This window comes from Solea senegalensis, linkage group LG19 (assembly GCF_019176455.1).
Source record: "Solea senegalensis isolate Sse05_10M linkage group LG19, IFAPA_SoseM_1, whole genome shotgun sequence".
Lineage (NCBI taxonomy): Eukaryota > Metazoa > Chordata > Actinopteri > Pleuronectiformes > Soleidae > Solea > Solea senegalensis.
Genome location: NC_058038.1, coordinates 15,689,994 through 15,828,075, shown reverse-complemented (window position 1 = coordinate 15,828,075; position 138,082 = coordinate 15,689,994). Strand labels below are relative to the sequence as shown.

General features: G+C 40.6%; 2 protein-coding genes across 3 annotated transcripts; both read right to left on the bottom strand.

The window, feature by feature from the left end:
• Positions 1–11,733: 11,733 nt before the first annotated feature.
• cacng3b (calcium channel, voltage-dependent, gamma subunit 3b) lies at positions 11,734–38,583 on the bottom strand. Its single transcript, XM_044051506.1, has 5 exons — positions 37,944–38,583; positions 37,044–37,843; positions 19,520–19,603; positions 16,858–16,998; positions 11,734–13,673 (listed from the first exon to the last, which is right to left on the bottom strand). Exons 2-5 carry the CDS (start codon positions 37,258–37,260, stop codon positions 13,162–13,164), a joined length of 954 nt encoding a protein of 317 aa, XP_043907441.1. The 5' UTR covers positions 37,261–37,843; positions 37,944–38,583; the 3' UTR covers positions 11,734–13,161.
• Positions 38,584–46,168: 7,585 nt separating this feature from the next.
• prkcbb (protein kinase C, beta b) lies at positions 46,169–131,757 on the bottom strand. 2 transcript variants are annotated; one of them, XM_044050374.1, is made up of 17 exons: positions 131,288–131,757; positions 129,047–129,078; positions 105,254–105,336; positions 95,100–95,211; positions 94,438–94,566; positions 87,780–87,936; positions 86,443–86,577; positions 84,693–84,789; positions 80,454–80,597; positions 74,421–74,594; positions 72,649–72,740; positions 71,180–71,242; positions 70,185–70,323; positions 69,587–69,667; positions 69,040–69,147; positions 65,063–65,203; positions 46,169–49,941 (listed from the first exon to the last, which is right to left on the bottom strand). In XM_044050374.1, exons 1-17 carry the CDS (start codon positions 131,464–131,466, stop codon positions 49,786–49,788), a joined length of 2,022 nt encoding a protein of 673 aa, XP_043906309.1. In that variant the 5' UTR covers positions 131,467–131,757; the 3' UTR covers positions 46,169–49,785. The 2 variants fall into 2 exon arrangements, with proteins under 2 accessions (XP_043906309.1, XP_043906308.1); XM_044050373.1 differs by lacking the exon at positions 46,169–49,941 and adding an exon at positions 59,477–61,553.
• Positions 131,758–138,082: the final 6,325 nt, after the last annotated feature.

Sequence of the window (138,082 nt, the reverse complement as noted above, 5' to 3'; positions counted from 1 at the left end):
TGGGTTGTTTCAAGCCCTGTTAACAATGGGACTTATTGAGCTGAATTGGTGGCATGATGACTAACTGAAAGTGGAGATAAGTGTGGGCAATTTTGATGTATCGTTGCCTTGACAAACAAACCGGTATCCTGTCTTAAAGGTCCAGTGCATAAGAATTAGTGTCATTAAATGGTAAGGCTGACAGTAAAAGGGAATTCAACTCCTTTTTTCTTTCTTGAAATACTGTTGTCTATCCACAAATGAAAGTTTCTCACATGAAAGTAACACATTAGTAAGTTGTTTATTTGGTGAGGGAGTGAGTATGTTTACATGCACAGTTTAATTGAGCTAAGGTCGTAGTCAGACTACTGTAAAACAGGCAATCTGACTAATTTCCCAGTACGAGCATACATACGGAGGAGAAAATCGATTGATTGGCCGTGTACGTCTGACTCCGCCTCTGTAGGTGGCGCTGAATCTCTCCATATACTAGTGCATATTGAATCAGTTTCCTGTTGACCTTTACGTCGCAGAAGAACAAACAGCGAATGACGAGTTGGATCGTGCTGTGTTTCTGTATGTTTCGTACCTGCTGCACATCTTAATTGTGAAAAGTCCAAAAGTGGGTCTTCTCCGAAGCTTTTGCTCTCACCGACACTATTGTGTTGTTTGTTCTTTTGGGACAACAATACTTCTACTTCCGGGTCAAAGACCGGGGAGGAAATGTTGGTGCATGTGCAGAACACCAAGTCTGACTCCAGTCCGACTCCAGTCCGATTAAGTAGATTAAGTCGATTAAGTCCTAATCGGCAGTAGTAATCAGACTATGAATCACATTATCCAGGTATGTTAGTCCGACTAGTGCGATTTAGTCAGGCTATCATGTTTACATGACATTAAGAAAACTGAATTATTGTCTTAGTCTGACTAAAATCAGACTTTTAACATGCATGTAAACACATTTATAATATGAAATTGTTGCCTTCTGGACTCAACTCCCCAATGGTCCCAGCAGCCACACTGACAGATCACAGTAGGGAAATCACAGGTGTACGTAATCAATGTTCCATTCAGCTTCCTCAGTTTCAGGATGCATGCTGGTTCACTGTCACCTAAATTACATGAACTGATCAGAGCCATTGTTAAACACATGTGGAAAATGGCTGCTGTGCAAAGGAGCTGTACTTCATAAATCTTCCTATTTTTCCTGGCTCTTGGTCTATTCCCCTTCTTCTCCTCCTCCTCCTCCTCCCCTCTCTTATCCCCTTCCCTCTGTCCGCCCTGACTCACCTTACCTCGCCGTGCAGTTACACCTTGTTGTTAAACAACCCGTGAGACAACATCAGTTGTTTTAGCAAATTCGTCCAATTACAGGTGGGGTTGGAAGGAGGACAAAGGGTTGTCAGGTGACAAAGTAAACACAACAAGGATGATTAGTTGGGTGGATAGGACAACAAATCATGCACTTTAAAAGTCTGATATGTAACATTAAGGAGGGTTTACTTGCATAAATTGAATACACTACCCATAAGTCATTTGCACACGTGTATAATCACTTATAGCCTTAAAATAAGCCTTTTAAATGTGCTTTAGGCAAGGGACCTGCTTTATGAAGACAGCCATCTTGTGCCACCATGTTCCCACAGCAGCAGGAATCAAAACAAACCAGACAGAACCTGCATTTCACCTTTTCAAGCAGAAAATCTAAAACAGTTCTATCTCTATTAACCTTTATTTTTTTTCCTACGTGCCCTTTTTATAAAACAGAAAGATACACCCCCATATATAATGTTATCTGCATACTGGATTTATCCGTGTGACGATGAGTGGAAGAACAAAACTGAGGGAATGCCAACTCATCAATGGATGACTGATTCACTTCACTCATTCTTCATCTCTCCTTCACCACCCTCTGCTGTTTCTGGCATCTTTGGCTTCTCTCTTCTTTTCTTTTCTTTTTTTTTAAATTCTGATATCACATTTCCATAATCATCCCCTGTTTCCCCTCCTCTTCTTTTTCCCCCTCACTACATCGTTCACTCTCTCTTTTCTCCTTCTTGTCTCCCTGCTCGAGCAGCATTCACAGCTCCAAGGCTTTTTTTCCACACTGCAGATGGTCATAGTGTTACACACACACACTCACACACACACATAGTGATGACACTCATAGACATAAAGCATTCCCTAGCCCCTTACCCTAACCTTAACTATCACAACTAAGTGCCTAACCCTAACCTAAACCCAGTTCTAACCTTAAAAAGGTGACAGAATGTGAGGACCAGCTAAAATGCCCCACTTCCTTAAGTAAATATTTTTGTCCTCACAACGATACCAATAAAATAACACACACGCATGCACACGCACAGTGACAGGGGTTCAGAGTGTGTTTGCCCTTCTCATGGAACTGAAATATCTCTTGTCCTTAGAACTGTCAACAGCCATGTTGCCAATGATCTGATTCTCTGTGCCTTAAATGTGTCACTAAAATCATGTGATTTAGGAGAACTGAGTGTGACTTTAAGACATGCGTGCAGACTCTGAATGGATGTCCATGTTAGGGTTTCTGTCAAAGTTCTGCTCTATTTTTTAGAGCCCATTGATATTATTGTCTGGTGCAGTGCTACGGAATAATCTGATGTGGAATTCCTACAGAGAAAGACTCTTTGTCTTTCATGGGCTGTTAGCATAAAGGACACTTTTCTGCTATTGGGCCAATAGAGCTGAAGAAAGCAATTACTACAGTACCATACTGCTCGACAGGAGGCTGGGGTCTCCAAACTGGAAAATGTGGCAGAGGGGAAGCGGCTAAGAGGATCACGCAGATGAAGGAACATGATGAGAGGTGCCAATGTGAAAGAGGAAATTAAAAAAAAGGAAGGACAATGTGGACAGTAGTCAGTCACAATGTCCCTGTGCAGTGGAGGAGATGAACGGCAAAATGGCACATTTAGAAGCAGTTAAGAGGAATAAAATGAGAGTGGCAGCCAATCCCAGAGTGTTGCAGAGACTCTCCCATAATCCAGTCATCCACTCTAATCTCTGTGACGACGACATGAAGCACCACTGGTGACGTCAGAGTGATGAATATTCATCGGGTGATTCAGAGCTCTGCACTGAATCATTCCTTCTCCCATTACGCACTCTTCTGCTCAGCTGTTCAATTATAATCTCATGTATAATATCAGAGGATGTATGCAATATTTAAACATAACTGACATTTCATATTAATTCATTAATTAATTAATTCATTCATAGTGCTTTGTCCTCCACATGAGGGCCGTGGGGAGCTGGTGCCAATCTCAGCTGACACAGGGTGAAAGGTGGGGCACATCCTGGACAGGTCAGCAGGTCCATCACAGGGTCAACATTCACCAGAGTACCTGGAGAAAATCCCCACACACACAGTGAGAACATGCAAACTCCACACAGAAAGGCCCTCGGTCGGAGCAGGCCACGAACCTGGACCTTTTTGCTGTGAGGCAACAGTGCTATCCACCGTTTGATTATATTTAATTCAGACAAACTGAATATCAAAACACGATGATGAGACTGTTTTGAGGTATATTCAGATCGTCCGTCCTTGCTTTGGCCTGCAATTCAATTACCTCTGTAGATGAATTAGTGTTCTAAATGTAAAAAAAGCTGCAGATCCTTGAATAGAATTAAGAAATTAAAACAACTACTGTGCTTTAAATGAGGGAAAAGGCACTGGCAACCTGAACTTTTCTGAACTGACAGCAGAGGTCTGATCACAAATGAGGGACCTTGTTATTGGGTGTTGCCGTTCTTGACCAGTTGCTCGATGAACTTGTGCCAAATTGAGAATCCTGTAGAAGCGAATCTAGTGCAACTGTTTTTTTAAGGACATGGACAGACCTTGGTACAGGAAATGTGTCCCTTGGGAGAAATAAATGTAGTTGTTTGGAAGAAAAACAAAGCAATATCTCCTTGCGACTCTTTAAAACAAAGTGCACGTAACATAGATTACATGACAGTGTGAGCAGCAGCCGCTTAATGCTGAATGCTTGATTGTTCAGACTGATCAGTTTGAAATTAATGATTTTTTATTTCTACCTGAATGATTAGGTTTGAGTCTTCTTCTTATTACACTTTGCTGGGGATCCCAGATTAGGAAGCACAGCACTAATCGTCTAAACCTTTCGATAATTGCATCCTAGCGTCCCTCTCTACAAACACTTGGAGACTGCCCGATTTGACGTATAGATGGTACATCTAATGTGACACTAATGACAAGTGCATGGACTCCGGCACACACACACACACACACACACCATGTACATGTTTCCTGACTGTCATTTTACCTCACGCTTGCTTACACTCTCTCTGCTGTTCAGATGTCTGTCTGCATGCACGGTGGCTGTGGAGATAAGCAGTGATGTTGTCTCTCAGGGGGCCGATTCAGAACAGCTGACGCGGCGCAGCTGACATACATCTCGAGTGTCTTGTTTGTGTGCATTTCCTCATCAATATTGTCCAGGTTTTATATGTATGTGTGTGTGTGTGGCATTAGCTTTCTAATGATTATTTTTTGTGTGTCAATTTGAGTCTGAGAAAGCAGAATGTAAGAGTTGCACAGATATACAGTACATCATACACTCACATACACATTCATGGACAAAATGAACTCGCCAGGCACTTTGAAAAGTGACTCTTTATTTTCTAATTATTATCCCGTATATAATATTCTTTCTCTCTAGATATAGGTAATCATATTTATATCATGTAAGTAAAAGTGTGCTTTTTATTCACAGCCTGTGTCCATGTCAGACCGCTGTTCGTTGGAGGTTTACATTATAAAGTATACAGTGAAACTGGCTGGCAGCTATATGTGTGTGTGTGTGTGTGTATACTGCATGTGTGGGAGTTATACAGTCAGTGTGCCTGTGTAAAGAAAGTCAAATGTGAGTGCCAGCATGTTTCTGCATGCATGTGTGTGTGTGTGGGTGTGTTTGTAGAGGACTAAGTATCTCGTGATCAGGGCTCAGAGGAATGGAGCAGAATAAAAAAAAGCTGCCCACAAAAGAAGAAATCATCTCCCACCTTTGAATAATCACCTATCAAAATGCTCTCCGGTGATTCACAGTTACACAGTTACTCTCATTTTGTGGGGGCCAGGGTTCATTAATGCTACTTCAGGTTCCAGCAGCTGCACATTTTGACTCGTGACTTTCGTTTCTCACTCTCAGCCTTTGCTGGAAAGTGACGCCGATCATCGCCAGTCATTGTCAACCCTCACCATCGCAGAGAAATTGCTAATGATTCGCCTCATCTCTGTCTGAACAGCCTCAAAGCAAACTGCTACAGTGCGTGCACGATACACAAAAGGAAACACACACTTTGCCGTTTGCCACACATACGTAAAACCCCCCATAAAATTCATTTTGTGAGAATTAGATGCTTCATTTTTTTTATCAATAAATAAAAGCAAACATGAACGGAAAAACCAGCTAAGACAGAGCTTTGTCTCATACGTGTCTTCTCCTGAGTTTGTGCTCTGGCATTTGTCTCCCCAACAGTCCTCAGGTCAGTTCAAAATCAAGTCATTTACCAGTTAAACCAGTTTTTTTTGTATTCTATCCTCTCATGTCTCTGTTTGTCTGCTTGACAGCATATAGAGCTACATGCAAACATCCATGGGTCCGATAATCAGCACATCCAACATGATTTGTTATATTACTGGAAATGATAAATGTAACATTTGTCTGCTATTGTCATCATTTACAATTTCTGCTGCGTGCTTTGACTTCAAAATGTACTTTTTCCATTTGTTTTGTGTGACCTGAGCATGATGCTGCTCCGGTGAAGTAATGACGTATTTCAACGGCCATTTTCACAAATCACATACTCCACACGTCCAGTTGCTACTGATTCGACAACAGAATACCATTTAGTCTCTTTGGGACACAAGTCTCTTATGACTCACAAATGGGTGCTAGAAAGAGCTGAGTCATAATCCAGCAGAAGTGAATCACATTTGCTTTGGGGAATATCGACGGAAACATTATCGTTTATTTTTCTCTGAGTCCGACTCATGACTTTCACTTAAATCGGAGAAAGCGCTTAAATGCACCCTGTTGAATGCTCATAGGCAATTTATACACGAGGGAGCTTCGGTACACCTGATGCAAAGTGAAACTCTCAAAGCTGCGTAAAACACCCTGCAGTTTTTGGGGCCTTTCATCCTTGGTCAGTGAACCGCGCCGGCCTCGGATATGTTCTGCATGTAAACAGGGCTGTCTGGATGTGGGACTTGAGGCGAAATCATAAAAAGCTGATTTTAATCACGCTGCACTCTCTGTCAAAGTGATTCAAGACAGGTATGAAATTAACTTTTAGCTAAAGGGTTAAAGTTTGGCACAAACTGCACAGAATAGTTAGAGAAGAAAAAAAGGCTTAATAGGCTTCATGGCTAGAATATGTCTTGGGGAGTCTGTCCGCTTTGTAGTAGTTTTAAAACTGGCAGTACAAGTGGGATGACCTCTTGGAAATTGCATTCTTGTTTTGTTATTTTTGATCTATTTTGTAGTTTTTTTTGTGTGTGTGTGTGTGTGTGTGTGTGATCTAGTTCGGTTTGAGGACATGAGGAACACCAGGCTACAGCAGACTGCACTGATTCAAGACCAGCTGTCATTAGAGACACGATAGATTATTATCTATCTGCGAGGCCCCATCTGCTAATCCTAAATCAGCCTCACATACAAGGTCGGAAAACAAGTCAGATCTTAACAGCTAGTGTGTCGAAACAAAAACGAAAAAGACTCTACCCAAACACTCAGAATCCAAAACAGTCCTTGTAGCTTGTATGGCTGCATCTGCTGAGGAATGGTCAGGGCCTTTAGCTCTAAAACTGATCCCAGCTCAACCGTTAAAGGTGGAGGGAACGCAGAGGAGGTTACGCCAGAAGCCCCATGGCTGATCTGTATCTGAAGGCAGGACAGGCAGGCACTGGGTGCATGGGTGAGGAGAGACTAACTGCACACACACACACACACACGCAAACAAACACACACATGTGAATATAAACACACACCCACAATCCCCCCTCACACAGTAACCTTGTATGTGTTGTGTGTTTATGTTGTGTGTAGAGTATTTGTCACACAACTATTCCATTAAATTCACATTTCTCAACCAGTTTGTCGTGGTCCTCTCCTGGTGTTGGATTAGCAGGCTCAGTGTGCTTGAAGTCAAACATCAGCAACAGTATCAGTTTGTCGGGGGGGATTTTTTTTTCCACCAAAAAGAAACACAGATTTTTTTTTTTCCCAAAACATGACACAGTGGTTTTTCCAGGACTTCTCTCCATATCACACAAGGAAACACTGGAGCTGTGTGTGTGTGTGTGTGTGTGTGTGTTTGACCATATGTGAGTGTGTGTATGCATGTGTATTATGTTCTCATGTTTCTATACTTATGAGGACCAATATCAACCAATATACAATATCCTCTCAAGTAAAAGCTCTTATTTTTTCTCATGGGTCCTTTTTTCTGATTTTGGGCTGATGCCATCACTGATATAAATGCACAAAATGTAAATTGTGCCTCTATAAAAGACATAGATTGATGACTTTGGGAAGCAGCTTGGGATCATGGGAATTGTTGTCTTGTTTGGTTCCTCTGCACGTTTGTCCTGATCTATTCATTACCCGGGGAAAAACTTTCCACACTGATTGGTGGATCACATTTTGCAGCTGTTCATGCCAGTGAGGCTGCGACCCGCCTTTAAACAAGACTTTTAAAAGAAGACGAAGAACTTTGGAGCAAAAGAAAAGGACGTACGACAAGTGGACGGACAACAGGGTCTTTGCTGAGGAGGAGGTTCAGCGGGACGAAGCGACCGGGCGTCGTTTTTCTGCAACTTTGAGGTGCGGTGGAAACGCAAACCACACAGATGACTGGGAATTCTTTACTCCAGGTAAATAAGTTCCTGGAAATGTTGGTGGAATAGGGGCTAAATACACAAAATAAAATGAAAAAAACCCAAAAGACAACAGAGGCTAAGTAGCAGCGGCAAATATTTCCTTCCTCACTTTGATAGCAGGGATTTGTATAGCGGGGTTTGCCCTGGAAGTTAAAGCAAAGACGCTAAAGTGGATGATCCGTCCATTACCAGGATTACAAATACAGAATTCTATAGATTTTGGCAAAATGTACTGTAAGTACACGACTCAAAAAAATATATAACATTAACCACATACTTTTTTTTTTTTTTCATTTTAATACAGAAAAGTTACATAATATATCTTTAATTTGCAAATGTATAACCTGTATTTTAAAAGTATGGGCACGAGTATTGATGGGCACGAGTGTGGCAGATGAAAGTAAAAAGACAACACAATAAATTTTTGTATCTACAAAAACATAAATAGAGTATAAATGTCACATATATGCTCCGTTATTAATATTTGATATTTTGTCTAGATTTCTAATGATGAGTTCATTTTATTTTTGAAGGCTAATTCTACACTGTTGAATGGTTCAAGTGTCTTGTCACAGAGAACCTGCAGCAGCCATCAGCACCTTGTGTTGAACTTATGGGTCGATGAATATGGTTCTCAGTAGTATAGTAACATTACGTTGATGGTGTGTAGAATATTTGCGTGTATTGTGTGTCTGGTTGACACCAGTGAGGTGAGGTCAATGTCTGTAAGAGATCGCCCGAACACTCCACTGTTCTCCTCTGTCCGTCCCATCAGTGGCTTCATATGTCATCAAAACAACACAGTCTCAAAAACCACATCGAAATAGAAAATTAAAACTCGAATAATATAATATTACAAAGATTACCATCCCTGTTTCCCAACTCTGCTCCCTTCAGTCACCCCCACCACCCCCACCCGCCCTAGTTAATACAGTAATGACTATAATATGTGACAGAGTTTATCATCCTCTGCACAGTGGCACCTTTAGAATAGAATATTTTTTTTTTTTACTAATAGTACAATTATTTGTTTTTGATATCAGATTATCAAAGCTGTACGTATGGTAGTAATAAGAGATGGATGGCGGTCTATAGTCTCAAAAAGCACCTTCTGCTCTATGGGAGTAAACATCGTTGAACACACACAGGCTCACGCCACGGCCCACGCACTCTTTTGTAAGGCGACTTAAATGTAGCAGTCGAGTTCCCCGTCGCAGTGTCGAGATTATCGGGTGCCGTTTGAGACTTGATTGGAGATACGGCCAATGAAAGCACTGCAGGCGGATGAATATGGCATGCATGATTTGAGAGGTCAATGCTGACATGGCTCATGGATGGCAGTTCTGAACTTTGACCCCTGACAGACCCTCGGGATCCTAGATGTGCTGAGGTACATAACATAACTACTGCTGAGTCAGTGAACCGCTGCAAATCCTACGCCCCCGAAAAAGAGTGTTTAGAGCAGCAAACCTATGATCTACAGCTAACCTGGAGGCCACAATAACACGGCACACATTTTCACAATATTTGGCATAAACCATGGTTAGTAATATTTTTACTGAGATATATATACGTTTGATCCTTGAGTTAAAAAAATAACCATTGATTAAAAATGGTATTGTTATTCCGCTTAAGGCAATAACAATCTCTAATTATTCTGAAAGATAATCCATAGACTGTGTGTAAAAAAAAAAAAAGGACCCAGTCTTCCAGTTTGAAAAAAAAAGTAAAGCCCAGGAAGTAGGACGGAAGTAGCAGTTAGCCACCAGGGGGCGCCTCAGCTGGAAGAACTACACTTGAATGGAAGTCTGTGGGAAAAATGATCCTTCTTCTCACTTGATTTAAAACATCAGCAAACACTTTCCGGAAGGAGTCAATAGTCTCAATTGTTAGTTTCTGGTTTTATCCAATAGAACATGACGTCAGTTTTGTAAATGATGTTAAGTTCAGCACATATGAGCGGACACCAGTGTGACTGACAGCTGGTATCGTCCAATAGGTGCCTGTCGGAAAGACTAAATCACGAACGGGAGTTCATTGTGCAACCGATAGACTACGTCCATTTTTACACACGGTCTATGTTCTAACTTTGAGTGAGTTACAACAAATCAACGGAAAGAGGCTAAACTGTCGCTAACACGGCATAAAAAGCAGAGGAGTACAGTTGTCGCTTTATTTCTACCCAGCTTCCCTTATGCATGAAGCATGTTATATCGTTAGTTAACTATTCAGCTGTTTGAAAAACACTTGTTCCTGTGCAAATGTACTTTGCCAGTCCTTCCCACACTCGCACATAACACCCTTAAAATGTCATGTCTGCAGAGCTGAGCGTAAGCCCTTGTGTGTGTGTGCGCGCGCCTGTCCTTTAAAAATTAAAAGCCCTTGCTTGGAGAAAAGCTTTTTTTTTTTTTCCCCTTTCACAGCCCATGACAACTGCTGATGCTGTAGTTAAGCCTGCAAAATTAATATTTACACGTGGAGGACAGCAAGTGCAGGTCCATCGCGATGCAGGTTTGTCCCTCTCTGCCTTTGCGGCACAAAAGACAGGAACTAAAACAGCAGCGTCATAAATTAAACAGCATGACCGAGGCTGAAAGCATCTTTTGTCATCAGTCTAATAACTGTCGAGGTTGTGGCGTGATGTGTTGTCTCATGTTTAATTTGTACAAAATACAGTGCAATGGAGGATTAAGGAGGTAACAAAGGAAATATAAAAGCTTTCCCCCCCCCGCCCCTCCTTGAGCTGCAAACAGAGGTTAGAGAGAAACACTTAACATTAACACTAGGTGACTGTGTTCTCCTCCTGCAGCATGTTTTCTTTCTCTATACCGTCTAATTTCTTGTTTTATGGCTATTTTGCCTCCTTCTTTCTTCGTCTCGGTGAACATGTGAGATCAGGCCTTCAAAGATGAATTTAATCACCTGTGGTCGACAATACTACACAATCAGACAGATTGTTTTGTCTGTGTGTTGTTTTTATATGTATTGGTCATTTTGGAGAGTGAGAGAGAGGTAGTGATCGATAACCAGTGAAGGAGTGACAAATAATAGTGCAAATGACACAATGCTACATATACAGTTTGTTGTATGAACGGAATATAAAAAAAGATCGCAAAATGTGGAGTTCGTTTTTGTGTCTATTTTACATAACGTTCGTTTCACTTTTCTCGAACACAAACTCTCACGAGAACTCCAGTGCGCTACCTCACCGCCATCTACTAGCACTTTTTATTTTTTTAATTTTTAAATACATTAGTAGAAAAGCGAAGGTCTATTGAAGTGTTTGCCTCTCGTCTCTCCTTTAACCTCTCACTTTGTTTTATTCATTAACTAAATGAACACATGGGATTCATGTAGACTCTTTGTTTTTCAAGCAGGATTTGGATCGATATCACATTTACGTATGCGTGCTAAAATATCAGTGTGTGTGTGTGTATGTTAAAATGCGGTAGTTTGATATTTGATACCTTTCATCCCGTCCGTGCGGTATGTTTATGCTCCAGAGGGATAAATGGAGAATGTATGGACGCGTTTCAGTAACAAAAACTGCACAGACGTTTGCAATGTGAAAATGTGATAGGGCCACGACAGTGTGTTCGTGTCATATTTGGGCTTATGTGTGTGTCTTTTGTGCAGCATATGCATGTGCACATGCGAGGAAGATAAAGGCGGAGAGCCTGTGAGTGACAGCTGAATGAATTGGCATCAAATCCTTTTCATAATGTGGTTCCATCTATCGTTCTGTAAGCTGATGCGCCTCACACAATTTCATTTTCTACCAATCTTCCACTGCAGAAAAGAGGCGTCGCGTCTTGGATGTCGAGTGAGAATTTTCTCAGTGTTTTATTTCGGCAGTTGGAATTCTAACAATTGATCTGGCAATTAAAGACAAGTTTATATTGAATTAATCTGATAGATATTCACTAAGAGGTAGCGGGCAAACAAAAAGTCCATCTCTTGTTTGATAAATGTTTTTTTTTGGCTCTGCCTTACAGCATATTCACAGCTCGACGGTCTCCTCTCCACAGTCCCCTCGATCAACAAGCTGGAGAAAACTAGTCTACGAGTCACACCGACGGAAGACAGGACCTAAATCTCGTGTCCTTCAGAGGGAAGAGAGGGTGAGAGGGGGGGTGCGGAGGGTGGCAGTGAGGTGAATCATGGAGCTACATAGAAGAAATGTGTACGGTGAGGGGTGGTAAGTGAAGGCGGACGGACAGATGGACAAATATTTGATCGTTTCTTTAAGATTAAGGTGAGAAAAATAAATCGGGAGAAGACTTGTGTGTGGCTGAAAACAGGAGTAAAAGGAAGCACCAATGTTCTAACATTACCATATGGGAGAGTCATTAGTTCCATTAGTCACATCTTTCTTTTCTCCGAACGTCAGCCGATCTGCTGTCATCGTATATTTTGTTTTCCCTTTGATGAAAAAACAAACAAGAACGCAGGTTTAACAGCTGACCTGGGATCAGAGCGAGACGGCGTGCGTGTGACCAGGAAGGAGCTCAATTCACTTTCAGTTCAGTTAGAAATAAATATGAAAAAAAAAAGGGATATTTACAATATGTATAGAAAGCAAGAAGTAGTGTCACAAATGTGCCGCAACAAACTGAATCTTTGAATTTCAAATTCTTTGCTGAACTGAAAATGAATTCATCCCTCTCCCGAGGTGTTAAATTCCTCTTTGTTTAAATGGTGCCATAATCAGAGAGGCAGCTCAGTGCTTTAAGCCTGTTAAAAGGTAAGGAGGAAGGAGGTCAGAAAGCAGAAGATCACACATGGTCTCTCACCTCCTCCCTCTTATCCTTAATTCACATTATTCTCATTTTTAGGAGAAGTTGCTCTAGACTGCAAAACCCCTTACAATATACTCTTCAATCTTTAGTCAATTTCAGTCCCTTCTGAAAAAGCCAGAGAGTCAATTTATGAACATAAACTGAATGTGCCTTCACATGTAAGGAGTTACAGGTACAACTACAGTGATATGTGGTAAAGTGGAGTTGGGAACAACTTCTCCTTGAAAAACCTCCTCCTGCTACACTCACTGAATCTCTCACAGGGCTCAGAATTCACAGTTCAAAGGCTAAAAGTTCACAGTTCACAGTCGAAGTTTATCAAACCCCTTCCCCACCCCGTAAACCCTGCGCGGCCCCTGCTTATGCTTGCGACCCCCCTTTATTTTTCATCATCACCATCCTTTGATACTCTGACTGGGTGATATCTGCAGCCAGCACCTCTCAGACAGGTGTGGTCCTGCGGTTGGGGTCCTTGCTGTAGTCTTTAGTGAGCGTGCTGCTCTGGAGGAACTCCCTCTCTGAGTTGAGCAGCCCGCCCATGCCGCTGCCGGGTTTGGTGCCGGCGTTTCCCGCCTCACGTGGGTTCAGCGTGTACATGGGCATCTCAGAGGCGGCGGGCCCCGTGTAGCCACCCTTCCCCAGGGGTGAGGCGTCGCGGCTGGGGGCCTCGGAGGAGCGCACGCTGGAGCGGCGCCGGAAGCGGTAGCGGTAGGAGGGGATGCGGCTGAACGCGGATTTCTTGATGAGCTCGGTGCGGGACTTGGCTCGTTGCTTGCGGTGTTTCTCGATGAACATGTGCACGGCCAGCACGCCCACCATCTCCGCCATGATGAAGGAGAGGGCGCCAAAGTAGAAAGACCAGCCGTAAGAGTACGACTTCTTGCTGTCGCTCTGGCCCGGGTCGCCCGAGTTAGCCGAGATGTAAACAATAATTCCAATGATGTTACTCAGGCCTGGAAGAAAAGAAAAGAAGCATAAAACAATAAGGAGATTGGCGAGAATTAAGTGTGAGAGTCACTTCGAAAGCTTTCCTCTCCGTGAATTTATTTCATTTAATGTTTTACTGTTGCTTTTATAATTAGGTGAAGCACTTTTTAAGAAGTGCACACAAATTCAAAAAGCTTATTAGTATTATATATGTGAAGCTTTTAGGCACACTGCTGCTCGGAGCTACATTTTAACATCCATCCATTATCTATAGCACTTATCCTCTGAGTCGCCAATCCCATTTGATATTCTGAGAGAGGCCGGCTATACGAGCTGCACAGTTTATCACAAGGCTGACATACGGAGACAAACAACAGTTCAATCACATAATCAACATAACCAAGTGTCTGGGCCGAGGGTTGGAGAAAATGAATGGTCTGGTGTAAAAGAATTAGTGACATTAGTCTAATGGTGAGATTGTAACGGACTCCTTTCTCAAGTGCACGAGCAAACGAACTATGGTGGCCCTCACACACCAGAAAGCATCTCAGCGTCCTCATATACTCTGCAAAGTAAACTTCCATTTGACAATGTGAAACGCACGCTTTCACCAGACTCTTAGGGCTGCTTTAGAAACGTGGCAGCCAAGCAAAAATAAGGCTTATTCATCAAAATAATTCCTTGCAAATCTAAGTTTAGCACCAGTCACTTTTACATGTTTTGTCCTTAAACCTTTCGTTTTGTCAAAACTGTGCTACTTTACCCTATTTGTTGATATTTCTATATTTTATCTTTTCTCTTGTGTATGTTTACCTTGTGCCTAGGAACAAACAGATGTAAAATTAACCAACAGTTCTAATCTGGCATATCTACATGTTGACTAATGTGCAACAGCCTACTTAACCATTAAGTAATAAACTTATACCATTAAGCATTTTTATTTTATAGCAGTTATACACTTGTGTGGTATACTCAATTTCGCCAATAAACCCTCCAGAACGTTACACCCCGGAGCTTTAAATCCTAATGTTAACAGCACACACAATGTGGGAACATTTGCTCAGAGAAGTAAAAAACATGAAATGATTCATTCCTCAGATAGATATTACAAAGGGAGCCACATAAGCTGTTTCCAAACATGACACTCAAAATGTAAGATGATATAAGATGAATGCATCAGGAGACTAAACAAAATACGATGATGTAGAGCCTCCCATTTGTACTCGTTTTGTTGTAGGAGCATAATTTAATATGGACATACTGTAGTTTGTGGGATGTACTGAGAATTCATATAAAACAAAATAGTTTATAATAGAAACATAAATAAGTAAAGGAGGATAAGGCTCGAAAAGTTCTTTGTTCTGCCTGCTTGTTTTTCAGATCACATGAATTTAAATGAAATGTTAAATGACATTATGATTATGTGTGATATCTATTACAATTTCCTTTGTTTTCTTTTTGTCTTCTTTTTACTGGCGGAGTGTGATGAGTTTACGACAGCAGAAGAATGTTTGGAACATCCGAAAGAGGTGGTAACCAGGACACTAGCTCGTCACGGAGTATCCAGAGCAGTGATTCAAAAAGACTGGGTTGAGACCCAGATTTTTTAGTAAAGATTTATGCGTATAGGTTTGAAATACCTTGTATACAATAACATGTCAATGAATTTTGTTGGAAATGATTCTTCCACAGATTCAAAATGACCACGACTAGTTTGCCATCTTTAAAAAAGTGGGTCCCCCATGTTGAAATGTTGGGAAACACTCACTCAGACATTAAGAGGTAAAATATCAGAACATAGGAAGCCTTAGACAATTTCAGGAACATGTGGGTTTAGAAAGAGACTAAAGAGTGTCACAGTAATGACAGCACACGTGACTGAAATGCAGAGAAAGGTTATCAGAGGAGTGACGACAAGACCGATGAATGAAATAAAGAAAAACACAGAGAGAGAGAGAGAGGGGGAGAGAGGGAGGGGGGGGGCCATCAGAGAGTGGGAGTGGAGTTTGATGGAAACACTGGAGAGAGCCTCTGCACACAGCTGGGCTCTCTTATTCCATATCATTAGTCCACAATACAGTGTTCATGCAGTGTGGTGGAACGCACAGAATGGGGACAATTAGCCAGCTGTAATTAACCAGAATCAGCTCCACACTATTGTGGTAAATAATTACCAATTTGGCTTCATAAATTTACGACAAAATCCTAATGGGACCCTACACATCCCACTGAACAGCAATTAAAGCCTTTTGTGTATCAGGGGCTATAGAGCATAAGTGTGTGTGTGAGAGACTGTAAGTGTCAGCGTCCATGTGATGCATTATGTGTGCACGTGGTATGTATGTGTGTGTGTGTGTGTGTGTGTGTGTGTGTGTGTTTGCACGCGCCGGCAGGGAATCACAGTGCATCGCGTTACTCTCACTGATTGATTCATCAGTTGCTGTGTTCAGTTTCCACAGTGCGGCTCCTCTGTGCGTTTCTGATGCTCTACAACGTCCTTCAGCAAATATTTGAGTGCAGCTTCACACACACACACACACACACACACACACACACACACACACTTACACACAGTACAGACCTTGTTGCTATTTCAAATGTATTCCTCTGTACTTTCTGTTTTTTAAACCTAATCATATTCCTCTATTTCATTTATGAAATAACTGATTTCAACCATTTTATTTTATAATCTTAAAACTTTTAATAATTTGTTATTGATTGTTATTTTTGAATCTGCCTTTATTTCCTTATCAATCCATTAAGCTCCGGAGTAGGGCTAAAACAATTACAAAAATAATCGACAAATAGTCGATTACTAAATGAATTGTCAGCTATTTATTGCTTTGAGGGTTTTTTCATTATTAAAACAAGATTTCTGATGGTGTTAGCTTCTTAAATGTGAATATTTTCTGGTTCCTTTGCTCTATATAAACAAAGAAATTCATCTGAATCATTTTCGTCTGTGGACAAAACAAGACATTTGAGAACATCATCATGATTTTCATGTTTGACAAACACTGATCAACATTTTTCGACATTTTCTGACCTTTTATGGACCAAATGATTACTCGATTAATCGAATGAAAATAACCGTTAGCTGCAGCTCTACTCTGGAGGTCTCCTCTTATCTCCTGAGTCTCTCCTGACTTGATTGGGTCAACAACTGCATTTCTTTGACACAAGCAGACAAACACGGCGAGACACACTAACCTGCGGAGACGAAGAAGATTCCCGCACTGAGGATGACGTTGTGTCGACTCCGGTAAAACTCACTGGCGGCCACGCAGAGCCCGCCCAGGAACAGCAGACCCACACTCATGATGGGGAAGATACTGGAGGCACGCACAGCACCTGTGCATGCACACAGCAGAAAAACAGAAAGAACTCAAAATGACACACTGTTTGTGTTGAGGTTTGATTTTGACAGGTTCTTTTTCACCACTGATTTATGTTTTGGGCAAAGATCTTAATATTCTGTGTGAAAAAGTACAATGTCTCTTGTCAGGTGTTGTGACGGGTGTACATATTGCCTCTAGCTGTGCTCTACGTTAGATATAATTAAAGTGAAATGAGGAAGACAATTAGGGTAGCAATGATTTGATGATTAATCGTCACGGTAAACTTTATTCACCATTAACTAGGTGCTTACTAACATGCATATAAGTAGCATACCAGACCTTTATTAGTAATTATTAAGCACGTATTAACACCTTAATCAGGAAAAATCTTAATTCATGTCGTAATAGAGGTAGAATAAGGTTATGTAGAATAAGGTGTTAATATGTGCTTAATAATTATTAATAAAGGACTAGTGTGCTATTTATGCATGTTAGTGAGCACATAGTTAACCTAAAGTCTTACCATTGTCACCTATTTTGATAATCCATGAATCAGTTCTACTTTGAGAAGTGCAGACATATCAAAAGAAAAGAGAAAAGAGAAACAACCTGTGTGCAGCTTCATCATGACGTGGCCTAAAATATTGACATCAAGTCATCTTGCCCAGCCCGACCTTTAAGCGTGACATAATGCAAAAGATATTAAATGTTTCAATCAAGGAAGCATTTAAAGGAATACGTCACCGATTCTAGAAATACAAAGCTAAGTGCAAATCGGTGAAGTATTCTTTTAAATAAGAATGTTCAAATTGTCATAAAACACTCAAAATAGAGCTTAATGTCCTCGCCTTGGCAATTTGCAAATTAACTCTAACCCTCCAAGTAAATATAAATATGAATCAGTGTTACATGTTATATTTCTTACAGAGCTGGAGGACAGAGATAAAACTGTGAAAAATGTGTCACACAAGTACACACACACACACATGAGCCAGTGTGCTGCTACATGCTTGACTGAGTCTGAATCCAGAACATGTTAAAGCATTCAGAGGCTTTGTGAAAGTAAGGGAGGGAGAGAGAGGGGGAGGGAGGGAGGGAGAGATGTAGAGCAAGAATATGGACAAATACCAGGACAGATGGAGAGCAGCACTGACACATATTGAGGCAAAATAATAAGTATAACAGCAACTCAGTGAGTCTGCAGTTAGAGTGAAAGCTTTGCCAGCACCACATATGTATGTGTGTGTGTGTGTGTGTGTGCATGATGTCACAGCATAAGGATGTTTGCAAACAGCTCGTCATCAAGAACAGAGCTGCATTGTTCACTTACGTCCATAAATATAGATTATATATATGTACACAACATATAATGAGCGTCTAATTGCAACTCTTTGTCTCACTACACTCCAAATTAAATCCTACATGACTGACAGTTGCTGTGACCAGTGGCATGACTCCGCCCCTATGGCCCAAACCCCTGGGCTGTGTGTAATGCTGGTCACTAGGTTCCTGCTGCAATTGGCTGAGCAGCTCTGAGGTCGGAGATCTCATTGGCCGCCTGTGGCTGTGGGGATGTTGTTCTGTGTTCAGTGGAGCAATGAAAAAAAGAGGCTCAAGCTCAACCCTTTTTTCTTTTACCGTTTTCGCATTCTGTCATTCTTTACTCTTTATTTACACAGGAACCTCGATTTTAACTTTTAACCCTTCTTACTTCTGTCCTATTATTTTTTGATGCATCTAGAAATACGAAGGCAATCCCTCCGTCCTTTTTAGTCTGTGTGTGACCATTAATATTTTCAATATTTTCTAAATGTTTGCACCTGCATTTTTAATGTTGTTGTGCAATGTCTCTTTGTCACGATGACAATAAAGATTCTGATCGGATCAGAGTTTGTCAATACAGCCTATTGCAATATTGAAATGGCAGGAGGCGCAATATTTCTTTAAGCCAAAATGTGCGTCAAATTACCATTTTAGATTAATTATTGTCCTGATCTATACACATCATATTCTACAGACTGAAGAAAACATCCTTGTTTGGCACAGATCTGCACAAATATCACACAGTAATTGTTTTAAATATGTCATTCAAATGAAAATGACAATAACGATGTAAAAAAATCATATCACTGTCGCAATTTCAGTCAAAAATAATCACAATTTGAATTGTATTCAATATTTTTCAGCCCTAATTTATCCCATTATTGCACCGTTCTCTTGTTTTTCTGACATTGGCAGAGGACATGTTTCTAATTTATTCTCCCCATTAGGCCAGAGTCACACTCTCTGCATCCACGTAGGTGGCGAAATCTGTGCACGTCTCGGCGACCACTTCACACGCTCCCTGCAGCACAACACTTCCCAGGCCAGTTGGTGGCGTGCAATAACCATGGAAACCTGCCAGTACCCACACACACGTAGAACACAAGTATGCTAAAATGAAGCCAAATTCCTGGTGAGAAAAAAGTATAACTACTGGAATGTGACATGAAGTGTGTGCACGCGTGAGCGTGGAAGGCTCGACCGTGTCTTACGGAGCAGATATTCAGCAGCATCCGCTTCATAGTCCGCGTCCTCCGGGAAGTGGTCAATCTTCTTACACACGCCTCTGAATGTTCCTGCAGAGAATCAGAGAATCACAAACCACTTCAGTTCAGACTGTTATTATCACACGAGCAATTACAGTATATCAGGCCTTGACCATTTCCTGTGTTATCAAGTTGTGTCCTGAAACAGAGTTTTGAATTGAATGCGTTATTGTTGTGCATGATGTCAACAAATTAAGATGAGCACAAGATAAATGCGCTCACTGTGATTTGGAAGCATTTTCTCTTGTGATGAATACAGCAGCAGCAGCAGCAGCAGCAGTCACTTGTTGTGCTAGCTCGTTAGTAACGATAATAGTTTGGGTTTGATTAATTAGTCGGTTACGTCTTTAAATTTGACAATCAATCACTGGATTGTTGGACACGAGCGCTTTGACGATCACTGGGGTGAACTTGTTGTGAAACTTCTTTGAGGATTACCGCATCGCATCACATTTGGAGAGAGGATGACATTCGGCGCAGACATGAATTTACATTAGAGGCAGAGAAAATGGCACAAACAGAAACCCACAGAGGGTGTGGGGGGTGACAGATGATGCAGGGCTGTAGCCTTCGGGCTATGTGTGAGAAACACTAATGAAAAGCCTTATCACACCCAGCACATACACACACACACACGCACACGCTTGAATACAAAATCACACAGCTACTAAAATACAGACATCAACAAGTATACACCGAGCTCATTAAACTGATACATGGACACTATCAATCATGAATGTAAGTAAAAGCCTTCAGCCCCCTGTATCTATATTGTTTATATCAGAGGACGTCAGTCGCTTTGTGTGTGTGTTTGTGTGTATTTGTGTAGTATTGACTCGGATGCAGTCTCCTACGAGCGCGCAGTGTGTCAGGCGGAGTGACTCATCCTCCTTTGTATGAGAACTCTCCATGCATGTGTGTGTGTGTGTGTGTGTGTACACTGCATGTAGCTTCATTCCCACCCATCATTCAGTCCCATTCGCACATGGTCAACATCACAGGGGAATGGAGGTGGGGGGGTGTTGTTCTAAGGGGAAAGAGGAGGGATGAGGAAGATGATGGAGGAGGAAGAAAAGAAGAAATGCCAGTTGAGAGAGGTTTAGAGGTAAAATGGCATGGGGCGGTGGGGGGGTTGGGTGGATTTAGAGAGAAATGGACGGATAGAAACCGGTGATGAACAAATGAACGACTCCACCTAATTGCTTATTTGCATATGAAGAGGTTCTTTCCAGTATCCACACTCAGAAAATCATTCATGCATTGATCCAGCCACGGCTCACGCAGTCGGCGGCTTGGTAAAGTAACCTCTCTGACTGAGACGCAGATTGACAAAAGAGGCGCTCGTGCAGCACAGTCTTTGATATCTCGATTTAAGTTACAGTATGTGTTGTAACATCGACGTAGGGAAACACTTTAAGTCGACAAATACACACAAGTATAGGAGGAGGAGCGTCAACCCTGCAGCACACTCTCAAAGCTCTAAAACCACATCATGGCTCTCTCTCTCTCTCTCTCTATGTATATATATATATATATATATATATACATATATATATACATATATATATATATATATACATATATATATATCAGAGAGAGAGAGAGAGAAACACATGCATACACAGTGTCCTTGAAGGATAACATTTGTCGCGGAGTCACCTAAAGTAACCGAGAGCTGTTCCTCTTGGATGCATAAAGATGTAAAGCATCAGCAGTCAGAGCTCTACCTTGTGTTTGCTGGCCGGGAAATTTATTATCCATCCTGCCTTTTAAATGGACGGATTTGTATCGAACCTATCTGATTTATAGAACACCAAACAGTCTCACGCAATGACACAGAGAATAGCGGCGGGAAGATATATGGTTGCTTTTATTCCTCTCTTGGTGGCCTCAATCACAACAGAATAAACACTGTTTAAAGTGGACACACACACACACACACACACACACACACACACACAGCCTGTATACTGGGCTGGGTATTTCCTACAACCTCACGATATGATACATATGTGTATTGCAATACACAGTTTGTTTTTGTTATTTTTTGAATAATGACCTTTAACAGCAAGGGCATTCAATGAGCTAAGCTCTGTCTGGAAAAGTGCAGTTGAGCTCTTGACGGTGTGCATATTGCATAACGTTACACCAGTGTATGACACTGTAGGTCATCATTAATGTAAAGGCAACATTTTTACACGTTTGCACGATCACACTTTACATTAGTGCAACTCGGAAAAAGTCCAACGGTTTCTGAAAGCTGAGAAGTTGCACGTCAAAACCAACATGTGGTTATAACGATAATTTGACTCGCTCCCTTGCAGGAAGCCAGAGAATCAGCGTCTTTGTCACCAGAGAGGAGAGAACAAACAAATGTTATTTTAAATATGTTTTATACTGTTCAAATTTAAAATGTAACATTCAAAAGCTGGTGTTCAGGTTTTATTTCTTTTTTTAAATAAAACTTAGTAAGTAAACTGTAAATAACTGCCAGATATTGAAAGTCATTCTGTGCATGTGCGTACATTCCGCTTTACGGTACGCAGCATGTAAACAAGAACGCCATGAGCGAGCCAACGAAGCCGAAGTGGATACTTTCAGAAGGAGCCAAGGAGCGAAAAAGAGAGTCTGTTCGAGCAAGACAACACAAGAGATAACTTTTTGTTTAGGTTTTCAGTGGATGACGACGAGTGCTTCAAGACAGTCGCCGAGTTCGGCTTCTTCCTTCTGGGATAGTAAGTACATGCAGACTTTATTAGCCGGTGTTGCATCAGAGCTGACCATCAGAGGTCTGCCTGGTTGATACGGTGCTTTGTTTTGATTTAGGTAAGACAATTTAACTTGGTAAACACTGGCAGAGAAGTCAAGGAGGTAGCAGCTTATTGAGTCTACTGTTGTTAGTCATTAGTCATATCTTTGCCGATATCAGATAATACATTTTAAAGCCAATATCTGCTGATAATATCGTGCATCTCCAACCTTAGGTGATGTTTACGTCTCAAGATAATCCTCACATCATTTGCTGCTGTATCTATTTATCTATAATTATTTTATAATTAATTATCGATTGATCACAACTGGTACGTATATAAGAGTACGCACATCGCATCACTACCGTCTTGAAAATAAAGACGGCAGCGATGTGTGCCAGCGTGGATTCTAACCCCTGGGCCAAACGGCACAGCAGACACGTTTCCCCGGCAATGTCATCGACATGTGTGACCCTCAGTAAGTGAGAGCGAGCTGATGAGGAGATCGACACGAGGAGTTTATTTCTGTGCCTCACACTGCAGAGAGGGAAGAGGGCGGGGGGGGGAAACTGATCATTACCTTCACATAAACCTGCCTGGTACCTCCGAGTGCAGAGGTTTCGGCTCGCTCTACTGATCTCGGGATTTAATGACGGCTGTGGATGGTTTAACACAGAGAAGCTGGCAGTGGTCGTGGTGGTGATGGCATGCACAGATGCAGCGGCTCTGTCCTGGCGTACAGCGTCGCGGTGCGACGCGTCAGCCGCTCAGCAACAGATACAAGAACTCGACAGAAGGTCACGAGTGCAGCTGAGAGGATCGTTGGCTTCTCCTTGTCTTTTTTAGAATGACATTGGACGCTCATGGTGCTTCACCAGAGGCAGAACAATAATAAAACACCCTTCCTATCCTGGCTGTGATTGTTTTTTCCCCCCACTGTTCTTTTCAGAAGCATCACAACCTGTAAAAAATAACAACTTCTTCACCTTAGTGATCAGAACTTCACATATATAACCATTCATTCAAAATCTATTAGCGTTTCTGTCCAATTATTATGCCAATTTCTTTGGCCAAGATCGTTTTTGTTTTTTTTACACCCACCTGATGAAATATAACAGATTAATAATTATACACAACATTGCTTAAATTTAATAAATGAATAACAATGACAGTCTGACATTCTTCTGAATCTGCTCATGTGAAGATCCACCAAAGACCCGTCACAAATGTCATTGTGCTGCACAAAGACAATGAAGATATTCTATTCTATTCTGTTCTAAACGGCATGAGAACATTTGGTTACTGAGGCTGATCCTTTAATGAATGCTTCTCACACGCGTGTGTTTGACAAGCGAGATGAATGATTGGACGGATCGCTTTTCAAAATCAACACAATGTGTCACACGGAGGAACAAGAACAAGGCCCTCGAGAGGCAGAGAGAGAAAGGTTGGTATTTTTAAACAAAAGCACTGGCAGTCAGCTCGTCCTCTACAACAACAACAACGACGACCGCCCGACTTTGTCATTTGCCCTAGAGTGGTGACCGTGTGGAAATTGTGCTGAGTCACTGTCATGCAAACTCCAAATCTCAGTATTCTAACTTTAAAAAAAAACAAAACAGAATTAGTTGTTTTTCAACGTTCCTGTTACTCTGTCTGCTCATATAAGTCATCCACGTAAAGCCACGTTCATGTGACTTTGATAGGAATGTATAAGCCACAGCTGGAATAAATAAATAAATAAATAAATAAATAAATAAATGTTTTTGTAGCTGGTGAAAAAGAATTATAGAGGATTATTTTTTCAGTAATTAGGATTTTCAAAAGATGTATAAACAAACAGACTTTTTAAGATTATTTCATGTATAATATATATAATAGACATGATTGTCTTCAGACATGTGGACGGAAGTATATCCCAGCATGCACTGCAACTATATACTATAGTTTTTCACAAGTGGTCCAGAGAGACCAGGTACAGATTAATGTCATGGATGCCTGTGTGTGTGTGTGTGTGTGTGTGTGTGTAGGTGGGTGATGTGGACATGTAACACAAATTGCTCAGGTCTCTCTGGTTTTATTCACTTGCCTCCAAATGCTGTATCAATGATTGTAAATGTCACACAGACTTTTGTCAAGTGTCAAACAACAGCAAAAAAAACAACCCAAAACAAACAAGCCCAGTTTAAACTTTAGCCATGACAACATCTCTCCATCTGATTTCAAATGATGGTGAACATTCCGGCGTGAATAATGTGGTGACGCAGCGATCACCATTTCAAAACCCTCAAGAGAGAGAAAGCGGAAGAAAGAGAAAGAGGAAAAACAGACACGTCAGTGGAGCATGTGGCACCGACATTAAAATCCAATAAAATGCACTCGTGTGAATGGTAAAATGAAAGCCTTCAAAGTGCTTTACGCGTGGGCTTAGAATACTACATCATTAAAATAATTACCTACACATCCCATGAAAGAGAATCTGTCTCATTCCTTAAGTAAACAGATCACTAACAAGACCACATGTTAACATCACTCAGGTTTACTACCTCCACCAGGAAGACGACGCTTTCGGCCACGTTTTCCCCCGTTGCTCTGTCCGACTGTGACTCCGAAAATTAAAGGACACATTTTAATTACATTTTCCGTGGATGTAAGTTAAGGCGGCGGGAGAATGAGGTTATTAGATTTTTAGTGGTAATCCAGACCTGGGTATGGATTTGGGATTAAAAGAAAATTAAATAAAAGATTGTTAACCTTGTGAGTTACGGGAGTGTGATGACACTGTGGGAAGCTGAGTGGCTTTGGCAGAGATTTGCACTTTCTGAGTGCTTTACCCCAGTTTCTCATATTTCATTGCTCTAATAATCAATGCATTTAGCAATTATTCGCCCAAATCTCTCCATGACTCACACAGTCTATTCGTTGATATCCCTCATTAAGATGCAACAGAAACAGAAGATGTTCAAAATAACCACTGGAAATCACTGTTGCATTGATTAGAGATTAGATCAGTTCAATGTTAATAGCAAAATTATAATAAAATAATATAATTTGTTGGGAGGATATTATCCTTAAAGTCCCAATATTCCCTTGCCTGATCAGATGGAGCATAACAAATAACAAAACTACTTGTTTGGTGTACTGGAAAGGTTCAGAAGAGAAGAACAATTACTAATTGTATAGTATGTAATATGTAAAATTCAACATCAAAATGTCTAAAAACAACAAAACTAATGTTCGACATTCTCGCACCTACATGAGCCAAAATGTTACCAGGACTCTTTAAATCCTGAAATGGAAACCTGTATTTCTATTCAAGGTAACAAACCATTTTATTTTAATCGCCTTTTAATGACGCAGTCTGCTATAAGGTGCTGGAGATTTCCCATAATCCCATGATTCCCATAATCGTTTTGATTGAGAGACATTCACAGCATAAATTACAGACCGTGTATTTAATCTGACAGCCACACGCTAATAGTAAAGAGTGACTATGTCATTTTCTTTCAGTCTTTGAGCGAGTGTGGTTTTTGACCATTCATGTGTGTGTGTGTGTGTGTGCGTACATGTAGCTGGGAGAACATGTTAAAGTCTTTGTTTCAGTCTAATTTCCTTCTAAATAACAAAAACACACGATTTCAGAGAACATTGCATTGACTTACATTGATTTGCTGGAGACTTACTCTAACCTTAACCATAACTACTCCTGGCCTAATCCTAACCCTGACCATAACCTAATCCTAAACCTTAACCTAACCTCAGTCTAACTTTAAAACATATGTTTGCCTTAAAATGTAGTCATTTACATTATTGTGACTTGATTTTTGTCCCCATAATGTGACTGTGTAAACAGATTCAGGTCCCCACAACACAAGGAATACCAGGCACACACACACAAGGAAGCAAAGCCATAGCAAATATTTGTGCACACACACAACATGACCGTCTATGAACACACATTTGACTAACAAAGGTCAGGGTGGCCCGAGGGTAGCTGCAACCACAGCTGCAGAAAGGCATTATGGGACACGGCCAGTGGTGATGGGAGTCTAGTGCGTCTGTGCATGAATGTCTGTTTGTGTGTGTGTGTGTGTGTGTGTGCCTGTATGTATTATCTCATGTGTCAGGGGGTTTATTTCTTATTTCTCCCGCTGAGCAGAGCATGTTGCTGGGACTGTCACTTATGTACAATCATGACTCACACACACAGATTAACATGTACACACTGCTTCCACTACAAAAACAACAAAAACCTGTTGTTGTGAGCTCAGAAAATAATACTAATAACAATAATAATAATAACAACAACAATAAAACAGTCATAAACAGGACTGTCATGCTCAAATATGGAGAGTTACATTACTTCTACTCACTGACCCTCCTCACAATATACATGTTCTGGTTCATGTTCATTCAAATGGTTCATTTCTGTTTTAACTAGACACAAACAGTGCCCAAATCAAGGTTATAAAGTAGACAAACAAACATGTCCCCATTTATGCAGTGAGCTGGTCATCAGATACTGGCTGTTTGTCCCTTGTAGACACACGTACACACACGCACACTATCCACAGCACAGTAAACATGGACACATTTTTTGGCAGACTGGGGATCAAGAGGTCACATAACATGTGTGGCTTTGCATGTTTACCAGAATAATTTAACCTTGTTCTAAATTCTGGATACAAACTATTACTAGGATACTACCAAACCAGAGACACAGAGTCCCGTGATGTAAAAGGATCAGACTAGACAGGTGGGTCAAATAAATATTATTGCTATCCTGGGGTACCCTGTGATTCCCACCCCTGCACTAAAGCACATTGTGTACCAGTCCATCCTATATTTATATCCTATATACTAATACAATTTAAGTTAAAAGCTTACATAACCGATTCACTTTTGTTCTATTCGGAAGTACTTCATAAATATCACATCATATTATATCATATCATATCATATCATAGCCAGTTTTCAATCCTTTGCTTCTGAGACAATGAGCAGTCCTTGTCAACAGAACATAAAAACACAGAGGTAATTTCAGGCTTTGCAACAAACGACCACTGCTGCAGTGTTTGTGGTGAAGCCAGCAGCCTTGTTCCCAGGTGAGACGGGCCCAATCAGATGTGTGTGTGTGTGTGTGTGTGTGTGGTCCAACAACTGCATGAGCGAGGTGCGTCTCCACACAAACACATGCACATGCACTCACAATACAGAGGGTTTTGTCAATGAGAAAACAGAAGGGGGAGTGAGCATGGGATCGTTGAGGAAGTTGAAAAGCAGAGCAAATTGGACTGCTTGTTTCCTCAGAGCGCCTCTGACAGCTCAGCGAGGGTGACTGTGCCTCTACTCTCTCTCTCTTATTACCTCGTTCCAGGCGATGGAAAGAGAAGACGAAAGAGAGGGGGAAAAGGGAGAAAGAGAGAGAGGCTGGTTTCCACGGTGATGGCTGATGAAAGAAAACGAGACAGGTTTTGCTTGGTTGAACAACTGTCCTCTTTCTCTCTCCCCTTTCCCAGTCTGTTCTTCCTTAAAAACCAACCGTGTTTTATTCTTTCTCTCTTCCTCCAAAACATCTGTCTGTTCCTGTTTTAAATCCTCTCCTCTTCCATGCTATGCATAGTTGTCTACACAACATGGGCCAAAGTAGGCGGACAAAACCATGTCCACGTCAGCCTTTACACGTCTGGATACCAAATGCATTTGCCCCGAATAAAGAAAATGAGGAAAACCATCCTGGAGTGTCCTGAAATGATCAAATAGATGGTTTTCTGTTTTTCAAATGTATTCAGATTTTCAATGACTCTGTGTTTTACTTGTGTATTTCAATTTCCTGTTTCATTTTTTAATGTATTCCATCTGGTTTTACTTCCTGTGTTTGTCCTGTTTCCCCACCTTTGATATTCCTCCTTATTAGATCTTTATTAGATAATATTAATACAACAAAAGTTCTATATATTTTGATCAACTGGAAAAACACTTTGATTTCCCAAGCAACAGTTTGCCTATCTCTACTCAAATCCCTTCCCTCTAAAATCAGGTGAAACATTCTTTCCCTTTTGTTTTATCTAGTTACATTTCATCTTGCTATGTCTCCTACGCTCCTTCCATTCATTTTTCTTTTTTTAACTTGGCTGAGTGCTCCTCAGTTCCGTCTATGATGTACACCCTCCCTGTTACAGAAGCCCGGATTTCAGATTCTGCTCCAACCTGTGCACACCTCCTCCTCTTTTATCACTGTCGTGTCAACACAGGCCCAGTAAAACACGGTTCATCCTTCGCTAATGCTTATTCTTTCAGTCTTTTCCTGTTACCTCCTTCTAAAGTTTCCATTCATCCTTTGCACATTATCCTCCCTTGTCTGTGTCTCCTTGTTAGCAGGGAACCGTTCACACCCCACACATGGTTACTATAAAGGAGGATTTTTCCTTCTTCCTTCCTTCCTTCCTTCCTTCCCCGTCTTCATCCATAACCTCCTACACAGAACTATCAGGACTCTTCCCGCTGCAGAACATGAAAACATTGTAGGAACTCAGTTCAGTATTTTGTGAAAAAAACAAAACCCTTCACTTAGCTGCGTTCCTCAGTTTTACCGGAGGATGTTCGCCAGACTATTACGCTTCATTTGTTGTTTTTACACTTTGGATTTTGAACAGATTAAACACACAAGACATGTCTTAATTATCAAGCACGGTGCTTGACGATGGATGAGACTAGAGTCAAGCTTGCTCTTTCCTACCAGTCTTTGTGCTAAGCTACGCCAGCTGGTCATTAATGCCTTCCTGAACACAGAAAAAAAACATGAAAGAAAAAAGCTCTACAATAGATTCAGTAGAAAAAAAGTTCCTAACATTTTTTTTTAGCAGAAAACTATTATAATTTATCCAATTTAGTCAAGCCTTCACATGTGCCAGCATGTTAAAAGTCAGACTAAGACGATAATTCAGTTTTCTTAATGTCATGTAAACACATTAGTCTGACTAAAATCAAGGTAGTCTTAGTCAGACTAACATACTGGATAATACAATTCATAGTCCGATTACTCCTGCATGTATACACTTAGTCAGACTGGAGTGATGCACCACTCCATCAGAGACAATGTATAAACTGCACTACTGTTGCTGGAAAAGAACAAACAACACGATAGCTACAATGAAGACCCATGTTTTTTAATTTGCACGATAGCACGTGTAAAGCAGGTACGAAACATACAGAACCACAGCGCCATCCATCTCACTGTCCATCTCGCCATTCGCGGTTTGGTTTTTTTGTGACATGAAGGACAGCAGAAAACGGACTCAATACGCACTCGCTTATAGAGAGATACAGCGCCCCCTACGGAGACGGAGTCAGCTTTAGCTTGAATAAACTGTGCATGTAAACGTACTGAGTGTGTTACTCCTCCTCTCTCTCTTGCTCTATCTTTACCTCAGTGCTGATCTGTCAGCAGATTGTTTTTTTATCCCTGACACGGTCAAACACCCCACATCTTTAATTAATGTCTATCTCTCTATGCAGTGACCTCATTTTTCAAGCTGTCCTTCATTCCCTACCCCGAGCCGCCGGTTTATTCAGTCTTTCTTTCCCTCTGCAGCCACCTGGGGAACATTTTGGTCCCCATCTGTGTTTAAAATGCTCTTCTCTCTATTACCAGGTGATCATTTAGATCCCCGGCATGGTCCCTCACTCCCTGGAGATTCAGCCGAAACCGAGGACATACACAGCTCATCCATCACTTTCCACCACGCTCCTCTACTGTTCCATTCATGCACCTTCTTTCTGGTCCCTCCTCATTCATGCTCCGTTTCCATCCTCTCGCCGACTCCCTCCCTTCCATGCTTCTCTCCTCATTTCCTGGATTTCTCGTGCTCATTTATCACAGAGGGGCACTTAACCCTCCAGTACACCTGCAGAGACACAAACACTCACTGCAGGCAACAAATTTCAACCTGACCACACACAAACTGTCAGTAAGCAGAGGCTCACACTAACACCATGGTAGGAAAAAAACCAAACCCCTGCTACACTACACACACAGACGATAATTACACATACACATAATTACAGGTTATTTTGCATCTACATCCATCACCTTGATTTGATCGCAGCGATTAGTAATACGCTTTCTAACTAATGTCAATAGCATATTTTGCAAAATATGCCATGTTGTTTACTGGTGAAAATAAATCAAGTTCCATTCAAATTGAGTTCTTTTTGCAACCAGCAAAATTAATAAATACATTTTACGGCTATTCTGTATATTCTTACTTCTGCATTGGCGTCCTTGAGAAGTGGAAGACTACGTTCACTTTTAATATACAGTCTATGGTTCCTTTATGAGGAACTAAGTCATGTCTTTTTGTTTCAGTCTGTCCTCTGCACCTCTGCATGTGCACTTCACTCAACTCTCAGTGATTTACTGTTTATACTGTATAAGATGTCAAGGTTTTCTGCATCTATAGTACATATGATATAAGGTTTTCACAGACCACAGACCATCAGACCACAGTGTATTTCAGTGTGCTTCCTATGATGCAAGAAATACACACACAAAAAGTCTAAAAGAGTTGAAGACAATGAAGGCAATAAAACATGTCTTAATTATTTTAATTTAATTCATTATTTTAATAACCTACAGATGTATTTCATCAATCAACTACTTTCATGATCAGCAATCCTGCCTACTGCAGCTTTAGATGACTGTAAAATTGAGATGTTTCTACATTTGGGTAGCGTTGAGATCAGAGTGTGTGATTTCTTTTTGCAGTTGCAGGTATCTGGATTTATGAGCCATAGCAATGTTTAAAGATTTTCTGGAATAATAAAGTCATTTTGTTAATTATTCATTCAAAAAGAATATATTTGTGCTTAAATTCAGTATTCTGATGTGGAGTTCATCTACGGCAACAAAGACTTTAATCTTTCATTTTCATATAAAAGGAAAGACCCAGTAATTATTGGCGAGTTATTGCTTTGCAATAAAGTTGCTGAAAGACTGCACTGGATCTTAATATACATTTTAGGTAGTTAGAGTTATCCTAGATGCAGGGGAAAAAACACTGCTGTATGAGCAGGGTTGCTAATTTGTGTTTTTTGGAACAAGTTAAGATACTGTATATGGTAGAGGGAGACGGGTGCATGTTCACCTTCTTTTTTCTTTTTTAATTGTATTGTGTGTGTCAAAATGTACCCATGAAATAGCTGAGAATCTTTACAGTAAGCGAAAACTTCCAACAACCAATGTCATCCAACTTTTACTGGCTTGAATAAAGCTGAAAATATTTCACCTGTGGGAGGTGAGGGGTGAAACATCGTCCACTTAACTCAAGCTCAGCCTACAGCTGACTCCTGGACATCAACTTAATTATGTTAAATAATGGAATAAAACTCTAGCGCGGAACCTCTATCGCCCCCTGCGGACCTCTGAGTAATTACCAAAACACTGCAGTCTCTGACCTAGATATTCTCTCACACACACACAAACACATAATAGAACAAATTGCTGTTGTATGACGTTGTCTTGCTTTACTCGCACTGTGTGCTTCTTCTGACTCTGGAGCTGAACTCCTTCGACAATGGCTTTAAAGGAACAGACGGCGGTTTATGTTTAAAAGTTACGTCCGTCCTCCAGCTTTAAGCAAAAAGCATCTTCATAGGACGATTTCCACGGCTCTCCCCATATTTTCATTCATTACATAAACTGCACCACTGGAGGATGCACTGCATGTTGTGCACGCAGCACAGTACAGTATGCATGACTGCGCTAAATCTACTGTACGAACACTGCATACATGATGTTTCTCTACCCCCCCCTCCCCACTTTTCTTCTCTCATTCCATCTCTCCTTCACTCCGTCTGTGATGTTGAACAGAGCACGAGTCACACGTGCACCAGTCGGAGACATCCATTTGCCGTCAGTTTATAAGGCGTTTATGAATTATAAAAGTGTGACAAGCAGGGACCGGGAATGAGTGAAGTGGGGATAACATGGGCGGAATGAGCAAAGACATAAATGGTAACGTACTCCCTCTAGCTGAGTTGTGTGTGTGTGTGTGTGAGACAAAGTGAGGTTGTGTTTTTGTGTCAGCTACATATGAGCCTCTGTACTGTATGTGTGTGTCTGTGGGTGTCCATTGACATTGTGCTGACATTGTGTTAACGTGGTGTACGGCTCCCACAGCTGTTCTTATTTGGTGGCCTGGGAATATCCACAAATGTGTCAATTTATTCATTCAATTATACGTGTGTGTGTGTGTGTTTAATGTTTAAATGAGAGCGTGTGTGTTGAATGCAGCCTGCACCATCTGCCCCTGTAATGGCCTCTTATGCCCTTCAGAGTGAGATGGTTCGGTCTGACTGCATCAGACACAAACATACATGTACACAAAAGACTCTCCGGTGTTTCTGATGGTAATTAAACAACAAGGTTTTTCAGTGAATCAAAGTCACATGGTTCACTGTGAATTACATGACATGAACACTAATGCCTCGTTTCCGCATTGGTCTGCATTTCCCAGTCTGACATGTTTCGCGTGCATTGAAAGGCCATGTGTACTTTGAGGAGCAGGAAGTCAAGATTAAAGCTAACTCGCTAAGAGAAGCTTTATTCAGGCCTTGCTGAGGGTCAAACTGTGCTGAAACTTTATTTTGTAGGGCTGGAGCTAACGATTATTTTCGTAATAGATTAATCTGTCGATTATTCCATTGTCATGATTAAAAGGTCAGAAAACGTTGAAGGATGTTGATCAGTGTTTCTCAAACCTGGAGACGACTCAAATTTCTCAAATGTCTTGTTTTGTACGCAAACCGAAAATGATTCAGTTCTAATGATTTCTTTATTATATGGAGTAAAGAAACCAGTAAATATAGACATTTAAGACGTGTGTTTTAATAATTGAAAAAAAACTGATCAAACAGATCAATCCACAATCAAAATAGTTGACCATAAATGTAGTAATTAAGTACTCAAATAATCGTTGCAGCCCTATTGTTTTGTTAAAATAAAAGTGAAATGTGGGACAGTTGAAGAGTAAATCAATCGATATATCCATAATAATACAACTGAATGTGATTAAACCTCCGTTTTATAAGAATATCAGGTGGTGTTGGTATTTTATATAACCATGCAGTGAAATATTCTCCCATGGCTGCAGTGAATATACATCCGTGCTTCATTAGCATCTCTTTCATCTTTACAGAAATGCTTTTCCATACAACAGAGTCCATAATTTATGGAAAATGAACAAAACTTTGCAGAGTTATGCCTCTTTGTTGTTCTGTATGGGTGGACAGTCGTTGAAAGGACTGGTTACCAGTTTACCTACTGGTGTGCTCTGCAGTTTATATGGCCTCGTTTAGCACGGAAAAACTGCTACCTCCAAATCTGTCTCACAAAATCAGTTAGCATGTGTGCCAGAAATACACCTGGGTTTGGATGAGAGCGACAGAACATTCAACAGGTGCTGCATGTGGTCACCGCGTGAGTCCAGCTGCTGCGGTCAGTAAGTAGCTCGTTTTGAGCTCTCTAGCTGTGTGGCTTCACTGGCTGCAGCCAACAATTCCGCACATATGTCAAGCAAACATTTTGCTCTAAAAAAAACCCGACTGTGAATCTGCAGCTTTTTGCTCGATAGACAGATGGTAGTTCAGTGTTGCTGTAAACAGATTTCGGTTGTTTACAGTGTCAGCGGCTTCTAATATGGGATCCAGCTTCCGAGTGATTTGTAACACTTGCAGCGCAAAGAAAACCCAAATATCAACACACTTCTGTGGGTTTCCCCTTTGTATTGAAACTCCCACTGGTATAAAAAGCCACATTTTAAAATAAGGTGCGATAAAAATAAGTCCCACAGAGATGGCAAAGAGAATTATGATTTTCGATAAACACACAAATGGCTGCCAAAAACTAGGGATAGCTAGATATTTTTGATACAATACTGATATCACAAGCTTTATCTACCAATACTGATCAGTTAACTATCCATGCTGATGCATTTACCAACTCGCTACAGTATAACAGCCATTTGCAGACTCACTCGTGTCCTGGTGACATGACAGTGGTGGCAGGCGTACCTCTTTTCAACATGTTACCTGTGTTTAGTGAAGCATTTACGCCATATTTAGGGTAAATCAGATCAGATTTGGCCTTTTCCAATATCTGATCAAGTGACTTGTCCAGTATCGGACTGATACTGAGCATCATATCAGCTCATACCTACTACAAACCACATGTACAGTACTAATCTATAGGACTGTACAATCTAATCTAGTTTTATCACAATACTGGCTGTTGCAATTTCAAAATCGCAGGAGGTGCAATATTTCTAAAAGCCAAAATGTGTGAGAAATTACTATTTTATAGCCTATACACATCATATTCTACACCAAAGAACAGAAAAACATATATCACAAATATCTCACAGTAATCATTTTAAACATGTAATTCAAATGAAAATGAGAATAATTCTAAATTATTCTTAATTAGTAATACAAGACACGAAGACTGTAACTGACCTCAAGAGGATCAGAGGTGATCTGATACTGAAGGTGGATTTAGACTAGACCTTATTTGGACTTGTATCATCTCTTTAATATGCTTGACTACAGGACTAAGTTTGTGACTGATATTAACAGTCTGTTACGTGTTTCTATGGATTTAAATCAAGCTGTAAACGCTTAGGCTAATGTAAGTACACTAATCAAAAAATGTTTCAACATTAGTCTTGATATTTGAATTAAGGTGCAGTATTTCCTTTTTGGTGATTTTCTTTCCAATTTTGTTGATATTATTCTGCCTCTGTTTGTTCTTTCTCAAGTCTCAAGTCTCGCAAGTAAACAAACACGGACGACAAACAGTCCTCTGAGAAGTCAAAGAAGAAAAGATGGGTGTGGGTGAAAACGTTGAGGAGTTGACGTTGGGTTTTTAGATATTCCCGCTACTTCCTGTCGTCTTCTGACACTTTTTCCTGTGTCCTACCAACTCTTTTTCATTGGCTGTTGGCAGCGTATGTTTGCTGTTGGGTCAAAAAAAAGATCAAACATGTTTGACTGACTGCAACTGAGGTCAGGTCTGTTACCCTCACACACTTGCCAATCTGAGACATTTCTGTTCCAGTGCTGACTCAAGCAGACTCTGCCTTGTAGCGTGTCCCCAGCTTCAGGGAGCATTTGTGTGTATACAGCGGCAGTGCAGAGGAGGGTGAGCTAATGATCAGGCTTGTGTGAAATCAACTTGTTGTATTAGTTAAATGTTACAAACAAACTACAGTTTTAAATAAAAAACACATCAAACTTTCTTTCCAACGCATCCAACGCACCATATTGTCAGTGGCAACTGTGCAGCAGTCACTTGCATAAATTGACAGCTCTCTTCACACGTCCCCAGTTGTCAAATGTGTGTCTGATCACAGCACCACCCAGGTTGCTTCACACTGGGTTGTCTTTACTGGCTCCCTAACAACGAGACGACAAGATGGCTTCAAAAAAAACAAAAAAAAACAACCCAAATTCCTAACAGTGCTTTCTGTGCCACATCCAGGTACTTGTTAGTGGTGCATCTGGCAGACTAATAACACTGCCAGCTGCCTGTGTGTGTGCCTGTTAGTGTTTTATTTGTACCTTCAGCCATGCGGCAATATCACGACAACCAAACGAGAGCAGGAAACTATTTGATTCTATTCTGGAGCAAAGGAAGAGTGAATTCAAGGACAGCTTGTTAAGAACTGAGTTATGGGGATTATGGGATGCTGTCAAACACACACACACACACACACACACAATCAGAGCCTACCAAGGCTCCTCTGGTCTTAGAAACAACCAACCAATTTCGATTAGATGTAATACATCAGCAAATCACAAAGGCTGTAATACTATTATGTTATGCAGCACACCTGGGCCATGGTTCATACATTTTGGGTGGCTTAAGTTATGTGTATCTTTAAGTTGACATCCCTGTATTACAATATCAAGTAATTAATATTCAATTTTTGGTGTGTCATGTGGTAATGCATAATACAGTTGGTCTAGCACTCTTGCTTTTGCAGCAAGGGCCTTCCAGAACAAGGGCCTTTCTGCATGGAGTTTGCATGATCTCACTGTGTGTGTGTGTGTGTGTGTGTGTGTGTGTGTGTGCATGCTCCCACAGTCCAAAAACATGCAGATATGGGGATTAGGCGAATTGGACACTCTACATTGACTGTAGGTGTGAGTGTGAGAGTGGATGGTTGTTTGTCTCTATGTGGCCCTGTGATGGACTGGCGACCTGTCCAGGGCGTACCCTACCTTTTGCCCTATGTCAGCTGGATTTGCACCAGCGCCCCTGCAACCCTCATGTTGAGGATAAAGCAGTTCAAGATGGATGGATGGATGAATGGATGGATGGTCAGCCCCTAGTTAAGACTTGGTTTTAGGTTAGGGTTGGGCATGTGGGGTTAGGGGATGCATTATCACTTTAGATGTCCTCAGAACTATAGAGAGACAAGTATGTGTGTGTGTGTGTGTAGGCCGAGACACATGTGATCATACTGGCAAAAGATAAAGAAAAACCGGCAGCCAGCCACACACACACACACACACTCACTGAGAAAGTCATGATGGTGCCCGCGTGCACACGCATACATCTACACAGACAGACAGCTGTTTTAAAGACACACACACACGCGCACAGAAAGAGAGAGAGAGAGAGGGAGAGAGAGAGATTGTCGGTCAGACTGATCACGTACCTTCCAGACAGCAGGTTCGCCAGAGGCCGGAGTGCGTCATCACCTCCTCGTTCTTGCGGCTCGTGTCGTTGTCGCCGCTGCTCTTCACGCGACAGACCCCGCGCGAGTACAGCCAGTAGTCGGTACCCACGGCGATGGTCATAAGGCTGAAGGCGGCGAACGCGCCCACCGTCGTTACGAGCATCTGGACGCCGCGGTCACACATCAGCATCTTCATAAAGGCGGCTCCTGTTTGTCAGTTTTTTCTTCCCCCTTTTTTATTTTTTTTTCTTACCTCCTTCTCTTTTTTAGATTCGGCCGTTAATTTCCCTTAAATCCCACGAGATTTGGAGAGTCAGGGTGAGCCCATCTGATGAGCACTCCAAAAATATGTAGGGTCTATTTAAAACAAAAATAAAAATGAAATGACGGAAGGATTTATGAGCAGTCACCGATGAAGTACTTGGCTGCCTTGTTCGTTGAGTTGACAAGAGGCTCGTGGCAAAGGGCGGGAAGGTGGGGGGGCGGCGGCACGTCACTTTCTCGCGCATCAAAAACCGGTTTTCACCACCACCACCCTCGTGCACACACACACACACGCTGGGGTTTTTGAACGGGTGTCGTTTACCCGACACTGTCCTCAGTGAGTCAGAGTGGACACCACATTCCGTCTCTCCATCAGTATGTCCCCGGGTTACGCAGGGCCAGCTGCGTCCTTCCTTCCTTCCTTCCTTTCCTTCCTTCTCAACTTCTCCTCTTCCAAAAGAGCCCTTTAACTAATGTGTTTACCATTAACAGCTGTCTGCGTGGAGGGACTCCATCTTTAAAACAACAACAACAACAACAAAGGGTTAAAAACCACAGAGTGTCAAATGTTTCTAATAAAACATGATTTGTGAAGGAGACTCGCCTTTAACTCACCGCTGTGTTTGGAGCTGGTCCTCCCTCTGTCTCTTTATCTCTCTCTATCTCTCTCTCAGTGGAGCAGCAGAAAACTGGATTTAAGCCTTTTTTTTCCGCCGGTCGGTTCCTGTTGAATTACTGAATGACTCGTGGGATGAATGGATGAATGAATGAATAAAGACCATGCGTCGGCTATGAGGAGAGAGTGACCGCTGGTCTTGATCCGTCGTGTGTTAAAATCCAGTCCAGCTGTGGACTCACTGGCATGTTTTCTCCTCCTCCTCCTCCTCCTCGAGGATGATGATGGTGGTGGTGGTGGTGATGTCCAGAGTGGGAGCAGAAACTCGTCCAAACAGACACGAATAATAATATTAATAATAATTAGAATAATCGGGTTGTTACCACGGATGATCTGCAGTGGAGTTACAAGGCTTTAAGGATGCGCGGACAAATGAGAACGCGATTCATTACTGTTGTCATCCAAAGCATCCGTCTCTCTCTCTCTCTCTCTTTCTCCCCCTTTCCCTCACCGCCGAAGTTCAACCACAACCGGGACAAACCGTTCGATGAACCGCCCGCTGACGGAGCCTGCAGGACTGTTACACCCGCCTGGGTTTGCTCCCGAGAAACGTGCTCGTTCCTGCGAATGAAAAAAAAAATCACAGCCGTCGCCTCCTCCTCCTCCTCCTTCTCCTCCTCCCCTTCCTCCTCCTCCGGGTCCAACCAACATAAACCAAAACGAACCGCGCGTCTCCACAAACTCCGCCTGAGGTCGCACCGCTCGGCTCGGATTGGGCTCGCGCGCTGACCGAGTCGTTCGGCAGCTAATCACGCAGCGCGAGGAGCGCACGGTCCCGCCTTTCACCGCAGCGCTGTCGCTGTATAAAACAGCACGAGAGAATCCAGACTTTTTAGTTAAGACAGAGACACGTTTTTAACCACAAGAGCAACGCTATAATTGTGTTGTTTCATCTTGTTTTTAACAGATTAAAAGATTTGTTCATAACAATTCGCGTCTGATGCTGCTCCTCACTGGGAGCTGTCCATGGTGCTGAATGAGGCTGAGGCCCCTTTTTTGACTCAAAATCTATGATTGTATTAATACTGTATAGAAGTTAACAACTATATTATTGTGTTATGTATTATATAATAATGGTGTATTAGTCTCTCCCCTCTTTCCTCGACTACAGTGGCCCCTGCACGAACTGATTAGTTAAGAGAGAGAGAGAGAAGGAAAGAGAAAGGAGGGGACGTGGGGTTATGAGAGAGAGAGAGAAAGATAGAGAGGGAGAGATTGGCAAGCGATGCATGAAGAATCGCGCCCGCGAGAGAAGCAGAGACGCCACTTAAAGAGCCACGGACCGTTTTTAATGATTCCACTCCAGCGAGGCTTCCACACAAGGCGGTCTGAGCTTCACAGTTCACTTAACACACTGGAGAACGAGCGCGCGCGAGCGCGTGTGTGTGTGTGTGTGTGGGTGTGGGGGGTGGGGGGCGTTTGGATGCGTTTAGGGTCTGTGCTCACCTGACTCTCTTGTGAGCAAATATGTGCACATATGAACATGATGTGTGTGAGTGTGTGTGTGTGCCACAGGCAGCTGAAGTGAGAGCATTTTGGTTTTAATCCTGATTTCCTCAATGAGTCCAACACTCTCGATGACAGGATGAACAAATGCACCAAACTCTATAATCTTTATCTATAATTATTGGAATGTGTTAATGTATGGGTTGCATGTGTGCACATGAAACATTTCTCTCCCTCCGTGTCTTCAATTCTGTGCATGTTTGTCAAGATGACAGACAGACATACGGACAAACAAATGACAGTGTTTAGTGTAACTGCAGTATTTCAGGATTATTGATCAGCATGCCTGATAATTAAATCGCTGACTGAGTGTGTGGCTGTTTAGTTTATGGAATGAGTGGCTGTTGCACTGACTGTGAAATAAACCGGTGGGAACGTAGGAATTAAAGCAACCAAAAGTCTCAGCAGAGAGCAGGTGACAGGCCCTATCATCCTTCTCACCTTCTCTGCCACGGTGTGTATGCATTTATGTGTGTGTGTGTGTGTGTGCATGAGTTTCTGTCCGAGGCCCTTGAAAACTCATTAACATAGAAATGACTTCAGGAAGAGAAGTACAGCTTTTCACCTATGGTGGGAGATGGGCGGGAGGGAGGGAAGCTGCATGGAGACAGGAGGGAGGAGGACTGACAGCCCAGGACTAAGGAAAGAGTGAGTAAAGTCAGAGGGAGGAGGCAACAGATGAGGGAAGGACAGACAGAGGAAGAGTGAGGACGGTAGAGGGAGGAGAAAGCAGTGATGCATGTTGCCATTGATGTCAAGAAAACTTTTCTATAGCATATCATTTGTGTTGGCTAAAGTAAAGTCTACTAGCACATTCAATTAGTGAACACATATAAATGAATAAAAAATGTTCTGCCTGTTGGGGCTATAATAAAAACATCGATAATCAAGTCTCCATATACATTCATCCACCAATCCATCCATTTATTCATTCATTCATGCTTTTCTACTTCTGACATTGCTCTTGATGGTTTCTCATAATTTAATTGTGACATTCATTCATGTTTTGATTAAAATGTACTTTTCTACTGAATGAACATTAAGTCAGTAAGTTGTAAATAATGTTTTCTGTTTTTAAAAATGCAAGCACACTGCTTTGACAAAAAACATGTAGTAGTGTTTGAAGTAAACGTATAACGTGATCTGATTGGCTGACGCTGGGAAACTTGAACATTCTCCACTTCTACTTCATGTAACTTGAGGAAAATGGGAGAACTGGACCCATAATGTGGTTCAGTGACATCGCTCCATTCAAAGTGAATGAAAAGTGTTTTGGTTGATGACTCCATGTGAGCTTCACATCATCTATTTCAGGAAGTACAAACTAACCCAAATAACATTAGCTGAACTAAGTTAATTAATCATTCATCCATCTTCTACCGTTTTATCCTCCACATGAGGGTCGGTGGAGGCGCTGTGCCAATCTCAGCTGACATAGGGCGAAAGGCGGGGTACGGTCAATTTAGAGTGTCCAATTTATGTAATCCTCATATTGCATGTTTTTGGACTGTGGGAGGAAACCGGAGAACCCGGAGAGACCCCACGCACACACACGGAGAATAATAACCTTTATAGTATAAATAAAGTGGTTTGAGAGAGAACAACACTCCTGCATCTCCGCTTGGCTCCGTTTACAGCCTCACCACTAAATCTGTTGCACGACAGGAAGTTTTGACTATTTAAAGGCCAATGTGGAGAGAGACAGAGCAGGAGTTCTGCTACACAAGTACTCTCCAGTGCTGGAGTACAGACGGAAACTTTCTATGCCGAACCCCTGAAATCTCATAGAAAGGAAAGAGTCTGAAAGAGAGTTGGACAATAAGCCTAATGTCAACATCAGCAGATGAGAGTCATCAGAGTTCCCGACGTGGATCGCCTTGGGTGGTCACTGCTCGCTTATGAAGCAAATGCATCTCTCCTCCCTCATCTCATGAGAGCAGCTCAGGACAGAGAGCCACCATCCTAAAACATGAGTCTTCTTTAATAACCTGTGGATGAAACTCAAACAATCAGCTCCAGTGATCCTGCGACTGCAGCTGTAACTGAGTCAGGCTCAGGTTAAACACAACACCCAGAGTTGCTGTCGTTTTGTTTGCTCTCTGGCTTGGTCTCAGAAAAATCCAGTTCAAGCTGCGCTGGAGAGCGAGCCGAGTGACGTCACCCACAAGTTCAGGAACTACTGTTTTGCCGATTTGTATAAATAGAGAAATTCTACCACTTACTTGCAAAACAAAACCCCTGATATGAAGCTTCGAGATTTGCATTTTGACTGGTGTCATGTCAGTTTATGAAACCAGAAATGCACAGATGCAGGACATATATGCACCTGTTGGACAATACAATACTTATGTGCTGTGCTTTACTGCCCATTTCTTATAAATGGGAACACGATTCACAAAATTGACATCATATTCCATTGAAGAAAACCTGAAACTAGTGACTATTATCTCCTCAGGAAAATGTTTACTGATATTATAAAGTGACAAGTAGGCTAGATTTCCTTTTGCAATGGTTATTTCAGCCATACTTCAGTTTAAAATGCAAGACTATGTCCATTTTTTATATGATTCCGGAGCACCATGTTGAAGAAGAGACCATAATTGGAAAGAAAGAGGAGAGGGCTGGAACTCACTGAGTGAAATATTCACCTTTCCTCTAACTGGACCATCATTTACAAAATGGACATCACGCTCTATTAGAGAAGAACTGAGGCCGTACACTCTCATACACGTCTTCCTCTCCTCTCTTACTTGGGCAGTGCAAAACGAGGATGAGGAGAAGAAAGTGTGGGGGTTGTTCTTGAAGTGAGGAGGAGGAAGACTGCAGGGTTTCTGCTCAGTGAGCTGGAACCCTCTCATGCCTCTGGCCAGTGCTCAGAGACTGGAGAGGAGGAGGAGGAGGAGGGGAGACAAGGAGGAAGAAGTTAAAGGAAACCAAAAAAAAAGACACACTGAAATTGTTGTGAAAATTAAAACCGTTTGGAGGACAGATGAGGAGGGGGCGGTCGAATTTGAGTGACAGCAGCATGTTTATTTAATGATAACCATGTGTGTCTATGTATGTGTTAACTTACACATTCATGACTAAGTGTTTGTGTTTGTTATTGGCTTTTTTAAGCTTTTTGAGAGCATCAACAGTGTCTTCAGATGTAAATCTATGCCTGTGCACATTATGGGCATGTGTATACGAATGTGTTTGTGTAAATTTGTGTTTGTTTGTGTGTGTGTTCCACCAGATGGGAGTGACTCCAGGGCAGAGAGAGGACATATGGTGATGTGGCATGATTCTGGCGAGATGCTAATATGTCAAAACTGTGATTTATTACTCAGACTGCACCAACAGACACTGTCGTAGAGCACAGTCTATGAGGATATGTGTGTGTGTGTGTGTGTTTGTGTGCAAAGACACCAGATCACTTCTGAGCCAGGATTTATTTCCCAAATTCAGAATTTGATTGGAATCTGTTTGGCACGCGCCATATTGACGTTTTCAAAAAAAGAAATGTCACCTGCACCGCGGCACCCATTGGACAATACCAACTGTCAATTAAAACTGCAAGCTTTGTGCGTGATGTGCGGGCCCTCGCAGCCGCCGCAGCCACCCCGTCAGCAGGCCGGGTAAGCCCTTGACTCAGTGCTGATGTGTTCTGGCCGGGTCTCTTATCTCATATATGTAGATTGTTTGCAGATCGGTCAATGAAATTTGAAGTTACAGTGCACTTCCTGTTTCGGTTGGCCGACTTCAGGTCTCACATATAAAGTTTTGATCAGTTCATGAATCTATTGCAAAGTTACGGCCTAATTTCAGTAATTTCCTGGATGTCTTCAGGAGGAAAACCGGAAGCCTGCGTCCAATTTTATTTGTATGTTCTCTATGGGGGTTTATCTTTTACTCATGCTAGTTACCCTGGTCTTAATTACGTGTTTAATCCAAACCATGTGATCGTGACAGACCATCTGTCTGTGCTGTAAAAACAGAAGCCAAGTATCATGCATGTTTGTGTCGGGCTGTAATGTGTGTTACGAGAACACACGCGGAGACATGGAGTCGGTGATCGCGCGAAATCGTCTTTAATGTGCACACACGGTGGAAATGTATGTGTGCACGTGTTAGACGACAAATGAGCGACAGAGTCTGATTGAGGAGGTATAGGGTGAGTGAAGGGGACACACGCGGCCGAATCTTAATTGTGAAGGCACACGTGTGATGGTGTGTGACGATGTGTCTGATATGCTTGTCGAATGAAAACGTATGCGTGTGTGCGTGTGCTCGACAACAGTTGACTGACAGAAAGACTGATTGATGGTGAGAGAGAGAGAGATGATGTACAGGGTGAGTGAGGGGACACACACACACAGATGTATCTTAATTGTGAAGCCACATGGTGTCAAAGTGTGTCTGATATGCTTGTCTAATGAAAATGTGTATAGGGCAGCATGAAAGAGTGAGGTGAGAGAGAAAAATATAGTGTGAAATAAAGCCAATAAGCTCCTCAGTCATGCTCCCCTCGAGTGTTTTTTTTTAAAGATCTGCTGAATGAAATAAATAAGGAGATTCTTTTCTCTTTTGTCATCTTTTCTGACTCATCTCTCTCTCTCTCTCTCTCTCTCCAGTGTGTTGCAATGCCCCTCTGTCCTCCAGCTCAGCCTCATCTTTCCTTCATCCAAATCAGCGTTACGCCCCCCATCAACATGGCAACTGATTCTGATAAGACATAAGAACTTACTGATAACTAACTGTTTGCCAAAGCCCACCCCTGGACAGCACAGCTTAGCAACTGTAACTAGGCACATCAGGCCCATAAAGCTTTGGATTGCTCCACACGCTGACACACTGAGCTGTAGTAAGTGGAGTTACTGTTAGCTCGGCCACAACCAAAAAGAACAAGACACGGTGGCTCACTCTCGCTGAACACGTGGCTGCCAGCAGGGACACCAGGAAAAACAAGGCTCACCTACTAATATCCATGCAAGCCTTAGTATATTAAATCTAAACAATACATTTGCTTACTGTGACGTTTGTGCCACATTTGAGCTGTGTGTGCCGCACACAGGACTTATTGATCCACTGCTGCCCCCACCAGTAGGATTTAATGTGTTATTTTAACGTTTGAAATTCAGATTTACTCAGATTTTCTCAATCGGCATAGTTTGTTCTGCATTCAGAGAGTGAAGTCTTGGCTTTAAAGGTTAGAATCTGTGTGCATTTTCTTGTTCTTTTTGCTCCCTCTTTCCCTCCAGCTGACTGCATGAGCTCTGTGAAATTGATGGTGTCATTATGAGAAGCCTGGTTATTATTATTATTTTCATCACAGAGGCACATGAAGCCAAGCATGGCCGTACAGGCTGTGCACATAGAAGGCTTGTGTGTGTGTGTGTGTGTGAACAGAAAAAATAATAGCATCAGAATAGCCTGTCAAGGTGTGCATAATAATAGAGATTCAGTCTGCACTGACTGTCAAGTTTGTCCAATATTGAACACATCATCAACAGGAGCCTCATTAATGTCTGTTTCTGTGATTGTCTATTAAACAGACTACACCGACTAAGGCCCATGGTGGAAACACTGGCTTCCAGGAGTGAAAATGATGGCTTGATTTGTCATTTATTAGCACTGGAACCATTTAGGCTAAGTGTTTCTGTGGAAACTGGTCTGAGAGTAAATAGTCAAACAGGACCTGGTTAACTTGGCACTGCTTTAACATAACAATGAATCAAAATGAGTCATTTCACACACACACACTCAGCTGGAGGTTAAATCCAGTGTACATTCAATGTAAATCACTGGCATGAGTTGAACAGTTTTACTGTGCATATTTACAGAGTACTTCAGCTTAAGTTGATTACCTTGCCATGTTTCCACCACTTCCTGTGGTCTTCCTCAGAAGGGTCATGTGATGTTACATGTGACATGTCTTTCTTCCTGTTTTACACAGGTTTGTCAGGCAGCAGGGGATGACTACGCCCCCTGCTGTCCCAGGTGTGTCATAGGATGCATCGGCGTCACACACACCTGGGAAACCATGTTTCCAGATCTCTGGGACCTCCATGATCCAGCGGTTTCCTGTTCTGCACGTGCGCGTCTCTCCAATGTAAATTTTATTGTATGATGGGCGGGGTATTTCGTAGATGCCTACGCTTTTTCTTTTCTGTGGTTATTTTGTCTTTTGAATGGACCAGTAGCTGTCTCAGGGATACATCCTGATACATCCCATCACACACCTGGATGTCAGTCAGTCCCCTGCACGTCACCTGTGGTTGAAACATGTCAAGGTAAACAACAAAACTTTATTTTTCTGTCTGAACAAAACAAAACTTAAGCTTGAAGCTTAAAATGACAGTGTCCATACTTTCACACAGGTAACTGCATCATTTTACAGTAAATTACTGTAAATGGACAGCTGTAATTATGTCATACTGTGATTCAACTGTTTTCCTGTAGAAATACTGTTTTTACTGTAACTCGACAGTTATGCATTCCCTATCCATCACAACTAAATGCCGAACCCTAACCCTAATTCTAACCCTACCCTGAAACCAAATCTTAACCTTTCAAAAGCCATATTAAGGGGTGACTGTGACGGCATGTGTGGACCAGCCAAAATGTCCTCACAAAGATACCCATACACACACACACAGCACTGATATCGACACATTCATCAGTTCAAAAGCACATTTCCTTGATTTATTATTCTACAGTCGAAAAACATCACAATACACATTTTCTTGTTCGTATACTAATCTGACAAATCACATCCTAACTCCTCATTGTAGCATCTTCACTGGCGTGTGCACATAAAAACACTCATCTAATCATCTACTTGTATCAAACCTAAGCCCGGCCGTAATTAAAGCAGGGATCAACTCAAGGCCGTCAACTGTACCACGGCAACAGCTCGTCACATTTCAGAGTCAAGGACCACTGATTTCAATAAAGAAAAAAAATAGCTTAGGGTAAAACAGTCAGAAGGGACGCCTGTTAAGATGGGGTAAAGCTATAGATGAAGAAAAGAGGAGACAGAGAAAAGGTGGGAAAGAAACGGAGGGGGAAAAAAGAGTTGGTCCATCCTGAGGAGCCATAACAACTGTAGAAATGTGGGATGTTCTCTGATGTCAGCATATTTCAGTCATGACACACTTTTCTAATGTTACTCATCTATTTACATACATGTTTTACCCATAAACACACTGTACTAAAAAGCAACAATGAAAATGGAAGACTTTTACTTCTATAGACTTGAACAATATTTACATTTGTACACCTGACAGACGAACACGGTCCTCGTTTTGCATCTAACTAATAAGTGACAGTGACAGGAGACACACGTTTATCATAAACCCTATTAACGTCATTAACCGAGTAATTATCACACACCAGTCCGTCAATCGACATTTAAAATAGAATCAAATCCATATCATATAAGGAACAAAAATAAAGAGAGCAATCATCACTTGCATGCATAGTATACTTCCTCTTTAAATCCTGACCTGAAGTTTTCAAAGCAAAACAATAACAAATAGTGAGTGACGATTTTATCAGCGTCCGTGTGAGCGTTAATGTCGATGTGTGTCAGGTGAATCTATGTACAGTTAGCTTTTGTCCTTACCAGAAAAGACTGATTTGCTTTTTACGACTTGTACTAACTTAAACAATAGTTAACATATCTGAATGACTGTACATGCATGTAACATCACACGCTTATTCATTCACTGCCCTCAAACACACACACACACACACACACACACACACACACACACACACACAGGGGGACACAGTTGTAGAGTGCTTTTAGATGCTTCAGGGTTAAGAGTAGGCGTGGTTAACTTTAGGACGTACTGTATTTACACCCTTGACCTGAATGATATACAACTATAGTTATGTATTTTACATTACACTGATAATTATTCTGTACATTATCTAACAACAAGCGGGATGGCAGAAGAGTCACAGACCGAGTGTCACAAAAAGTCAAATAGTTCTTTTCTAATCTGCGTGTACTCGTTTATAAAAACATATATATATATATATATATATATATATATATATATACTGCTGCGTATAGTATGAAGGAGAGAATACTGTGTGAGTCGACTAAAGAGAAATCTAGGCCTGTGTAATGGACCTACAGTATATGTCTTGTGTGCCTCCAGGAGCAAACATTTCACAGTCATTGTCCGCCTTGTTACGCTTCACCTAATAATTCCAACCCTCAGTCATGGATTAGACAATATTGCTGAGTGCATGGGTGTGTGTGTGGTACACTGAGCTAGTTGGCATTATAGCCAATATAATGTGGTTTTGATAGTGGAAGGGCAGATTTGCAGAATTTGAGCAGAATTTTCAATCATTTCTCTTGCTCTCTCCCACACACACACACACACACGCGCACACACACCTTCTAACATATAGATATTGTCAGCTGATACATCCATCCATACATACATGCATGCATACACACCTATGCACATGTTTCCTTTCAAGGACACACAGATTTGGGTAAGGAGTTGCAAAGAAAATAATTGAGAAAAGCAGAGTTGCAGTTTGTGAGATTGCTCAGTCGTGGGCTGTCGGAGCAGGTCCTTCATTCACAGCGCGTGTGCATCTGCACAGCGCGTGTGCATGCTCCACTGGCCGCTGCTGCATTGCCAACCCCGTGACACGGCGTCATACCGGGCTCCCAGTGTGGCCTTGTCAGAAGTACAGAAAAATAAAAGACAACAGCGGGACGGAGAGGGAGAAAGAAGAAGGCAAGAACCAAAAGAAAGATGAAAGAAAAAAAAGCTTTGACAGGCTGTGATGTTTGCCTATTAGTCCTATTCCTCTTTGATGGCCCAGTGTGAGACGCTCACTCTGTGACAGTATACAGACTTGGTTGTTACAGGCAACAATGGTCAAGACACACACATGTAACTGGTAAACAAAATATCTGGTCGACAAAACTCCTCACGGTGCATGTTAAAGGTTACAGTGTGTCGGATTTGGCAAGTCGCGTGTTGCAGCTGAATATTGATCACCTCACCCCTCTCTTCCAAGCATAATATAAACCTGTTTTGGTGTAAATACTGTATAAAGGGTAAATCCTGTGGTAATGAAGACAACAAAACATTAGTATCATTATTTTATATTCTACTTCTTCCAAATGGAAAATCACCTAAATCTCACTCACTGGACCTTTAAGGTAACAGCCTATTTACTGCACTTAAGAGGAATAAAAGCCTGTTTACTACACTTAAGACACTTACGTTGTACATGTAGATGCAGCTTGTTAGCTTCAGGAAATGTATTTTTATTTACTTCTATGCGATTTTTTATGCAAGTCTTGGCATCATGATATGTCATTGAATGTAAGCTTTTTCAGAATATCCAGCACATGATCAAAATATTTTTTATCTTTGTTCCCTGCATCTATTAAGACAAAGACATTCTCAAACGGCAGCTTCTCCCACGGTTGTTTGTCGTTTTCGTCACCCCAGTGTTTTATTGCATTCGGCACAAGATAATATTAAGAGGCTAGTCATAAAAAAATGAAATTAAACTACACAACAGCAGAGAAGTGATCCTGTTTCCTAGAAATAATGTTTTTTTTTTTTATACACATCTGACCTGCAACAGCAAAGTAGTTTCAATGGAAATTTTAATTCCCCCCCCCCATTACTGTTCTGTTAACGCAGGAAGGACATGTTAATTTGGCAAGTTGCAGATATCCAGATAAATAGTTTCATGGTTGCGTTGCACTTGTGTCAGGTTACAGTACAGTGGTTAACGGTCCATTCAATCTGGTATTGGCTCTGCTGCTTTTGACAGTGAATCTACTTAAGTCTGTGGTTAAATTGCCTACAGAATGTATTTACGACACATAATAATAATATACTGTCTGTGTGTGACAATGTAACACAGAGCATCCTGTAAAAATACTGACAGTAGTTGTTTGCCGGATTCCAGTGGGACAAGATAACAACAGAGCGCCAAACTAAGAAAACTATTTTGTAAAACGATAAGCCTTTTCCCTTCCAAACAATGTTTCAAACAATACTTCAAAATCTTTGGTATCCCATGTTGTCAAGTTATAGTGCAGTGATACCTTTTCCTGTGATGAAGTATTGGACTCAGACTCCGATGTGGCCTAAAAAGTAAAGTTGACATTTAGCGAACACACACACACACACACACACACAAAAATGTGTTATTTTAGTTTTTTAGCTAGTTTTTCCTTCCCGTCTGCTCAGAAACATCTAACGCCTTCATCCAGAGTCCAGCAGTGTGACGCAGTGTGCGTTAATTGGCAGGAGCCTCGTACTCCGGGTTGGTGTAGGAGAAGCCGAGGAAATCGTCCTGGTCCAGGTTCATGATGACCAGCTTGTCTGTTGGCGTCAGGTCCACCGGCATCTTGGTGAACTCCTTGTCAAAGTTGCAGGTGTCCCGGCGGTTCCTCTGCAGGCGGAGTAAAGAGATGACGAAGGAGAGAGAGAGAGAGAGAGAGAAGGTGGAAATGGAAGGGAGGATTGAAAAGAAGGAGACAGACAAATGGTTAGAGAGAGATTAGAGGGTTGATAGATTGATTTGAAAGAACGAGAAGAGAAAATGTTGATGTTAGATAGAAGAAGATCATCTGCAAAGAAGCGTTCTAATTTGGGCTGTCGACAAGAGATAATGCCGAATTATGCATTAAAAGAGAAACATTTCAAGTTTCAAATGCATTACCATGCTAATACCAGTAGCATGTGTCATGCATGTGAGATAAGAAAAGAAGGAAGACAAAGGAGACGAAAGGATACGTGTACCAGAAAAGTGGGATAATGAGTAAAAGTGACGTTCTGTGAATCAAGAGAGGAAAGAGAGAGACGCAACGATCAGGGCCCACGTGTGTGTGTGTGTGTGTGTGTGTGTGTGTGTAGTGGAGGGTTTCTCTAGGCTAAAGCATGACATTGTTAATGCACTGTTTGGTATGGACAGAGAAAAGAAAAGAACAAGTGGGGTGTTGAAGATGGACGAAAGTATGTTGGTGAGTGGGGGAGCGTGCAAATTAGATACTTGATTCACACACACACACACACACACACACACATGCACAGCTTATTTACTTGAATTGAACATGAATTCAAAATGAATTAAGACAGTGACACATATGGTCGCTCAATTTTGTGAGCCTGCAATTTCACCTGCTCTGCTCAACTACATGGTTTCTAATTTGTGTGAAATACCACTCACTGTGTAACAACGTCAGTAGTGCATACACTTAGGGACGCATTACATGGGTCAATTTCTATATTTATAATTTGCACACTTGAATAAATTGGTGGTGGAGGATCAACACAGTGTGTGATCACACTTTTCTCCCCCGTTATTATTTCAAACAGAACAACAGATAAATGTAAAACACAGATTTTTGCCAAACACCGAGGTGAAAATAAGATCTAACTCTGGCTACAAGCAGCACTGAACAGGCCCTCGCACCCACCACGCATGACGGGGAGTGGAGCAACCACAGTGGCCGCTGCGTGGCCCTAGAGAGAGGCCACTGACAATTTGTGTTGTCAAAATACAGCAAATGTAAACCACATCCGGAAATGACTGGCTTTGTGGGTCATCATGAACCCACTGGCCCCCAAAAAAGAAGATGAAAAAGAATAGAACCGGGGTGGAAGCCTGCTGTGTGCTATTCCTGCAAACATACTTTTGGTATCATCACGGTTGCTGCGGCAACTCACAAACAAATCAAAGGAAGGTAAGGGTGGCAGCTGTTTGGGCAGAAGCCTGCTGTGTAGCTAGTGGGAACACAAAATGTGTCACTATAATTCCTGCAAAATTCATCAGACTAAAACTGGGTCGGATCGGGGTTTTGTTTTTTTTTTCAAAGTTCCTGGTGTGAACATCAAAATTGGTGAATTTTCATGCACGACAAGGCCTTGAAAAGTGTGCTCAAAGAGTACGTGAAAGAAAAAGATAATGATAAAGATGACAGACAGACAGACAGTATATCAGGAAGGAAGCAGCAGCCACAGGAAAATCCACACATAGGTTAATCTCAGAAAAATCAACAACCATAAATATTTTATATTAACAAGACAGCATGGGAAGCCGGAGATTTGCCAAACACATTCACAAAGTCAAGAGTCAGAGCATTTTAACACCATGAACATCTGGAAAACACCGATAGTTGAAGCCACAGTCCAACTCACAGCACGCAGCGGTGGCACAGAGGTAAAGAAGAGAGGGATATAACAAAGAACATCATGTTGCTCCGATACTTCTCTTTGCAGAGGGATGATTTCGAGCGTGTACATCACAAGAATTCTTATTCATGAGCAAGCAGCAGGCGGAGGGGACAGAAACACCTACGAGAGAGACAGCGAGGGACAGGAGAGCTTTGAAGATCACAGAAACAAAAAAAAAAATCTCGCATCTCCTACCTTCTGCCAACTCTCCCAGGAGCTCTCTGCATCCACAGGTACACACATGCCACAGCTGGCCCAGATCCACCTCATGTTCTGGGCATGTGTATCCACTGGAGTGCTTCACTCCCGGCTGCTACTCCCACTCTTGTGTGAAAGTAATGTAATTCTCTTTAAATATTACATGTCGTTTGATCAACACTTTTATTTAGACCCTTCCTTCTCCAGCCACTATTGACTCCTGCGGTGCAACCAGTGCTTCATAAGTCACTCGGCTCACTCCTACCGTTCTCTAGCATTTCAAGGAACTATGTTGATGTTTTTACATACCAGAAAGAAACATAACATATCATAACGTTAACATTTAAGCATTTAGCAGACGATTTTATCCAAAGCGACTTACGACACCCACGTTTCTTGCCATCTTGGAAGGAGCCAGACATACGGAGGCGATGACAATGCAATATCGATGACTCATAAATATTCTACAAAGTGCTATACGTGCAATTGACATACTGTCAAATTAAATGTGATTAAAGCAAATAAATAAGTGGACCCACTGACAAAGGACTTAATGCACTTAATGACCAAAAATGCACATTTAACGTCCGACACACATGTGGACACACAGCTGCCAGCCATGCAGACTGGCTCCTAATGTGTTCCATCTCAGCACGCTTCAATTGCAGTTAATGCTGCGAGGCAGAGAAATGGAGATATGGGGGGGGGTGAAGAGGAAGAAATGCAGTAAAGGACACGGAGAGTGAGATAAATATCAGTGGCCCTCGGTATAAACCAGAAGCTCTGAATTTACAGTAGCATCAGGGCAAACACACAATTATTTTTCACATCACTGTGTTCCAGAGGCAGTGGTTTTAATAGAGAAACATGACTCTGAGTCTTTAATTTAGTCCCCCCCCCTCTCGCCCCATCTCTTTTTTCAGTAACGAGAGGATTAGCGGGAGACGAGCCGATGTGAGCCGAGGATGCGGAGAGAGTGGGAGGCACAGAGGAAAGGGGAGGTGATGAGGAGAGGAGGGTGAATGAAAGGCGGTATCAAACGCTGACCTGTTTTGGACTGATAAGCTCGGGCTGCTTTGTGCTGAAGCCACTGGCTTTAATTTGAGGGCCGCAACATTTGGAATTAATTATCACACACTCCAGCGCTGCTGCAGCTTACTGTGTACACTGGCTATTACATCAACTCCAGTACAAACTTTGTACAGCTTATGTGCGGGAACTTGCTGTGACACAGGAGTTGCTGAATTGCCGTTGAAATAAAAAGTTGCAAAAAAAAAAATACAGCTGCACTACAATGTCAGTGTGTCGTATGCCTTTAAAGCTGCAGCAGTGACAAAAATGAAATATCAAGGAGCTACAGGTTGGAGTTGAAAGCAGAGGTCAGTAACTTCAGTGAATGTTTAAAAGGTCAGGACGAGACTCTTGAGCCGTCTGCTTCTTTTCCATCCTATAAAGTATCGAGTCTTTCAGTCTGGCTGCTAATCTGCCAATAATTACTGTGAAGTGCATCAACACTGCACATTTAGGGTCTGAAAAGTAGTCGGAATTGGAATGACCGCGTGCTGTATCCAAAAAATCTGATAAAACCACATTACAAAAGCCCAAAAATCTTACTCATCAAAAATCAGATCATGCTGTAGATGCTTGTGCATTTTTGAGAAAATGACGATATCGTGAAATACCACAAAAAACCCTCAAAAGAGAAAAGAAAAACTCCAGTGTAACGCTGTAATAAACATGACCAATCATTTCGTCCGGACCACACAGAGTGATTGGCTGCTGTACGTGTCCGTCACTGTCTATCCTCCCAGACGTGCACATGCTCTATTGTCAGAAGAGAGCGAGCCTGTCATGGAAAACATGGCAGAAGAAAGTGCAGCCAAAGTTCTCTGTTCTGATACATGGAATACAAAGACTTCGCTTTGGGGGCAGAGCTTTGATGAGAGGGGATGCATCAGATGCAGTTTGTCACAGTGCATCCTCTTCTTGTTTTTCCTCAAGATCTACAGACTCCAGCGTTAACTGCAAAGTTATCGTCTAAATAAAAAGAAACACAGAAAAACAAGCCTGGAATATTTTAACCAATTATTTTACGGAGACAGAAACACAGCTCGTACATTCCTGCTTTGTGTGGGGGAGCTTTAGCTTTCAGGTGGATTGTTTTCTCTTCTTTTGCACAGAGATGCAGCTCATGGATCGATAACACTATTAGTAAATTCATTCATTCACCATCTACTGCTTTGTCCTCCACATGAGGGTCGCGGGGGGTTGCTGGTGCCAATCCTAGCTGACATAGGGCGAATGGTGGAGCAATTTAGAGTGTTCAATTAACCTCTGTATGCTTTAGGACTTAAGAACCTGGAGAAAACACACACACACACACACACACAGAGAACCAGGACTTATTTCCATTTTCTCGTTAATTATCTGAAACAAAATCCTGAATACTAACAAAAGATATATGTGTGAATCGTTGAAGTGCAGCATCTAGATAAAAAAAATAAAATGACACTGTTATAAAAAAAAAATAAGCAATAGATTATAGACAATGGTCTTCAGTGCCAGTGCAAGTTTAATCATAAATGCACTTTACACACCATTTAATTTAAAGGTCCGGCATCACATTAAGGAGAGTTTATTGACAGATGATGAATATACTACCCATAAGTATGTTTGTAAAGTTGCTTTGAAATAAAATAAAACCAGTTATTATCGACCTATAATAGTAAAAGTCAAGGGCCTTGCTTTAGGAAGGCTGACAAGTTATATTTCTACAGCAGTTAAAAACAGATAAACCAGGTGTTTTGCAGCGAACAACGACTTTGTGTTCCGTATTCTAAGGCCACCGCAGTTTCCTGACACACTGGCGGCGAAGTCCTGCATTTGTTCTCTTCCACACTGGACAGCTTTGTGCAAACACAAACTCCTCAAATGCATCCTTGTAAACGGTTTCTGGGAGCTGAAGATTTTTCTCGACGATGGCTAATCCTTTCCCGCTAAAAACTCACACTCACTGGGTAATTACAGGATTATCACTGCACGACTGGGGAGATGAGGTTTATGACGTGACAAAAATATAAGTGGTGGACAGTCACAGTATATCGTCAGAATCTTGGAGCCTCTATTTTGTTTTTCTAAGCAAACTGTAGAAAACCTTTAAAAACCAGATGATATGTGAGCATTTCTCCTCAAACTCTACTCTAGATTATATTCCGATGTACAAAACTTTGTATCATGTTCCAGTGACTCCATCAAGGCACCATAGTTTATCTCTAGTAACACGTACGGACCACATGATATTGTGCCACAGCTCAGTTTCTGTCATTATATTGCATATCAGGAGCATTGAACGGTGCAAAATGCAGGAAACCCTTGTTAAAAGTGAACATACAGGTAGACGTCGGCTCAGCTGCAGTTGATTGTGAGCAGCTTTAGAGGCGGTGTGAAGCAGCCGAGAGGCTCAGCAGGGCTGTGTGTATGTAGGCCGTGTTCTGCATGTTATTTCCTTGAAGTCTTCAGACCTACGCTCCCCCATCAGGGAAAGGCTCTTATGATAAGTGGCAGCCATGAAATATGCACAGCCTGTCGTAGCCGCCTGCCTTGCTTCACAGAGCCTCTCGCCTCGCTTCCTCGCTTCCTCGTTCCCTCCCCCCTTCCCCCCTCTCGGCATTGTTGGACTGCTTTCCCTTTCTCTTTCATCCGTTCTCCTTCCTCTCTCCCATTTGATCAGACATCTACCTGACTGTCACTCTCCATCGCTCAAACCTCCCTCTTCTCCCTCCTCAGCACCTTCTCTTCACCGTCCCTTCCTTATTCTCTTTCACCTTTACAAGCGGTTTACACTTCATGGAAACACAGCAACAGTGTACAAGCATGTTGCTTGTGCGAAGAGAGGAAATCAATGGAAATAAAAATAAAGAGTAAGAGAAAACAGCTACTTCAGACATTTCCTAAATCACATCAGAACATACCATCTTTGTAAATCAAGGCCCGTTTTTCCGTGTAAAACAAAAACAAAACAAAAAAAATGATGGCATATCTCATTTTTTCCTCCATTACATATATTTTATTTTAACACATAGTGCAGAAGCGTAGCTCACACTTTTCAAGCTGACACAGAGAGCATGTATCACCCTAATATGTTTAGAATAAGTGTATCATCGTAATCAATTTGAATTAATAAAAAGGTAAAACAAAAAAAACATTTCTCATGCAGATTTTCTTTTTTTTGCATCTCCTTCGGCACGAAGGAATCATCGAAGCAAAAGCACAAATCCTGGAGTAAGACTCCTATTCCTCTTGTCCTTTACAATACTGATGGTGTACAATAATTGTATAATATAGCAACATTTCACACACACACTTCATAGGTTCATTGGATACATGTATGTGTATATTATTATCGTTATCATACAGGGACGTTGTAATAAATACAGACAACACATCTGCAACACAAATAATGGATAAGGAATGAGCTTCACGTCAGTTACGTTTATGGAATGTGGGGAAAAAAGCTGCTAATCGACGCTGAACGCTTTACAGTTTAAGACTAGAGATAAAAGACAGGACCAACCTTCTCCAGATGTTGGTGTAGGACTCGTTCCATCATTTATCTCTGGGTGAAAATATTTAGAGCAGCTGTGAGGCCACAGCAGAAATCAACAGTTCTATTTCTAGCTCTTACTCGAGGTGACGCTTTTCACCACGCACTGGGAAAACACGGACGACTGTAACTGCAGCCATCGGACATTTAAACGCGAGTCAGTCTCGTTATCTTCTGTAATAAAGCTGGATGGATTTTCAGAAAGAAAGAAAAGAAATAATCTTAACCCTAGTGACCCAGTAAAATAAATGAAAAAAGGTTCCAGCCAACGCGCTCTCTCTCTCATACACATCGTTGGATATTTTACATATATGATGACGTACAGCCTTGGCGTCTCCTCTTGTGATCATTTTCATTTCATTTTGATAAGAGCAGATAAACGCTCACCTTTAATGTCCCAACTATTGCCGACACGTGAAAATGACACGCTCGTACCACTTATTCTTGTTATTATATTCTACTTTCATTGAGCAGATTTACTTACAATGATAAGCAGCAACACTGATTGTTTTTATTATTAAAATGTTTGTGCCATGTCAAATACTCGCACTCGTACGGAAAGCAAGCTATAAAAAATATTCTACTAATATTGAACTGATTTTTTTCACTTTCATTTGACATAATGATTGATATGAAATATGAATAGATTTTTAAAGATTTTAAACCTTTGAATGCCAGGTTTTTGTCATGTTTTTTTCAATATACAACATGCAAAGTAGATTTTTGTGTTGTGAATGATTACAGCCTGGGTCAATAATTAGCAGCAACACTGATTTTCTGATTTTCACAGATTTTCTTTGCATTTTTTTGCAGTGTCAAATACTCACACTCGTACTGTTAAGCACAAAAATGTGCTATAAAAAAATATTACACATTCACTGATTTTCTTTTCACCTACATCCAATCTAATTATTGATATCAAATACTAATCCTTTAAATGCCAGAAAATATGAATTATTTACTATATACAAAGTACATTTTTGTGTGTTGAATTATTACAGCCTGCGATATGTCAATGAGAGGGAGGGGGGGATCGTGAGAGTGCCATCAAGTAGAAATAGTTTTTTCTCCATATGCCGAATATGGCCAAAAACGATACCGAGCGAGGTCAAGATTTTCTGTTTGAATGGGTTTCAATGGGACATTTTTTGCGCTTAACAGCACAAGTGTAACACTTGCTTGTACACAGTGCATTTTAGCCTGACTGGAAATAACAAGATCAAATAAGAACACACAATCTTGCCAAAATTCAGGCCACATGCATGAACACAACTGAAATTATCAAAAAGACATAAAGCAAAAAAATTAAAATGTGCACCACAGTCCCTTTATAAAAATGAAACAGATGGTGGGACAATTATGTTAGTGCAGCTCCTTCTGTGGTTCAGAGACTTTGGCAACCACAATCTAAAATGTTTTGAATTGGGATTGTAGAAGACATTTCAAATGCTAAAGGTACGCCGCTATACATATTTTACATATATCCACTTTAAAACATCAGTTATATTAGCTATTTTTGTGATGTCTTAAGCCCAAAATGATGGACCTGATGCGAAACATCAATGATGAACCTATTATCCCAACAAGATTAGATCAACTGAACGATCGAATCTCAGAAAGAACTCGGCAATCTGATCTGAAAAGGACCCGAGCACAGTCAGACCTGAGGATAACTGGACCTGACCAAAAAACATCCAAAAGGTTGTTTGCCGAAACAGAGAGAACAGCTACGCTGAATGCAGCTTAGTGTGCCATCAGTAACGACAAGGCAAAATAATAATAGTAATAACAATAATAACAAACGTTTTTTTCATATGACAAGAACTTAATGCATCTTAACTAACTGATTGGAATGTTTTGGGTCCCATGCAGACCTTTAAATTCTATACCAAAGTTGACTCATTCAGCTTCAGATCCACCTGCAGAAAACACTATGACTGATCCGTCAACTGGAAAGTTTGTGTGTTGTCCCCTGTTGTGATAAAGAGGAATGATATGATATGATTAAGTGTATTTAGTACTTCAACACTATTTATTTCAGCTGCACTCACACAATTCCCTTCGCTCTCTGGCCGAGATCATTATGCCTAATAAGCTTTAAAACCTCATAGACGTTTTAAATGTCAACCAATGACAGATCTGACCTGAGTCCTAACCTTCCTAAAGTTGGTCCTGTACTAATACTTCCACTCCGTCTGTAAGATTATTGCTACGGAAACAAAAAGACAACACACAGTGTCCACCTGTGTCCATATTTACTGCTGCTGCTGCTGTACGCGGGTGGGGAATTCTTATTGCGCATGCTGAAGGCAACTGAAAAGAAACCATCACAGTGAGATGGGCCTCCACTCTTTTGCCTCATGATGAAAAAAACATTGTTTAGAGCTTTAGAGTTGATTGAACCACAGGCCTGAAGTCTTTGAGATGCTCAAATATTAAAATTGCATGTTGAAAGCAAAAAGCCATGAGTCTTGAATCTTAGTCTGATTCAAACACAGAAGATTAGATGTTACTCGAGGGCAGTGTTGTAATATAACAAATACTGCATTATTGTACTTAAAAATTCCTGTATCTGTACTTTACTTTATTTCTAGCTACTTTTACTTCACTACATTTTTGCTCCAACTATCTTTGTTACTCATTACGACCAAATAAAATGAGAAGAAGAAGAGTTGGTAATGATCTGTATTTATATAGAGTTGTTGTAGTCCCGATGAGCTGCTTTACACTACAGTTTTCACCCATTCACACACTTCATGGGGTTAAGTGTCTTTGCTCAAGGACACGTATAGACTAGCAGAGCCAGGAATTGAACCCACAGCCTTCCAGTTGAAAGACAACTGACTTTTTCTTTTTTAAATACATTTACTTCTAAAACTTAAGTACATTTTATATCAGAAAATAACTTTTGATACTTAAGTACAGTGAATTTAAGACTTTTACTCTCTGGTAGGATACTTGTACTTTTACTCAAGTATCACTTGTAAGTACTTTATACAAGAGTGCTGGGGGTAAGAAAATATCGACATACTAATATTTTGCGATATTTAATGACATGGTATTGTGGTTTTGTGATGTTGGCAGCAGGCCTACAGCCATTTGGCTCTTATGTCCTTGTCTCACATGAAAAAAAACAACCTGTATATTGTTTTATACAATAAATCACTCTAAGTTTAGAATGAGAACTTTTCTTAAAACATTATTCTTAAGTATATTGCCTTGTTTAAAGCATCTCTTATCTTGATATAGTGTACCATCACCCTTTGATCAGGGCATGTAATGCGTTGTCTAATTTTTGCCCTAAACGTTGACATTTACCGACATTTGTTTTCCAACCGTTTCAACACTTTTATTGTCTCTTGTGCGTCTGCTTTTCTTACTTCCACTACTTATGGAGCAGCAAGGTGAGAGTAAAGTGGATCATACCAACACTGCTGGATACAACATGGGGTGCTGCCGACATTCATCACACAAACACACGTGAACATAAACGTAGAATGTCAAGTATGGACACACACACACACACACAAGACAGAGTAAACAAATGTCCAGGTGTTGGAATCATAGTTCTGTAAAACACAAAGAAACTAACGGCTAGTCTCTGTCATTGCTTAAATACTAGATAGAGAATATCAGAGTAAGAAGAACTATTTTCTAACTAGGTAACTGACTCAAAGCCGATATAAAGACTGCATTTCCCAACAGCATTTTACCATTATGACACAAATACACACACGAAACATCTCATATTCGTGTTTGCATTGGACTTTGGCGGCACAAATCGGACTCGTCCCGTCGGATAAAACAATACTCGGGTGTTTCATTGAAATACTCATTCCAAAAACAACATGAACAAGAGCCTCAACAGAGTGCTGCTCCGATATGATGCTAAAATGTGGTTGGGAGACAAAGTCTTACTGATATACTGATATAGAAACTCATGCACAGTCTGCCAAGCATTCCAGTTTTAGCTAAGAGAAGGATAAACATACAGACATGATCATTATTATCATTATTACTGTTATTATTACACCAAAAATAACAGGCTTAGCTCAAAAACAGCCGAGAAATGAGAAAAGGAAGTTAAATCACAAGATGGAAAGAAACTCTTTCACATGTGAAGTTCTGCATGTGTGTATCGTGCGTGTGTGCTAGAGGAGTTAAGTAATGGAGTTTTATGACTCAAAGTGTTCTTTTTTAGCCAAACCTTTTGCTCTTTTAATATGACATTTTACCAGCTATTCAATTGTGTTAATTGCACCTCACAAGCATTTGTTCACACTGTAAACAACACAGGTTGAACCTTAAGCTCCTCGTTTACCTTCAAATGTTATACACTGGCTTTGTATAAAATGTTTTTTTTATTGTAACTTAGCACAGAGACTTTTTCCATACAGAGCAACATGCTCATTATTGTTGTATTGTTTATTCTCCCTGGCCTCACGTCTCTGTGCTAAGTTACCTGGTGGCCTGCTGGCAGGACAGGAGCCTCATGGTTAGTCAAAGACACGGAGGAGTGGTATCAAGGTGAAAAATAATGTCTTCCGAAATGTAACCTTGATAAGTGACCTAATCTCAAATTCTATAAAAGTCTAGATTAGGTTTCATAGCTGCAAAACCTCCCGTTGTGCCATTTCAGACACTCCTTTTGTGTAAAATGGCTGTCAGAGTAGAACCTAGGCTGCAACAGTGTGAGCAACAAATGTATGGGTTTGTGTTTCTGAGGGAATGTAATTAACTTCTGGGCCATTTTAAGAATATTTATTTGTGTGCGTGTGTGTGTGTGTGTGTGTGTATACTCAGGAAAAACTCTGTATGCTTGTGTCTATGTGTCGATGCAGGAGCTGATATCAAGCCTGCTCGGCTGCAGTGGGGGTGGCAGCAATTCCCGGGAACTCCTGGTTGATAAAGGAGAATCCCTGGAATTCATCCTGGTCCAGGTTCTGAATCACTTCCTCATCGGGAGGCGTCAGCACCGGCGGGTGGCGAGTGAAAAAGCGGTCAAAGTTCTCGGCATCCCGTCCACACTGTTAAGGAGGGTGGGGAGGGATGGAGTGAAGGGGAGAGGAAGGGAGGGAAGGAAGGAAGGAAGGGGAGAGTGGGGGGTGGAGAGGAATGGATGGATTGGGGGTGGAGTGGGAGGAAAACAAAAGAAGGGGAATGGTGGGGTGAGATGACATAACTTGAACATGGTTTCAAATATCAGTGCCGGTACTTGAGGTGTGCACGATTCAGATCTCCACGTTGGAGATGATAAATCAAGCACTCTTTTCAAATATTTGAAACATATTCAACTCCATCTTTAAAAAGAACAAGACTACTGAGGTCTCAAATGTCCTGTGGCCGTGCACTACAGCAGATGACTTCATGTTCATCGACCCATTTACTCTTTGATGACGACGTGGCTGTCAGTACAGAGGTAGAAGTTGCCTCTCATCGGCATTTCCTCTTAGTATTTTTGGTGCTTTTCTAAAAACTTTCAAAAGAAAAGGCTCAGAGCCACGGGATGATGACAGCGGCGTAATTGTGGGTAAATTATATGCTGCAGCTGAGGAGACTCGCTGCGATGGCATTAGAACCATTCACACAATCCGTGCCCAAACTGAGAAGTGGGAACAATTCAAAAAGCTTTTTAAATATCATTATTATTATTATTATTATCAAGGTATTTGGTATAGGGCTGAACAGTTAATTGTTTTTAAATCAAAATGTGAACAAAGTAATTGTTGTCTAAATTCATTTGAGGACATCGTTAGTTTAAAGTTTAACAAACACAGATCAAATCTGGTGAATAATTATTAAATGTTGGAAAACAATACTAGTAGTGAAGTTCGACTTCAAAAACCTAAATCAGAAACTAAAATAAATTTGATGTTTTATCCAAATCATTTAGCCCTAATAGTGTAGCTACTAATTAACATACTTAAACTATTTCTTCTACTTACAATACTCATGTAACAGTAATACAAGATCAAAGCCACTATCGATTAAAACTGTATAAAACGTGACTACTTTACTATTAACTTTAGGCATAATCTGTTACCACAAGAAGCAATTTAGGAAATAAAAGCCATCACTCATTTCTGTCTGCTTTCTGACCACTGGGACGCCAGAGTGCTTGTATCCCCCAGAGACATGTGTCCGTCTCATTTATTAACTTAAAAAACACTCTGCCTCTTTGGAACTTTAAACCATCCGATTCCTCATCTACATCACTGTGCTGAGCTTTAATTAACACAACAAGGATTCAATGTCCTATGACAACATCCCCCCAGAGGAAAACTATACAAACTCATTAAATCTCTGGAACTTGAAGCCGACTGTTTAGAGTTTGGGGGGATAATATGTGAAATGTGAAATACGGCAGGGTAAATTTGTTTTCACATGTTTGGGGAGCAGATGGGTAAATTGTACCAAACACGGGAATTAGATGAGTGACACCAAGTTTAAAAGCATCATTTCAGGATTCACCCATTTGGCCAAGAGTGATCATAGAGAAATCAAAATGTTAATCCATGCACTTAAGCAAAGTTGAAAATGCTTCTGTTTAATTGTTGTTTTTGATCGTTCTGTGCCAAAATAGTATAACTTTATCATTGTGTTGGTATCTCATTTGGTCATACATCCATCTTGATTTAACCCAAAGCGCACTTTGCATCACCGTAGTTACGTGGCGGTTCGTGCCGTCGGAGGAATCCCAACGAAGAAGTTGCCCGTCAAAGCAGACATGTGGTTATTAGGGTAATTTCCCTCGTACTGTTTCAGAAAGTTGTTGTTGCCAGAGAGGAGAGCGTGGGAAAAACACCTGTACAAAGTTTCAATCTTGGCTGTGTTTTACAAGTGTTATTGTAAATATGCTTTATACTGTTCAAATGTCATTTCATTTACAACTGTGGTGTTTTTCTAAATAAACTCATCATTTTAAATTGTTGAAACAGTATTTTAACATGCAGGACGTTGCAAATAACTGCTACATTTTGGAAGTTATTCTGGAAAAATGGGCAAAACACTTAGTCACAGGACACTCTCCAGTCCTTTTATTGTTAAATTAATCAAAGTCCAGACGGACATTGTGAGGGTTAGGTGTTAAAGGGTTTAAAATATATATCACAATTAATACTGAACTGAAGATTGACCTAAAAATGACATCGCAAATCAAACCGCGTGATAACTGCAATTAGTGATATTTAGCCGAGAATCATTCGGCTTAGGCACAGGGTGATAACTTTCAGCGCTGTTTGATGTTGTGCACTCCAGTCAGGTTTCATTTGAGACGGCATGCGAATAAACATGAACGAACAGGAGGACACCGTGGACACAGAGAGGACATATAGAAACGTGCGGATGGACGGACGGATGTGAACAGATAGACCGATCGATCGTGGAATGAACGGAAGACAGCGAACAGACGGACAAGAGACTGTTGAGAGAAGCAAGCAGGTGAAGACTCTGAAAACTCATGAACATATGAATGTATGAATAAAACAGCCAGTCTGTCAGCGTGTTAGTTGGTCAGTCAGTCACGGTCAACATCTCTTCGAGGGCTTTCACAGCATTAGAAAGCACAAACGGATCAGAATTACACACAATTTGGAGACTAACTTCTGATAAAAGTGAGCCCGTCACTCCAACCGGCAAAATCCATTTAGAAATGCTCAAGCATTCTTCATAAAGTATTACCCGAACAGTTTTTAGAAATAGAACATCACACACGATTGCTCAAATAAGTCTGAAGTCATCGCACCCAAAAAAAAGATCAAAGAGCAACCTTCAAACCCCCAAAACTTTCATGCAGGGTTAAAGAAAACAATGGTGGAGCTTCCAAAAAGTATCTAACTGGTTACTCCTCTTCCCCCTCAAAGGGAGGAAAGACAGCAAGAGAGAGAGAATAATCGCAAGTGACAGAGCGGAGAGGTGGAAGACAGAAGATGAGATCAAACAGATACCAAAGGTGAGAAGATAACAAGAGATCAGACGACATGTGTTAGTAGTCAAAGCGGACTCTGCAGGAAAAAAAAACACACAAAACACTCGCAGCTGAAACTCAGCCAGGTCCTTAACGTGACCTCAAACACACACACACACACACACACACACACACCCTCCAGACTAAGACTGAAGCATGAAACAGTTTACAAACTCTTAAAAGCAGCAGTTTGGCCCAAGGCTGTGTGACTGTGCATATTTACGGACTTAAATTATGATTAAATTCCCTTTGACGGCAAAATAAAAAAAAATACACAAATGTGTTAAAGCCACTGCTGCTTCGTCCACCACTCATTCATCACCGCTGTCACCACCGCGTCCCGACTTACCTGCGCGCACTGACGGAGGGGACAGAGGCGTCACATGGAACGTGGAGAGATGACGACGGTAACAGAGACAGGAGCCAAAAGTAAAACGGTTACGAGTCAAAGAAAAGAGTGAAACCGGTTCTGGAAACGTCGCCCCCCTGAGCGAGATCTTCCCCAGACATTGACCCACAGAGAGAAATCTGTTTTTAGGGTCAGGTCAGGTCAGGTGTGGTCAAACTTACAGCTCTGGGTTTGAACGGTGGCTGAACCTCCTTGTTCTCCAGTTTCTCCCAGTCCATGTAGCGGAAGAAGCTGTGCTCTCTGATGTCTCTCTCGCCCTCTGGACCACAGCCCAGACGCTTCGCTGGATGTTTCGTCATCAGCTGGACAAGCACAGGACACAAGATCAGAGTTTATTTATTTATTTGAATTAGGACAATGCATATTCATCAACATGTCAGCATGGAGCAACAATGTAAGTATGCCGGAGTTAGCACAACAGCTAATTTTCATCCGTTGTCCTAAGGCAGGTTAGTACAGTAGACATTCAACAGGATATGAGACAAAATAATACATAAATCACAAGACATTACACATTACAAGTAAACCATAGACAAGTTACATGTAGGTTAAAACTATTAAAACTTTGGGGCCCAAGAGAAAAAAGTGAATAATCTAACTGTGAGTGCATATCTGGTTATTTTTCAACTATTGTTTCAGTGCAATTTTAAACTTTGAATAGGTGTCACAGTTTCTGATATGGGCTGGTAGCCTGTTCCATGACTGTGTGCCTCTGATAGACCCCACCATTTGGCCAAATTTAGTCCTTCCTCCGTTTCTTCCCAAAATGAGCAGATGATCATTTCTTTCTTCACTTTCACCAGAAAGCCCATGAGTATATTATTAGGATGCACTGTATGTTCACCTGTGAGCTCCACTGCACCACAATTTCATAGGGCTGGGAATTGGTATCGGTCAGAATCGGTATCGGTCTGATACAAAAATCTAAATCACTGGATCGGACAATCTGATACATTCCAAAACTCCTATATATCGCATGCTTGTCTTTGAAATGACTCAGCACATAATGTGCTGTTAACGGCTTCATAGTTCATAAATGGTCTAAAATGACCGTATCGGACTAATATTGGTAGACACTCGAGTTTGTGATATCGGTATCTGACCAAACGTGGCATCGTTCCATCCCTACATTTACACACGAAATTAGCAACAATGACAAACAAGGTGAAAAACTCACCCCTCTGGAATCATTACATTTTCATCTCATTCATTCATTCATCTCTTTCCCCTCAGCGTTCCCACCCATGGTTCTGCCTTTCATTTACCTCAATTTATAAATACACATTGTCACTGCTATTATTACTTCTTCACCTCCAACATTTTTATTCCCTTCCTTCCTTCCTACCCATCCATCCATCCATCCATCCTACTATCTATGACGTCAGACGACTCTCCCTCGAGGGCAAACATGAGCCACCGAGTCACCGCCTGCAGACAAATGAATAACGGTTTTCTTCTTTAAAAGATAACAGTTTTTTTTTTTCCACAGGCATAATTAAGGTCCGCTTATGATTTCTGTCCACACACAGAGCAGCATCAAGGCTGGTGACATCAGTGTGAGTGTGTAGGTGGGGTGTTCCTCCCCCAGGAGCAGCAGTCAGAACTCATTACATTATAACTATAATAACATTCTCCATGGGTCAGACAACACACACACACACACACACACACGAGCATGTAATCAGGCACTGGGGCTGAGACGATATGCTTTTATCACGATACTTTGGGCCCTGATTGGATTTGTATTGTGGTTCTGATTTATTGTGTTTCAAGAGTATCCATACATGTGATTTTCTTCTCCTCACTCACTCATCTTCTACCACTTTATCCTCCACATGAGAGCTGCAGGGGACGCTGGTGTCAATCCCAGCTGATATAGGGTGAAAGGCGGAGTACACCCTGGACACAATCTGTATGTTTTTGGACTGTAGGAGGAAACCAGAGAAAACCCACGCACACATGGGGAGAACATGTGTGCGTGTTCCATCCAGGTGACCAAGGCGGATCCTCTTGACGAGAGTGCTAACCACTACACCAAACCATTGTCTTCTCCTCCTCCTCTGGTGTCAACATCATGATAGTTTGACAAAACTATATACTGATATTTAGGCAGGCATCACCATCAAACACCAGAAAGCAAAACTAAGTCACTGTGTTCTAACTACAACACTCAATAATAAAAAATGACCTATGCATATTCTTTTCCTCAGGGTTTCAATCCAAATTCTCTCCAATTCAGAGTTTGTGTAATTCAGTTTCACTGTCTTTTCAATATATTGTTTTGCAACCATTTTGACCTGTGCAAAAAAAAAAGAACAACGTTTGTGTCTTAATGACGTCACAATTTTTGTTTTATGGTTTATGATTTGTTCATTACAATCAGCGGCCTCAGTAAACATGAAACACTAAAGACCCACTCATTTTAACAGGCCTTTATATTGTGTATTTTCTGTGTCTATGTTTGTCTTTTTAATTTTACGATCAATGTCGTAATATGCCATTTATTTTTTTGTTGTTGTTTTTACAACAAGTTCCATCGTTGTGAAGCAGGTCGTGAATTTTATTTCTGTGAAAGGTGCTATACTAAATAAATGTATTAATAATGATTCCTTATTATTATATTCTTATTAGTTATATTATTATTATTAATAATAATAATAATAATAATAATAATAATAATAATAATTAACAGTTAATTGATAAAAACTTAAGTCACTTCAAAGTCAAAACACGGGGCATGGGAGCCTAAGTAGAATATTTTATGGTTGAAGGTGAAGTTAACATGGAAGAAGTGCTGTGACATTTTACTTTTATTACTTGAATTAAAACCGTTTCACCTCCTTGAGCTCAGATTTGAATCCTTAAAGATAAAGATACAGGACAGGTCATTGTGGAAAAGCCTGCAGAGAGACTCTCGTTTCTGTTTCTATTACAGATCAAAATACGCCTCTGAATGAAGATCTGCACGTGATAAACCTGAATTTAGTTTTAGGAAAACATGATAACCACTCTCGCTAAATAAACCCAAACTTTCATAAAAGTTTTTTTTTACCAGACAGCAGACAATATAGGCTTGAGTTCAATACCACGACAGAGACTGACATGTCTTCCTTGCAGCGAACTGAAAAATGAACGTGACTTTTTTTTCAAAATGGAAATCTCTTGTAGCATTTAAAAGGAAGGCTTCATTTAATCCACACGCGCACGCACAAACACACACACACACACACATGCACGCATGCGCCACATTAACTTGGGCAGCGCTGGCAGGTCACAGTGGGAGCGCGGAGGGAGTTCAATTTTCATGCTCCGCTGACGATTCACCGTCGTACTGAAGCATTACAGCCCCGGTAATCATCACTAAGACGTTACACAGCATGTGCATGTGTGCGTGTGTATGACAGACATACAATATTCATCACTGTGCAGTTTTTACAGTCAGACTACGCTCATCCACTGAAAATATGAGTCTGAATTCAGGATTCCAATGTATGTCGATGACAATATGTTGTGTAAGTATGTGTGTGCGTGCGTTTATAAGATTTCGTAGAGCTCAAAAAGTGTTATGCCACTAACTTTTTAGAGCTCCTTTCTCACAATAATAATAATAATAGCCGTCTCACTGGACACACCATATAAATGAGCAAAACTATTTGCTTTTATTTTTCATAGATCAACTGTGCCATGTGTGATGAACGTCAAGGAGAGGACTGCTACTCACGTATGCTCCGAATGCCAATGTTTACTATGGACAGAATATATAGAGTCAGAGAGAGGAAATGTGCTGTGTATAAATAGACTCAGCGTCTATGTTAACATTCCATGCATGTGTGTGTGTGTGTGTGTTTAGTTTATTATGGCCAGTGAAGTGTAGCGTTAGGAGATGAGACAAAAAGGTGGTGTTTTGATAGAGAGGACCTGTTTGGTTTATAGCAGTTCAGTACACACACACACACACACACACACACACACACACACACACGCGCTACACAGCTCTAATAGCCCCAGTGTGTGCTGTCTGTGTAGATTCTCATTCATCCTGGTTGTCGTTATCCAAAAATAAGACTGGAAAATCTTCCAGTCGCTTCTGACTCGTTTGTGCGACATGTCTTAACTGTGTGTTTTTGTTTACACTCACCCCTTTACAGATTGCGACAGCCTCCTTGGACATCGACTTTGGGTAGGAGACGTGATGCTCCATGATTGACTGAAATAACTCATCCTCGTCTTCGCCGTCAAATGGAGGCTGGAGAGGAGAGGAGAGGAGAGGAGAGGAGGAATATTTCAGCTGAATCACTGCTTTCTTTTGTGTGTGATCTCAGTTGAACAAAAATAAATAAGCGCTGGCCTGTTGTAGTCACAAAAGCACAGCGTCCACTCCGACCAAGATAACCCGGGGAATTTGAAAATGTCACATCCACGTTTAACAATTACTAATGTCACGAGAGGAAAAACTCATTAAGGGATATAATTTATAACCTCTCATAACACAAATGTCAAATTGTCAAGGCGATGATCACGCGTTTTTTTTTTTTTTTCTTATATTCACTTTTAAACTGCACTCACAATAGAGCATTGTTTCTGCTGTGGGTTATTAATAAACACACATACAATAACACTGTCACACAGAGAGAGAGAGAGAGAGAGAGAGAGAGAGAGAGAGAGAGAGAGAGAGAGAGACCAACCTGGCCAGCGAGCATCTCGTACAACAGAACTCCAAAGGCCCACCAGTCCACAGATTTACCGTAGGGTTGGTACGCTATGATCTGAAATCCAGCATAAAACACAAAACATGTCATGAAGAACAAAAGAATAGTCCTACCAACCATAGTCTATGTTGGCAATAGAACATCGTTGACCCTTTATTATATTGCACTTAATATAATCCCTTAAATCAGGGGTGTCTAAGGTACGGCATGTGAGCCTGAACTGGCCCACCGGAGGGTCCAATCTGGCCCGCGGGATGAATTTGTGAAAATGTCACATTATGATTAGAATCTAATACTCCATGTTTCAGTTCCAACACGTCTGTGACTATGTTTTGTCCCGTTATAGATCCACTGTCATCTGTAAGTTGTAATGCACATGTGTAACTGGTACATTTAGGCATAGGATTGTTGAAATCACACTTATTTTTCCTCCAGAAATGTTGGGTTGTTGATAATACAGGGTGTCCATAAAGTCTCTTTACTTCAATGTTAATTCAAGGGGAAAGTTATCAAATATTGTGCTGTATGTGGCCCCTGAACTAAAATGAGTTTGACACAGACAGACACACTTCACCTCAGGAGCGATGTAGTCTGGTGTCCCACAGAAAGTCTTGGTAGTGACTCCGTCATTTATGTTTTCTTTACACATGCCAAAGTCTGCAATCTTAATGTGGCCCTCACAGTCCAGCATCACATTGTCCAGCTTCAGGTCTCTACAGGAGAGAAAACAAAAAACCTGCTTTAACCATGAATGTTACGCATTTAATGTGATGGATCATTATCTGGTGTCAGTTCACTATTTCCTAAAATATTCAACTCAATTTCTTTCTTTTCATGTTATACTGACCCAGGAAAAACAGAAACACCATCATTTGAGAACACCATTTAAACATACAGGACAGTACTTTCGTCAAATTTGACATAAAAAAGGGAATTAACATTGCATTATTATTACAAGATTTAAAGTATAATGTAGTTATTTCATAATGTGAATTAACCTGTGCAAATTGTGCATCAACACTGAGTTTGTGAGAAAATAACTTTTTTTGTTAAATTTATAATAAGTCTAAATTTATCATTTATATTCCCGTGCTTCCTTTTCATAATAAAGAAATCGGGTATTTATGGACACGAGTGGATTTACTTCACATGGATCACCTCAGTGGACTCACAAGCACAGAAACTATAAAATGGGCCTTTAGTTGCACACTCGAGGTCAAAATATCAATATTGGTGACACGTCGCCGTCCTTCGGCGTGCAATACGATAATTGATATGTCAGAGCACATATCGATATCTTAATTAACAAATTAAGACGCTCTAAAGTAAACAGTTTCCCTCGCCAGGCGTCACTACTTCATGTCGTTTCAATACATAGACTTTATGCACTTTGGTCTCTATGTTGTGAATAGCAAGAGTTTTATGTATGTCTTGCAATATAGTGATTATCAAAGAATTGTTGTATCGCAATATTATTGGTGTTGTGGACCATGTGTCGTATATGGTATCGCGAGGTACCCTGTAGTTTGACGTACATGTTGTTGATTCAGTGAGGTTTGGTAAGTTTACCTGTAGATGATTCCCTTTTGATGAAGGAAGAACAGACCAATAGCTATCTCTGCAGCGTAGAACCTACACACACACACACACACACAAACACACACATACAACAGCATTAAAGACAGAGGGATAATTTGTGCGCAAATGTGGGTGCTTTTTGTGAGTGTGTGTGTGTGTGTGTGTCAGCATGAAGGTCAATGCTGTCTCTTCAAGGCCAGAGAGCAGCTGATAAGATCAACAGGAGTCTGGGTACATTGACCACACAGTTAGCTATGTTTGTTTGTGTGTGTGTGTGTGTGTGTGTGTCAGTTTTTTAAAGTTCACAGACAAGATGTGGAGAGGCGTCGAGAAGCTGTGGTGCAGAATATACAGAGGTTTCTTCACTGGGGCACAAAAATCACTCCATGTGGTTTACACATGTGTCAGGTTTGACATGTTGTGCATTAAGCCTATGCAATTTGGTAAATCTGGCGGATATTTCAGAGTTTGATTTGCGATATCATTTTAGAAAAGTCAAACTACGGCTCAATACTTGCATTTTAGACTCAAAACGTAATGGGAGATCAAAATATTAACAGTTCGACTCTAATGCAAGGATGAGAACTGAAATCTATGAAGTGTTTCCAATAGTATGCACCGCATAGCACATTCGTTAACTGGAATAGAACATAGAAGAATTCAATTGCAGCTTGCGAGAACAAAGGTTCTATTGTTGAAGCTTTCTTGTTGAATCTAAGGCTCAGTTTGAACTTGAGCAGGTCATCTCCACCATGCCTTCATGTCTAAATGTGATGCTGATTTGATATTTGCGTGAACACGCAGAAGAAGTGACTGGAGAGTGTATAATACAGGTATGAGTACAGGATATAAAATATAAGCTATTTGTTCAATGCATCATCATCATCCTCATCCTCATCATTCATACAGCACAATATTATTTCACTTCATTAAAATGAACACCCCGAGCAAACTTTGCTAAAAGTCTTGTTCACCCTGTTTAACTTGCCCTTTAGCAGTCTAAACCTTCTGCCAGATGGAAGAAAATCTAATTCCCTGTAAAGCAGATGAAGGGCAAAGTCCTCCACGGCTCTCACTTCCCTGACAGCCTGCTTGTCAAACATGTCAGCCCAGTGGTTTGTCTCGATGCCAGTGATCTCAACAACCAGCCTCACATTATATTGGGGCATTACGGAGGTATTCTAGCACACACGCTCAGGAGCCGCCGGGATCACGTTCACAGCGCACTGAGGCGAGCAACATGTGCCGTATTTCATCCCCCGGCTGTGATTGCATCGCTCGTTCATCACCTGAGCCAGTCGAATTGCTGATGGCTTGCTCAATATGATTAAGCGAGATTTACTGAACTGTAAAACATGCAAAAGCAGTGGATTACAGATTTTAAGTTATGATGGCGTTACAACAAGAAAAACAATTAAAAAAGAGAGGGTATTTTTGCGTGCGTGCGTGCGTGTACTCACACAGCGTGCGGCTCTTTGAACTTGCCGACCTGCTGAATCTGATACATGAGATCTCCGCCGTTTATGTACTCCATGACAAAATACAAACGGTCCTACAGAGAGAGAGAGAGGGGGGAGAGAGGGGGAGAGAGAGAGAGACCTCAAACAAAGCACACATTCATAAAAGGAGGCGAGAGGTCAGACAGAGTTGTGATACACTACTGTCGGGCGATTGGGAGTGATGAGTCACACGAGGGAAGATTAAAGCACAAATGATGAGAAGAGGGTCAAAGTGACATCGGAAATAAAAGTACGGGGGGGTTTAAAAGATAATAGAGGGAGAGGACAGTGAGGAAGAGGTGACTGGGTCGTCGTCAGTGCATCCAATCACTCTTCAACTGAGGGAACACAGCACCATCAATTTAAGAGCCAATTCTTCTCCATTATGTACAGAAGATTGCCAATAAGGTGCAGTATGTGAGAGAGCGAGGGGTTTGGTTTGGAACCCTGTGTGTGTGTGTGTGTGTGTGTGTGTGTGGGTCAGCATGCTTGCCTGCATACCAGCAGCTGTTTGTGTACGTTTTGCGCTGTGTGAATAAAATAGAGTATATATTATAATATTGCGTGTATATGCTATATCCCATAAATACAAAAGCCTTGCTCTGGTCAGACAATCCAGTCCAACTGATGCACACAAATAAATGAAAACATTAAAGCGCACAAGTGTGTGTTTTATGTAGCACGTGGACGTGCCGTGAAGTCCCTGCATGAAACCAGTGAGCTACACGGTATTCACTCCTCGGCTTGTATGGATTATTATGTCAGAGGACGAGCACCAATCAGCCCGTGTCTCCTGGCTGTGAGCTGGTGACAGCAGGCAGGGGGCGGCTGCTGTTACGACCGCAGCGCTCCACAGCAGTGCCACTGTGGCCTTCAGCAGGACACTGTGGTCCACGTCTGATCAAAGGTAACCTGCGTGTGTGTGAGTGTGAGGAGCTGATGACGGGTGTCACAATATAGAGACTGAGGAACACGTGATTCATAGTTTAAAGTGTAAAGCAAAGCTGTCCTGTAATACAGCAAGCAAAAAGCCCTGATGCAGCTCAGTGAGACAGGCAACCATTCAACCATTCACTCTCACACCTACAGTCAATTTAGAGTGTCCAATTTTACTTAATCCCCATTGTGCATGTTTTTGGACTGTGGGAGGAGAACCCACCGAAAACCCACACACACACGGGGAGAACATGCAAACTCTTGTTCCAACCAGGGCTTGAACCCGGGTCTTCTTGCTGCAAAGACAAGAGCGCTAACCACTAAACCAACCGTGTGGCCCCTAATTATGAAATTGTTGTTTGTTGTGAAATTGTTGTGAAAGTTGTTCTAACTTTTTCTTGACACTTAAATACATTATGACACTACATGTGCAGATTTAATATTAATAAGCAGACCATGTATAAAATGTGTAAAACAGAAAGCCTGAGACACTCTAATGGGCTCATGCTTAGGTAATTAATAATACACCTTCTACAAACTGCGGTATTTTTTGAAGAGGAGATTGGTATCTAATTATTTTGTTTGGAGAATTTCTCACATATCCACATCTCTGTTTATCAATGTCAAAAAGACACATTAAACCCACCATGATTAAGGTGGACAAGAGATCAGGCATGTGGATCAAAACCTTGACATAAATAGGTTTACGTGAGCTTAATACAAAAAAATACTCGATATACTCTGAATTCATGCAATTACAGTATATTACAATATGAAGGTTGTTTTTTCAGGCTTACCATGGTCTGGAAGGTGGACTGCAGTTGCGTTAAGAACGGGGGCTTTCCAGACAACGCTAACACTCTCTTCTCCACCATGGTGCACTCCACGTCATCATCCTGGATCACCACGTCCTTCTTTAGGATCTTTATTGCGTACAGCTCCTCTGTGCCTTTACGTTCAGCCAGCATCACCTGGAGAGAGAGAGAGAGACAGACAGACAGAGAGAGGAGGGGTCAGAGGGCGATACGAGGAAGATAAATGAATGGATATTCAAAAATCTTATATCTTCAGCACACTGGAGCAACGAGAGAAGACAAAGATGGGGAGGAAGTGTTGAGGGCGTAAGGATAAAGGAGGAGAGAGATCTAGGAAAGCTTCTCTCGCTGTTTTGAGTTTTCAAAGTCGGAGAAGAAATAATGACATTAGGGTCAGGAGGGAAAGAAAAAGCTGACTCATCATTTTTCAGTCATCGTTGACTATTATTCAATTAGATTTTCTCAAATAATTCAAATAAGTAACTCATTCTTGAGCAAAAGCCAAAAATGTTAATTCTTAGAATTAAAGCCAAATATTCCCCTACATTTACACATAAAACCCAAGTGTTAGTGGGTTTTTGAAAGGAACTAAAAGTGAAGAAATAAAGACTAATAGAAGGGGAGTGGACATATTTTTTATAGTTCGGCATGTTTTTGTCCTTCACCAACACCGGGGAGAAATAAAAGTCAGAATGAAAAGAGAAAAAGGGATTTAAGGGGTTTGCTTCCAGGATCTTTAAGTCTCACCGTTTTGGATCGGATGAGTATCAAAGAAGGCGGATTGATGAAGGGAGTGGGATTTGAAAAGTGGAGGGGGGGAGAAGGACAAGGTTCGTGGGAATGAAGGACAAGAGAAGGACTAAGAAAAAGAGAGTGGCAGCAGTTCACACATCCACAGTCCTATTTGGTTTTACTGTGAAGTCTGGGAACACAACTGCTTGTAATCACACCTGCACACACACACACACACACACACACACAAAGAAAGCAAGCCCACATGCACCTTTCATTACTTTGGTCCCCTATTGATTCCTTCATTTCCCCCCTTTTTTATTATCTATTTCTCCTCTCCTCTTCTTTACAGAAAAAAAACACCCCCAAGAGCTGCTGGAATAGAAACAGCTCACCAAATGTGGGTTAAGTCTCAGCTCATAGGCCATCTCATGAAAGTAAAAGCAGGCAAAGTGACGACCAGGGCACAGCGGTTCTTCCTCCTCTCCACAATGAAATATGTATGGAGAAATTATTTGAGCGACTGTCACTTGAAGGTGCCAGTGATGTGTGTAAATGTAACCTCAGAAGCAAAAGTTCCACATTTGGAAAGTGGAAATACAACTGCGCTTCTTGTCGAGAGTGAACGTGTGTGAAAATAGAAATCCACACCACCTCAAAAACTCATGAGTCACATGTTTCAAGTACCATTAAAGATACAGTATGTGATGACACAGGGAGGTGATTTCCCTGGATGTTGTCAAACCAAAATAATTTTAAGAAGCTAAAAGTAGTTTTCAGTTTCAGTTATTAAGCGATTGATAATTGATTAATCATTGTAGCCCGAGATATTTGAATGCAGAAATGTTGCAATCAATATCTTTAGGTGTCTTCAGTGGCTAACGCTAACAGCCAACACTTCTCTATAAGGTTTCCTAGCGACAGGAAACTCATTTCCAGTTTCCCTCTGTGAATAATCAGCACAGACAGCATTTCTTCATCCCATCACTCTAAAACTAAATAAAAGCAATTTTAACTTTTTATCTTTAAAAAAAAGAAAAAAAGAAAAGAAGAATGTGGGAGGAAAGAACAGCTGAGCTTTCCATTGTATGGCTAACATGGTGTGTTTGTAGAATCGGCGAGGCTAATTAAGTTCCAGGACCTCAACAAAGGAACTTTTCATCCAATTGTATTTCATGTTTAAGCCTTTAATGACATTCCCTTTGTTAATTTCCATAAAACACAGGGAAGTGAAACGAGCGAGTGGGAAAATTTGCGGCCGCTCAAGTGCTACGGTAGAGTTTTAATGATTATGGATGTATTATAAATATATCATTCCTCAGGCACGGCAAAATAGATCACTGTTGAACCAGAACTGCCGTGGGCTTAATTTCCAGCTGATAGATTATACTGTATTTCTGAAGAACAGCAACATGTGCTGTCATATTTCTGTGAGCAACGAGCAAGAGCTAATAGCCTACATCCTCTTACTTGTTACGACGCAGCGAATGCAGCTCATGGGCCACTTTTAGCCGAGCATCAGAATTGTGGAGAAAGAGGATGTTGAGCGTGGCTTTTTTCAAAAACTGCCGACCTACTGGAACAGCCATGTCTATGGTTTACAGAGAATAGTGTGATAGAGGGGAATATCCAGCGAGCGGCACTTGTTTTTGTAAAAATGCCTCGTTGATGCCAGAACTCAGAGGAGAGCGAAACGACAGAGTGGTTTGAAATGATTTTGATTTCCAGAGAAAACCTCAGACCACACCTGGTGTCATTGCCGCCACTTTATTAGGTCTCCTCTTCTCCTGATGAATTGGCCGTCGAGGGTCTTGTGCTTTAATGATGTAAATGGAAAACGTCAAATTCATTATTCGCCGTGTGACCTTATATCCACCGCCTTCCGCATGAGATCGGAAACTTAGCAGCTTTGCTGTTTATGTCTTTATAAATATTCAGGTATGTTAATATGGGGTGGGGCGGGGATTCTACAGGGAGAGCAGCACAGATGGACAACCTATAATTATATGTGTGTGTGACTGTGTAAAAGTGTGTTTGAATGGAGGGCAGTCACAGATCAAGCATGTGAACTGTAACACTTTAAACATTACAATTTGAATAGATACTGTTTATGATGATGGGTATAAGCTGAGAAGATAAGAAAGAGAGAGAAAGAGTGTGTGTGTGTGTGTGTGACCCTCATCCCATATGGTGGCAGTGTGACTCTATGTAAATACAAACTCTATAAATTAAAAACAGAAAAGGAAGGACACCATCTGGCCCGAAGCTCAATTTATGCGACGACAAAGACAAGAACACTGAAGAGTGTGAAGGCATCAAACTGCCATTTTTCATTAAAAAAAAACAACAACATCAAAACCTTGTCTGGTTTTAGGCAGGGTCAGTGTCACACACCAGAAGCCATTATGGTCAGAACATTATTCAAACACTGGCTACACTTGTGGTTCGTGTCACTGTTGATCTCTTTGATCCAAGAAACAAATGTCATCAGCTGTAAATGATCAGAGTGGGACTGACTTTCGCTGCATGTATCAGTTTCACACCGTTTCACATGAACGGCGACAGTTTGTGTGTAAAAATTATATCGATTTCATTCTGTAATTCATAAACTGGCTGCGATTGCAATGGACACAGTGTCTTTCATTGACAGGTGTGTTGCAGGCTGTTGGATTACAAAAAGCGATTGAACTAAATGGGGGCTTTTATTCTGAAAATAACACTTTTAATGGCCCGCCCGTGATCCGGCGCCAAAAATAGAACACAGACATTTAGTGGAGTCCCTGGGTTAAACATGCAGCACGAGTAAAAATGTATACAATATACAATCATATATAATTATTTTCAGGTAAATTCAAAATCTCATGTTTAAAAGTCACTTTTCTTGAAGTTCAATAAATTTAATTTGTTTTAAGTTCAAGTCAATGAGTGATGATCATTTTTCTCCATAATCAAGCATCCTTAATTTGGAGAATGTATCACAGGTGTAACACTGGTGTATGTAAATGTTTGTTTTTTATTTTAAGAACAAAAAAAAAAACACACCTTGTCCAAAACTACATTACCACTTAATTGTTATTAAAGAGATGTATTAAATAAGTAGGTTAATTGCCAATTATCGTGTACAATAACACATGTTGATATCAATACTATTGCAAATGCTTATCTAATCCACGTTCTTTTTTTTGACAACCACATGACACTGTAGTCCAAATGATCCAAACGTGACAAGCTAATAAATAATCTACCGTTTGTTTTAATCTGGGACAAACTACCTGGAAATGATCGTCAGCCTCAATAGCTTACACTAAAATGCCTTCATGTTAAGGACTTAAATGTTTGCCAGCGTTGCTTTGACCAAACCATGTGCGTTCCTGTGTGTGTGTGTCCGTAAAACAAATGCATGTGTGTGTGTGTGTTATGATCAAACAGTGGGAGCATCCACAGTGAAACACGTCCTCAGACACTGAAGAGGAGAGCGGCGCTCTGAAGGTACCTGCCTCCCACGCAAACCCAGGCACCATTAAAATGATGCACACATGACGTGAGCAGCTGTTTAAGCACGTGTTTGTCTCTGACTCAAACAATACTGTGTGTGTGTGTGTGTGTGTGTATTAAGGGCCTACGCAAAGTATGTGTGTAGTTGTGTAAGGATCAGTGTGTGGCTGCACATACATTTTGTCCAAACTACAGAAGGTGTATGCATATCGGAGCATGTTGACGATAGAGCTGCAGCTCCGGTCTCTCCACATTGACGCATCAGTGTAGCTTTAAATGCCCGTTACCATGGAAACAAGCGTCCGGCATACAGGTCTAGTACACAGACAATGGTCTCCCCCTCTTTTTCTCTCTGTCATTCTGGGTCACTTGTGCTTTCCATCTCTCCGCGCCGCTGCTCTACCCATTCTTTACCCAATTTTCTCACTCGCTCTCTCCTCGTGTCCTCCCTTTCTTCCTGTTTCTTGCCTTGATTTTCATTCATTCGCGTCAGTCTTCCCTCCCCGAAAGCCCCCCGCCCTCCTCTCCCGCTTTCATCCAGCCTGATGTTTTTGCATCTCTTTCTCGATTCATTCATGTCAACCTTGCCACCATCCCCTCACATCTCTGTCTCGCTCGCCTTTCATCACTCTTTCCACCTGTCACGTCACCCACCTCGCCCCCCTTCCCCTTCATCCATCTCTGTCGACCAGCGCTTCATCTCCTGTAATGCTGTCGATCGGTATTCGGGACTTTCTCTTAGAGCAATGACATTAAACTATGTGCTCACGTGTGCACCGATGCTACATATTCTGCAGTTATTTAGAATTCAATCTGTACATGTTAGGGGTTAAACAAGTGAAGTCAGGAAGAGAGACTGCTGCTGATTCTGCAGAGACACGTATTCTTCTGTACTTTGCATATAAAAACATCCTGTATTCACATACAAAACATCTGCCACTACTCAGATTAAGTCAAATTACATGTAGGGCAGGACATTGATCAATAATTTTTGCTATCAGTATTGATATCTGGACAACATAACACATTACAGTAAAATTGTATCTGTGTTATCTGGACACATTGTTTTGCCGTCATAATTAATAATTAACCTGGGAAGAGGTTCACACTTAAAGGTGACATCGAATGCTCGTATCGCACATATATGTTAGTTATGGAGGTCTACTTACATATAGCTACAGTGGTGAGAGGAGTGGTGAGGTTTGCTGATGACATCATCAGCAAACGGAAGTGCCTTTCCGCTTCGCAGAGCCCAGGAAAACAATAAAACCCTATTTTCTCAGCAGCGACTGAACTGTTTGTTCTGAAACTTTAGGGTTTCATAAATGAGGTCATGACGCAGATACACACACAAACGCAGCGTTAATAGGAGCTTCCGGTCTCACAAACCCACTCAAACACACATGTAAAGCCCTTTGGGAACCAAGTCTCGGTCTCTGGTTGCAACTTCCTGCACACCTCAAGATAACCAATCATCGGCACGGTTAGAATTCAAGTCAAACAGCAAGCACTGATGACATCCACTCTGCAAGTACTAATATTTTTGATTTGATATTGAATGGCAAAGTTCAATACTCTGTTCATACCACATTTCATTGACAGTATCAACTTGGTTTAATCGATCCACAATGTAGATAACATGTTAAAATGAATGAGTAGATATTCTACTGTCAGTCCAAATGCTGCCACCTGGTTATCGTGCACATGTTAATCCATTCCAGTAGACTCTCAGCTTGTGTTCACATACGTACGTGTTGCGACAGAGAAAAGACGACACCATGGCCTCACCTTGCCGAAGCTGCCCTTTCCCAGCACCATCAGGAAGTTGAAGTCAGACAGCTTCATCCGATCTTGGTTGCCATTGGAGTCGAAGCGGGATGCCGCATTGGCCGACTTGCCCTCCGTGTTCTTGCCCGGACCAATCTTAGCTCTCTAAAACGAGGACAGGAGACGACAAAGGACGAGGTTAGACAAAACCTCAGCCACTCAAAGTAACCACAGGCTGATAAGTGCACTAACACAGTAGATGATTGAAGGTTTGAAATGTTTTTGTTATAGAGCTACAACTTTTTAGCCCTTTCTTCCATTTTCTTTTTATTCCTTACATACTCTGCAAAGGCACTTTACTCCCCACTTCACTCTTTCCATAATAAATACAGTCTCTTCCCGGTGAGTGGCAGACTCATCTGGAGACCACTGTTCAGTCATAGCTGTCACCATTTCTCTTGTTTCTGTCCTTCATCTGCTCTCATACAAAAATGTGTCCCGTCTCTCTCTCTCTCTCTCTCTCTAAAATAATCCCTTCCCATTTCATCTTTATACATTTTGCCCGTGTCACTGACTCTCCATTTATTCACGTCTGTCTCTCTCAATTTATCCGCCTCTGCCTCGACCTTGTCCCGTCTCTGACATAGGGAAACTTCTATTATAATCTTATTTTCCACTTTGTTAAGCCATGCTACAATTTAAAAAAAAGGATCTTAAAACATTAATAGAGTGTCTGCACACTCAGAAACAGACTCACAGGGTGAATACATCTTATCCCAGCTCGCCTTAAACTGCTGATCCACACAGAGTCTCTCTGTGCACATCTGTCCTGTGCATCGGCAGTAATTTCTCCACTGCCTTGTCTTGAAAGTTGACAGAGTGAGGCTTTAAATTACTCAGTCACTCCCTGTACTGTTTGTTGTGAGCCGAGTGTATACGGCTTTGAGATGTGACACACACACGCAGTTATGTTTGCATTTGTCAACAGCAAATAAAGGTAAGAAAAGGGACGGACGAATACATCAAAAACATGAGGAGGAAAGATGAAAAATGATGGCGAAGAAAACACTATCAATCCTAATCCTAATGGGAGAAATCTGATTTATGTTTGTATTAGAAGTGACATTCAATATGATGTGAAATTTATGTTTTCCAAAAAGGAGCACGGGCAACGCGACGGCGTAGTGGTGAGTAGATGTGAGTGTGTGTGCGTGTTTTCGCCCCACATGTCTGCATGTCTGTCAGCTGGGATTGGCTCCAGCGGCCCCCGCGACCCTCATGTGGAGGACAAAGCAGTAGACAATGACAATGGGAGCACTTTTCTCTCAAGAGAAGGCACTTTTATTTATTTTTGAAGTGAGTTTGGAGTTCGTCCTCTGCCAGTCGGGGAAATGAACATTTTCTGAGGTTATTTTTAAGATAGAACACTGTGTCGTGTTTACAATGGCAGGGCCTCTCATTTTGTATACAAGCATTCTAGGTCTGTGTTTGGTTGCACTTTAACCCCAAGGGGAAATTCATGTTGACAATGTTATAGTAAATGTAAACTTGTTTTGAATAATTTCTTTCTTTTAAAAAAGACAAAATTATAGTTTTTTTTTAGGTCATACACTCTAAGGCTTATGCAAAGAGATGTTATTTCTTACAAAATATATTTGAAGGATCACAAATGGATATTCTGAGGATATTTTCGACTGATACACATTGAGTTGGTGAAGCTGCCAATCAGCGATCACGGTTACTTGAAAATGAATGAAAACGCAGTGCAAGTATAAAGTAGTATACTCTGTATTCGGGACCGTACAAGTACTTGCTATGTGTGTAGTTACAATTCACCACTGTCTACGTCTCCAAACATGAATAACCACTTTAGGGGCATTAGCTTTCTGCTCCTTAACTTCCCCTGAATAACATTGTGAGCGTCAATACCATTGTGCATGTGTGTGTGTGTTTGACATGCATAATTTATGACAGAGACAGTTGTGTGTGTGTGTGTGTGTGTGTTTGAGAGGGAGAGTGATTCCAAATAGGATGAATCGGAGGCATGCAGGTCATGTTACCACAATAAAATCTTTCTCTGTCTGTCCTTGTGTCTTCTTTTTCCCTGAGCTTCACCCAAGAGATTCCCAATAGTTTTGTGTGTGTGTGTGTGTGTGTATTTGACAGATACCCCACCCCATGAGAAAGTGTCTCAGTGAACGTCTGAGGACCGTGACCTTGGGAAGACAGAGGGGAAGAGAAACAGATAAAGAGGGATAAAACACACAAGAGGGCACTGAAGGTGACAGAGGACACCTTCAGTGCCTTCAATTGATAATTGAAGGAGAAAAAAGAAGCAAAATGAGGAAAGAGTGAAAGGAAGAGCGGGGGAACTGAAGACCATATCACCTCCTCAAAGAGCCAACATCTCTTAAACAAACAGTGTGTTAAGTGAAATGCCTGAAAGTGACAAGAAAATGATCACACACTGCAGCAGTTATCGAAGAATCACAGAATATGTGATAAAAAAACAAACAAAACAGGACGGTGTGGGAATGTGAAACTATTCTGAAATGGGAAAATTCCATCTCCACCTGAGCCTGCAGCAGAGGAAACAATTTCCATCACAGTTGGCTACATGTCACATATTATGGTCACAGGGTAAAAACGATTGTTCAAAGCCTCGGAGCAAACACACCGCCACGTGCTGCGGGTGTCTCGGCTGCCGAGGCGCTGCAAAGTGGAAATGATTTAGGAAAATCTCGCTCCCACTTGCGTCGACAAAGATGCAGGAGTCGAGCTGTAAATGATGGTGGTGAATCACTGAGCTCAAGCTCCTAAATCAGGCTGCACCATAGTCAAAGTGTCTGGTCAGCTTTTCTCTTCAACATAGGCTGTAAACAAATCAACAAGTTTGAGACGGTAAATACAACTGGTTTAAGGAGTCGGTGCAGCTTATTTTGGTAAGCGGCAGTTTCTTTGTGGATTGTTAAAGTTGACCTCTTAGACTGAAAACAGGGGGAGTGGTTAGTCTGGTTGTTAACACGTCATTTTTTTATTAGTCAATTAGAAAAACAACTGCACTCCGCAGCCGCTTTACTAAGCAGCTTGTTAACACAGTTATCTAATTAGTAGGGCCATCGACGTGAACGCGTTGACACGACTAATGCACCCGAGATTAACGCAATCAAATCATTTAGCGCAGTTAACGCAAGTTCGCTTACTCCTGGTGTGCGCCGACCTCTGACATGAAAGCCGGAAATGATCTGCGCGAAACAGTCACTCGGAGAGGAGAGACTGAGAGATAGTAGCAGAAGATGGGAGAAAGGTGAGGGCTTTTAAGAAGCTGAGCGACAGAACCATCGATAAAACAAAAGTCTATTGCAACACAACAACTACCTGGGTGTCACGGCACAATTTATTTATTGACGGGAAGTTGCGATCCTTTGCCTCACATAGATCTATGTGTAGTTCTGTGTTTAAGAAATTAACACATCAAAACTTGCAGCAGATCAGGGGCCACTCCTGATACTTTATTAGGTGTCCTGTGTACCTAATAAAGTGGTTGTTGAGTGTATTTCTTAGTCCAGGCGGTTGCAAGCCTATGATGTGAAGGATTTATCAAACAAGACGGTGTTAAACTATGCTAGTGGGCACCCGGGTGGTTACAAAGCCTGAGATCTTTCTCCCCATTTCCTCGTCTTAATATAAAGCTAAGCTAGCGCTCTATATTTCCTCTGGAGACATCAATCTTTTCCTCCTAGTATCTGCAAGAAAACTGTTTAGGTTTTCATTCTGAAAGCTGCCCTTAAACACCAGCCGAAGCTAAATAGGATGGATGAGGAAACAGAAATGCACCTGCACCTAAAGACTTTAACTTTGTTAACAACACTTGGGGAAAAAAAAAAGAAAACTGTTTGAGTTTGAGATATTCTTTGGCTTCATGTTGGCAAAGACGGAAGGAGAAGAAGAGGAGGGGAGGGGGGGAAGGAGAAGAAAGAAAATCACAGAGCAGGGTTATCCTCTCCTTTGCCAAATGTGTTAATGAGTGGGCCTAGTGGTCAAGCCCACACACACACACACACACACACACACACACACGTCTGGACCTGCAGTGTGCCAAACCGGATGGTACTATAAGTGTGTCTGCCAACTGCTAACAGCTCTCCCAGAGAGGCTCTCACTCAGACACACAAGGATACACTGTGCGCACACACATTCACAAACACACTCATTCACTATCACGACAAAAAAGAAAAAAAAAGAAGAAGAAGCACACACCTCAAATTTCTGCCGCAGCTCCTCGTTGCCCTCCTCCCCCTCTGGAGCGACGGGAACATTGAAATACTCGCCTTCTTCCTGGGAGAGCAACTTAAACCTGGGGGGGAGAATATTATTCCATTCAAATCAAATCACAATTCATTTATACAGTTGTTATTTCATTTAAGTGACGCCATTAGCTGTGGCGACTGAGAGGTTGGCGCAATCTAATTTAAAGTCTGGGAATCATCGGCTCTCCTTCATGGTGAACTAGCAGAGAGACTTCCATGCTTGTCGTTTCACACAATCAACAAACTGATTTTCCACACCGGCCACATCACAGCGAGCACCGCGCCGTCTACACGTTCACAGCAAATTTAACGAATGTCAACAGGTTTCTCCTCAGAAAATGTTTTCTGGGCATGTTTTGGTGCAGGTGCAGGTTTTAAAACAGATTTTATAAACCTGAAGAAGTGAGAGTTAAGCATTTTCTAAACACAATCGGGCAGTCATTGTGAGGATTTTAAATTCTGAAAAACCCTCTAAGGCACACCGAAAAAGCTCAACTCAGGTCAACACAAGAGACTGAGCAAGTATTTCCACACATATTACAGTTAAAAACTGTAGTGCTTGATAAATTATCCATAAAATGCGAATAATAATCAGTGTATCTGAATGCAAAATACTCATCAATATTTTACAATTATTTGAAGCATGCGACACGAAAAACAAGTCCTTTATAATTCTTTATTTTTATAACTTAACTTTCCTTGGAGAAATCTGCAGCTTAAATATGAGTACAGCACCTCAAATACACTCTCCAGTAAGTAGACACATGATTCACTGCTTATGCGAAGATTTTGACGATGACCACGTCAATTATGACAGTTTCCAACGACTCAAAAGCATTTACACAACGGGAACATGAAAAGAAAGTATACGACTGGCCGCTGAGGTGAATGTACAGAATCTTGGCTCAATATCACTTTTTCACGTCCAATACCGATATCACGACCTCAAGTATCTCCCAATAACGACATCAAGTCTTCACACCTTTCATAATACAAAGCTGTTAACGACACATTTTTCCCTTTCTGATATCAGATCCAGTGATTTTGACAAGGACCGATACCAAGTATCTTATCGGCTCATCCCGTTTTTGTTCAGCTAGATAGTAAAAGACAATGGTAACTTGTTCTGTAACTTCCTTCCACAGACAACAATAAAACCTGAAGAAACCCACAGAGTGTGAGCCTGTGAAGCTCAGCTGTTGTGTTTATGTTGATGATGAGTCCTTGTGCCAGCAGGTGTGCACATATGTAGATCGTATATAGAGAAAAAAAGAATTTTCTCTGCTCTGAATATCAGGGGGTTTTCTTCTTTTTTTTTTTTTTTTAAATGGCATCTCTCCACCTCCACCATTTCACCTCAAATGCTAGCACCTCATTAAAATCCCTGACAGAGCAGCGTCAGCAGAAAGAGAGTGAGATAGAGAGATAAAGAAAGTGAATTAGATAGAGAGCATGAGGGAGGGTAGTGGAGAGATAAAGAAGCCGAGATAAAGAGATGGGAGAGAGATGCTTTGGCACCGAGTACCACCGGAATGAGAAGAGGAGGGAGCTCCGAGAAAAGTATTTCTCCAACAGTGCAGTAATGAACAAGGTCACCTTCACTGTCCCTCCTCCTCCTCCTCCTCCTCCTCTACCTGCGCTCCTCATGTCGGTCCACCCGCCCTCCTCCATTCATCCCTCCATCACTGCTTTATTCTCACCATCCGTCCACTCCTTGCTTCTGGAGCTCTGAGATGCCGAACGACAGCGATCCCATGAAGTCGTTGCGGCTGGTCAGATCCCAGTCCCACACTTCCACTGACAGGCGGCGGTCCTTATCGTACTCCTTCAGGTGGCTGGGAGTGGAAAACAAGGACAGTTAGCAACTGGATGTTGGCCATTGGTGTTTGTTTTCAGATGTATCTTGACCTTTTCACAATCCTTTAGATTTTTACTTCTGCATTTAACCCACTCTTATGGGTTATGTTATGATTACATATTGTATCATGGCTTTGGTACCTTGCTCAGGGGCTCCGACTTGTCCCACTCCAATCCAAACTTTATTTATAAAGCACATTTAAAACAACAGAGTTGCACCAAAGTGCTGTACAGTCGAAAATCTGTATGTACACAGTATGTGCATAAAACAGACATAACAACCTACAATAAAACAACACAAACATGAGAAACACCCACAACATTAGGAAACCAACACGAATAAAACTTCAAAAGAAAACAAAAGAGATTTAAAAACAGGAAGAGAAGAAGCCTGCCTAACAGTTAAAGACAACTTATTCCAGAGATTTGAACCCAGTATCCTTCAATTTGGCCACAGGCTGCTAATTTGATAATTGTTTACTAAATAAAGCTACATAAACTACATTTCTTTTAACAACTCTGATGTTTCAGCTTCTTAAAAGTGACTATTTTCTGGTTTCTTTGCTCCATAAAACAAAACGAATCATTAAAACAGAAAATTTAAGACATTTGAGAAGATTATAATATGTGGAAATTTGGGAAACACCAATCAACATTTTCTTTCTGAGATTGATCAATTATAAAAATGATATTTATTTGCAGCACTAGAAATCAGATACAATTTATTTTCCTAAAACAGTAAATATACAGTAGCAGGATTTTATACATCTGCTTCCTACGGTCACACCACTCACACAGTGATCGTTTCTGTTTATTTGATAGGTGCAAAAAAATGTTTTCCAAACCAAGCATCTGCATCCACGTGCCTGAAAATGCAAATCTGTCCTCTTCCATGCAAACTGTGAAGTAGCGTATTAAAAAATAATTGGAGCCAACTGCGGGCACCAACCCCAAAAGCAAGGTTTTATGAATATAAGGAGCCAGATGTTTTAATCTGAGCGCCAGCAGCAGTCAAACATGGTTGGTAAGATGAGCATAATGTGATGCTCACACTGACTCACTGAGTGCGAGAGATAAAAGAGAAGAGCGAGATAAAGTCGAAAAAGACTGGAGGAAGGAGAAGAAAGGGAAAAAGGGAAAGTGTGAAAATAAATGAAATGAAAAATGATTGGAGTCTTACAATTTAAAGGTCTCGTTCCAGGTCGGGTTGAGGCAGCACTTTATGGTCTTGGTCTTCTGTTTGCTCTCGCTGCGAGGGTCTGGAATCAGTTTGAGCTTCACATACGGGTCTGAGAGACCGTTGGGATCCATGGGAACCAGATTCCTACCCTCTTTGACTGGAGAGAACAGAGGGAAAAGGTCGGAAAAGAGAGGGAGAAGCATAATTAAGAGCATGTTGTTGGCATTTCCTGTAAAAATTTAAACTGTGAGGGTCAATTTCAAGAGAAGTTGTGATGAGTTGTGTCATCAGAATTTGAAAAGTACCGCAAATCTAATGTCTTTGTCTCTCAGTGAAGCTGCAGCGACTTCAGATATCTCTGCAGCTCCCAGGTTTTGACAGGCATCAATTCAATTCAGTTAAATTTGTCCTCATTGGATAATTCAAACTTACGTCGAGCAGTTTCCAACAAAACAAGTCAACAAAGTTCTGAAGAAGCCGTTTATTAAATTCACCTCTGACTTCTTCCATGTGTTTCTCAAGCGTCTTTAGATGCTGTGTGAGAAAAGCCCCTTAAGCTTCATTTATCCCTTAGAACACAGAGGATTTAGGCAGCTTTTTTTATTGTTTTGTTTTTTTACATTACTATGTTGAAACATAAACATAGAGGCTATAAGAATTTATGTGCAATATAGAGTGTCTTAAAATCAATCTATAGGCAATCTGATAAAATTTAGATTCTTTTATTATATGGACACCGTGGGGTGTCCATATATTATAATATATTATAATATAATATAATATAATATAATATAATATAATATAGGAGCTATGCATTATTCCCATGGCAATTAACCTAGGGTGTGTCTGCAATAAGGGTGAAATACACACAATTAGAAAGCTAAAGGTTAATACACAGACAGTATTTATCTTATATATATATATAGCACATCAAATTCACAGAAACACTTCTATATGTCACACATCCACTTCACACACTGTCAGCATGGGGCAATTCGAGGTTTCAGTCTTTTGCCCAGACTGTCACCCCCTCTACCTCCTGAGCCACAGTGTTCCCACCAGGGTTGCCAGAATTGTCTGTAATGACCATGTGGACAGATGAAGGTTGCCACTTCTAACACCAATCCTTATTTTGTGGGTCTGTTATTGGACTGTAATTGTATCCCAGACTGTAAAATCTCTTGCAATTGATTTTTTAGAGTGTATTAATGCGTGTGTGTGTGTGTGTGTATGTGTATAACCGAGTGAGACTGCAATTATTGTTGCTGGTCAACTTTCGAGGTCACATCCAATTACCAGAAACAAGGCTGGTGTTTGTGTATCACGCACTCTCACTCACTTTAACACTCACTCTCTCACACACACACACACGCGCGCACAGACACACATAATTACAATCTGCACTTTAATACAGCAAATTAATGACTTCTTACTGCTGATTTGGTGCGGCCGTGGTCGAGTTGTTGTCTTTCAACCAGAGGGTTGGAGGTTTGATCTCCATCTCGTCTAAACTACATGCCAACGTAGACAAGAGACACTCAACCCCAAAACTCTCCTGGAAGCTGTGCTGGCAGCGTGTGAATTGGTATGACAGATGCGTGATAAGATATATGCAGATGCACTGCACATAAATGTGGTAGAGAAGTATGTGTGTGTAGAGGGGAGAATGGTAGTGTAATGTCAGGTGCCTTAATACGGTGTCCAAATTATATTCAAGCGGCAGCATTGATCTAAAGGTGCATAGTAATATTATATTAATATTAATGGTACTAGTAGGGTTTTGACACTAGGTGGAGAAGTTAGCTTAGGATTGAAAGGACAGTGTTGATGTGTTCCACAGCTACTGGTTGATACAGAAATGTTTATTGGTTTTATATACAGTTGCAAAAAAAAACTACCATTATGAAGCCTTGAGTTTTGCAATATGACCAAATATGTCATTTTTGAAACGTGCCATGCTTTCAAATCTACCTTCCTCTAAATGGGAACAAAGTCTACTAAATTCACATCATTATCTTTTGAAGAAACACCTGAATCTAGCCATTGATTAACTTATTAACTGATTATACATCAAGTGTGAAGCAGAGTCAGTTTCCCATAGACTTCCATATTTATTGATTTAGTGAATTGTGATGCTGCCATTTCTTGTTAGTTGGGCCTTTTTTTGGTGGTAATACATTTGTGAATTTGGGGTTTGAGCAGGTTTTCCGTGGATTCACTGCTGAACATCTGTGCTCATCTCATTACATCATTAGCACGACACAGACATGAGATAGGGTGTTCAAAAATAAACTGAACTTTGCTCACTGGCAGTAAATTATGCTGCAGTTTACTGCACTTAGACCAAACAATAGGGCTTTAGTTTTAGTCGAGACGGCAACTGGACTTAATTTCACACATAACAAAAGGACTGCTAGAAAAAAAGAAGAAGGAGGGAGTTCTGTACTGGAAAATTATGGGCTGCCACTATTCAGACACAAATTATGGAGACTAAAAATGTCACACTGAAGTGTGAAATAACACTGAAGCTGCCTCATCTTGTATTGTCAGCACATTGCACCTGAGTTCGCCTGAAAGTGGAATAAAACTTTTCAAGCCGTCTCTGCCTACAATGTTTTGTCAAGTTTTTTGTTTTTAAGAAAAAGAAAAAGATGAAGATACACATCTCTTATCAGCTCTTACTGATGTGTGGAGCACGTAACACCATTTGAAAACACCGGAAATGTCAGAGGAATGAGGTTCTCATGCTGTAAAGATGTACAAGGGTTTTTATGGAGTTTTTCCTCACTCAATGTGAGGGTCTAAGGACAGACGGAGTGTTAAGCCTTTTGAGGGCAAATGGTGTGTGCGATGTTGGGCTATATAAATAAAATTGACTTGACGCCAAGCTCCAAGACGTTAACCACAGGACAGACCAAATGGCCAACTTTGAGCTCTCAGTGGTGAAAGTCAATAAATATTAAATGATGCCTGTTAAAGAGACCATCAAATGTTTGTTGATGGAAGCTCTAAGGAGGGTAGATCTCTAGCTAGCGCATGCATATCTTATCGGCCCGTTACGCTATGATATGCGGCCGAAACGCAAAATTGAGTGTAAAGGTTGACTGTGTTTACTTGTGTAATAAAGCCAGTAACCTTATAACGTTTTTTTCTGCCCTAAAATCACTTGATTTCAATCATGAGGCTAATATTTGACAGATTATACCTCACCCATTCCTTTTAATTTGTTTGAATACATAAAAAAAAAAAATTCCAGTACAACCCATAAAATGCTCATTTGCACTTGAAATAAAGTGATTGCAGCTCCTAACTTGTGATGTAAAGTTTTTATTTCGCCTCAAAATCACTTGATTTCATTCAAGAGGCTAATATTTGACAGATTATACCTCACCCGCTCCTTTGTACTTGTTGGAATACACTTAAAGGGCCAGTACAACTCATAAAATGTACATTCCCACTTGCCAAAAAGTGATCGCAGCTCTTACCTTGTAACCTAAACTAAACCTAAATTTCAATCATGAGGCTAATATTTGGCAGATTATACCTCACCTATTCCTTTTCATTTGTTTGAATAATTAAAATATGTCAGTCCAACCCATAAAATGCTAATTTGCACTTGTCATAAAGTGATGTAGCTCCTACCTAATAACGTTAAGTTTTTATTTTGCCTCAAAATCACTTGATCTCATTCAGCACCAACCCCCGCGCTTGTTCGCTGCGCTCGCCATTACCATCCATCCATCTTCTTATTTTTTATTTATTTATTTATTTATTTAACCTTTATTTAACCAGGAAAAGACTCATTCTACTGCTTTATCCTTCACACGAGGGTCGCAGGGGGAGCTGTGCCAATCTAAGCTGACACAGGGCGATAAAGCCCTCGCCATTACGCTAAAATAAAATCCTGGCTAGAACCCTGGAGGGTAACATGTCAAATGGTCTCATAGGACAATTACAGTAAATACAAAAGAAAGAGTGTGTTTAAGTGAGTGAATGCATTTGGCATTTGCAAGCAAAGGTGTGTTTGATGCATGTGGGCAATTCTTGCTTGCATTCTGTATGCACTAACTGCAAAGAACTTGTATGTGTGTGTGTGTATGTAGATGTGTGTGAGAGAGGGAGAGATGATACGTGTGCTTGTGTCTACAGGGAGAGCAAATGGAGATAAGAGTGCAGTAACAGCAGAATACTGGAAGTGCTCAGCGGCGTGGGTGTTGGCTTTGAAGCAGCGTCATCTGAGTCAATGTGGCATTCTTAAAGTCCAACGTCCACATGCTTGTATACTGTAGGCAAGTCTCATTAGATGGTAAAATTGAACTGTTTGGGTTGTTGAGATTATAAAAAGTAATTGCTCTGGTTACAGCTGTCTGCGACATCTGTAACATTATAGATATTTTGAGCAAATAAGATGTAAATAAGAAGACCTGGAACTGGCATCCTGTGGGTGGCGGAAGTGGGTGGACGTGAGACGCACAGCGCATCTGTTCTGCAACCAGTATATCTTGGGGGTAAGCAGAGGAGGCCTTTGTTTCTAACAGTCTGCAGTCTCACCATTAATTGTCACTAATTCTTACGCACTTGACCTTTGAGGCTGTGATCGGATCACTGAGAACGGATGTCAAGACCAGGTCGAGTACAGGGTAATATAATAACCCACAAGTAAAAAGTTAGTACGGCAGTGATGTCAGTGAGTGCCAGCGATGCCATGCAGAAGACAAGCCTCAAAAGTGGACGCCATGTTTATGACGCCAGTGCATCGAGAGAAAGCCTGACTCGTCGGGGAGATTTCCCACGTCATAATCGCAAATGTCACTTGAGACACGAGTGACAAGTGCAGCATGGGTGTAGTAACACAGGAGAGTGAGTGGGTGTGGAGGGAACAGTCACTGCTGCTGGAGTGTCCTTGAGATAGATCCTCCATCACCACTGAGCTCTTGTGTATGTGTGTGTGTGGGGGGGGACACACGGGTGATCAATACAGCGTCTCATTGATTAAGTCCACAACTTCATTTCAAAGCGCATGCACATGTTTCAGTGTTGCCATCATTTCCAGCAGCTCCTGCCACATTAAGCTGTAAAAATCAGCCATTGTGCTTCTACAATTTGCTCCCTGTGGTGGTGTTTTTTCCTTTGGTTTGTCCTTTTTTTTTTTTTTCCTACTGCTCTGCAATGAGGTAGCAGGCTGCTGATGGCTGCACACTGCCCCCTGTGGACACAAATGAGTATTGCAGCAACCTGCGCCTCTCAATGAAGACAATCTTCAACCTCAAGGAAAATTTAGAGGATGTTAAGTGGATGAAGAGGAATGCAACACATTATCAGCAAAATCATCTGCACAACACGTCTCAGGGAGATTCAGGGAGATAAGAATAAGGGAAATGGCAATTTAGCTTAATTCTAACATTTTTGGAGGTATTTTGTTCCGTTGTGCAGCCAAGAAATAAGAAAGGGGAGAGTAGATGAGTGAGATTGAAAAAGGTATATCATGTAGACTTTTCCTTTTTAAGAAAAGGTGGAGGAAAGGTACATCATACATTATATTCTTTGAGACTTCATTTATATTTTCTTATAGTCTTTTTATGCATTATGTATCTTATGTATTTATTTTTCTTAGTGTTTTAGTTTGCTGAGATCTATAATAGTTTCCTCACATCCTTGTTTCTTCTGGGGTTTTTTCTGCTCCATTTGGTTTGCCCTGTGGTTGATAGTTTCAGGGTGTGGTGGGGCAGTAATCGTTTTGTTTTTATCCTGTGAAGCACTTTGAGTTGCACTGTTTTGTATGAAAGGAACGTCTGGTTTTGTGTTTTTTTTGTGACTTCAGTTCTTGAGTAGCTGCAACTGAGTTAAGCTTTAAAATAATTATCTGCTGCCACCTGTGGGTACCACTGAACACGACAAGGGGCGCAACACAGTGGCTTAATAAGGAAACAAAACTCTGTCCATATTTAACATATCTCTTTGGAAATGAGACCTGTACAGGTGGTTTAATTGAGATTAGTTTTCAAATATTGTAAAATAATGTTTGCATCAAATGTGGTGACACAAAAGAAAATCCTATTTCGATAATTGATTCATCGGATTGATTGTTTTCTAAAGAATTACAACCAGTTGATGTGATTTTTCAGCTTCTTGAATGTGAATATTGTCTGTTTTCTTTGCTATATATGACTAAGAAATCATGAAAACAATCATTTTGGTTTGTGGACAAAACAAGACATTTGAGGACATTTGACAAACACTGATCAATATTTTTCAATTCAATTTTCTGACATTTTATGGACCAAGCGATTGTCGATTGAATCGAGTCGATTAATCGATTGTGGAAATAATCGTTACTTGCAGCCCTAATAGACTTTCTCAGTGGGATCGACTTGATGCTTCAAGGATCCCGGTCAGACTGTCTGCATGTGAGCTGCATCTTCTCTGTATACAGATCTATGTTGCAATGAATTCTTATATTCAATAAGGACAGCTGAGGCTGAGGAGTTCATTATTTGATGCTGTGCCACTGTGAATCTTTGTACAAGACAGTTTTTCTTCATTTACTAACAGCATCGACACCACCTGTGTAGGTCTACCAGCAGGGGGAGTCAGATGACTGTTATTCGGGTTTGTAGCAATGACTGCAAGTGTGTGTGTGTGTGTGTGTTGTACTTACTGGTAACAGTGAGTACATTAGTCTTGACTTCAGCAGTGATCTGGAGGCGACCTCTCCTCTCAGTGTGGTCTGTTCCACACAGGCTCGGCACGTTGGCCACACAGCGCTTATGGATGTTCATCATGCAGTCTAGAAAAAACACACACGTGTGCATTTACGGACTACATTTTCTAAGTGCTGAGAATATCTTTATGTGGCATGTATACATATATATATACATATATATATATATATATATATATATATATATATATATACATATATACACATATATATGTATATATATATATATACACATATATACACATATATATGTATATATATATATATACACATATACATATATATATGTAGAGAGGAGAAAATAACAAAAAATAAAACCATTGCGACTTAATTCAGAATACAGTTATCAAGACAAGACCATACTTGCACATAATATAATATTCCCAATGATTTCTACTGCAATTACAGTTACACCTAATCATTTTAAATAGGTAAACCATTGTGGATGTTTCCGAGCACTAACATCTCATTACTTAAACAGTGTGTGTTTGTTTTTTGTTTAATCACCAATGTATTCTTTTCATTTGCTGGGACTGATATACATTTTCTGTACAATAAAGACTATAAGAGTTTTTTTGTGTGTGTTCGTTGAAACATACGTTCACATCTCATGCCCTGATGTATGAGGCCATAGAGCAGAGAGCCACAGTGGTCACAGAACGTCGGGCTGGAGTAGGTGTGGATCTTAAACTTGTGCTTTGCTCTCGGGTCCTGGAAGGAAGGAAGGAAGGAAGACAGATGAGAAGTTGGTTTAAGAGGAACACACGACCGAGGGCTGCAACGATTATTTGATTAATCGATTGTTAATCGATGACTAAATTAACCCACTATTTTGATAATTGACTAATCTGTTTTTTGTGTTTTTAATACCAGCTTTCGGATTTTTCAGCTTCTTAAATATGAATATTCTCTGGTGTCTTTGCTCCATTTGACAGAAATAATCATTAAAACTGCAAAGACATTTGAGAACATCACTAAAATGAACATATAGTGGCTCAGCAATTAATGTATGCTTTATTTTTAATCTGACAAACACCTGCGCGCGCACACACACACGATTATTTTTTCATTTAGATAAAGTGTGAGTTCCTCTTTTATAAACATTTGCATGGGCTGAGTGCGTGTGTGAGCGTGAGTGTGAGTGAGAGAGAGGAAGACCTGCAACCATGGCCCAGTGGGCAAATACTACTATTACGCACTGTGGTTTCAGTGGTTGACACAGCAGACGGACGGTCAATTACGCATACATTTGAGACATGTAACTGTTGCCTACTTAGAGACTGAACACACACACACACACACACACACAGCAGCATGAACGTATGGAAGGTGAGAACATTCATTTCACCACTTGAATGTGATCCAGGTTGCGCGGCGAAGCAGGGGGAAAATGTGGGAGTAAAAATACTTCTGTGCAGAAGATCCATCCAAGTTATTATGTTGACGTTTTTACTGGATTATGAATTTCCTCCCGCTCTCGTGGTGAAATCCAATAAACAAGTGTTCACTGTCAAAGAACACATTTTTTATATGAACCAATTGAGTCAGGTGTGAGTGTAAACATGTGAGTGTGTGTGTGTGTGTTGCTGAAGCTCCGCCTCATGAGCTTCATTTCCACCACACCTATCCTTTTTTTATTTTGATTTTCAAACTGCCACTGCCTGAATTATAATCAGCTTTTCTGAAGTATGTGTGTGCTTGTTCAGTCTGAAAGATTATGCAGGTGCTTGTGACTGCTTGCGTGTAGACATGTGGGTTTCTTTGCACAGCTGTGTGTGTTTGCAGTTATGTGTGTGTTTGTTTGTTTGTTTCTCTGCCGCAGCTCGTCGTTCTCAAGGACAAGACCACTTCCTGCTTTTTCTGTTCCTCTGAAAAACAAGAGGGCACGATGCTGCCGAGACGACAGCGATGAGCAACAGCGGCGCGACTACGACACGAGGGCTGACGGAAAAATAAGAGGGTCCCAGCTTTTGTACAAACACCCGTGATTAAATAAATCATATGCAAACGTTTAAAGATAGAAAAGAAATCAAAGAGGAAGAACGAAGATAAAACATTATCCTACAGCTTCTTCCTCCTTTTAAAAATCACAATTTATTGTCAAACTAAATATATTTTGATGGTGCATATTTGATGGTGCTCAGAGCCATGGTTCTCAAACAGTGGTACATGTACCACCAGTGCTCCGTGGGTTTTCTCTAGTGGTAATAGTTCAGAAATCCTGTATTTACCAGGGTATGTGATCAGTGTGGAGGATGGAGAAATTAAATGAATAATAATAATAATAATACATTTATAATTAAATAATTTATAATAATTAAAGTCACCTCATTTCTCACTCCATCTTAATTTAACTTCACTACACCAGTGTGCGAAGTATATGTGAGGAAGGGGATAGAGCTGAAACTATTGCTCGATGAATCCATTATTAATCATCACTAAATTAATCGTCAACTATTCTGAAAAAAGGATTAAGCGGTTTGAGAGATTTTTTGATTATTAAAACAAGATTTCTCATTGTTGTAGCTTCTGGTTTCTTTGCTCCACGTAACAAAGAAATCAGTCAAACTGAACCATTTTGGTATGAGGAAAAAAACAAGACATTTGAGAATATCAGGATTTCCAGGTTTGACAAACACTGATCGATATTTTTCAACATTTTATGGAAAAATAATCAACAGAATAAAAGATTATGAACATAATTGTTATTTGCAGCTCTAGAAGGATTAGGATTACGAGAGAGCAGATTATGTCATTGGGACTAAATGTGCTTCCTGTGAAAAGTCTGTAGCTGACTTCACTCGGCTGATAATGGCGCGACTTTGAGAGTTCAATATCTTCTCAGGTGGTGCTCGGAATAAAACATTTAAGGAAACGCTGCTTTAGAGGAAAATTCCCAGCATCTGATCTGGATTCCAGCAGTGGATCAGTTTACCATTATTTCATGCCACGTTTGTCTTTAAGAACAGCTAATATTACTAATATTACTAATGGGGATGGCAGAATACCACAGTCTACTGCTTACTGAGTGTGTACTGTTACCTATGATGAGTCTGTCACAGTCATTTGAAATTGGAAAAGCCCTAACAAGCCATTTCACACGCATAATGCTTCAGCTGTCATAATATTGCGCTCCCATAAAGAAGAAATAATAAACAGCTTAAGATTTTAAATAGTACCAGATTTAATCTCATATTGGATCAGACACAAAAGGTCTCTGATAAGTGATCAGTATACCGATAAAATTATTTCAGACTGTCAGTTTGATTCATTTCTTGATCCAAGTGTAGGGCAGAGGGTGAAAGGTAAGTGCGAGGACAGAAGATGCTCTTGGGTCGCTGCCGCGTTCTGGACCAGAATTATCAGATAACAGCAAACATGCCAAGATCCGCTGGTTTAACATTAGGCTGCAACCTCCTTGACTTCCATGCTGGCGCCCTGTACAACTATTATTATTTAACGTTTATTTATTTCACTCAGTGAAGAAAATGCATACATCTGCTGCTACATGAGAATGAAAAATGTGTTTATTTCACCAAAGAAGAGACGAATTCTCCAATATCGTCGTCATCCCTGTTTAAAACCTATAAATCCTTACTTGCTGAGAGTCCTAACCCAGGGTTGGTCCGACTGTAGCACACAGCAGCACCAGAACAACGAGTGCCCATGAGTCAGTGCAAAGACGAGCTGTTTTGACCGTTGTCTTGTCACTGCGCTTTGTCTCACTCGCTGCTTCTCTTTTGTGGTGGTTAAACACCCGGTGGTCCATTATTTGTCCCGTCAACATCATCAATCAAATCCCCGCACGCAAAGACACATCTCGTCTTTTCATGTCATTCATGATGCCATGTGACAGACAGACCGCATTCTTCTGCTCATTTATTCACTGAGCCCCTACATACATGAAGTGCAGTGTGTTTCAACTTTCTTCTTTTGCCTGTTTACTTTAGAGCAAAATAGAGAAAAAAACAACAGAGGTAATTTCAGTTATTGGGACGTACAACTCACAAATCTATTTAAACATCCAAACATTAACTCGCCAATCACAGGAGGCAGTTGAGAGTTTACAAGCCAGTGATTGTGGCACAGAACATAGGAGATACTCTGTTCAATGATGAGATTTCAGACATTTCCTTTGCTAAATGTCGGAGATTAATCCACATTTTCAGGATTGCTAAGTCTTTTTAACTGATCTACAGTTTGGGCTAGTGGAAACACATCATATGTCACTTAAACCACTACAAAAATAAATGTATAAATAACAAATATTATATAAATGTTCAGGGTCTAAAGAAATCACACTTTACGATACAATCATTTTTAGACTGTTTATGAACGTATGAAGCTGTTAACACATTTGTGCTGACTCAACTCAAGACATGGTTCTCCAACTGTGGAACAAATATTGTTCTCCCAAAAAGAACATTTTTACAGTCCGTGTATAGGGAAGCCTGCGATATACAGGATTTTTGGATTGTATGGGATTTTATTCGATATCTATCTATTATTCGATATAGCTATTTTAGTCTGATATCCGATCAATAAAGATTGTACTGACGCTTTGTTTGAAAAGTTATATCACAAATATAATTCCAATCACAACATATATATCAGAAAAATCACAATTAGATAGTTTACCTTGCCCAAACAACTTTGAAAAATAAACTGATTTAAACTGTATATTGTATATTTATTTCCTCCTATGTGATGAAACGAAACAAAACCTGAAGGCGAGCTGTACGTTCACTGAAGGAAGCACGTCAGGCTAAATAAATAATGGATGCTACAAAGTCCCATCATGAAAATATGTCAGTGTGCAAACATAATTTTCACATTACATTTCAACATTTCTCTAGGTAATTTAACTATAGATTGTAGCAGGTGCTTTTTCTGCTCTCATCAATAAAACAAATGCAAGTGCCATTATGTTTGTCCCCCTCGAGCTTACAATACAATACTTACTCTGGGACTGTTTAAGTGTTTGTGTGAGACACTATTCAAAGGGAGAAGCAGCACAAAGCAACACTTTTTTTTTGGGAAAAAAGGAGAGGAGTTATTGGAACCACAAGTGCAGAAAATAAAAGGGAAAAAGCAACTTAATCCTCACACCCTGAGAGAATCCCTCTCCTCCTTCCCTCTCTCCTCATCGCTTCGTCAGTCCTCCTCCTCTCTCAGAGGTTACCGTATGGTTTCGCCGCAGTTCTTTTTAACCATCTGATCTCACATACTCACTAAAAATATCATGGTATCAGGATCTGACTGTGCTCATACTGTATTTATGTTTGGGTGCTACCTCCATCTGTCTACTGAGCTCTTCACCTTCACTAGTTCCACCTGTTTCCTTCAGGGATAGCGTGCACTGCTTAAAGGGACAGCTTCGGTTTCTCAAAGTGCCATGTATGCAAAGAGCTCGTAAACCTCTCACTCTCTGCACCAAAGTCAATTAAGAGGATACACAATCGCGATAAAGTCCAGGTCGATTACGGCGATCAGCTTTGGGCATATCTACTCGATCACAGACGGCAGACATGTGCGTCACCAGCCGAGCAGCACCGCTCCGGGTTTGTGAGTTCCCAAGGTTAAGAAAGAAAAGAGCTGAGCTGTCTCATAAATACCTGTGCACAAACAGTAGACAATAAAAGTAAATATTTCACACGTCTGAACACAATTGAGGAAGTTGGATTTTTTTTAATTTTAGATACTTTATTAATCCCCTTAGGGAAATTATTTGCTGCATTTTGACCCATCCTAGAATTAGGAGCAGTGGGCTACCTTGCTCAGGAGTACCCCAGCCCTTTCGACCTGGTGGGGACTTGAACGGGCGACCTTCTGGTTACAAGCCCAGTTCCCTTTCCACTTGGCCACAGGCTGCCCTGGATTGGAGTCCTTAATGAAAGTGCTGGAGTCATTGTGTTGATGTGATTTTGCTTTATATGTTGCTATATTACAAATTTCACTGCATATAAAAATTGAAGGGAGTGCATGTGTGTGTGTGTTCTTCTTGCTTTGTATGTGAGTATAATGTTGAACTAATCAATAGTTTTTTTTAGACTCTTTTGTTATGTGGCTGAAATCCATTTTTTTTAGTGAGAGCAAGTTTCCAGATCCCCAACTGGTTGGATGGTAGCGTTGTCTGAGTTCGAGGCACACAAACTATATCCCTTTAACGGGCTGTTGTAAGCTCATACATTACAATAACCAATAATAATGAAGAAAATTTAGGAGCGCGATTGTTATAAAAGGGTTATATTCAAAAGCAAAAAAAAAAACACATCGTACATGGAGACAAACTTGATTCTATACCATTGTGGGCCTGAAATGTAGGTTTCATTAGAGGATCTCATCCCTCGACCTCTCCCACAGGGAACCCATTCTATTAACCCAGATCTATAATTGACTTCTCCTTTTAAACATACATAGCTGACAGAGACACGGGGAGAGATGAGAGTGATGAGCCGATTTGTGCAGACAGTGAGACAGCAGGATAAAAATCACTTTCAGCACGCTCCTTGCTTCATGTTGTGCCAAACCTTTTTAAAAAAGATAATTAATTGAGTCATTTCTGTTAATTATTTCAGAGCAACTCTGACATTACTGGCTCCGCGAGCCGTATCTATAAATATTTAGCCACATTTGTTTTCAATCTTTTGTTAAGAAAAGCAATAAGTCGGTTACAATTTGGATGATTTTCTCTTCGAAACAAAAACTCACCATATTAGGCAAACAAACACAAATCTTTATTTTCTTACCAAGCTAAAACTCACAGTGTGACCCTGCTGCTCCATCCTAAGCTGTTGTGCCAAACTGAATATGTATGATGAAGCTTAAAATAAAGTGAACCCACAGCTGACAAATCCTGGAAATGTACAGCTCTCAGGGTTTTTCACGTGGAAAAAGCCACTTATGTGCAGGTGTGTGTGGGTGAAAACAATGTGCCAAGCAGCACAAATCGGACAGCGTTCGAGAAAAATTCATCCAGGTGTTGCATAATGTTCCATGACACAGTCTGACCACATTTAGGATTAAATAATACAAGTTGCTCTTGAGCTAGTGCTCTTAAAAACGAAGCAAATATACAGTAAAGAAATAAATAAATAAATAAACAAAACATGCATGAGAATAAAGGAATTACATGGATCCCTGGCTTTAGATGTCGCATGGTGAACCTCCTCTTATTCTTCCTCTCTTCTATAATCATTACATAAAGCTACCTGCCGTTCACGTCTCCTATATTTAAATGTGCAGCTAGTTTGGAGCGGAGCTACCCCACATTCCTACTGTGCAGGAACTAAGGTGGCAAGGCCATGAACTCATTAAGGAAATGACATGGTGCGGGTGGTGAGGCCCCATAATTAAGAGCAGCGCCCCCCAGGGTGCAGTGGCCTTTAAATAGAGGATGCACAGATTAAAGATAGATATGGAGGGATGGTGGAGGGAGAGATTCAGGGAGGCACAAATTTAATGAACGCCAAAGATAGAAATATAGACAAAAGTCAGATTTCGAGGAAACGAGGACTTAAGTTTACTGGTTTCAAACTCAAAAGGAAAAATATAATGAATATAATAATAAAACTAGGTAACAAAGCAGAAGTACAATTTCTGACACCAACCGCAAATGGGGCAGTAATCTGGACAGGGCTTTGAAACTGAATAATGTTGTACATCATGACAACAAAATGTATTCACCGTGCATATAGTATGTGCAAACACACAGGTTTAGGGAGAGGTTTATCACTATAGAGCTGTTGTGCGAGTACATTGTAGTATTTATTTACGCAGATACTTGGTATTTTGCAATTCTTTTCATATTCCTAGGTGTTGTTGAGTCAAAGTTGTGATAAATTTTGTGATAATAATATTGTGCAGAAGTCACAAAATAGACGTTTTGTGGAGGATAAAGTGGAAGAAGCTAAGCTAAACAAACGTAACTGTGACATATTCCAAATTTAATGAATTCAATCCAATCTGAAACATTTCATATGTGTTTATATAGTTGGTAAAAATTATTATTATTTTTTATTTAAACATGTTTTAACATAGTAATGGGAAAAAAGCAGCCTAAATGCTCTGTGTTCTAAGGGTTAAATATCGTAATACTATTGTCTCATGGTGTCTCTGGGGAATCGCACCCCTAATTGCTATAGTCCTGGCATTTAGTTAAGTACAGCGAAGTATTTACAGTATAAAAAGTAGATTTTTATTATTCTCAAAAGCAAAACAGACACAACAACAGAGCAAACGCAGTCATCCCCGTTGCACACACATCCATTGAGGACCTGAAGTATGAAGCTTGTGCACCTGCCAGTCCTGCAGATATTTCACAGCTTTGCTTAAAAACAATGAATAGAGTGAGGGAATCAAACTGCTACAAATGCTTTTATTCTTAAATCTGGTTCAGAAGGGGTCGTGCGTGTGACATATTTAACAAATTTAGACATGAAAAAGGGAGGGGAAAGATCATTCTCACTGCCCATTCTGCTGTGAACTGTGCATGGCTTGTACTGAAAACAGGAGAGAGCTCTATTCTCAAGATAAGCACTGTGACTACTCTAATGTGATAATGTGTTCCTGGATAAAGAGCAAGATGTTCTGCAATGCAGACGCTCGCGGAAGTAAAAAAAAAAAGAGAAAAAGGAAAAGGCATCAGCTTATAATATCTGCACTGCACTCGTGAATGAATATGATTGGATGTTATGGACGAATGAACCAGTGAGAGGGAGACACAGTTGAAAATAAGCTAAAATGAACACAACTTCATTGTTCTGCCTAAACTAACGGTAAAATCCGAGGTCAAAACAAAAGTAATACTTTTATTTTTTGACATGATTTGATCTCGACTTTGATACATGAACTTAATATGAACTCTGCATGGCCTAAAAAAACCCAATTCATTCATTGTTGCCTTACAGCAAGAAGGTCACAGTTCAGATCCCACTTTGAGTGTGTGTGTGTGTGTGTGTGTGTGTTCTCTCCAGTTACTCCGGCTTCATCCCAGTTCGCCCCCCCCATGTTAATTGGACTCCTCTAAATTTACCATCGGTGTGACTTTGAGTGTGAATAACTTCCCATGTAATACTTACTAAAACTGGTCAACTAACGACCGTGGTTTAAACCCAAAACTGTCAAAGTGAAAGGTAAGTGTAAGGAAGTAGGAAGGAAGCTGCCAGGGTGACGACAGGAAGACAAAAAAAAGTTGCTTTTTGCTCAACAGATAAACTTAAAGCATTATAATGAGTGGAGTTGACACTTAAACGGAATAAAACAGCAGCGGACAAACGACAAACAATCGAGGATCCTCTGGAGGCAGCTCACTAAGTGTACTTGTCAGAATGAAAGGGCACTCCCGAGGTACGTAATGACAGAGAGCAAAGGGACTTAGAGACTGCAGAGTTTTTATAAGAAAGAAAGGTGGCATCTCAGGAGTGCTCTTAAAGGACAGCGTAGACAATAGACTTCTATTTAAAAGGACATAAATCAAAGAGAATCTTCTCAGCACTTTGGCAGATGAAAATAGTATCAAAGTACCATTTAGTGTGTCTTCCTAAAGAGAAGATTAAAGAGTAAAATAAGGCCAGGTGCATCTTTTTTAACTTAAACAAAGATGTGTAATTTAGTGCACAATAGATGGCGGTTATTAGTATTGTTTGATTTGATGCCAACGGACCACAAGTATCGAACATTTAAGACATTTAAAGCTGCAGTGTGCAACTTTTGTTATTGTTATCTGCCTCCATTTGGTCTTACTGAACAGAAACAATGTAATGCAATGTAACATTATATGTATACTGTGTCCTTCATCTGAAAACAGGCTCTGTCAAGCAATACTATCAGACCTGACTGAGTGTGTGTGTGTGTGTGTGTGTGTGTATACACAGTGGCAGCACAGGGGTGGGCAGGGGAAAAAAATAAGCATTCATCCCATGTGAATACCAGGTCTGAAATATTATTCATCATTTAAAACTTTCAATGCAAATGCTTTACATGCAATACGTGATTTTTGGTGAGGTGAGGGCAGAAAATACAGAACTAAGCAAAACTTCCAAATGATTCCAAAAACAAAGCGATTATTACAATACTTTTATTCTGAAAATACCCCTTTTAATGTCGTAACGGTGTCTGACTTCCTGGTCTGAGTAAAGATATATACAATATACAATAATTTATAGTTATTTTAAGGTAAGTCCAAAAGGTTCATTCAAAATGTTTTACCAAAATAATATTATTTTTTCCCTAGCCCTATATCACGTGAGACTTTCCTGTGACAGCGGTGAAATGTGATCCACTTTTAAAATGAAATGAATGATCATATTCAGTTTTATTTTTCACCTTTACTGCTCTGTGTTTCTCTCTTTGCCATTTTAATTATATTCTAGAGTCTGCGCGAGTGATTTGAAATATTATATTTCATCTTTAAAATATGAAATAAATGGATTACATGTTCAGAGATACAGTTACTGCATTTTGTCTTAAGAATAATTAAAGACACAACATCTTCATACAGTCATGTTTAAGAAGCTCAACTGAAGATTCTGCCTATCAGATGGGAAAATTGGAAATTCTTGTGTCATGTGTATAATTAGTCATTTTCGAAAGAAAGAAAAAGGGAAGAGAGAACAAGATGGAGACTGCTGGACCAGAACGACGTTGGTGACAGTTGAGCTGCAAATATCTCAGTGGTTTGATCCGTCTTTCACTTCACACATACACTCATACTCAGAGTTAAAAACAAACATTTATTTAAAACTGTACTCACATCTGATGCAGGTCCTGCATCGGCTCCTGGACACGAGAAAGTGACAAACTCATGGCAACGTTTGTGAACCACAAAACAACACACTGCGGAGAGAAAACAAGAGACAGAGAATGTGTCAATCAACAATTGCCTTAGTAAAAATGTTGCCTACGTTCATTTGAACACAACTTATGACAATATGTCCTCTCTATTTGTGTGTGTGTGTGTGTTAACATCTGGTACAGTATGTTGTTTACCACACTGAGAGGTCTTAATAAAATGGACTTCATTTTAGGTTTTTATAAGACATAAGACACAGCACTAACTTAACCTATGAAAAGATTTAGTCATAGTAAATTTACATCGGGATGCAGTGCTTTCTGAACACCCACACGCTCATATTGTCACTCCTGCAGCGTTGACTCATTGTGAATAAGAGCACTTTCTAAATGCCGTCAACATCGTGTACAATGTAACCTCAGAATTCTGTGCGTGCAAAGTTTGTCGTCAAGAGAAATAACGGAGGGAAAAAAAACAAACAGGAAACAAACTGCTTTCTCACAACCGCCAAGTTGTCGGAGATTTGTCGAAAGAATAACAAATACACACACGCCGTCGCATAAGACGGACAAATAGAAAGATAATCTAAACAAGATGAAAAGAAAAGGAACGCGTCTCCACTTTTCTTTAGGTTGGCAACAATCAGCGGTGCAGAAACATGTGAAAAGCCTTGATGTGCAGTGAGGCTGTCATCTCCACCCTGATCAATGTCGGCTCCACTGACAGGCAAGATGAACAGAGGAGGCTAAAAATATCTCACTATCTCTCGCTCTCACACACGCACACACACGTACATAGATTGTACCCCCGAGTATATTTACATGGTGTGTGTGCAGATGAGCTGTAAATGCACCAAGCAACAGAGATTTTGATGATAGCTGCTGCAAAAATAAGTGAAGAGGGAAAAAAATAATAATAAAAACCTGCCCGTTTGCACGGATACTGCAGAAGAGGAAGAAGAGATTAGCTCAACTTCACAGAGAGAATAAGTGTTTAAGTAATCATTTACATTTTTGTGTTTGTTGCGAACATCTTTGGTTTTTAGACGTCTATGTTGAATAAAACAAGCAGTTTGAAGATCTTTTCCAGATGACTGATTCATAAGGCCCTTCTTGGCTTGGTTCCGTCTTATTTATGCCCTCTGCTACAGAAGAACCAATAGCTGTCTCTGCATTATGTTCTTGTGGCATTCATCACTTGATTGTTCCCAGAGTTCGGACTGAATTGGGGAGACGAGCGTTCAGGTTTGTCGCACTCTTTGCTTGGAATACTGGAGCTAAAAATATCTGAACTCATCTCACCCGAAGCTTCTCGTTCCATCTTAAACGTGAGACAATGAGAAACCATTGAACTGAGCCTGCGTTTTTAATGCTTACTGTGATCTCAACTGTTTGGAATGCTATTTTAATTCATTAGGATGTGTGTTGCTGACCTCTTGGTGCGGTCACCCATGGAATAGGGACCCTGGGACCATTTCCTGCCATTCTGTTTTGTTTGTCTTAAATTGTTAAGCCATTTTTGGCTGTGTTGAATGAATATAGCTCAAATTTTCCAGAAGGTATTCATTTTTGGTAAACTTTAGAACTGAGTTTCTTAAGCTACAGAAGAACTGACTAATATGTTCCTAGCGGCATAAAACGCCTCCTTCCCAGAAACAGCTGTAAAAACTTTATATATTAATATTTTTTATATTAATATATAATATTTATTAATATAGTAACAAATTAGTACTTTTTATTAAAAGGAACTCTTAAGGGTTAAATAAATGTTAAAAATAAATGAGTCAGTGAAAAATAACGAGTTGAAGGAATGTGAGGAATGTGGAGAATATATATTTACATATATCCACACACACATATATACACACACACAAACACACATATACATATACACACACACACACACATATATGTATATGTATACATATATACATACACACACACACACACACATATATACATATATATACATACATATATATATCTCATTAGCCTCACAATAAGCTAAAAGACAAGTCCATTAGGAATGATAATCCAATAATATCCATCATTATCTTTTCTGCTTATCCTTTGGGGGCTGCAATGATGCTGCAGCCAATCAGAGCTGACAGCGGGTCAGAGGTTGGATACATCGTGCACGTCCTCATTACACAAAGACAAAGTACCATTCACACTCATACTCACACCTACAGACAGTTTGAAGTCTCCAATTAACCCATCCTCGAAAGTTGAACTGCATGTTTTTGGACCGTGTGCCCAAAGAAAAAACAGACTTTTTAAAATATCTTTATACTCTTATCTTTTAGGAATAGTCAGAATGTAGGAATAAAAGTGAAAAATGTTAGATCAATGATTGCACTGAAATAAAAAAAAAGACTTTCTATTCCAATGACCACCTAATTTGTGGTGCATCTATTATTACAAGGTGGCAGCAGCTGCAGCAGGAAGCATTTAATGAGTGTGTTTGCAGAATGATTCAATTTTACGAGGGTCATTGAATGTATCTCATCGTAGCTCAACCCTGTGAACCCTACATTACTTTATGACTAGCTCTCATGCACTGGAGTAAAGAATATTCAATGTATAATCCTGGGCATTTTTGCTTAAAATTCCCCTTCCTCGTCATCATTATTTCAACGTGGTATCAGTACAAAGACAGGGTCTGTATATTTAAACATATCGGTTAAATATCGGTTGAATCCAGGCATAAATATAAACATTTACCACCACAATTATCCCGACCAAAATTATTGCAATGAACGATATTATTGCGATGGTGGAAACTTAAACAGGGCTGAAACAATTACTTGATTTTTAATCAATTACAAAATTATTCATTTAATATTCAATATTCAAATGTGAATATTTTATGGTTTCCTTGCTCCATATATAAAACTGAATAACGTTTGAGAGCATCAACATTTCCAGGTTTGAGAAACACTGATCAACATTTTCTGACAATTTTATAGACCAAACAATTACTCGCGAAAATAATCCACAGATTAATCTATTAGGAAAATAACCATTAGTTGCAGCCCTAGTCATTTTTTTGGTGCAAAATAATTAATTAAAATAGATTACATTAAGCTACAAGGAAAGATGCAGCTGCCCGCTGTGGCACAATAAAAAAATGTAATCACGATAATAGACATTGGACTTATTGTGAGTGCTTTTTTATCACAATGAGCAATAATTTTATATACTGTCCCATAGTTGCATGTATTGATGAAATACATAAATAACTTAACTCATGGTTAAGGGATGAAGGTCACTTTGCACGATGGAATTTCATAATCACAGTTTAGAATAAGCAAACACAGATTCTTTCGTCATTGTCGATTATTGCAGAAATAACACCAGACTTTAAATCAGTGACCATGAGAGAATCGTCAACACCAAAACATTATATATAAAAACATACAAAAAAAATTCCATCATGATATTTTCATATCATCCTGTATTCTATTTTATTCTATTTCGTCATCAACCCTACACACACACACACACAAATCATGTGCACCTCAATGGTACTTCACTCCCACGCAATATCCTCTCTTTGGTCACACCACCCACTCACTGTGATGATACCACACACACACACACATGCACACACACACAAAAAACACAAAGAGCACCCACGTATTCCAATGATATTACAGATTGAATCCAGAGGATGGAGGGATAGAGGTAGAGATAGAAATGGTGAGAGGATGTGTGCACAATATTGCTTCAAGGCAACTGCTCTTTTGGAGTTCTGCTACTGCCAATCTCTCTCTCTCACACTCATACACACACACACACACACACTCACACTCACACGCACACAGAGATCAGTGTTTAAACTATAAACTACAGTTTCCAACTTCATGACCGTTGCACCGAAACAAACATCATCATCTCGCCAGATATGAAGTGTGTCCGCCTGTTTTGCTCTTTAACCAAAACCCCAACAACTTTCGCCCTCGCTGACCGACGACCACAGCTACTTCCACTGTATCCATCGACCACATCGTTTGAGCTGACACCACACAACCGCAGACAATGGTGGGATTTGTTATTACAACTAGCGGTCAGAAGAATGTAGAGGAGCAGAACATGTACTTTCCTCTCATGTGCAAGGAGTAGCAGTGTTTAACAAGATAAAACAAATGCTTAAATGAAGAACAGGTATCCAAAATGTATACTTGAAGATACAATAAATGACATTTCAAGCATGTTTAAATTGCAATCTTCTGCACTTTACATTATTTTAATAGCTTTACATTAATTGTTTTATGCTCCATTTTACACTTTTTGTTTTGTTTTCTTCTTTTTACTACTCTGTACTCTGTTTATATATATGTATACATGTGTGTATATATATATATATATATATATATATATATATATATATATACATGTGTACATACATACATATATACACATACATATATACACACATATATATACACATATCTATATCTATCTATCTATCTATCTATCTATATATATATATATATATATATATATATATATATATATATATACACATATACACATGACATCAGCAACCTGCATACTTTGTGTTGTTGTTGAGAAGAAATTACAAACTGTGCCTGTAAATACATTCAATAAATGCATTATGCAACATTTTAATCACATATACACATGACATCAGCAACCTGCATACTTTGTGTTGTTGTTGAGAAGAAATTACAAACTGTGCCTGTAAATACATTCAATAAATGCATTATGCAACATTTTAATCACATGAGAAACAGTTTGGTTTTTCAAAGAGAATAAATGATACTGCATGAAATATTAAGATCATGTTATGATAACTCTCTTCACAACCTAAAGCTTTTGTCTTTGTTTTCTCTTAAATATCTGATACCCTTCCTCCACATCCTATAAATTAAAAAATAATTTGTCAGGAGATAAAAAGCAGGATCTCCAGACATCTCAAACACATGTCTATAAACAGCTTTCTCATTTTCTGTGCCACACACTTGCTCCTTCCCTCCCTATGTCTCTTTCTCCCTCTTTCATCTCTCACTGAAATCCCTCTTGGTGCCCTCTGTGTACTGCTCTCAATCTGACTATAATGTAGTTGGCCCCTGGCCCGTGTGCCTCCATTATTTCGCGTATACATTAAATATCCATAGATGACACATGGACTTATTTATATACTGTTCCACATCTTTCTTTCTTTGACATTTGTTAGTCTACCTCTCTCTCGTCGTCTGTGTCATCACCGTGATTCAGGTTTATACCCGTTATACTGGCTATGCATTACATTACATTACATTACATTACAGGCACCTGTGTTACTTCTATGCAGGCGTTAACATGTCTGCGTAACATGTCCCAAAAGACTGTTTTTTTCCCCAGGCGTGAACATGCCTCTGCATGCACACGTCACTGCAGTGATCCACATTAATCCCCGCTTCACATTACAGGTCCCAATCGGCACAAAAACGCTGAACGTAAAAGGCTGCAAGTATGTTTACACTGCACCAAACTAATAGTTAGTAAAAGCCTGCAAATGCCACTTTTTGCTTCATAACATAAAGCATTGCCTTCTCTATCAGTCTCTCTCTCTACGTATATACTGTAGTGTTTAGTACTGGTTTAAGTAGTTAGTGTGACCGACCCTTACACTTGAATAATAACAGAACCTTATTAATGTTCCTGGTAAACCCAGTCAACAATTTATCTGCTGTGAAAAAGGTCTCTTATGTCAGGTCTGTTGAAAACATGCTTGAGCATCACGTACCCGCGCTGTACGAGTTAAACTCAGTGACAGCTTGCTAAAACATAAGACCAACTTACAGATATTTTACCCCTGTTTTCCCTCCTCCTCTCTCGTATAATTTCCGTTTATGCAACATTGGCACAACACTGATGTTGTACACAGCCTCTTCCTCTAATGAGCTGCCAATGAGTGTGTGTGTGTGTGCGCGTGCTTCTGTCTATGAGATGCAGTGACACGCTGTACACTGATGCCCCATATTCAGCGGACGGGCTCAGTGCGACAGCACATGGCACTGTGGCTAGTTAAAAGTGTTCATCTGCAGCTGTGGTTGCAAATCACATCACTTTTAGTATCTCCTACATACTGTGTTTCGAGATAAAATAAAAAGCACGAAAGCCACATAATCCACTACTTGAAAACAATTCATTTTCCATGTTGCATTATGATCCTCAACATAACATTAAACATTTAATTTTGCGTTAATTTGAGGAACACCGCGAGAATCGTTTCCTCATCACTTTACATAGACATCAGGGGAAGTTTACGTTGCATAATTCATGTGCGCCAGGATTTATTTCACTTTTGATGCTACTGGGCTTTTTAATGTGCAAGAGTAAAAACATGCTTAAAAACCGTGTCCATGCACCTCTTCTGAGTCTGATTACCTTGCCTAGACAGAAGGGGTCACACACATCTTCCATCGAGGAAGACCGAGTTGCTCTGTGCAGCTTTGAATGGTACATTTCATGCAAAAGTCAGGTTACTTGCCGTTATTTTCATGCTAACCGAGGCAGTATTTCATAATTATGTTCTCCAACTGACTGCTTTCACATCCCGGCTGATGGGTTCATGGACTCGACTACAAATCCTTTTCTGTCTACAACTCCTTGTGACTACAGCAGACCTGGCACAGTGTTTAAACACAATGGAAGGAAAGGTCTGGGAGAGTCAGACGACTGATGTTGCTTCTGTCTCTTGCTCCTTCTAATGCCTGAATGAAAGGGAAACGTCCTGATGAGGCGGGAGGAAGACACAAAGAAGATGCTGATGAAACAGGAGCAACACAGGAGGGAAAAAAAAGGAGCAAGATGATAAAGATGGAAAGCAAGCGGAAGAAAGTCAATAATCTGGACAAAACACGCCTTTCACCTTGGGCACTTCCCCGTGTGTGTGTGTGTGTGAGTGAGTGTATGCAAGGGCTTACATAAGGGGGCTGAACAGCCTACGCCAAAGTATAAATATCCACAATGCCACCAGTGAAGCAGGGAGAAGGGTCAGAGTGAGTCAGCACACCCATATCACTCCCTCTCTTTCTCTCGTTTTCTTCCATCAATCCATCTTCTCTAATTTTCAAAATCTCCTCTGTTTTTATACCTATCATTTTCCATCTTGTTGTTTGTCAGTTTTTGGAAAAACAAACCATTTTACTTGGCAGGCAAACAAACTGTGACCTTGAGTTGGTAATGACTGAATCTGTGTAAACAAACCAAAAGAATCAATTACATATTCACAAAAGCTCTTTTTAGCACTTTGATGCCAAGGTTTCTTAAAGATTGGCAAAGCTGTTATCAAAAACACGTTACACGTTTCAATCACATTGTTTTTTTTTTTTTAACTTTGTTTTTGTATTTCTTTGTCACTCAGACCACAACGCTCGTGGTTCATTTAATTCCCTTTTTCACAGAACAAACTGTAAAGAACACTGAAATATAATCTATTATCCATTGCAAATGAGTTATCTTCACTTGCATGACTGGTCATTTTTGCTATTTTGCACATTGCTATTTAAATGGCAAACACAGGAATGGACGATTCTCTGCTGCTCGTGTGCCTGCTGGGGCAGCAAGTGATGCGGGCAGATGTGAGTGAAAAACAGGAGAGACAGGATGGAGAATAAAAAAAATGACATGCAGTATAAAAGCAAAGCAGCTTAAGGAACTTAAAAGAAATGTGCCAAAGTCAGATTTAAAGTTAAAAACAAGTGGCAGAAGTCGATGGTGATGAAACGGGAGCACAGTCTCACATGATGTGTTACGAATAATTGCTGTGTTACATTCAAGATGATACGTGGCGGCGGTGGCACTTTGCTCATTATTTGGATTCGCTGCTGAAGCAGCAGTAGAACTAATGGAGGTGAAGAAGAGACAAAACCGCAGCAGCAGATACGAGTCCTGTAATCTTCCCAGTGAGATCTGAAGAAAGCACCTTTGTGTCCGTGTCCCTTTAGCGCCTCCCCCCTGCGTTAATGGGTGTGCGGTTGTTGGAAGGTGGACCCTCTGCCTCCACCGTCTAATGATCAACTGTCCTATCAGCGACTCCATTAGACCGCACGGGGTAAGGGATTGCACAACATTCAACTGGCATTTAACTGATGAGGATGAGGAGGAGCGCTGAAGCGCATCCCTGTGCACCACAAGCAGAGTGCATGTGCATTGTTGTGAATCTGCTTATGTCGGCGCATCCAATGTGCTGTTTAAATAAGCATGAACATACTGCGCCTTTATTGATTTTAGACCAGGTTTTTGTTGGTCAAGATAACAATGCACCAGACCACACATCATTTTAAACACACCTATTTTAAACACACTTATTACCTTAGAGGTTCAACATGAACGGATTGAACAGAGTGTCTGTGAACGATGCACATAATTGCTATTCAAAGCTGTAGTGGATATTATTTAAATGCAAATTGATGTCTGTTATGAGTTCATACAGGGGCCACACGGTTGGTGTAGTGGTTAGCGACGGACTTTTGAACTGTCCAGGGCGTACCTGATGTCAGCTAAGATAGGCACAGCTCCATGTGGAGGATGGACGGGCGGATGAGTTCCTACAATGCTGATTAGCTCCAGGTGACTCACTTTCCTTGTGGGCTACTATAAAAACATTAAGACGATCCACAATGACGACCTCTGTAGTGTTGACCCACCTCCTGATATATACAATATATAAAAACAACATTTAGGCACATTCCTGGGTAACAGCAATAAATCATATAATCTTTTTTTTTTTTTTTAATCTTCAATTTCTGCCAAATAAAATAATTTCACCAAAAAAGTTTACTCAACTGGAATAAAATATGGAACAATCATGAACAGCAGCCTTTGTGCTTTGCCAGTTGTATGAAAATGTGCATGAGGGAAACTGCAGTTCCCTCTCATGACAGGGACTTAACTGTTAAATATGTCCAGCAAACACAAATGCATACACACATGCAGCTTCTCTCATGTACATCAGCTCTTCTCTGTCTCTGTGTATAAACTCCCCTGTGAACAATCGCTACCGTTTTAGTCTACAAGAAAAATAATCAAGGTTAGTCAACAAAATATGACGTCTATGATGTCGGTGTTTTACAATACTGTACTATATTTGTTGAAGAAGATAGTCACCGTGCTCCATGCGCTGTACACTTTTACCTCATCCACCAATTTACTCATTAATTCAGAGAGAGGAGGCATGAAGAGGGTAAGGTAGAGGGAGTGGGAGAGAGGACACAGAGGTGAGAGACGAGGACTGCAGTTAAGAAGAGACAACGAGACCATCATGTTTCAGTCATGAGCTAAATACAGGGTGTAAAAGATTGAACATGTTATGCAAGGCATAATGAAAATGAACGTCGCCTCCAGATACGCCTGCAACACGTAGATAAATAAAATTCAAGTGTGATGAGGCTTTTATGGCTTAAATTTGGTTTCCCGTTTTATTGTTTCTTTTCACTCCATGCATGTCATTTCTCTTCTCAAAATATGGCTCTCACTTAACAAAGGGTGATCCAGACGGATGTCTTTACACCCGCCAAAAATCATTCACCGACTACAATAATATTGTAAACTCCTGCCGCTGAGCATCCAGGTTTATTTTTAGCAGCGGAATCCACGTCTGAACCTTTTTTTTTTTTTAAAAAGGGTGTTTCTTGGTGTTTTCACCCACAATGCTGCTTTAAAAAGCTGCAGCACACTGTATGCTTCTTACACCCTGCCTGCTCAGTTGTGATGTAAATGTAGTCACTCTGTGTGCAACGCAGGAATATCGACAAAGGTGCAAAAACGGCAATCCCGAGAAAGAGTCGTGTGGAGCTGAAATGCTTAATCAGTATTGATGTTTAAATGTAACACTTACTTACTTAATGTCATCATACTCAATATATGATGATACGTAATTTGTTCCAATAAATTCTAACACCCTAATACTCCACAAACCATTTACAGTTATTAAAAATTGTAATAATAGTTACTTTAGTTACAATAATACTAGCATTAGAGTGTACATACTCAGTACAATAGGATGGAATAAACACTCCCTGAATGGCAACTCACTGACAACAGGAGGAAATTCTGACAGCTTTTCACTAAATTACAGTAATGTAAAATAGGTTCTGTTAAAACTTACAGTACTGGGCACCAGATTTGTTTTATTGTATGTCTATCAAATTATGTGATCATTGGAATTTGGACTGGAATGATGTGACTGAACGTTGGTCATAAAAATAATCAAAAAGAATCCATGAACAACGCAAATCTAAATCTAATCTGTCAACCTGAGACACTTGTGAGCCTTGAGGGTTGTGGTTACTTTTTGCCAAATCAGTGGCTCGCTATCTTCAGAGAGAGCACAGTCTCCCTCATGTAGGCCTGCAACTCCAAGGTGCTGTCGCTGCTGCGGTTGCGTCTGCCAAAGTCACTCTCTTTGTACAGGTCCGGCTTGTGCACAGTCACCGTCATGCGATATGTTAGGAAACCTTACAAGCACCCTTTGCTGGCTCATATGGTCAAATGGTCTTTGAGACGGCAGCGCGAAATTCAAACACGCCGTCATAGCTTTAGCATGAACTTTACAATTTTCTAATAAATAGGGACCAGTCTAACTAAGATAAAAGAAAAGGGAAGTGTGTGTGTATGTGTGTGTGTGTGTGTCGCACACAGGAGTAAGCAGAAACAGGAAGTGCAAGCAATGTCTAGGAGGAACAAAGAAATCAAATAAAGAAAGCCGAGAAGATGGAAAGTCAAAAGAGGCCTAGGATGACTATACCCTCCCTGTTGCTAGGTTACCACTGATAGGGTTAAAGGATCTCAGGAGCAAAAGTGACATAGTTAGATGGTCTGGATCAAACATCTCACAGGGGGAGCGAGAGAGAAATGGACAGAAATGGGGCAACTTTGAAACATACTACATTAATGTTGGATTAACTTACTTGCATTTTTAGACAGACACGTACATCCTACAGATAAACATCCCACAAAACGTACTGTATGTCTAAAGTTGGATTGAGTCTTCTTTGCTGTGTATTTAAGAGACGCATCTACATTTTGCCCATTCACAACTTTATTATTTTCATTTGGGGATCTACTACATCTACATATGCATCGTTTGTCTCATACTGTTCACTGCTGCAGTCACTCTTTTTCACTCGCTACACAGTGTGCTCCGATTGACCAGCTGGCCCGCTCTGTTATTAGCGAGCCACCTAGAGCATGTCGGACATTGTCGTTTACCCACGGGCTTTGACAGACTGCCTTAGCAAAACAACAAGCCCAAGTGCATGTAACTCATTGGAGCTACAGTTTTACGTGTAGGTGTCCTCTGGTAGGTGTAGGAGTTGTCATGTCACCAAACATGGTCTATTGATTTAAAGGGTACCCTCCATACCATATCAAAACATGCCTACTGATACCTGTGAACGCACCTGGGTGAGACAGTAAAGAGCACAGAGGAAAAAGACGAGAGACTAGAGCAAGAGTTACTGTAGGTGATAGGGTAAGGCAAATAAGACATTGGTTACAAATGTGGTGAACTTTTCAAAAGTTAATGCAAACAATGATTGCTGCCTTTTTTGGCGATAGAAAAAGCAAAGATGAACAGGGAAATGTTTCCAACCAGACGAAAAAGAGCTCACATCTAATGTTGGCACAGCTGCAGTCACTGACGTTGAATCCACCACGGACAATGAATACATCAACGGCGGCATCAGCATTTTTATTATTATCTCCAGGTCTAGGTAAACATTTACTTTATTAGAAATTGCCAAGACTTATTTTAGTCAGACTGCAGACCGAACACGCTATATACAATAATTAATATGGGATTTTTTTTTTTTAGTATGTCTGAAATGTTAGCATGAAGCCAATGCACACAATTAAGAAGGAAATATTACAGTGTTCATTTGTGCTTGGATATGCATTTGGAAAGCAAACTCATTATTCTACATTTTCAGCCTTTGTAAAAGAACACTTTCAAACCCACGGCAGCAGAAGCAGCAGCAGCAGCAGCAGCAGCAGCAGCAACATATCTGCCCCAGCAGTTAGTAATGCAGGTGAGCCATCGTACCACCTACACAATATGATTCACATTTTAGACAGTTAGTTCATCTCATCATCAACAACTACTTCCCCTGAAAGCACCAGATCAGGTTCAATTTGCAAATCACCTTCATTAAAAAACAACACAGAGCAGTTAAAAAGTCGCGCGACACTGACCACCAGAGTGCTGCTAAAGAGAGTAATTAAATGATAAATCAGCTGAGGGGGCATATGAATATGACTTTACTGAGCTTTATACAAACAGAGCAGCCCATGACTGAGAGGACAGGAATTAGGTTAGTAACTGGAAGGTTGCTGGTTCAATGCCAGGATGGGTCAAGGGCTGGGGTGCCCCTGAGCAAGGCACCCAAAAACCTATTGCTTCCATATAAATGCTGCTTACTGCTCCTGTGCCCGTGCTTGTGTGTGTGTGTGTGTTCACTACTGGTGTGTAATAAGGATGGAGTAAATGCAGAAGACAAAAGTCACTATCACTCATTGCTGTGGGTACAAAAATAGAATTTAATCCTCTTTGTCCAACTTTCTTTGCAGGGTGCCCCTTTAGCACAAAACAATGCAAAACTGGGCAGTTTTTATCTGGACAGTGGGTTGCCAATGAGCCCACTACCAACATAGCACCAAATGGGATTCTGATGGTATGATATGCTTAAAGTGTATGTAAAGCAAATTACAGTGACTCATATATTATGCAAGAAAATAGTGTCAGAAAAAGTAAAAGTAAAGCATTGTGTAGTCAAGATTGAAAATAGTTTCTCTACAGTTCTCAGGATTTTTTTAGGCGTGTCTAAAGATATGGCTTGATGACAGTGCCACAATTTGCATAGCTCCTCCCCAAACGCTATCACTATATAAGCACTTAATCATTCACTAGCTGGTTTGCTGGCTTCTTCTGAATTCCTGGATTCAGCATTTTGTTTTTACAATTAAATGATAAAATACCTTTACTATATTAAGATAATCATTAGCTGTACTAATCTTTTGTTGCCTCATTGTCTGCTTAGGTAAAATAGTGTACAAGACATATAGTTGTTATAATACTGTATCCATCCTTCAAACAGACATGATATTTGACAGTTTGCTTATTTTGAGGGGAAGAAAGAATCTAAATTTAGTTACTGGTAACTGGTTCCCAGTTTCTGTTGTTTCTGCCTGTGTTTGCACCATAATGTCAAACAAGCTTGACCCACATTGGCCATTTGATCCATCCTGAGATGTCTCCGAAGTGTCACCTAGGCAACTGGTGCCAGAAATGGAAGTGGCAAGGACAACGAGGCCCTGAGGGATACAGTCTTTTAGTCTGTTACTGAAAGTGAGTACACACACACACACACACACACACACACAGAGAAAACAAACAAACAAACAAACACTCACTGACCACAGTCTTCAGTGTGTAAGTGGGTCAGGGTCATTGAGCATATCCTCACTCACAAGTAAAATTAGATTTTATCAGACCCACACCCATTCCACATTAAACTGTGAAGAGGAAGTAGTTGAGGTAAGAAGAGATACCATGCGTTACTGTGACTATAAACAAAGTGAGTTACATGTTTACTGAAAGTTGAAAAGCAAATATAAACTGAACACCAACTGGTTCTTGACTTGGTCTTGTATCACAGTTCCTTATTTCCCTGACTACTCTGGATGGGGGAAAAATATTGTATAGATACAAAGACACCTGTATTTGTATTTTATTAATTCAACTGCAAAATTCTATTTTGCACAATTTTGTTTTGTTGCATCATTCAAAATACCTCTAGCAGTACAGACTGTAATGACAGTTGGTCAAGTGCAACATTTCTTAATGACTGTGTCGGTCTGCATGTCTTCTTCAATTCAAGTTACCCAAACAAGTTAACTAAAATGTTAACAAAAACATGCTTTGTTACTATATTTTGCACTCATAAAAAAGTAAAAAGATGCAATGTAATGCAAAGTTGCACAATACTGTTAATGTCACAATAATTTTATAATAATAATAATATTGTATCATGAAGCCACCCCAACCTTCTTAATGCTGGTTAATGATTTAAAAAACAACAGCAAAAACAACTTGCATCACAGATTCATTACGCCATTAATACAAACTCCTGATAGCAGGGTTTTTCCTCCTATAGTGATAATCACAGTGAGCCTTCCCACTTTAAACATGTGATTCATATTGTATTATGTTTGTTGTGTCTGATACGAAAGGGAGAAATCAATGCACTATAATGCTGAAATATTTTTGGCTCCATCAATACGCCGACTGACGCTCACTATCATTGTTCTACACACCATAGTCGTGGCAAGTATGAAAGACTACAGAGTGGAGTTGTATAACATGAACTCTTGACAAAGCTGAGAAGAAAGTCTTAGACAAGCTGTTGGGATCAAGTCACTTTCATTACTGATGATAATCAGATGACTAAGACGATTTCCATAGAGCATTATGCGTTTCTGCTACAGTAAGTGAGTAAGGCTTTATCTATTTAGCACTTTTTAAAACACAACCAAAATTGTTCAGTTTTAATGATTTAAACTAGAAAATATTCCCTTTTAAGAAGCTGAAAAATCTGAAGAAAATATTTACAGAGGCCACAATTAACAAAAAAACACTTTTACTAAGTTAGGAAGGCTAAGCTCTCAAAATGTGCTTTCAGAACTTTTTGAATGGATGAACAGATTCTGCATTTCTGTCAGTTGGGAGAGGCTTTTCCGTAATGCAAAGTCGTATCCCCTTGAGGCGTAAGGTGGAGGATGTCAGTGGTCTGGAAGTGGTGTATGGTTGGAGGAGTTCAAAAATATGAGATGGAGCAAGATCACGGAGGGCTTTGTGAGTAGTGAGTACAATTCTGAAGATAATTCTGAATTTAAGTGAAGATGTGGATAAGATGTTGAGCTCTGGAATACCAAAACAGTCAAAGACAAGCGAACAAGAGGGTATTTTACCAGATCCCCGAAGATCCCGAGATGGCAGATTTGGAACACTATCATAAAACGCACTCGATGCGAGCACAGAAGATGGAGTGACGGGAACACACAGGTAATGGATTCCTCTTGTGTAGCGATCACTTCATCTCAGGCACAGAATCCAGTGCTAACTACCTTTAATGTCTCGTGTTTATATTTATTGTATACGCTATTATTGCTATGTTTAAGTGTTCTCCAGAGTAGGATGAGGGAAGGTTTATCAGGATGTTGAAGATGTGAAAATACTGTAGGTGTGGGATAATGTCTGCTCTGGCTGTTTCCTTACTCGTGAAATCTCTTTGGACTTGAAGTGCACAGTGAACCTACAGAGAGCCTTTTCCGGCCACTATGGTGGTGGAAACATATTGAGTCGTGCAAAGTCCAGAGCGCTTTAGTCCATAATGGGGTGGGAATAAATAGACAAAAACTGCACTTCCAACTTGGACCACATGGACCACATATCATAATGTATCGTGAGGTACCCTGCGATTCCCAGCCCTAGTCCATAATAGCACTTTTTTTTTATCTTGTTTGTTGAAGTCCTCGTCATGTCCTGATAGCCACAGGTGACTCAGACAAGGTGTAGTCTGTTTCAACAAAGCTGTAATCACAGTGCTCACTCTTCGACTCAGCTTAAGGCAGTGTGTGCTCTGTGTGTTCTGAAGGCAAAGCTTTGACGACAAAGCCAACGAGAGAGGCTGGGGTGTATCAGTGTTTTTATCAGGGTAGCATGCTATTGCAACCGTTTTACACCAGATATTTTTATTTTATTTTTCCCCAGACAACATTATTTATTGATGGGTATATCTGAAGATGATAGCCGTTTGATACACAAACCAGAAATGCGTTACTGATTAATGTTTACCCTAGAAATAGTGGTCATTGCCTACTGTAATGGCTAATGGAGATCCTAATTAGCTAAACCTAATTAACTAAACCTCACCCAAGCTCAAGTTCCATAGTCCAACCCCCAAGTCATCATTGACAGTTCACTATTCTGTCTGTCATCCAGTGACCCCACTCAGAGCTAGTATTAGCATCCATCCTCAGTGATCTAATTGCATGTGGATGGAGTTAAGTGGCATCAAAAGTGCTTCTTAAACGCATCTCTTCTGACCACTTATGAGCTAGTGTCACCATGCTTTCTTCAAACGCACACAGCACCATGACCGTTTGCAAGAGGAAAATGCTGTGTTTAGCAATACAGCTAACGACATCATTGCTTGATTAACATCCTTGTCACCTCCCACATCGATTACTGCGACACCGTCTTTGTTGATCTTCCATTCAATCTTCTCTGCAAATCAGGCCTGAATGTTGAGCACAACCTCAGCCATAGGGACAGAGACTCCTTATTAAACACCTCATTGATTCTAAAAATTCTCCTTGCCACCATCAAGGCTCCCCACAACCTTGCATCATCGTAAATCTGTGGCGCTCTCCCACCCTAGCTCCTCAACCTCCGCTTACGCAATTCAACCTCGAGTCCGACTCACTCCACCTTCAAATCCAAATCCCCCAAAACTCACCATTTTTGACTGGCTTACTTACTGTGACCGTGTAGTTTGATAATTTCCTACTCATTTTAAATATGACTTTTCCATCTATACTTTTTTGTTGATGACCTTGAGTGGCTAATAAATAAAATGTAATAATTACACAAGTATATGTTCACAGTAAAGCCACATTTATTACTGATATTTACCTTGGATTTTAGAAAGTATGAGCTGTACAGTTTCACATCCTTATTCTCTTATCAGTCACTACATTTACATGCGCAATCTAACTAAGGCTGTAGTACGACTAAGACAGGCAACCGGACGACTTGCAGAGTCCGAGTAAACATGCAGAGGAGAAAATCGATTATTGTTGCTGTACATCTGACTCCGCCTCCACAGGTGGTGCTGTATCTCTCTATAAGCTAGCAAGTATTGAATCAGTTTCCTGTTGACCTTTACATCACAGAGAATCGTGCTGTAGTTCTGCACGTTTCGTACCTGCTGTACATGTTAATGTGAAACAAGTTAGATCCAGCATGGCTCTTGTGGTTTTTGTGTTGTCCCAGTACGATGCTGGGAATTTACACGCAGTCCATTTCTACTTCCGGGAAGGAAACTTTGGTGCATGTGCAGAACACCAAGTCTGACTCCAGTCTGACTATCCGTATACATGCAGGAGTAATCAGACTATGAATAAAAGTAGTTAGTCTGACTGGCTAAATTTTAGTTGGACTAACATGTTTTCATGAAATAAAAAAAAAAACAACAGTGCTGTCTCTATAAAGACCTCAGTCACTTTTTTTTTTCCTGGTACTATCCATGTTCTCCCTTCACACCTACACACTCAGCACTCCCTCCTCTTACATTCCCCTCCCCACTCCCCCATGCATCCATCCATCCATCCATCTACCATCCATCCTATTTAGTGGCAATCTCAGAGGAACACTTAGGCTATTTATAAAAACATCAAAGCCCATAGTTTCCAACTCACAGACACTAGAGAAAAAGGAGGATGAGACGGAGGAAGAGAGATATAGGAAGAAATGGGGAGCTGGAGGATTGATTGAAGGAGAGGGGGAACCAAGGGAGAAAAGAATTTGAGAAAAATAGTAAAGATAGAAATGATGCTGAAGGCTATGGATGGCTATGATGGAAGGATATAGAGAAACCAAAGCTGGGGAGATGGGGGAATTGGCAGAAAGAGAAAAACTGAAAAAAGAGCGTAGGATAAAAAGGAATGAGTGATGGGTCTAAAGCAATTAGGGAAACAAAGAACGGTGCAGGTGGAAACACAAAAGACTGGATGACAGAATCAGATATTAAAACCCTTTTTCTTTGCTTCAGGATCTCAATGATACACCTCAACACTGGTGTGTGTGCTCATGCATTTGTGTGTGTGTGTGTGTGTGTGTGTGGGAGGCAGGTTTTGGATCTGGAGACCTTCCACCCACTCGGGTTGGAGTTGCAGAAGCACCTGAGCAGCGTTCAGCTCTGCCAACTGACACCAGTGTTTGCAAATATTCACTCCCTCATTTATATATGAAGAGCAAAGAAAACACAACATGAATCCAGATGAACTACAGCATGGGCGCTGTGCCCAAATACAGCGCGATGGCTGCAGGTGAAAGGGGAGAGACGCTCGATTAAACCCAAACACAAAAGATGCCATCAGTCAAAGAGAAGACTGAATAGTGCTGTTTATAAATACATACATTTCCCCTCTGGTAGAGTGCTAAATGCTGCAACATATTTATCGGCCGTTTTAAGTGCAATCAACACTCCATGCCCACACCATTTTATCTCTCCTCTTTTCTACCTCTTCTTCCCTCTGTCCATTATCTCCTCTGCCTGGCAGAAAAATCTCACCCACCACCTCTTTGCTGGAGTGTCATTTCTGCATACTTCCCTTAGCCCTTTTTTCCTCTTTTATTTATTTTTTTTAACAATTTCTCTGTTTGATTGCAGTTTATTTATTTTAGAGCTGGGCATAGATTAATTTTTTTAATCTAGATTAATCTCACTGCAATCTTGGAGTTAATCTAGATTAATCTAGATTAAAATGGCTCATTTGAATTCTTCTTCTGCTAAGTGGCGCTCCTCTGTTTTCATCACACCTAACATTAGGAGTAGGACAGAAAAAGTATATCAGAGTAAGATTGCTAGTAGTAGTAGGCAACTATCAGCAACTAATCAGCAAAACGTTGATAACGTTAGCTAAAGCTATACCGCGTGAAGTTAGTTTCAGGTTGGATATTCATTCAGACAGTTGTCGGACGCGACGGTTGGATATCCAACCTGAAACCATTTTCACCAGTTATAAAACAAAAAATGACAATAAATTACATAACGTAACGTTACCTACATCCGCGCTCAGCCAGGTCAGAGCCTTCTGGGCCAGGTATACATCCGCGCTAACATATCAAAGTGAAATTCATAGCTTGCTCACTATGTGGACCCAGGTCCCAGACCCAACTTTGAGAATAGATTAACGGCGATAATTTTCTTATCGTGCGATAAGAGTCTCGCGTTAACGCAGCACGTTAACGCCGTTAACGGCCCAGCACTAATTTATTTACAAATTTTTTGTGCATTCCTCTCAATCCAGTACAAATTATTCAGAAGGCAAAACAAGTGGCAGAATTTAAGTTGAAGCCATTCCAAAAACCCTTGACATGCTGCATGTTACAGTGTGCACAAGATACCGGTCAGAATCGCTGCATCAGATATCGGACAGATAAAGATGTAGAATCTGATGCAATACACCGCTTGTTTCAATAAGCACGGACTGTAAAAATGTAAATACAAATCAGCAAAAGCAATTTTAGCTGAGTCATGTTTGGGCCGTTAACTTCTACTTCAATATGTGTTACACTTGTGTGGAGAATTGTGTCTTTGAAATGACTCGGCACAAATGTTTTTTTTAACAGCTTCATACATTCATAGACAGTTTGAAATGACTGTACTGGAATAATATCAGTATCAGTATCGTATCGGACACAAAGAATTGGTATCGTCCCATCCCTATTTAGCATTATAAACAGAATTGTGGTCAGAATACAATGAATGTTGCCATGTAGCATGTCTTTTTTTCCATGAGATACTTTGATTAGAACTTTCGGGGAAATCCTATAATCCTCCTATCTTTCCTTGTGCTTCCCACTCACTTTCCCCCCTTTTATCTCTCCATTTCTCCTAAATGAATTCCACTCCAACTTTTCTATCCTCTTCCCCTTCTTACTGCCCTATTTATTTACAACGTTTCTTGCACTTCCCATCACTGCCCATTACTTTGGAGTTCTAAATGGACAATTTGCCCATTAAGGCTGCAAGCAGAAAGAAGAGGACACTAAATAGCCTGTTCCACGCTGAAACCCAGCTCATACTAACAAACTCATTTAGGAACACATGCATTAACACAAACACAAAACCAATCAAATGGAGGCAGCAGTTCTGCGCAAACAGCCTTTAAGGAAATGAGCACTCACTCGGTCATTAACTGCAACATGGATCACATAGCACACACACACACACACACACACACACACAGAGAGTCATAACTTCCAACATAAAGACACAGGAGATCTTACGTTCACAACTAACACACTTGACACATTACATAACACATGCTGCTGCACAACATTCTTTCCTGTGTATGGAAACCTGAAAAGTAGAATGCTACCAAGTCATTCCAGTCCATTGTTTACAGCAACAACAACAACAACAACAACGAGGCAATGCTCTGCTTGGACCAGCAGTACTGTACACGGAGTTACACAACACGCAACACCGAGCCAACCTTAGAGCCTGCATGTGCAGTAACAGACTGCACATTTGCCAGCAGCGTGTTAAATTAACCGATTGTTAATTGATTACTAAATTAATCACCAACTATTTGGATGATCAACTCATCAGTTTCAGCCACTTTCTTTAACTCGCATTTAAGGAACTTCAGCACACAAGTTCTGTGATTTAAGTTCCTGAAATGGGAATATATTCAGCACACACACACACCAATGACAGTAAACTGGATATATTTGGTTTGTGGACAAAACAAGACATTTGAGGATGAACAAAAAACAAATCAATTAACAAAGGCAATCGTCACAGACTTTTTACATTTGCACGTTTCTCTTCACATCCTTCAAACACAAAACAAACAAAACACCACAGTGATAACACAAGAGCCATATCTGTTCTCACTAATGACAAGGCACGAGAAACCCCACAACGCACAAATGTGTCACATGTTGCTAATGAAGCTTAGCTTCTACACCCACTGAGTGGATTCGTTTAGATGGCACAATAATAATAGTAATAATAGTAATAATATGTGAGCTGAACTTTTGACAAGGTGCAATCATCTACCTCTTCTGGATCAGTAACAATTGAAGCCACCAAAAAAAATAAAAGTTATTCACAAATCACTTTCCTACATTTGCATTTTATCTACAGTGTATGCCATTAATATCTTTATCTTTTTTGTTGTTGTTTTGTGTTTCCATTGCACAAATCAAAACTATGCATCAATAATAATAATAATAATCAGCTGATAAAAAATGACAAATATTGGCCTAAATGGTCTGTAAAGCGAACAGAACCTCCAATCAAAAGTGGAGGATGACGACAACAATGACGAATATAGTGACAGTGAATGCCAGACTATGAAAGAGGTGGAATTAGGACGTCATCGTTTTCCAAAAGTGGTATAATGGTCTACGTGAAATCACATAGACCATTAGGGTGGCATTTGGAGATTTTCCCACTCTGGGAAACAATAAAGTCTGGGAAACGTTAAAAAAAACAACAACTTCATATTTGATTTATTTTTATTCACTCATTACCCCATAGGAGAAAAAAATCAAGCTGCACACACTATAAATTTATGAGAGAACAATGCAACTATCAAATAACCAGGATGTGTTCATTCGTGTGGCTATCCTGGCATTGGAGTTAGAAGTGAAATTTTAGATGAAAACACTTTTTGTCCACACTGTCCTCTAACTCTCCCAAGCCCTGGCATCAGAATAACCCCCACAACACACACACACACACCTGTGCCTCACTCTCACTCTGCTCCAGAGGCATGTCGATCCCCACAGGGCAGCGGATGTATCCCGTTAAAGGACACTATTGACATATTACATACCCAAGATGGCTAATTACCCGCTAACCTACAGCTGTATTGAACACAGCTCCTCTTCCTTCCCACAGCATATAGACAGTTGCATCCGAATGTTTCACTGTTGCTAGGAGACGTGAAAATCCTTGGACACATCTAGTTGGCTATTAATACAAGTGAAAAAACACAGACTTCAAGCAAATTGAAAGAAAAGTACAAAACCTCCACATTCTTGTCAGCTCGATGTGTTCCTCTGATTGCTTATGTCATTTCCTGTGGCAATGCAGACGCTTAATCTGTCAAATGGTGACAGCTGTTTTTCTCAGACTCTGTCGTCGCTGAATGGAAATGATGCGGGTAAAAACACAGTTTAATTTTCGTTTACTTAAACTGCCATCTCAACCTAGAGTCTATTACTTAAAAGTAATACTATACAGTTTATGTTGTCAGAGGAAAATGAAGTTTCAAGGACAAATAGTGTGTTAAAGTGGTGCTTAATATTCAATCCATTCCATTTTTCTATGATATAACCAGCAGGTCTTCTATTTTACTGAGCCACAATTAACACAGCTGCACTCATATCTCTTATATAAACTTTTTAATAAAACTGTCAGGGGCACATTTCAGTCACTACAGTATACCCATTTCCTGTTACAGATTAATATATCGTTGATTATAAGAATTTATAAATCAATTTACCGACAACATTTGTGTCATTTCCCTGGACATTACATAATGAGTACTTGCGGTTTATACAAAGAGTGGGTGCACATCAACCAAAGCACTAATGCAATTAACATAAGGAAAAAAAGGCAAAATGCCTGGAACTAATGTGAAGGTCGATGAAGCGTCCTCTCAGACGCACCTTCACCGGGACATACTGTAGCACAGCAATTCACGCAGAGGACAGTGCAATTACAGCCATGACGCTGTTTTCAAATGCATTAAAAGCACGAGTCAAGTCGAGCCAATTTTAAAAAAACAACCAAGGTGGAACAAAGTGCTTTACAGATTTCAAAGGCACAGCAACATAAAAGGTGTAACACAACAACAAAAAAAATAGTGTAAAATGGTAAAAACAACAAAATCTCTCCTCTGTTCATGAACCACATTGACTAGCGGAAACCAAACGCACAAAGTTTCCCCAGCGTCATCAGAAAGATCATTTATCTGCAGCCTGAATTGACATTTCATCAGTCTAACATAACCTATGTGCCACCAATTGGAGACAATGTACAATGTTTAACATTTAAACAAATAATTAAAATATTAAATAGCAACTATTTACCAAGACAAAATATGAAAAAAAATCCCTATGGTATTAACGTTTTGACTGTTAAAAGTAGATTTTCCTGGAACAGCTGGTGTGTTACACACTCAGTCAATGAACGGAGTATGTAGGCACAACAAATGGGTGAGTTATTTCCTGAGCCTCGGTCACCTTCCTACTATTTATAAGTAAATCTAGATACAGTTTGCCTTGCTTTGAGAATCAGAAGCCAAAATCCTGCCTCCACTTTCAGACGTGCCTACATGTGCTGCTCTACAATCTTCCCCACTGATCTTCAAAGGAAACTAAAACATGGTGTTAGGTTGACTGTATATGAAAGACTCACTAAATCTATAACTGTCTTCATCTGGCCATTACCTCAGTATTTGTTCTCAACAAATCCCAAATACAAAAGGATAGCATTAACACTGGCTGTCAAAATAGTGATATTATGAGTCAGTAATTCACAATAAAACCTCAATTCATTTAATGATATAGAATAAAACCGTGTTTGGTGCTATATCTTTTTGAATTGTGGTCTTCTGAATCACACACCTCACTTAAACCCTTTAAACACATGGATAAAGAGATGTGATAGAAAGGTAGAAAGATAAAAATGAAGCAGGTAGCGGAAGTGACAAAAGAGAGCAGGGAGAGGAGAGGAGACAGAATAAGAGGAAGGATTAACACTAATCTGAACCTGGAAACCAGATAGAAAATGACAGCAATCAAAAGAGAGAAAGAAAAAAAAAAAAAAGAAACAGTGAAAGAAACACACGGCAACAAAGTTAATGGTGCTCGTTCAATGGAGCGCCACCTGTTGGTGTGTTTGTGTGTGTATTTGTGTGACTTTAATCCACCTACCTTGACACTGGAATCCCTGTTTGCCAAAACCCCTGTGGGAAGAGAACAAACACAAAAGAGAAGAATATTGAACATTGTACGGGCACAGGTGTGTGTGTGTGTGTGTGTGTGTGTGTACACTGTACACATACAAACACATGAACAAAGCTTTAAAAAGAGAAAAATCACAAGATATTTGCATGGAGTCAGATACTGGCTGTCACTTACAAAATATAGCACTCGTCATTTCATGAATGTATAAACAGTGGTGGTCATGAACTGAGGACAACTCGGAGACACAAATCCTCACTCGCACTCAGGCTGCAGCTGCCCAAGGCAAAAAAGGTCAACCACACCTAGTCAGAGGTATGGAGAATGCTGGGATGCCTACAGGTGTACACACACATTTGCCAACACACCTGCATACATTCACCAACACACCCAAACCTGCTCATGTTCATATTGTGGCTACAAATAGATAATCTCTTGGACAGTAAAAATCACTTGGCGCTCTCATCGTCCTTTTTCATCATGCTTATTGAGCTCTCTAGACAGATAGACGGAGAGATGGATAGAATAACAATCCCATTATATTCCCATGAACACACATATGCAATCTTTTGGGTCAAACCATTTAGCCATTCACAAATTAAAAAGCCTGTCGCAGGACTTAAATTATGGTTGTATTGGGAATAGTGCAGAGCGCTATAAACGGCACAAATTAGGCCAACCTTGAGCCGGAAACTCATTTAATAACGCCGGCACAGAGAGCGAGTATCACTGTCTAGTAAACCCCAGCAGGCCGCAGGATAATATGTCTGCACAGGTGATTGAGAGGAGAAATGAAGGAGCAGGATGGGGACCGATGGAATTATAGCAGAGGTCGTGTCAGGGTTCAACCATGTCAGAGCAGGTGAGTGATCCTGACCCGACGCCACAACTTTGGGAAAACCCGCATTTCATTTTCCTCAGCTTCTCTCTCACTTCCTCTGCCTACATAACAAGTATCAAACAGTAGTCTGCAGCCAGTGATTCCTGCCCACAGATCTCCATGTCTTTCCTTCCACATATAGCATCAACAACAAGAATAAGGCTCCAGTCAATGTTTGAGAAAACTCCCTCTGCTTCCCTCCTCCAACTTACTGACATAATACTACATCATTTTTTTTCCCCACCACCAACACTTGAGGACTGTCAGTGTTTGTAGACAGCAGCCAGCATTTGTGTTCAAGACTTTTACATAAAATAAAACAACACCTTTGTTTACCATTGACATAAAAAAATAATACTTTACAAAAATACTTTCTTGTGAGACATATCAAGGGCTCTTCGGGGGCCCATTTATCGCCACAGGGTCTCTAAGCTGCAGCTTAGTTCACGTATACATTGGACCAGCTGTGCGAGCGCTCTTTTCAAGAGAGAGCTGCACAATTCCAGAGTAAACGGCCCCAGAAATTGAGGATGAACCACCCGAGGCTCATTCCACAACAGGAAAAGTGCCGGCAGGAGGAGAACCAGAGCTGTTGGCGCATTTCTACACGCTCATGTCACCAAAACCTGAGCTGTAACACGCTTCAAAAACAACAACAACTCGTCAGATAAAGAAGTATGTATGTGTGTGTGTGTGTGTGAAAAGAGGAAGTAGAAAGTAGAGCTCAGACAATGATAATGTTTGGACAAAGTGTCATCAATGCCATCCAAGTAAATGCTACGACTGTAATTTGTTTACGATATGTACAAATCGTGTCAAATGCAAAGTAGACGCAAACTCGCCCGGCCACATACGTGTGGTGTTTTTAACAATCATGATAAAACAGGAGATAGTGGAAGAAAAATGTAAATTTTAAATTGAATGGGCTTTTCACACAGAAGCACCCGATGTTCTCAAAGCGTGTTTGTACAGCGCAGGATGAAATAATGATAGAATGCCGAGAGCATTTATCAAAAAACAAGTTGTTTATGGTGTTAAAATGAAGATCTAATAATAAGTCAACAGCTTGAAAACAAACACTGCCAGTTCCTGCTGAACATTTCACAGACAACAACAGTCAAGCACTAGTGGAGATAAATCATGTCCTGCTTTGGGGCCCCATAAAGGCTTGCACCGGCTCTGGTTAAATGGGAAATATGTAATGCCATAAACAGAGAAAACAATGATTTGTTGTTGTTTTTGTGTATTTGTAGTAGAAATATTATAATTGACAAACAAAAGACAGTGAGTGACACAGAAGCACGTTATGAAATCCCTCCCTCCCTCCTCACCAGATGAAGTCGGTGCAGTGGCTGCAGAAAGTGGGCTGCTTGAAGAAGCGCGCGATAAATTTGTGGTCCTTCACCTCGTGCACGTTCTTCTGACGGAGGGCTCCCTGACGAGCGAAGCCCCGCATGGGCGGACGGGGTCCGTCCTCCCCGTCACTGTTGGCCGCCGCCGAGTCTGCCATTCTCCCAACTGACTCACTGAGAAACTGACTGACCGCCTGACTACCTGTGCCGCGGGTTTAATCGTTACTTTCACTTAAACAGCGTTAAGTTGCTGTTCTTGTTTTCTGTTGTTGTCGGTTCCTTAAAAGAAAAAAAGGGATGGCACGTGCCGTGTACCGACTGCAGTTAAAGCTGTGGTCCTGGAAGTGGCTGCTGGTTGGGTTTTTTTTTTTGGTGAGTTTGAGTGTTGATTGTCCTTCTGCTGCCGAGAGCACGAGCTGCCGCTGCACCGCACACACTCACACTCTCTGTCTGCGCTTCCTCCTTTTCTCTCGAGCGCTCCCAGCTGAGAGAGAGAGAGAGAGAGAGAGAGGGGGGAGAGAGAGAGAGAGAGAACTATAAACGTTCATTCTGAGCCTTTTATCAAATGCATTCACAGAGCTTTTAAACCATTTTTAATAAACAGGGTGTGAATAATAAATGTTTCCACCAGTGTTTTCATATTAAAGCTGCAGTACGTATTTTTTGTGATTTTCTTTTTGGGGCCTTTGTCAACAAAAACTCTTTTTAACATGATTTGTGTCCATCTGAAAACAAGCTCTGACATGCAGATAGTATCAGACCTGTGTGGGGTGTTGAACAGGTTTGTATTTTGAGCACTATACTGTAAATCACTCCTGACACTATTCCCTCTGGTACAGTTTCAGTCACCAGACCAAATTTTCAACGAATCAATGCATCCATCCATTCATCCATATTCTACCGCTATATCCGCCACAGGAGGGTCACGGGGGCGGGGTCACACCCTGGACAGTTCACCAATCCATCACAGGAATACACTCACACTCGCACCTCAATTAAAAGTTTCCAATTGACCTAATCCCCATATTGCATGTTTTGGACTGTGGGAGGAAACCAGAGAACCCAGAGAACCCCCACGCACACACACGCACACACACACACACAGGGATTCACACCAAAAAGTTGTTTTTTCAAAACCAGAAAAGTGCTGAAAACCAAACTGCAATCATCATACTGGTGAAAATGGCTAAGGAAAAATGTAATGGTCTCTAAAAGACAAAATATTTGTTGGTGGCCACTGAATTCCAGGAGAATTCAAGAAGAAAAGCTTGCAGGAGCTCAGCATGATCTGCCATGTTGTCACTGTTGTGTTCACTTGTACTCAGGGCCACAATTGACGAGGGCTGGAAAACTGGTTTGGTTTAGCTGGTGTGAACGTGGGCCAAACACGTCCAGATCCCGAAAGAAAACCATGCTGGTGCTTGCCAGTGTGAAAGCACTATTTGTGTTCTCATTCATACTCCAACTGTACACATTCCGACACAGGAATGTTGCCTGGGGACACGAGATCTAAGAGACATGCAGGGAGTGTGTGTGTGTGTGTGTGAACTAAATTGACAATGGTTTAAATGTAACAGTCAGTTTTAATAAGGACAGAAAATATAACACAGACTCTGGCCTTTCTGCATGGAGTTTGCATGTTCTCCCCGTGTGTGGTTCACTACCACAGTACCAAAACATGCAGATTTGGGGATTAAGCAAATTGGACCATTTGAATTGACCATAGGTGTGAGTGTGAGAGTGAATGGTTGTTTGTCTCTATGTGGTCCTGTGATTGACAACCTGTCCAGGATGTACCCCGCCTTCTGCCTTTTAGCCGTATGTCAGCTGGGATTGGCACCAGCGCCCTCCACAACCTTCATGTGCAGATAAACAGAGGGAGTGAGTGAGTGTGTAAGATATTAGAAGCGAAAAAGACCGATACAAAGCTGTGTCCTGTTCCTTTAAGAGAGAAATCCATGATGGCAGCGGACTCAATGATTCATATGACAAATATTATTCTTTATAAAATATAAGGAAACTGAAATACCACACAAACAGGTGCGTCCTGTTTGTCTCAGAGAATATCATGTCTGGGGTGAGTCACATGACATGGAAGATGTTTTAGGGGAAAAAAAGTATGATTTAATATCAGTATTCATGTCATCTAAAAGAAACACCAACATTTGTATTTTTAAAATACACTGAATCACTGACATTCAAAGCAAAGACGTGGGTCCAATTCTACATGGAGAATAACACAATAGAAGCTATTAAAGTTGTTAACAAATTACAATACTCGTAATAATAGCGTCTAAAATATCCTAAAGATGTACATACAAGCACACAAACTGTGTGTGTGTGTGTGTGTGTGTGTGGCAGTCAGCTGGCAGTGAATGACCTAGATGAGATTGATTTAGCTGCAGGACACATAACCGTCTGTGCAGCTCATCCTGGTCTTGTAGATTTAGTACAAGCTCACATGTCCTTTTTTTTTTAATCTTTCTGGTCCCCAATCACCCTATTCAATCATTCACTCATTCATTCATTCATCTAACATCCACAGTCACATATACCTGCGTTGCTGTCTGCCAGGCTGGATATCCATTAAAAATACAATTTGCAGTGGTAGCACATAAAGGGACAGCGGTGGTGTCATAAGTGTTCTCTACATGTTGCCATGTATTTGAATCGAATGCCCGTGTGTGTGTGTGAGTGCGTGTGTGCAGACTGTGACACATTAAGTCATCATCCTGCACACAAGCCATTTCCCTCAAAACGCAGAATCTGATCTATTCCATAGGGTTCCTGAACTGGGGCGAGAGCCTATGTGGAGCAGCAGGTTTCATGTGTGAGATCATGTGAATTAGAGCAGGTATGTACTGGTATTCCTGTAGCATCACCAAGGAAATCACACTTTACAAGCGATTGAATCATTGTTGAATCATTTCTTCTTTTTTTTCAGTGGTAACATTCCTTTAATCTGCAACCAACGCATTTAGTTGCAGCGAAAATCTAATCGTCTAAAATGTGTTCATTATGATTACACACCACTGTTTTTCCTGTAAGGGATGACATTAAATTACCCTGATAATATGCCAAGCGTTGCAGTTTATTTGTAAAGACACTGCTGTCATGTCTCCTCGGAGAGCCTGTCGAGGCCAACATGGTTTGAAGGCACAGTGTTAAAGGATTTATTGTGGCAACAACTCGGCTCAGCTCGTCTCTTCTCAAGGAGAACATATGATAGCTTTAAGTTAACATTTAAACTCAAAAGGTGTTTATTTTGTCCATTAAAAAAACTTGGTTGGACGTGGATTCCCACTGCCATAAAAAAAAAAGTCTGATGTGAAGAACAAGAGAACAAGAGGAAGGAAAAGAGGGAATGGTAAAAAAGAAGGTGTGCAACAAGCAGGATACACAGTTGTGCCAATAGAGAGTGGATACGCGAGGCAATGTGCCATGCACGAGACGCTGAGTCAGTGGAATCCTGAGATGCTCAGCTGGAAACTTGGAGCTGTAACTGACAGGAAGAATGAAAGACTGGGGAGACAGTAAAACATTTGGGAGGAGGATTTTAAGGTTGCTGACGATGTACAGAACTACATTTGCCTTTGAAACCGAATAGTGATGATTGTGTTCGGGCTCCACTACATGGTCTCAAAGATGTCAAATCCTGGATGAACAGGATGGTTATTTTTGGACACGAGGCACCTGACTGTCCCACTGGTCTCCTTGTCCTCTTTTTACCTAACATCCTAACACCTTAGTGTGAGCTTTGATCGTGCTTTTAAATTTAAGTGAGTTCTGCGATAAAGAAAAGTTTTGATCAACATTTAACAAAAGGCCAACACTCCCTCCCCTCAAAAGACCTGAAGAGAGTAATCCAATCCTTGTATTTTGGCATCGACCAGTCGCTGATGCATCGTCTGCAGCTATTGGCCTCGCTCCACTGGCCACCAGTACATTTAAGGATTGATTTTTAAAATCCTGTTGTGTGTTTCAAATCATTATAATTCAGATTGAGCCAGAACTTCCATTTGTTTGCTTTGAGTATGCACTGTATCGCTTTTATTTTCATGTTATTTTGTTCTATTGACGTCATTCTGTACAGCACTTTGGTTGTTTTTAAATGTGCTACATACATAAAATGTGAGTTGTGCAAGGGAAACGAGGACTGCACTAGAGGACCTTTACTACATTTGAGAGCTTTGGACTGCAGTGAATGAGAAGAAGATGAGACTTGGGAGACGAGAGGATGAAAAGGACCGAGATAAAGAACTTGGAACTGTGATGAAGAACTTTGAACTGTGGAGGGCAGCATTGCACCTTTCAGTGTACACCCCTGCAACAACAACAACAACAACAACAATAAGTACAGTATATTCATTTTATCTTACACAGTTGACTTTTACCTCACAGATTTGGTGATAAACATAAAACATTACAGTGTGCACACACATTATAGTGTGGAATCAGGCTCTTCTGCATCTGCATCAGTGGCTCCTGTAACCACTTGCTTGGTTAAAATGTATTTGTGACATGACACTCACCTGTTCAACCGCGCCTGCCACTTTGTGCGTCCTCTGTACCTAATAAACTGACAGATGAGAAATAGAGCGTTTACATTGTCAGGTCATTGTTTGCATTGTCCAATGTAGGTATTGCATGCATATAGTAGATAAACACAGACTTCCTTTTTTTGCAGCATAGATGTATATGTGTAAACACGTTTTGATTAGATCTTTGAACTTCAATATGAGAAACTGCGTTGAAAAAAAGACAAAAGATTCATCACACACTGTTCTGAGAGTGAAAGAACGACTGGATCTCATGGGATGCGGCGAGTGCGATGTGGATGGAGGGAAATGAAGTGTGAGGGGGAGCACAGGGAGAAAAAAAAAAACAGCGAGAAAATAGACTTTCTAACACCAGCCTGGTGGCCATCTCCATCTCCCATCTAGCAAAATACACCCACACAACACCTTATAATGACCTCTCTGAGGCACACAGACCGAGAGAAGATGACGAAATGGTGCGCTCTAGTGGTCGTTTGGTGTATTTCTGATCTTATTTAACATTATGGAAACTTTTAGTGCATTTTCAGCATCTATTTTGCCCCATTTCCTGTGTTTCACACTCCACATTATGTACCATTGTTCTATAGTAACAGTAGCAGTTTGATAACCGTGCACTCAGAAACACACAGTGGTGGTGTATTTGTTTTTAACAAAGAAAACGCACAGGATAAAAAAAAAAAAGTTTGGAGAAAGGTGGCCAAATCCCTTTCAACCACTAGAGGGAGACAGGACGACATAGTTAAAATGATTATAAATGGCATGCATGCATTTCTCAGCACTGAGGTTGTGGCCTGACAAACAGACTGGGTTAAAGTAAAGAAGATATAAAAGTCATAGTATTATTTATTTATTTATTTATTTATTTATTTATTTAAAGTTAAGCCAGATCATCCGAGCCTTCAGTATGACTTGCCAAGTCAGAATATCCTTCACATAACAGTGGAATGACCTGCAGTGTCTGATCACTTATTTCTTTTTGTTTCATTTTCAGTAGTTTTTCACAGAAATGACTATTATACTATGGAATACTACAAATGCAAATTAGCCATATGGATGTTGTTGTTTTTTTTCCCTCTCTCTAGAGCTGTGTGTATGTAATCAGTGGATTCTTAACAAAGACATTATCACAACCAACATTTTCCTTCAGGAAATCCCTTTCATCCAGTCTTTTCCAGTTAAGTTAATTAAATGTGCAATACACTGATCTCCGGCTGAAGACTTAAGACTTACGTGTAGGTTTCAAATAACTTGAACGTTGTGATACATCTCCTGAAAATGGCTGCTTTGATTCCTCTGTGTTTCTCTATGTTACAGCAATGGCAGTACAAGGGCTCAGAAATGTAACATTATTATTGTTAGAATTAGTGAGTAAACAGTAAAGCAAGGCCCTCGCGTTAAGAACATATAAAAGACTTCTTTTTATAAAAAAGGAACTACGCTTGCACAACCATATATTATACATATATAATAGAGTATATTACATTTCCATCCAAACTTTCTGCCAGTTTTTTCTTCACACCAGGCAACATTATTTTTTCAGCATCACCACGACACTACGACCACACCTTTTCACAACAGTGCCACCAAGTTTTTTGGAAGTGGGTGTGAGTTATTGTGTATAAGTATATCCTTTAATTTCAAACAGACTTCGTTGATGTGAAAGGAAAACTACTGGATTTGTATTCGGGACTTCCACATGTATCTGTATTATTATTTTTTTATTTAACCTATATTTAACCAGGTCGAACCTATTGAGATCAAAATGTCTTTTCCAAGGGTGACCTAGCCAAGAGGTCAAAGTGAAAATTAAGAGATTTACTGTAGGAGACAGGTTACAAAGAATAAAGAGCTCTCAGTTGACTGTAACTCACTGGATAATGTGACTGTGACACTATTAAAGCAAATAAACTTTGTGTTTGTATAAATATCATTAGGTGTGTATAAACAGGCCTCTCCATAATGGTGAGTCTTAAAAAGTGAAACACATTTTCACCTTTTCATTGTGTGTTGTCTTTGCCACACTCATCAGCACACTTTGTATTGCCAGTCACAACAGGCATTGTTCTGCAGTTGGAATAGACTCATGTTTGTTTTCTTAGGCAGCGTGCGTGGAGCAAATCTGCTGTCTGGTTGTAAGGTGACAGACATCCACATTCTCAGTAGGCACTGTCATTTGCTCGCTGTTTGTCCTTGTTTTGTGACTTATGACATTCTC

Coding starts and splice junctions, on each gene's coding strand:
- cacng3b (XM_044051506.1), bottom strand. CDS start 37,260: ATGAAGATGCTGATGTGTGACCGCGGCGTCCAGATGCTCGTAACGACG. Junction 16,999..19,519: donor TGCTGCTGAATATCTGCTCC/GTAAGACACGGT, acceptor GTGCATGCACAG/GTGCTGTGCGTGCCTCCAGT. Junction 13,674..16,857: donor AATCTTCTTCGTCTCCGCAG/GTTAGTGTGTCT, acceptor CTTTTCTTCCAG/GCCTGAGTAACATCATTGGA.
- prkcbb (XM_044050373.1), bottom strand. CDS start 131,466: ATGGCAGACTCGGCGGCGGCCAACAGTGACGGGGAGGACGGACCCCGT. Junction 84,790..86,442: donor AAGCAAGGAGTGGACGGATG/GTGAGAATAAAG, acceptor TCTCCCCCCCAG/GTTTAAGTTGCTCTCCCAGG. Junction 69,668..70,184: donor CAGACTACATCGCTCCTGAG/GTGAAGTGTGTC, acceptor GCTGGATTTCAG/ATCATAGCGTACCAACCCTA.